We start from the raw sequence: 130251 nt of genomic DNA on the forward strand, positions 1-130251 counted from the left end.
AAAATAAATAAATTTTTTTAAAAAAAAAGCATAGACAAATGCTTCCTAAATGAATCAATGATGAATGAACGAATAACTGTTTCCATTCTCATTTCAACTTTGTGACCCACAGAGCCAGGCCAATCCTAAAGTCTGTTATTCTGAAGACACAGCTCTGAACTTTGTTCCCTGGTCTAAGATAGAAGCAAGTAAGAGGGGTGTATAATGCCACATCTGCCCAGCATCCCAACATCAGAAATTAATTGTGAAAGGGTCCAATTCATCAAATGGCATTCAAGAGCTTCTGACAATTATCCGATTACTACCTTTTCCAAAATATATTTCACATCACATTTCAAGACATTATTTTGGTTGTATCCTAAAATTATGGCTTAAACTATATTGAAATAAAGCTATAACATGCCCATTTATCATATTTTTTGTTGCTCACCCAATAACAAATACAGTTACCTGCCTGGTTTTTTTGTTTGTTTGTTGGGTTTTTTACATCTTTATTGGAATATAATTGCTTTACAATGGTGTGTTAGTTTCTGCTTTATAACAAAGTGAATCCGATATACGTATACACATATCCCCATATCCCCTCCCTCTTGCGTCTCCCTCCCACCCTCCCTATCCCACCCTTCTAGATGGACACAAAGCACCGAGCTGATCTCCCTGTGCTATGCAGCTGCTTCCCACTAGCTATCTATTTTACATTTGGTAGTGTATATATGTCCATGCCACTCTCTCACTTCGTCCCAGCTTACCCTTCCCCCTCCCCGTATCCTTAAGTCCATTCTCTACGTCTGCGTCTTTATTCCTGTCCTGACCCTAAGTTCTTCAGAACCTTTTTTTTTTTTAGATTCCATATATATGTGTTAGCATATGGTATTTGTTTTTCTCTTTCTGACTTACTTCACTCTGTATGACAGACTCTAGGTGCATCCACCTCACTACGAATAACTCAATTTCGTTTCTTTTTATGGCTGAGTAATATTCCATTGTATATATGTGCCACATCTTCTTTATGCATTCATCTGTTGATGGACACTTAGGTTGCTTCCATGTCCTGGCTATTGTAAATAGTGCTGCAATGAACATTTTGGTACATGACTCTTTTTGAATTATGGTTTTCTCAGGGTACATGCCCAATAGTGGGATTTCTGAGTCATATGGTAGTTCTATTTTTAGTTTTTTAAGGAACCTCCATACTGTTTTCCATAGTGGCTGTATCCATTTACATTCCCACCAACAGTGCAAGAGGGTTCCCTTTTCTCCAGTCCTCTCCAGCATTTATTGTTTGTAGATTTTTTTGATGATGGCCATTCTGACTGGTGTGAGGTGATATCTAATTGTAGTTTTGATTTTCATTTCTCTAATGATTAGTGATGTTGAGCATCCTTCCATGTGTTTGTTGGCTGCCTGGTTTTGATACACTAATTGCCAGTAATACTATGGAAAGTATGATGTTCATGCTGGCACCCAGGGGGCAATTTTTATTTTTTATTTTTTTATTTTTTTGCGGTACGCAGGCCTCTCACTGTTGTGGCCTCTCCCGTTGCGGAGCACAGGCACCGGACGCGCAGGCTCAGTGGCCATGGCTCACGGGCCCAGCCGCTCCGCGGCATGTGGGATCTTCCCGGACCGGGGCACGAACCCTTGTCCGCTGCATCGGCAGGCGAACTCTCAACCACCGCGCCACCAGGGAAGCCCATGGGGGTCAATTTTTTAAGCGTGAAATTATCGCATCACACTGCATTTGAAAGAAAATTAGTTCCTGCTTCATTTTTGATGCCCCTATTCACTCAATGTATTAAGGCCAACAGCCTTCACCGTTTTGGTATTTAAATGGCATATGCGGAATGTCACTTACCCGTATGGTTCCTGGGCTCACATTTCAATGACCTAATGCAGTTTGGAATGCTAGCTTCTTAAAATCTCCATAACACATTACCCTTAACTATAGGTATGATATTATTCAAAGCCATACTACTAAGAAGTCTTCCATTCAACCCAAACTTTATAGAACACTATTGGCAGCAATCTGCCTTGTGAAGGATTTGCAGGTGCCTAAAAGTGAATTATAATGCTCTGCAACTTGCCATTTCTTAGGAATATGGCAGGTGGAGGACACACTGCGGTAATTGGAAGTATTAGCTGGATCTCTGGGCCCCTCCCCCCACACTCATTTTATGGTTGATGATGATCTTAGGATTATAGTTTCAGTAGATACTTGTAAAAAGACTGAGTAATTCACCTGTGGATGACATAACTGAGTTACATTCTTTTGTGGAGTTCACCATATTTCTCCCATTGTCTTGCATAACTTTCTTATATATAGGTATTTGCCCCCCAAATGAATTCTTCAATTGATATGTGGCACTCTCTCTTTTAAATTTGCTCTACTGGCTGTATTTTTTTTTTCTTTCTTCCATCATATATGCTCTCTACGACAGGAAAAACACAAAGGAATGCAACTGGACATGACATTAAGCTCCAGGAGAGCCCGAACCGTGTCCATCACTACATCCCTAGCAGTACATACTGTATCTAGCACACGGGAGGTGCTCAATGAACTTGTGAATGTATGAATGAATGAAGGAACGAACAAACCAATAAACAAACGAACTGATGCTATAGGCCATGGAGGAACAAAAGAAAACAGGAGAGAATGTTATTCTGAAATAAAAAGGCTTGGAAGAAGACCACATGGTGTATTGGAGGAACAGGTTCCTAACCTATTTTACACTGAAGACAACCTGGATTTCTCGTGGGGAGAAACTGAAATAATGTACATAAAAACAGTATAGAACTCCTCAGAGAGTGTCTTGACTATGAAGACAATGAATTGTGAATAAAATAACCTGAAGCTGATGATTAAGCTGCAGCACGGAATCACAGCATCATGGAGTCAACCCCAGAGCAGAGGCACCATTGATATTTATTGAGGGAATTTGTGGCCCTGGTTCAGACCTCAGAAAATGGAGATGGGTGAAGGGAGTCTGCAAGGAAAGCAGTTCATTGCAAAGAACCTACAAGTACAGAAGCACTTTTTTTCTTAATTTCATGATTAGATGTTAAACTGATAATACAAAAACGAACATGTATCCAGGTTACAAAGAAAGAGTTTATCACTTGTCAAAGCCACCAAGGTTAAGGTGCACACCCTGATGAAATGAGTAGAGGTCAGCCTCCCTTGGTTTTGTGGATCCTTTCCAAGAATTAGTCTAGACTAACTGCCATGGCCTGTGCAATTACGGATCAAATCAGAGACTTGAGAAATGGCAAGTGGCCAGACAGGGTACAAAGCAAATAAACGGAGTACATGTGACCTTTTTCCCAATCAGATGCATTCCCATATTTCACTCCTAAAAAATTCTGATATGTAGGCATTCTCATTATTTAGTGAGATTTTAGAAAAGACCTTTTAACATATAACACATTCTATGGTTTTAATATACACCAGCTTCTCCAGGAATGCATTTACTATGTAAATTAAGGCACAGCTGTAAGTTTTTGTTCAAAACTTTACCAAGAGTTTTTCACCATTTCAGAAAACCCATGACATTAGTGTTTATGATATTGCCAGTACAACGCACATTGATCTGCACTTGTAGCTAGTAATTCTACATAAAGGCGTAAGCGTCTGATGACTTTATCTTCCGGGATAGTCATACCCAAGCATTTTTGTTGAAATACGTTCTATTTTATTAAAAACTGCTTTCCTTTTTTCCGATTTATATTACAGTTCAAGTACTATATTCATTGTTTAAAAGTATATATGCCTATAAATCATATTAACTTTGAACATCATTTCAGAATAGCCAAAATAAAATATTTGTTATGAAAGAGGGCGTGAGTCCGGGAGGGTTGAGAGAACCACTGATCCCATCCACCCTCGCTATGCAGTGAAACTGAGGCTCAGAGAGACGCAGTAACTTGCTTAAGGCCACCAAGCCAGCTGATGACCAAGTCAGAACTGGAGTTACCTGGGCACTGGGTTCTCCTTCCAGCACGCGGCCCTGCCTCAAAGTGATGATTACATAAACGCAGAGGGAGAACAATTAAGTTCACGCTTCAGAATGCATTGGTGACCATTAGACCCAAAGGGTGGAGACTGGGGAGGTCTCTCCCCGTCCCTGTGTCCCAGCACAAGAGGCAAGATGCTTTAGAGAAGATTTTTTTTGTTTTTTTGTGGGGTTTTTGGTTTGTTTGTTTTCACCTAAAAAGCCCCAGGTGCTGGTCCTGGTGCTGAGATTACACAAACTGAGTTGTGACCAGTTCAGCGCTTCTCTCTAAAAGGCACACAGCAAAAGCTGTCATTTGCAAAGCTTGTGTTTAAAACCAGCATTAAAGTGAAAAGAATTTAAAAAAAAAACAAAAACAGAAAGAACAGTATTCATCTTGAGAAAGCAACATTCCATTATAATCTTGAATGTGAACTTTTTCAACAGTACTTCACAGTGAAGAAATCAAGGGGTAGACATTCAATTTAAAATCCATAAATGGTACCCTTAGCTTTTAGCCTTGAGTTTAAGTGTTTTTAGTCAGATGGAGTTCTTACGCGGTCTGAGTTTGTAAACAACCAGATGGAATAGGTAAAGGGTGTGTCCCAGGAAGCTTTTATATTTCACACGTACATTAAAACTGCCCGGGGCTTCCCTGGTGGCGCAGTGGTTGAGAGTCCGCCTGCCGATGCAGGGGACACGGGTTCGTGCCCCGGTCCGGGAAGATCCCACATGCCGCGGAGCGGCTGGGCCCGTGAGCCATGGCCGCTGGGCCTGCGCGTCCGAAGCCTGTGCTCCGCAGCGGGAGAGGCCACAACAGTGAGAGGCCCGCGTACCGCAAAAAAAAAAAAAAAAAAAAAAAAAAACTGCCCGAAATATTCCCGGGAGAGAAACACAAGGTAATTAACATTTATCTCCAAACTGGCTTCTATCCAAATCACAGCTCAGCATTTATGAAGCAAGAGAATTCTCTCAAGTAAGTAGCTTCAACAAACAGTGCTCAACTCAGCCACACTGGGCACTTCACAGTAAGAAAAGAGAAGCAGGCCAATGAACTATATTCTCCTAAATCATCATCACCTACCTTTAGCCTGAAGTCACTGCTATGCTATAAGTTCCCCAACCTGAGACTAGGGCTGTCTTCCAAACCCCCAAAGAAAATTAAAACACCCCAGATTGTTTTCCAGTTAAAGCTAAAACCAGCAATTATAATATTTATGATCAGTTTATAAACTGAAATGACTCCTCTTGTCTTTTGGACTCAGCACGGTAAAGATTTTCCACTTTAGTTCTTGTAGTTGCTATAAAAGAGCCTCGTATTTCAGGATGAGAATCCTGAACCTGTGTAATGGACTTTGCTTCAAATGAATATGATCCTAAATACCTAGGCAATTGTGTTTTTTTGTTGTTTTTTTGTTTTTTGCTGTACGTGGGCCTTTCACTGTTGTGGCCTCTCCCATTGCGGAGCACAGGCTCCGGACGCATAGGCCCAGCGGCCATGGTTCACGGGCCCAGCCGCTCCGCGGCATGTGGGATCCTCCCGGACCGGGGCACAAACCCGTGTCCCCCGCATCAGCAGGAGGACTCTCAACCACTGTGCCACCAGGGAAGCCCTAGGCAATTGTTTTTTATCAAATTAATGGAATCTGTATCTATAAAATAAAATAAAATGCTATATATCTGTACAAATGCGCTAAGCCAAAACATTTAACTCTCTGTGTGAAGTGATACACAGAATTGCCTTTTCACATTATTTTAGTGAGGTCTGAGGCAGACAGCAGGCAGGTGGAGGCACTGGGTAAGTTGGCCGTTGCAGACGTCCTGGGCAGAGGAACATGGCTGGTGGTTTTAAAACCCTAGGGAGAAAAGTAAACGGTTCATTATTATGGTCCATTTCTTAGACTTTCTTTTGGGAAGACCTAAAAGAAAGGTGGATGGTTAATCTAAGTTTACATCAATCAAATCTCTCCATGAGAGCCTCTTCCGGTGTCACCCACAGCACCTGCTGTGGTACCATCCGCAAGAAGGCCCAGAAATAAAAGGTGTGAAGTGGAGGTGAGAAATGTTCTCCAAGGAGCAAAATATTCACTTTGCTGCACGATGCTGAGCTCTAAAAGCAACAATAAAAAGCAGAAACTTTGTTCCATCTAGACCATCCGACTTACTTGGCAATCCACACCTTACTGGAGAAGGACTCCGGCTTCGAGATATCTGGAAAATATAAAAATGTAGTGCGAATGACACAGTAGATGGAGCTCAAAGAAAGAATCCTTTTGATGTTTTTTTCCTAAGACCACCTAAGAGTTTATCTGAAGCAGTTTAGAACTATGATGGTTTCCCCCTAAGGTTGAGCGCTGTGATTCCTTTTATACTTCCTGAAGTAAATGGACACTCAACTGAGCTTAAATTATATTATTAACTAAAAGCTGAGCTCCGTGGCCTAGTTGTTTATTGGTTTTTGTTGCTGTGGTTGTTTTTAGTGGTTGCTAAACACTTTGAGACTGGATGCTCACTGGCCATACTGAAGTCTATGCTTTCCAGAAAATACTTATTATTATTATTAATGAAAGCTAAAATGATCCAATACTCTCTGGCACATCCTTTATATGAATTATGTCATGTGTCCAAAATGCTGTCCTATTAAGGAGGGTCACTGGGAAGCCAGAAAACAGCCATTTTTCAAACCTCACCTTTGCTTTCACTGAGGAAAACCTACCCCCATACCTACAAGCCTGCGATGGCTCGGAAATAACTGACCACAATTATCATTCTTGCTGTGAGCTTTCAAGCACTTTAGATAAATAGACATTAACAAAGATGGAAGCTGTTCTGGATATGAGGTCTCAAACAAGTCAACCAGATTAACCAAAAATGTTTGTACCGGGGGCTTCCCTGGTGGCGCAGTGGTTGAGAGTCCGCCTGCCGATGCAGGGGACACGGGTTCGTGCCCCGGTCCGGGAGGATCCCGCGTGCCGTGGAGCGGCTGGGACCATGAGCCATGGCCGCTGAGCCTGCGCGTCCGGAGCCTGTGCTCCGCAACGGGAGAGGCCACAACAGTGAGAGGCCCGTGTACCGAAAAAAAAAAAAAAATGTTTGTACCAGGCTCGTCGTAAAGAGATGATGCTGGAAAGGGACAGGATTTGGGCAGCAGTTTCACCTTTGAGCACCTACTTTAGTCTATCAAAAGCTTAAGTTTGCTCTCCCTGGGCACAAAGTAGGAAAAAGAGAGGATGGGTTCAAACATATACAGGTACTTATTCCAGAGGGACATTGCCCATTGCTAAGCTTTCCAGTGATGGTCCAGAGTTAAAACTTGCCAGGGCTGTGAGTGCCACAGGTGTCTAATATGGCTCTTTCTTCTGACAGAACACTTCCTCTTAGAATGAGCATTGTGATTCTTCCAGGATAAAACTCATAATATGTCTTTTTCATTTATCAGCCCATTAAATGCACTCTCCTTTCGCTTTTTCCTACTGTGAATACCTATTTGGCAATAAGGATAATTAAGTTATATTAAAATCAGCAAGAGCTAAAGAACTGTGTCTGACACATGGCTTTCCATTCTCAGGCCATTTCTTTCATGGGGATAGTCGTCCCCAGTTTCCCAGTCCACAAAAATTCTGCCAAATCACATAACAACTCCACCGTGAACTAAAGCCAGAGGGAATCTCTACCTCCTCCGACAGCTGTAACATTCAGTTACTTTGTTGAAATCATACTGATCTTCCTATATTGAAACACATTCAGGGAGGAAACCATGTTTTAGTCATTTCTGTATCGCCCACACACACATACACACTAGCATCCATCCGATAACGGAAAAAATGTTTGATAAGAACATTATCAGGGCTTCCCTGGTGGCACAGTGGTTAAGAATCCGCCTGCCAATGCAGGGGACACGGGTTCGAGCCCTGGTCCAGGAAGATCCCACATGCTACAGAGTAACTAAGCCCGTGTGCTACAACTACTGAGCCTGCACTCTAGAGTCCACGAGTCACAACTACTGAGCCCGTGTGCTACAACTACTGAAGCCCGCATGCCTAGAGCCCGTGCTCCACAACAAGGGAAGCCACTGCAATGAGAAGCCTGTGCACTGCAACGAAGAGTAGCCCCTGCTTGTCCCAACTAGAGAAAGCCCGCATGCAGCAACGAAGACACAATGCAGCCAAAAATAAATAAATTTATAAAAAAAAAAAATAGAATGTTATCAAACATAATGTTTTGTTGAGAGGGGTTTAGAAGTCTAGGGCTAGAGTTGCATCGCTAGAGATAATTTCAGAGAAGTTGCCTTCTCTACCACTCTCCCTAAAACAAGTTTGAACAAATATTTAAAGAATTTTTATTTGCAGGAGCAGCAAATTGTTAGCCTATCTGGTATCTTAACATGTCTTGGTCTAGATCTCTATTCAAAAGGCATTGACTAAATATTATGTGTTGAATGAATGAACAGTGGTGAATCATAATAATGTTAGTTTTTAGGGATATTATAACCACAGTTTTTTTTTGTTGTTGTTGTTGTTTTTTTTTTGCGGTACGCGGGCCTCTCACTGTTGTGGCCTCTCCCGTTGTGGAGCACAGGCTCCGGACGCGCAGGCTCAGCGGCCATGGCTCACGGGCCCAGCCGCTCCACGGCATGTGGGATCTTCCCGGACCGGGGCATGAACCCGTGTCCCCTGCATCGGCAGGCGGACTCTCAACCACTGCGCCACCAGGGAAGCCCAACCACAGTTTTCAGAGATGTTTTTGCTGTTATTTTTTTCTTTGATATATGTGTTAGTAATCCTAAGAATGAATACACAGAGACTAATCTTAATTCTTCCTACTTTGAAGTTTGGAGGAAAATTAAGACCTGCAATGCCCTTTATACAGTATTAAAATCCAGACCATTTGAGCAATTTCTCCAAACTCATACAAGAAGTTCTAGAGATACCAGAGACTGATGTGTGCAGAGATCAGTTGACTAAGATGTCCTAGTCTCTGCTCAGGACACTCATAGCCAATAGCCCATTTTCATTTAAAGATAAAAATAAAACATGAAATAACTAAAGTCTATTATTCTTTCAACTAATGGAAAAAAACTACTTCTACTTCCTTCTTTCTAGACTGATAAATTCCTTAGCCAAGGTAGTATAAAAATCCATCTGGGGTGATTGTAGTAGGTTCTCTTTCTACCTACAAACTTATCCTCGCCTCTTTTATAGGTGACTGTGGACAAAAAAACCCATCAACCATAAGATGATTTTGTGTAAAAATGATTAGACAGATACATACCGTGCTTAAACTAACACGGCTACGAGGGCAGATGGGACTTAAACTCCTGCTTCGACATCGACTTAGAGATCGAACTGAATTCCACTAGAAAAAGAGAAAGAGAAAAATAGTCAATAGTTTGTGAAAGCCCAGGTGGCTTAAAACAATGCTCATATCCCATAGAACGAACAAGAGGTTTTCCTGATATGATTACACTTGCCCGTTACTGGTCGCCAGTATAAGTACACTCATTTGCTATAGCTGCCCAATATTTGACAGTAGCTCTAGGGTACTTCTCAAATAAAATCCCATTACAATGAACTTTGGGATATTCAAATTCATGATGCTAGGGGAACTTTGTTTTGATGAGTAAACTGTTAGAAATTACATTCAAGTTTGCAAGTGTTGGAGAACGTAAGCTCCATCTGGTCAGGAATTTGTGTTTGTTTTGTTCGTTGCTGAATCCCCAGCGCCTAAACACAGAGCTTGGGTCATAAATAACTATTGAATAAAATGAATTAATGAATAAGTGAGTGAATGAATCACTACTGTGGCCCACCTACTGTCCAACTAAGTTAATGAACAAAAAGAAAATTTTATTTCCTATAATGAGATTTTACTAGTCAAAGTCTTCTCATCAATTCCCGTCATTCAACCCTTTCCCAGGTTCTTGCTTTTAGGGCATTTTCTTTGTTTTAGGAGTCTAAGCTTGGGTGAATATTGGTGACACACTGGAGGGGAGAGAAGAAGGAAGTTAAAGGCAATTTGCTATTTGATGGAGAACATAAGAATAGTGGCTATTTCCTCTCCCTCCCCTCCAAATTGCACTGCAGACAGTTTACAAGAGTTCCTTAACAGAGGGTAATTGTTGTAAGGGCAAGAAGCACGTTTTATGAGTTCATTCATTGTAGAGCACGTGCGATTGCCAAGTCAACGCAACCCAGTTTCTATGGGCTCAACTCTTACAGCACAGAATATTTTCATTGAGATACTTTATGCTACAGTGGGATGTTTAAGCTTAAGTTCTTTTAAATACACTACTCCGCTTCTCCACTTCATGTGTGAAAAGCTGCCATGAAGCACTTCCCCTATCCTCCAGGTCAAAGAGAACAGGAACTGAGACCACCAAGATGGTGGCTTTGCTCTGGACCTGGGAGCTCCTCTCCTGAATTCACTTAACTTCTAGGAAGGGCAGGGTAAAACTCCATAATGGGAACACAATATAGACTATCCAAGCACCCGTAGCAACCAGTTCCAACATCCTCTCCCCACCTTAACACACACACTTACACACTTGCATACCTAAGACTCCATTCTGAAGGCTGTCCAATTATTTAACATGTTCAAAACATTCTACAGCCAATGTATATAGGAAGCAACCCTCCAAAACTGATTGGCTCTTCTCTCCCCACCTCCTCCGCCCTCTTTTTCTCCATCCCTCCCCTCCCTACACATCGTACCAAGGAGAGAAAAACAGGACACATTCATCATATCCCAAAATACAGAACTATCAGTAAAAATCGGGCCAATTGTTTTCTGATAGTTAATCGATCACTTTTAAATGCTTAGAACTGTAGAGGGCCTCTAAAAGTTGAGCTCAAGGGGCTTTGCCCTTATAATAGCATAATATTTCTAAGACAGAGGAGGCAAATAGGACCAGTTCTATCTTGTAAATAAAGCAATAAACAAAGAAATGACTGCCAGGAAATGATGAAGAAGAATCAAAGAAAAGAATCTGTTCTTTCCCAGCCAGTCCCTTTCCTCTCCTTTGTACGAAATCTTATCAAATAACCCTTTATGAACTTCTTTTATAGAATCTCTGGGTTTATAAATGTTCTCGAACTTGTGAATCAAACACTTGGGCTGAATTGTCATTATGCAAGGGCACCATACAAAAGCCCCTCTCCTGGTGACAGCTTCTCCCTTCATAATGACACAGTCATTCTCCATGAGAGCAGGCCACACATGATAGAAGACCAAGGGAGCCGTGAAATCGGAGTCATAGCTTCGACGGTACCTATTTTAAACACGCAAAAGAACAAGAAAGAGAAGATAAGCAGTTATGTAACCTAACTGGGAGGGAAGCGGACATCAGTGTAAATTCTTATCTTTTATTCTGCTCACACTTAGATAAATATGGATCCTGATTCTATTATTAAAGAGATAGTTGTGGGCTCCTAGAATAGGAACCACTGATAACAAGGACCCGACATGGGCTCACTAAAAACAAGTCATGTCATAGAGAACAGACTGGGTGGTTGCCGTGGGGGAAGGGTTGTGGGAGGGATGGACTGGAAGGTTGGGGTTAGCGGATGCAAACTAGTATATTTATTTATTTTTTATTTTATTTTATTTATTTATTTATTTTTTTGGCGGTACGCGGGCCTCTCACTGTTGCGGCCTCTCCCGTTGCAGAGCACAGGCTCCAGACACGCAGGCTCAGTGGCCATGGCTCACAGGCCCAGCCGCTCCACGGCATGTGGGATCCTCCCGGACCGGGGCACGAACCCGTGTCCCCTGCATCGGCAGGCGGACTCTCAACCACTGTGCCACCAGGGAAGCCCCAAACTAGTATATTTAGATGGATAAACAACAAGGTCCCACTGTAGAGCACAGAGAACTATACACAATATCCTATGATAAACCATAATGAAAAAGAATATTTTAAAAAGAATGTATATAGAGATATGCATATGTGTAACTGAATCACGTTGCTGTAGAGCAGAAATTAACACAGCATTGTAGAAGTGCAATGTGCTATCACTGCACAATGGAGCCACCCCAACACAATACTGTAAATCAATTATACTTCAATTTTTTTAAACTGACAAAAAAAAAAAGTCATGTCAGACTAGTCTTGTTCCTTCTCAGGATTACAAGAATTGTAATTCAGGGAAATGCTAGAGACAGAGACCATCTAAGTCCCAAAGGCAACCTATAGATTTCTCATGCTGGGGACTTCCCTGATGGCACAGTGGTTAAGAATCCGCCTGCCAGTGCAGGGAACACGGGTTCGAGCCCTGGTCCGGGAAGATCCCACATGCCGCGGAGCAACTAAGCCCGTGCGCCACAACTGCTGAGCCTGCGCTCTAGAGTCCGTGAGCCACAATTACTAAGCCCGCGAGCCACAGCTACTGAGCCCGCGTGCCGCAACTACTGAAGCCCGCGTGCCTAGAGCCCATGCTCTGCAACAAGAGAAGCCACCGTAATGAGAAGCCCGTGCACCGCAACGAACATTAGCCCCCGCTCACTGCAACTAGAGAAAGCCCGCCCGCACGCAGCAGCAAAGACCCAAAGCAGCCAAAAATAAATAAATAAATAGATTTATTTTAAAAAGCAATTAAAAACAGAATTACCATATGATCCAGCAGTTCCACTTCTAGGTATTTATCCAAAGAAAACTAAACACTAATTTGAAAAGATATATACACCCCCATGTTCATTGCGGCTTTATTTACAATAGCCAAGATGGACATCTAAGTGTTCATTGATGGATTAATGGTTTAAAAAGTTGTGGTTTCTATACAATGGGATACTATTTTGCTATTTAAAGAAAAGAGAATGAAATCTTGTCAAGTGAGACAACGTGGATGGACCTCGAGGGCATTATGAAATAAGTCAGACAGAGAAAGACAAATGCCATACAATCTCACTTATATGTGGACTCCAAAGCAAACAAACAAACAAAAACCAAGCTCACAGATACAGAAAACAGATTAGTGATTGCTGGACATGGGGGCAAAACGGGTTAGGGAAGTCAAAAGGTACAAACTTCCGGTTACAAAAGAAATGTTATGCAGACGTATAAGTGTTAACAATATAGTTAATAATACTGTATTGCAAATTTGAAAGTTGCTTAGAGAATAGATCTTAAAAGTTCTCATTGGAAGAAAAAAAAGTTTTGTAACTATATATGGTGACTGATGGTGATAATCATTTCACAATATATACAAATGTAGAATCATTATTGTTGTAGACATGAAACTAATACAATCTTATATGTCAGTTTTACCTCAATAAAAAAAATTTTAAACCATAAAAAGCAATATATGTCTGTATTTCTATAGCACTTTTTTTTAACATCTTTGTTGGAGTACAACTGCTTTATAATGGTGTGTTAGTTTCTGCTTTATAACAAAGTGAATCAGCTATACATATATCCCCATACCTCCTCCCTAGCACTTTTATTTTAAAGAGTTCCAAACAGACTCCAGGTACTCATTAGTTCTCCCCAGGACCAATATGTTCAATGGAAATCATAACATCACCTCTGAAGCACATTTGATGTAGAAGGAAAATGACCCCAGAAGAGGGCCCTGCCCTGTAGTACAGAGAAGTATATGGCTGGGCCTGAAAATCAGGTAATGTCTGTTGATTTCCCCACCCAGAGCTCTTTTCCCTAAATTGTTCCCAGAGAATACAGACAAGATAATTTATTTATAAAGAATCCCTTAGCTTCTGCTCCTATGTCTCTTACTTGCAATCATTAAAAACTTCTCCATCGGCCCCAACTGCAATGTCGAGGGGTGGGTCTAAAGTCTGCATTGCAAACGCAATGCAACATATCTCCTGGATGAAGTTACTGAGGAGGCGAAAATCAACTTCAGGAGGGAATGAAATCTTGGGATTGACATTCATGGCTCGGATCACATCCTGAAAAACAAAAAGATGGCATCACCTTGTTACCAACCTGTGAAATACACACTGAAAATCCTAAGGACGTTATGACTGCTGGGAGGGGGAAAGAGCATGTGAGTGAAAACAAGGTAAACTAGAAGAGAAGTGCATGTGCTGAAACAGAGAAGGAGGAAAGATGACAGAGAACAAATGACATACTAAAGGCCAAGAAAGTCTCCATAAACAAAAAACTAAAGCAAAAACCCTTAGTAGCTTTTATTTATTATTTCCTTATTTTTCTATTCTGAGCAAGTTATATAATCGCCAACACAGGACTCTGACTTGTTCATAAACTATAATAATAATTATAATAGCTTGCTTTTATTGAGAGTTTACTCTGTGCCAACTCTTGTGCTAAGCAAATTACCTGCTTCCTTTCATTTAATCCTCTCAAAAACTCTATGGGGTCATGACCATTGTTGCTCCCATTTTAAGATTAGAAAACTAAAGCACAGAGAGGTTAAATAAATGTGCAAGGTCACACAGCTAGTAAGTGGCAGAACCAGGATGCAAATCCATAGCTATCTTTCCCAAAATCATTGCTCCTAAGCACTATGGTATTCTATCTTCCAATCTTAAGAGCCTGTCTGAAGAATAAAACTAGAAAGCTCAAAATATTTTCCCCATAATATGTCTAAGAAAGAAAGAGCCAATAATGACTGGTTCTACAAAATATATTGGATACTCATTCCCGCTCTTCCATTACATAGATGCGACACTAAGCTGGATGGATTTCTGAGTTATTAGTATTCATTATAAACAGCAGCAGCAGCAAACCAGTCCCAATAAAAGACCCAACACTTACATTAACACTGCTTTGCGAATCATATAGATCAAGATGACAAACGATATAATCCAAGACATCATCCTCAAAGTCGTTTGACCCTGCATAAGACGATGTCAGCGATTTCCTCACACGGATCTTAAAGTGTCTGAATGCCGTTTTAGCTACATGGAACGCCTCCTGCACATAAAAGTACAGCAAATTTATCTGGTGGGAGGAGGGAGGTAAAGAGGTCCAAAGCAAGGAATGAAGAAAGAATGCCCAACAAAAATTCAACATCATATTGGACTTCTGGTAACTAAATCCAGCGGTCAAAACTACTTTTAATCTGGGAGAAAATACATATCTAAATCTTGGAAAGTACATAAATACATATAAGACTACCCATATTCACTAATTTCAAGACAGTTGACCACTGTTCTGGTAATCCTGATTGCAAGGAGCAGGACGATGCAGGCACTCAAGGAAATAAAATCACCTGTGGTTACATAAATACTTGAAATATGCTAGTCGATGCTTTGATCCCACAGCAATATCATACTACTGGTCAAGAAATAAGAGAAAATTATCAATCTAGTGGTCACGTCATACATAGACACATATCAAGCGTCTGACATGTTTCCTGGCATATATTAATTCAACAAATATTTATTAAATGCTTGTAATATAGCAGGCACGGGGAAACCTCAGTTATGCATGAAAGATATAGCCTCTACAATTACAGAACTTTAACCAACTCAGTACATGATTCTTATATAAATTATATATAAATTAAATAATTCTTAATGATATAAATTCTTTTTTCTGTAAAAAGCCAGATAGTAAATATTTTAGGCTTTGCCGGTCACATAATTGTCTCTGTCATTTTTTTTTTTCACAACGCTTTAAAATGTAAAACCATTCGTATATGTTAGCTCTTGGGTGGTATTTCTCTTAGAATTACAGATCAGGGCCAGATATGGCCCAGGGGTCACAGTTTGCTGACTCCCGATATAAATGAATAAATATAGGATAAAGTCCAGTAGATTCTGATAATTCCGCTCTCACACCAATATTTTGTTTTGTTTGTTAATATTTAGCTGTTCTCATTACAGACTCTTAGTATCTCCGTATGGTACCCACAGAATAAATGCATTTGCTTTGGATTTTGAGATTATATATGAGCACTTTTTAATCTTGCCATACTCAAGTAGTTAGCAGTTCTAGTGACTACTCTTAGTTAAATAAACAGAAGAGTGAACACAATCACAGCCTTTTGATTTTTCTAAGAAGAGAAGGTAACCAATCAAATGATAGCCCTTAGCAATAATATATCCATTGTGCGTACATATACCCATATTACAATAGAAGATCCAGCGCGAATCAACTTCGTATATACCCATCTGAGATAGTCCTACATTTATGGATGCTTCAACAAATGTCTGGTCAAAATAGATATTAACATATATGAATAGTTATTGAGTGTGAAAAATAATTCATCGCAAATATCTGTAATGGAAGGCAGGCAGGGAGGGAGGGAGGAAGGGAGGAGACAGATGGAAACCCACCCTCCTTCAGTGACCTCAGGCCCTACCAAGTCTTTTTTAAGCCGTCTTGTTCAGTTTACCCAAGCACTGCCTGGCCGCAGCGCCCTTGGACCGCGGAAGTGCAGCGGCGCGCGCGCGAGGCTCACGTACCACTGCCGCGATGTAGATGATCCGCTGCACCGTCTCGGCGTTGTGGATGCAGCGCCGCAGCAGGCACTGCGCATCCAGGCGGGTCTGGGAATAGACGTCGCTGAACCGGGACAGCAGGGCGGCCTTGCGCGCCACGCTGGACAGTTTGGCGCGACTCGGAGACGGGCTCCTGACCTTCGCGACCGCGGTGGAGGGGCTGGTGGACCGTCTGCGGCTGCGGCTGTGACTGCGGCTGCGGCTGTGACTGCGGCTGCGGCCGCGGCTGCGAGGGTTAGGGCTCGGAGACCGGATTCTGGCGGACCTGTTGGTGAACAGGAATCAGGCAGGGAAGCGCTCTGATTCCCTTCACTCTCTTGTTCCTAGACTCGGCTGCTTCTCTCCCCATAAACCAGAAGCCATGGGAACAGGGAGAGCAGCTCCCTGTGAGAGGCACTGTGTCACCATAAGGCCTCAAATAGGACCACAAACAAAAAACAATACTCTATATTTGCCTGGTGCATTAGAATTTATAACACACGTTCACTCACTCAGCACATCAATTTATCCTTCAAGCAGCCAGGTAAGGTTAGCATTGATTGTTGGCCCTTTTACAGATGAAGAAGTTGAGGCTCAGAAATGCTAAGAAGGCTATCCTAGAGTAACACAGCTAGCAAGAGCGAGAGTTAAATAAAAAGTCAGATTTTCAGTATTTCTTACCCCAACCTTGGGCCACTAACACATCACTGAGCTTTCTGGTATAAAATGAGATGAACACTGATTGAACAATGAGAAAGAAATTCTGTGTTCCCCTTCCATAGCAATGGAACCATTTGCAGTCATTTTCTCCTCCGCAGGTCCTCCATTTTCACCTACATAATTTGTGCCCTATTTCGGGATGGTAGGGAGGTTATCAAGTGAGCTAATACATGTGGAAGTACTTGGTGAATCGAAAAGCATTCCGTCAGTGAAACGTATATTGCTACCAAGTACAAAGTAAATGATCAGACTAGCTAGTCCAAAGGGAATGGGCCACCAAAAAGAGAAGTTTTGTAGAAGGAACTGTGGGGCAAAAGGCAGTACAAAGCAGACTCTCCGAAGGTGGAAAGGGAAAAAAAGCCCTCATTTATAGTGTTCGCCAGTTTCCATGATGCAACAAATACTCTCACCATAGCCAATTTCAAACTATCAATGTGCCGTCGCTGAAACCAGAGTTAGGTAGAAATGCACAGAATCAGTTCCCAGAGCCAGTACAAGCTGGCACTCGCACAGCACTGATGGAGTGACTCCCCAAAATGAAAGCCCAAGGTGACATTTAGGGGAATGGAGAACAGGGTTAGGGGTGGCTTTGATATCCTGAATCTGGGCACACTGTGGGGCTGGGGGTGGGGGGAAGAGGGGAAGTGTTAGAAAGAACGAGGAAAATGCAGAAACTCCAAAGAGAGAAACAATCTACTTTGTCCTCACTTAACACTGTCTGAATGACCTGTCTTAACGTTCTCTCCATCAGTAGAAGGGAATTTCACATTCCCTTACCTACTCATTCCATCAAACAAAGTGAGATGTAAAAAAGGCAATACCCTGTGAAATGACAGTTGGTCATCCTGGCGAGAGAACTCCTAGAACTCAGAGAACAGGACCCTCCCCCTATCATGGAACAGTCTTTCAACATGGGTACCGCCTTTTGCATTATAGGCGCTCAAATCTGGTAACAAGACAAAGAACCTTCCTTTGGCACGTCTTAGTTTCATTCCTTAAGCTTCAATGTCAGTCCGAAATTAATTAGTGCCCAAGTATTGTCAATCCACGAGGTATTTTCTCTATGGAAGGGTGAAGTTAGAGAAAACAATCCCTCTACGGTTCAAAGTTTTCCATATTATTGGGGTTCGCGCTCAGGATATCATTTTATTTTTCTTTTTTCTTTTTCTTTTTTCCTTTTCCAAGCCAGGCTTTTATCACTAACTCAACAAAAGGAGCTTAAATGAAAAGATCTGTGAGAATTTGTCAGACCTTCCTTGGAGTACAGATTTTTCAGCAGACAGAACAGCTATCTCGTCCTTCAGCGTTCGGAGCTGTTTCTCATCATCGCATATCTCTTCTGCCTTCCGCTGGTCTACGCTCCACCTGTCCGCGCCCATCTGCTCCGAGCCCTGGGGCTCCGAGCCCCGCAGCTCCTCTCTCCTACGCTCGGAGCCCCGCTTCTCTGAGCTCCTATGTTCTGAGTGTCTGTGGCGAGATTCCTCCTGGGCTTGAAGAGATGTAAGCCTGAACAGAAAAAAAGGTTTGAAAGAAAAGAGAGAAAGGGAGGGATGGAGGAAAGGTAATAAACGGCAATTGGCCTACTTAAGGAGGCTGCTTTATTTAGTGTGCAGTTATTGCCCTGGGAAACTCGGATGGAAATACATAGGATCAAACACAAATGAACAAAGAGCAGAATTGCCAGGGTCAGGGTGCCACTTCATGCCTGTAGCTTGCATGGAAAAAGGCTCCTGAAGAAAAGATAGGCATGCAAATCCTCTAGCCAAAGCAGAGTGGGCAGAGTCATGAAGTCTTTGCAGAGGCAAAGCAGAGACATACTATTCTACGTTGGACGGCTTCACTGCATAAAACTCTGGAAGCCTGTGATCTCCAAAACCTAGTCCAGAAGCTGGTCAAAGAGATAATCTATTCTCACTAGCTCTTCTATTCTCTGAACAGATGGAACGTGGGGGGAAACTGCAGTGGAAATTGAGTAACATCCACAACACTAAGCAGAAGTGTGGACCTATGAAAATAATGTACTACTATGGAAAGGAGTAAAGCTTTAGAAATAAAACTGGCATCCTCATTAATAAAAAGAAGTATGGCCATGATACAAGGGAGCAAAAGCCATAAGAAGAGAACATGCTGTGATGAAAATAACAATGGTGTAAGAAGAAAAGGGAAGGTGTAAGATTAAGAAGGATGTAGAAAAGCTAAAAATGCAATAGCAGAATTCAAAGCTGCCCTAGAAACAGTAAAGAACAGAACTGGTGCGATAGGGAATTGCTGAGTAATATGATCAAAGAATTTGAGAAGCTATATCAACTAGGAGATGAGATAGTGTTCCAAGCTAAAATTCATGGATGTTCCTGAAGAAATCAGAACAATTGGAACATGTATGAAGGCAATAGAAAGGTATGTATGTTCGTATGTGTATATATATATATATATATATATATATATATATATATTTTTTTTACTGCAACTCCCATTTGCTCTTTTTTGGGGAAAGAAAAATCAAAGTTAAGATTGAAAAAAGTATACCCTTAAAGGATCAGTGTTTATTTTCCCCTTCTAGAAATTTATCTTCAGAGGATAATCTGAAATTTAAACTAAGATTGGCCACAAAAAAATTATTTCCAATGTTGAAAATTGGCATCAAAGTAAATATTCCATGTTAGGGAAATACCCAAATGAGGAAATATGATGTACCTATTTAAGACTAAGCTCTGCTTTATTTTTTCTTAGTAATAGAAAAAAATAATGTTAAATGAAAAAATGGGGTCCACAATTGTATACTTACATTTTGTTGTCTTAACTTTATTTTTAATGTACTAATTGACAGAAATAGAAAATGGTGACAGTAACTGGCTCTGGAATTATGAGGGCTAAGGTTCCTTTCTACCATGTTGTACTTTGAAGATTTTCTATAGTGGATAAGTACTGTTTTGTAGTAAGAAAAATATATAAAACATTAATAAAAACATTGCTGCCTTTCCTCTTTATGGACAGATTCTTTCGTATTGTAATGGAGCACCAAAAAAGCTAAATTCAAAGGTTAATCAGCAGCCTGCAATAATCCTGTCATTTTTTTTTTTTCTTACTGCTTTCTTAGCTGATTTATTTCCCCCTCTGCAGTCAGAAGGGATATGGCCGATCTGTTCTTGGTTTCTTTAAGAGTCTTTTCAGTTTCAGCCATACTGTAAGAGAAATCAGTAACTAAAGACAGATTTTCCAAAATTGGCAGACTTTCTAAATCAAGGCATAGGTTCTCTTGGGAACTTTTGCCGTATGATATAAATTCAATATAAACAACATCGAATTATAAGACATCTGCATTCAATTAGATGATATTACAAATATCATGGCACACTAGTATGCAAAAACATGCTAGCATCTTTCCTCGATGTCAAACACAAAGAAATTACAGAGCTACTACCTCTAAAAGGCTAGGTAATAATTACTGTTATTAGAATGTAAAAGACAAACTTGTTCAGTTTCTCCTTCTCACCCTCCTAATTCATCTGCTCTAATTACACCGAATCCCCAGGTTGCCTCTCTATAAAATCTCCATTTTTCTGTAATATACTAATACCTATTCTTATTACTTTGCACTGTAGAGTTGCATTTGACTTAATTTTCCAAGATTTGCTAAATATAGAAAAATTATTTGCCCGCCTATAAAAAAGTCCTCCACAATTACACTCGACTACCAAGTACTTCGTGTCTTCCTGCCTCTGACTTCCACCACTAATTGAGCACAGTTTTCCTGAGTTTTCAACTAGCTTAGTCCTTGTTAGTTTCAAGGACTCTCCTCGTTGTAGACAAATCATAATAAATCGTACTATTTCTTTAGGAAATGAGAATGTGATGGATGCCACTGGATGAAGACCAATGGTTCTCAATGAGGTTGTCCTAGTACAGTGAGAGATTGCGGATTGGCAAAGGTTTTGGGACTTCTCTGACCTTGCATCCCTGGAGCACCAAGTATCTTTCATCACAGTAGTTCTGTAGCTAAGAGATTGCAACTGTTATCCAAACTCACACCGGTCTTCCTCCCTACACTTGGATGGAAGCATGGAAGGTCAAACACTGGCCTCCCCTATACAGTGAAGCAGACTGAGAAATAATGGGACAGCAGGATCCCTATCAATTCCGCACAGATCCGATGAGGCAATGCAGGAGGTGGTGTGTGTTTCCCCAAATTCCATCTCATCCCCTTCTCCTCTAACAAACGCCCACTCATCCAATGAGTGCCTCTCCAAAGGCCACACCTGACTCTCAAGAAAAGTTTGTCTTCCCTTCTCCTGAGCTCCTCCAACACTTGTTCACATCTGTGATCTCATTACAAACACACTGTGAACTACTTGAAGGCAAAGATTTCATTTTATTCATCTCTTTATCCCCAGCTCCTAAAACAGTACCTGTCATACAGATTTTTTTAAAAAACGGAAAAACTGAATGAATGCATGCATGAATGAAATGTCTGAAGTCTAAAATAAAACCAGAGGAGCAATAACTTCACGATAGGGATGCTGGCTATTGTAAGGAAATTGCTGTGATTTAATTTCAATGGGAATATGTTATAGATTTTTTAAAGTATATATGGGAAAATGAACATTTTTATCAAGAGAAAACTGTGGAAAATTAAAAGAAGAAAATAGACCAAGAAAGAAACAAGAGTGTGAACAGTAATCAGGTTTTTTTCTCTCGAGACATGGCATACATGCGTGAGCACATATATATACAAGCAAATATATATGCGAACTTGGCCCCCTTGGATGATATACAGAGAGAAGAAAGGAGATACCTTCATGTGACAAGCATTGTTTTAAGCAGGCTAACATATTTATTTTTTGTTATGGATTTATTCATTCATTGAGCAAGTTATAGAGAATTTACGATGCTAGATGCTGGAGATACAAGTGTCAGAATAGCGATACAGGACAGTAACCCTTTGGAGCTTCCAGTCTACTGGATCATAAATATTCACACAAATTTTTCAAAGTTCCAACTTGCAATAAGTGCTATTCTTAGATGATTGTGAAAGAGAATTAGAGGAGAGGGAGAGGAAAGACCATTCAATGTATAGTGGTCGCAGACTCTGAGAAAGTCACATTTAAGCTGAGACCTAAAGGACAAGAAAAAGCCAGCCATGCCAAGAGCCAGCAGACGACTTCCATTTCTCTGAAAAAGCACAGGCAAAGGCCTCGAGGTGAGGAAGTAGACAGAAGACTAGGTGAGGGGAACTTGGCATGAGATGAGGGTGGAGCAAGAGGTAGGGTCAGATCACGCAGGGCTGGGAGAGCCCTGGGAAGGAATTTAGAATTTTTTTCTAAGTACTAAAAGAAGCAACTAACAGCTTTTAAGCCAGGGGCTGACTTGCTACAATAAAAGTATATCTATATTTGCTGTGTGGAAAATGAGTTGTAGTACAGCAAGAATGGACCCAGGGAAGCCAGCTGGAAGGCAACTGACTGAGGCAAAAGGTAACAGCGACTTGAATGAGGGCAGTGGTAGTAGAATAGAAAGGAGCATGTGTGGGAGACGTTTAGGAGGCAGATTCCACTGGATGTTCTAATAGATTGGATATAGGAAATGAGGACAGGTGAGATTTCTAACCAGAGTCCCAACATAAAATCCAGCAGTCTTCCCTTGTCTAGGGCTCGTCAAACCTGAGCAGACCTGTCCCCATTCAGCACTCTATTGGAATTTGCACCTTTGCAACTGAGTCACAGCTAAACTGGTCTCCACGGGGTTAGACATGGGAACCTCCTGGGGTGGGCCCCTCATTCCACATTAGGTAGCACCCTGGATTTAGAGACAGGTAGGCAGAGTAGTGGAGGAGAGAGCTGGCTACCATAGAATGTGGGGAACAGCCTCCATCATTTCTGATGCCTTAAAAAATGGAACATGAACCACACGTGGGTTAAAAAACAAAAAGAGGGAAAAGCAAAAGGGAAAAGCACCTTCCTGTGTGCAACTTTCAAATGGCGGAGGGCAGTGTGTATACAGATAGGGAAAGTATACATACAAATGATAAAGCAGGGACTTCCGTGATGGCGCAGTGGTTAAGAATCCGCCTGCCAGTGCAGGGGAAACAGGTTCGAGCCCTGGTCCGGGAAGATCGTACATGCCGCGGAGCAACTAAGCCTGTGTGCCACAACTACTGAGCCCGTGCGCCACTACTGAAGCCCGCATGCCTAGACCCCGTGCTCCTCAACAAGAGAAGCCACCACAATGGAAAGCACGCACACTGCAACGAAGAGTAGCCCCCGCTTGCTGCAACTAGAGAAAGCCTGCATGCAGCAACGAAGACCCAACACAGCCAAAAATAAATAAATTAATTAATTAATTAAAAAATGATAAAGCAAACAGGACAAGGGGCATGTGAAAGGGTATATGGGTGTTCTTAGTACTATTCTTGCAAATTTTCTGTATTTGAAATTATTTCCAAATAAAAAGCTTTTTTTAAAAAAGCGTGCAGGGCTTCCCTGGTGGCTCAGTGGTTGAGAGTCTGCCTGCCGATGCAGGGGACATGGGTTCGTGCCCCGGTCCGGGAAAATCCCACGTGCTGCGGAGCGGCTGGGCCCGTGAGCCATGGCCACTGAGCCTGTGCGTCCGGAGGCTGTGCTCCACAACGGGAGAGGTCACAACAGTGAGAGGCCCGCGTACCGCAAAAAAAAAAAAAAAAGCGTTTAGTCATCATTTTTGGTCCATGATGCCCCTGATGGGTAACTACACAGCCATAGTGACAAGAGAGGCAGGTAGGAATTCCTGGCTCGTACGGATTCTGACCGAAGACAAGAATCAGCAAAGTCGCGAAGCTTTGCCTCACAACCAGAGGCAAATGGAGGCAGCAGCAGGGGCCAGCGAATGCGTGAGGAAACTTAACCAGATGAGCCACAACTCAGCGCCCATCAGCACAAGACTCCAGTGCCCAGGTAGAACCAAGGCAGCAAGAACCCAGAGGGCAGTACAAGACAAAAAGCCCCTCTCCTCCATCACCAGGAGAGCACGGAAACAGCCCTTCACCCCTAGACGCCTGTCTAAGGAAGGAGGAGGACAATGAGACCCCTTGAAAGGGCAAACACAGCCCCGAACAGAGCTTGGAATTAACTGCATATTTACACAAAACGAACTACGATAAACCAGAAAAGAAGTGGCAGATTTAAGGTTCCTTCTTACCCTTCTCCAAATCAGTTGACGTTAGTTGAAATAAGTCATACGAATTCAGAGGAATTAGGCATCTTGCACAGTTCATTTGTAAATTTTGACTGCTGCAGCTGTAAAACTACACACTGACAGTGGTTCCAGTTGGAAAAATGAATGGGAGTGTGTAGAGGTAACCCTGTTACCGTGTGTGTGTGTGAGAAAGGAAAAATGTCTGGAGTAAAATATGCCAAAATGTTAACAGGCATGAACTAACAGTTGATTTTCATCTTTATACTTTTATTTGTTATATGCATTCTGACAAAGGAAATGTGTATTACTTTTATAATCGGACAAAATTAAATCAATCAATAGAGATGTTTTCCTTAGAAGGAAATCTAATCAGAGAACAAGGCAGAATGCCATACCCTATTCCATCACAAGCCTTAACTAGTGACAAAAGAATCCCTTGCCATCCTCTACATGTCAGCCATGGAGCAATGCTGTGGTAGGAGAAACACCTTACTGATGGATTTTTATTAGATATGTTAAAAGCAGCTGCATCACATCTGTCTATCTCCCTCAAGTACAACCCAAAGTTTGCAATTTTCTTTGCAGTGATTCCTTGAACTTGCTACCCTGGCTTTGCACACAGCATACATCTGAGATCTGTTAGTGCCAGACATTGCTTAACTTTTTAAAAATACATTTTTATATCTAAAAGTTATTCCAAAATCTTGAATGGTTCTCAGCTAGCCGTGTATAACCTCTAACTGACAGATAGATGAAGGCTGCTTCATCTTACTTTTTCTCTCTTTCTCTTAATTTTTCTCTTTACCTGATCTTTCACTCTCTTTAACCCTTCCTCTTCTGCCTCTTTTCTTATTTTCCTCCCCAAAGTTAGATTTTCATGCAACAATCTTTCTCTTTCATACATATGGACTGATAGTGGGCCTATGGAAAAGGAGGAGCCCCAGGAATGAAGCCAAGGGGACCAGGGTCTTAGGGATCATAATGTAATATAGGAATCCTGTCCCCAAATTCAAAGACACTGCCTCCCAACTCATACACACACACACACACACACACACACACACATATACACACATCATATGACTTATTTGCAAATGTCTACATTTTACATGAGCCAATATTCTCCTTTCAAACTTAAAAATTAAGAACAGGCAATTCTTTTTGGAAGAAAATAACTTGCATTCCTCTTACTCGTCTTGAACCTGGTTGAGTTGATTACGAGTTGCATTCAAATCAGCATCTAATTGTTGTATGTCCCGATCCCGAGCGCCAAACTCTTTACGTCCGTCCTTATCAAACGTGTCCTGGAATGGTACACAAATCAAAACAGAGTCTGGATACATGAAACCGCATGGGCAGATTGCAAAAACACTACGCTGGAAAAAAGAAGTCAAGTACAAAAGGGCACGTAACGTATAGTTCCATCTTCATGAATTTCCCATGCAGGCAAAATTAATGGAGAGTGATAAAAATCAGAAGAGTGGTTGCCCTGAGGGTGGAAGGAGGGGACTGGGAAGTGGCATAAGGGAATGCTCTGAAGTGATGGAAATGTTCTCTATCTCGATAGTGGTGTGACTTACAAGAATATATCCATTTGTCAAAATTCACCAACCTATGGTTTTCACTACCGGTAAATGATACCTCAGATTTTTAAAAAAGACAGTGAAATATCATCCTACACCTTTATACCCAAAATAACATCCACAGGGGGTAAAAATCTAAGAGGCATATGAAAATCCCCACATAAAAATTTGTTTAATAACAGCTGATGTCTCCAGAGCCCTTACTACATGGAAGTTGTTTCGCAGGTTTATCACGTTTAACTCTCACAGTGACCCTGTTAGGTCAGCAAAAGCATTGTTTCCATATAACAGATGAGGAAACTGAGACCTAACAGGTTGGACAACCTACACAGGACCATAGAAGATAGACTAGGATTCTGTCCAGTGATCTCTAAGCAGGAGTGCTTTGGCCACTACCTCATAAGGCCCTCTTGCTTAGAACGGCCTGCTCTAAATGGTTCAGTTTTTGAAAGGATTTTATGTAAATCCATATAAACATTTAAAATCAAGGTTACAAATGTTTTGCCTATCCAGACATAGTGATACCAGCGCCTTCAGCAAAGTATGCGTTGTCTTTCCAGTCTGGTCCTCAACTGTTTAAACACTGCCACTGTCGCATGGAAACCACCAATATCAACCACGAATGATGACACTCATGATCGATCTACCAGAATTGAGTTTTCTTCTTATCTTGGAAGTTTCCAAGTAGTTTTGTTTTACTCTTTCAGAATACTGAGCTTTCCCCCATCTAATGATCTCTTTCTCTTCTGACTCCGCCCGGTGGTACCCTGTCTGGGTGGCTAACTTGTTGTTTAAAAGTTACTATTTAGTGCCTAATGTGGGCCCAGCAATGTCCCAGATGCAGACCATCACCAGGACCTTTTCACAGCTGAGGAAGCAGGGGCTTATTGAGTTGCCTGAAGCCATACCACCAGTAAGTAGGCAAGGCTGAGATTTTAATGCCGATCTGTCTTAGGAGAAAGCTTAATCCATTATGCCACGTATTACTGTGTATAGAAACTCACCTTTTCAACCCATGTCTCAATTCACTAACTAGAGTTGAGCCCCTCACTAGGTAAAAACCATGTCTTACATATGTTTGAGTCCCCAGAGCCTGATCAGGTGCTGAACACCTAGGAGGATCCTTTAGCATCCCTACCTGTAGAGAGGGGACCTTGCTGTCGACAGGTTTTCCTAGGGAAGCGGCAGTAAAGGAGGCCTCCAGCCAAGGCAAAAGGCGCGATTTGATTGTTTCCACACCATCATAACGTCCTCCTAGAAGAATCCACAAATCAGGTCAGCGAGAGAAATCCAACCACAGCAACCCAGTCAGAGAGCACAGAGAAGGGACAAAGAAAAGAAAGCAAAGACGGGGATGCATGGGCCATTCTCACCTTCTTGGGCTGCTGTAGCGAAGATCCCAAAGAGTTGTCCCTGCACTTTGGCGACTTGTTCAATGAGTTCGAGGCAATGATTTAGATTTTGATCACATGAGTTCTTCTGCAAAGCCAGAACAGTAGACATCAGTGCAATTTCCTTATTCTGGGACCCACTGCAGGTGATCAAGCACTTCACTTTACACAGGGCCAGCTGGCTCTGGTGTGCTCCCAGGGCAGAGACTGCTGTGTGCTCACAAAACACACTTCCCTCTCCTCCTGGGCACCCACTAGACTGCTTTCCCCAGCTTCCCTAGCGGTCGGTGCAGCTGTGTAAACCAGTCCCTGTTAGGGATGGGAAGTCATGTGATTGTCCTCAATGATTGTCTTCTTCCTCTCTCCCCACGTCTACTAGCCAAATGCAGAGGACCCCAAGGGCATAAGGGATGGTGGACCACAGGATTTAGAAGGTTGCTAACTGAACACTTGAATTGAACTGTCACATCACTGAGAAAGTTTTTTGGTGGGCAATAAGCCACTGAAACTTGGGGGTTGTTTCTATAGCAATAACCCTGACTCCCTACTCAATGGAACCCTGAAAAAACTTCTTTTAAAAGTAAATAGTCCTTTTGTAACACAATTTAAATCACTGCCTCCTAATTTACCCACTTTACTGGTTCTTATCCTCTACCTAAGTTCAATACGTGCATAAAGGGCACTACTTGCTAACAATAAGAAGGTATTGCTGGTTTGAGGATACAATGGAGAATAAGACCAAAAAGATGGCCCAGGCCATACGGTGAGCCAGACAAGTGGGAGAGAGAGCAGAGTAGACAAGTTACCCTGCAGTGGAATGAAGTCTTACTATAGGGATGAGCACAAGGTCTATTCAAGAGCCCATTGTCTTAGAAAGTCAGGGAAGGCTTCCAAGACAAAGTGAAATCTAGGTGAGAAGAAATTAGGCAGACTTGGGGAAAGTCTGTCCCCAGAAAGAAGAAGCTAAGAGGTAGACCTCTCAGCTCTTTTTCTGCTTTTCTCATCTCCTTGGTGACCTTTCACCAATTCCTCGTTAGCCAAACCTCTAACTGATTCTAACTCCAAAGGAATGAATGCAACTACAAGCAACAAATTGTGTGGGTATAAAAATGCATAGATTTATGTGTGACCTCAAGCCATAATAAGGCGCTAGCAGGGGGTACCTTCTGGGTACTACGAATCCCGAGGCAGGAAGTGGGAACTAGAAACTGGAATGAAGGGGAAAGGTTCAGATGACCTCTAGGTAAAAGTTTACAAGTAAAATGCAGATCTGTGTCAACAAGGGAAATGGTGCAGACAGGCAGTAAGCTCTTGTGGACAGAGGATATGCCTGGCCTGTCCACTGTTGCATTCCCAGCCCTGCATTCTATTGTCTGTCTGTATTCAAACTCAATATGTATTGGGTTGAGGAATGAAAATGAGGCGATTCACTCACTGTGTCTTTATTACATCCCCCCCTAAATGCCAGGCACTGTTACTGCTTTACATACGTAAACTCAATTAACCCCACTGTAGTACTCTAGGAGATTTGGAGGGCCTTTGTCATCATCCCCATTTTCAGATGAGAAAACTGAGACCCAGAGAGGTTAAATAACATGGCCAAGGTTACTTTAGTAAAATGCCGGAACTGAGACAGGGTTTCAGAGCCCATGCTCTTAACTACTAAACTATAGTGACTTTTGGATCATGATTCGTGCCGGGAGGAAGAGGAGAAGGACTGGGTGATGTGACAAAGTGTGAATGAGGAGGGCGCTCAGGGAGGCCTCTCTGAGGACGAGACACTGGAGCTAAGTTCCGGATGCAGAACACCAGGGAAAGAGCAGGCCGGGCTGTGGGAACAGCAAGGGCAAAGGCCCAACGGCAGGAAGGAGCCTGGCAAACTTGAACCAGAAGTAGGTACACGTGGCAGAGGACAGGTGGTCAGAGAGGTTGGCAGGACAGATCCTGGAGGGCCCAGGAGGCCTGGTAAGCAGTCCAGGTGGAATGGACTCGTTGTAACTGAGAGGAAGCTGCTGGTTTACCTTCCATGCCTGGTTAACGGTACCTGGGGACTAGCTCTGTTGTAGCATTGATTTCTGTTGTAGCCATTTCTTCTTCTGTCTCATCCTTCTATCCCCTTTTCCTTACAAGACTAAGTATTTTTGTTTGGGTTTGGTTTGGGTTGGGGTTCTTTTGTTTGTTTATTGTTTGGCCTCACTGCACAGTCTGGGGGATCTTAGTTCCCCGACCAGGGATCGAACCTGGGCCCCCTGTAGTGGAAGTGTGCTGGACTGCCAGGGAATTCCCTGGTTTGGTTTTGACTGAGTTTTTTTTAAAGACTTTGTCTTTCTCATGTTTGTATCAATCATCACTAGTATCCATAGCAAATCGAAGGGCTCAAAATATTAGATGAATGAGTGAGCAAGTGAGTGACTTAGCATAATATTGACATGATCAGAACATATGGAATCCACAGTCTGAACAGCTCTCTCCATTCCTTCCTCATTGAACCAGCAGCTCCTTGCCCTTGCTGTTTTATCCCTGCACTTACCACAGTGAACTTCAATTCCCCACTTACAGCCATTTGCCCTCTGGCTAGATCATGCCATGTGCTAAGTGGACAGAGAAGGGGCTTGGGAGTCAAGCAGACCTGAGTACCTCAGCTCTGCTACCTGCCACAGTCCTGTGTGATCCTGCACAGGTTATTTAACCTCTCTGATCCCATTTCCTATCCAGGAAAATGGGATAAAGCCTTGCGGAGTGTTAAGAGAATTAAATAAAAAAAAATGCACGTTCCGCACCTTAAAGGCAAAAGTTGTTCAACAGTTGGTACCTGCGAGTCACTACACAGAACTGAGTGGAGCAATGAACTGAGTAATAGGGCAGACCATGGTTCAGATCTAGTTCTCCACTTATTAGCTTTTTCTCCTAGAAAGGACCTTTTAAATATGAACTTCCATTTACTCGTATTTAGAAGGTGGTTGATCTCACCAGCTTACTTAGGTGCAGAGTAGAGGAGGTATGTAATAGTTAGCATTATGGTAGTATTATTACTATATGTTCCTGTGCTATGCCCAATGCCTGATACAAAGCAGGGGTTCAGTGTTTGTCAAATGAGTTTGTACACACGACTTAAATAACAGAAGAGAATATACCACGTCAGACAGTTCCTGATCCCAAGACATGTTACAACATGCTGCTGTTTCTAACACAAAGCATTGCACAAGACACTCAACCTGCAATAGAGTCACAGTATTCTACCAAACAATTACTCCCACAAGATAAATAGAGCAAGGATATGAACTAATTATATTGTCTCCTAATTCCAAAGCTCATTCATTCATAAATCACTGAGTTCCTTTCATTTGTAAGCTTTGGGCTGGCAGCTCAGGAAACAAAACTACATTAAAAAATAAAAAGTTGCCTGCTTTCAATGAGCTCACCAGCTGGTGAAGCCAGGATGGAGAATGGGAAACACACAGAAGATAAATAATTCCCTTAGGGCTTCCCTGGTGGCGCAGTGGTTGAGAGTCCGCCTGCCGATGCAGGGGACGCGGGTTCGTGCCCCGGTCTGGGAGAATCCCACGTGCCGCGGAGTGACTGGGCCCGTGGGCCATGGCCGCTGAGCCTGCGTGTCTGGAGCCTGTGCTCCGCAACGGGAGAGGCCACAGCAGTGAGAGGCCCGCGTACCGCAAAAAAAAATAATAATAATTCCCTCAGTGTTTATTAAATGCTCTAGGAAGACAATGAGCTGTAGAGGGAGCAAGATACACTCTGGTGAGGGGTGAGGGTAAGAGGTTAGGACACTTCAAAACGAAAAACAACAGGTACCAAGGCAAGAAACAGTAAGGCATACTATACAGGAGAAGGGAATGCAGGGTCCAGCGACCAGGTAATGAAGGACTTTATTTGCCACATGAAGGGCTTTGGGCTTTATCCCATCACTGAAAAGTTTAATGGAGCAAGTGGAAGATTTGCTCTGATTTTACAAGAATTACTCTGGCAGGAACAGACCAGATAATTTGGATTAGAGAGCGAGTCCTGTGAGACGGTAGTAGCTGTCTGGCTGAGAGATGCTGAGAGCTGTGGCAATGACAAGGGTCCCCTAAGAGTCCTTCCCAGCCCCCAAATTACATCTGTATCAGGCAAGGTCCCACTGATTCTAGCATTACCTGAGGAGGAAGTCAGGATGTTTGGAAACAGGTAAGAGGTATGTGAGGGAAGATACTGTTTTCAGACAGTTTAAAGGGTTTGAAGGAGCTCCAGATAGAGAAGTCCAGTGAGAGTATGTAACCATTACTGAGCACCTACCCTTTGCCAGCCAGGCACTGTGCTAAGAGCTTTAAATACATGTTTAAACGTTTCATTTAATCCTCAAAGCAACCCTACAAATTGGACACCGTCCATCATCTCGAATTCACTAATGAGGAAGACAAAGCTCTTAAGTAATTTGGAAGACATGGTGGTTCAGCTGGAACCTAAACCCATCCTTGCAGCTTCTGGAACTGGAGCCGAGCTCTCTAACACGAAGCTTTACCAGAAGCCGTTGGAAAGTCATCTGGATCTCAGAAAAGAGGTGACGGTTAGAGGTGCGGCTCTGGAAGCCTCCAGCAGAGGAAGAATGGAAGCCACGTGCACAGAGGAGGCCCATCGAGAGGGGAGAGTGGGGAGGGGGCTGAGGGCGGGGCAGAGGGCAATTTGACTGTTTCAGAAGTGGGCTGAGGAAGAGGGGCCAGTGAATGAAAAACAAAGCAAGAGCAGTAAGAAATAAGAGGACACCCAGAAAGAAGGATGAAGAACGAGGAAGCCAAAGAAGATGGTTTACTCTCTGCTTCACTCATGCATTTACGTTCTCAACAAATCTTTATGGAGGAGGCTACGGTGTGCTGGGTGCTAGGGACCCAAGACAGTCTCGTGCCCCCAAGGAACTTATAGTCTCAGATAAACATGTAAACGAATGCAAAATCGAGTACTGCCTGCTATAATAAAGGTAGGTCCAGAATTCAGAGGTGAGGCTCAAAGGAGGAAGTGGTAAGAAGCCAGGAAGATTCAGGAAAGCCTTCACCCGAGGAGCCTTGTGGGCTCCCACTCTTAAAAATTCTAACTGCTCTAGTGTGGGATCTGGGCATTAGAAAGCTTAAAAAGCTTTCTAGATGATTTGTAGGTGTAACCAAGACCACAACGTTAATGGGAAGTGATATTGATTTAGTGAGTCTTGTTCAGCTCTCCCTAAAAAAATTAATGAAAAAGAAAACAGAGTATATCACAATTACTAAAGAGAAGAACTATTTATGAACCTCTACTTCAGTTATATAAGGGTGTATGTGTGCTATGTCGTGATGTAAAATGCATTCATCTCTATGGGTAAGTTTTAAAAACACTGTCCCAGGGCATAGGGCTTTGCCTGCGTTGAGAACCACTGGTATGGGGAATGAGGAGCCCCCGCAAAACGATCCCCTGTACAGCTGTATAAAAATTGGACTGGAGGGCTTCCCTGGTGGCGCAGTGGTTGAGAGTCCGCCTGCTGATGCGGGGCACATGGGTTCGTGTCCCGGTCTGGGAAGATCCCACATGCCGCAGAGCGGCTGGGCCTGTGAGCCATGGCCGCTGAGCCTGCGCGTCCAGAGCGTGTGCTCCGCAATGGGAGAGGCCACAACAGTGAGAGGCCCGCGTACCGCAAAAAAAAAAAAAAAAAATTCAGTTCCTCAGTTTGCACTTGCCAGAGTTCAAGTGCCCAATGACCACCATATTGGACAGTGCAGGTATAGGTATAGATATAGATATAGATATAGATACAGAACACGTCTGTCATCATAGAAAGTTCTGTTGGACAGCTTTGCTCTAAGACTGCCAGTATTGCTGGAGTGGTTGAGCAAGGGAGAGGGTAAGAGATGACATCACAGAATTTAAAGGACCACAGTTGTATAGGAGCTTGATGGCCATTGTAGGAACTCTTTTTCTGAGACAGGAAGTTTGGAGAGTTTTGCCAGAGGAGTAACCTGATCTGACTTGACATTTAGAAGAATCACTTTGGGTTATTTTTTTAATGATCCAAATAAAAGATGACCAAAGGTGGACAAGGGTGGCAGAAGCAGGGGTGGTGGAAAGTGATCAGGTTCTGCACGAATTTACAACTGGTACCCACAGATTCTGCTGGTGAGAAGAAAGTGGAGTATGTCATGATAAAGACTATTAAGTTAGGAAAGAAGTTGGTGTTTGGGGCATGGGAGAGGCTAGGGTCAGTCTCAGGCTGATTTGACTTTGAGATGACAATAGCACAACTGAAAATGTCCAATGTACAGTTGGAGAAGAGAGAGCTCAGATGAGAATAGGACCTGAATATAGATATGAGAGGATCAGCATAGGAGTAAGAGATGAAGCAGGAATGGAGGTAGAAGAGAAGATTTCTAAAGTCTGGCCCTTGAAGAACAGTTACAAGGGGGGAGTGGGTGAGGCAAGGAGACAAATTATTAGAGCCTTAGAAGAATAGGGGTGTCGAGAGTCAAATGTGACAGAGACGCCAAAGAGTTGAGAAGAAATGATGTTGCCCAGGGAATGACCACAAAATTTGGAAAGCCATTTATCTCTTAGAGTGCAGTCTCTACTATTCATGTGTGTGTGTGTGTGTGTATGTGTGTGTGTGTGTGTGTGTGTGTGTTTTAGGGGGCGGGGTGGGACAGGTGAAGAATCTAGATTAAAATGGTCTCAGTGAGAACAGAGGAATGGGATGCACCAGTGTCAGTGAGAAGGGAAAGTGCAATAAACTTTGGCATTTCTCAGTACTTACAGGTATTTTCAAAGCAATCATTTAATTTGGTCCAGCCACTACTAGTATCATTTGTGTTAAATATTGTCTAGTGACAAACTGAATACACTTTTTAATATTCAGAGTTAATTTAGACCACAAGCAAGAAAAACATTTTTTCTTGTAAGAGGGAGTTTTAAGAAGGGTGAATACATGTATAGGACTTGTTATTCTCAACCTTCTGAGACTAGGTAACAAGTAGCCACTTTTAAAGGTAGGTGCTAAGGGGAATCCAAGGCTTTGTGCTAGAGGTGAATTTTAGTTTTCCTGCAATCTCGGTGGAGAAGGAATAATCAGTGCTCGTTCTTTAAATGTGCGCGAAGGGGGTAAACCCTAGGAAGGAAGGCTAAGAAGAAAGCTGTAGCTATGCTTTGAGCTCCCCTCCTCCCAGGAGCCCTGGTTAGAGGGTGGATAGGAAAGCCCAGGGACTCATGACAGCAACCAGTTGCATTTTTCCTGGTAGAATTTCAGAAACAAGCTGATCTAGACTCAAAAATTTGAGATCTAAAAAGGAACTTTACCTATCATCTAATTCCATCCAGTCTCCCATTTAGCAGGGGAGGTACTGAGACCCAGAGGTTAAATAAGTTGATTCAGCTAGTTCTATGCAGAGCCAGACCTAGAAGCTAGGGGGACTGATTCCGTGTCCCCAGCTCTCTCTGCCTCCCTGTTCTACTTACTGTGTGAAAATAGGACTCCCCTTTTTAAGACAGACCAACCGAAGCAAAATTCAGCGCTGGAGTTCTACTCTCTGGGTGGTGGAGATTAACTGGAACTGGAGTGGGAGTGGGGATTAAGGAGATTTGAAGAACCCTTCTGGGTTTGATGAGAGAATATGGGCTTACACATGCCTTGGCAACAGGCCTTCTGAAATCTGCCCTGGTGTTGAAACTGTGCCTTACTTGCCATGCTGACCAGAACACAAGTGAAACCCGCAACAGTAACAACTGCCCGTTTCACTGATTTCTGGGTACTAACTCCTGGGTGTATTTTTATAAAAATCCATCCTGATACAACCACAAGTTATCCCCAGAGTGGGAGACTTGAGGAAAGGCAAGAGGAGGGATGTAGTAAAAATAATAATAATAATTCGAGTCGGGGGTATGAGGGTAGACTGCTGGCGGAGGGGATAGGTGGGAGAGTGGCAGTCTTGACCACACCCCGGCGGCTTGCAGGGCTTTCGCGTTGCTAGGGCCGCCAGCGTCCTTGGCTACTGCTGGGTAAAATGCGTGCTCTCTTCCCAGACTCCGAGTCCCGCGCTCCGCACGGAGAAAGGGGAACCCGCACTTTCCTTCCTTCCCGGCGATGCGGGTCCGATGCTGGGCCCTAGTTAGGCATCACAACCGCGGGACTTGGCAAAGCGGCCACCCGGAGACCAGTGCTAAGAAGTCCCCGCCGAGGGTCGTGCGAGGAACTAGAGGGAGGGGCGAGCCCCGGGGGTCTCCCACCCTGACTCACGTTGTACTGCCTCAGCCAGGACTCTAGCTGGTTCTGCATCGATCTTAAAGATTCGTTGGAGACCAGTTTCCTCAGGTTATCCGCCATTGCTCGTTTTTCCGCTCGGCCCCGCTCTGGGAGATGGACTCGTGGACCGCGAGCCGATGTGGCGGGAAAAGTGTTATCTTCTGGAGGGGCTCAGAGCGCGGCTGGTGTTTCCATCCTCCCTCTCCGGTCGGACGGGGCAGGGTTCGGGAAGCCGGAGGGAGGTGCCCTGGGCCACAGCCGCCGCAGCTCATACGCCGCCCCGCGCGGTCTCCAGGCTCCCCTGCGGCTGCCCGGAGCCCCAGCCGGAACACCCGGGTGATTGTGAAACAAACCTTGACGTGAGCGCGCGGCTGTTAGGTACGCGCGCCGCCCAGCCCCAGCCGCGCCCTCCGCCCGCCTGCAGCCCAGGCGCCCTCCCTCCGACCCCGGGGGTCCCGGGCACCCCGCGCGATGCCGCCGTTCCTCCCGATGCTGGTGGTGCTGCTGGTGGTCGAAAGCGAGGGTGCCCAAAGCCAGTGAGACTCCGGGTTGGGCCGGGGGCTGGAAGACGCTAAGACTACGGACGGCGGCTGCCCTACCCGCTGATGGGCTGAGACGCGCCCGCAGTGTAAGATGGGGGTCAGCTGGAGGCCTCTTGTCTAGAAAAGCAAAGGTCGTTTCCCCCTAGACGTCTTTGGTTAGGCTCTGAAGAAAGCACCTGTTTGGGTCCTTTCTTTATTCTTTCATTTCTCAAGGCTTTAATTCTTCATTTGTTAACACCTAGGGTTTTGTGGGTGCCCAGGTAAATAGATGTTAGCTCCAGGATGTTCACAAATTAATCAGGTTTAAACAAGATTTGGTCTATTTTTAGAATCACTAACACTCTAAAGCTTCATTTAATTATGAATTCTCTAATTGAGACTTTGTTCAAGTTCAGGGCCGGTTTGGCGCTATTTCAAAAGGGTGTATTAAGCCACAGTGACAGTTTGAACTACTTAAGAAATGAAACCATTTCAACCATCATTAAGCATTTTAGAACCCTTATTTTCTATGCCATCAAATGATGTGCAGATTGCAAATCATCCTTATCTATTCATTAAAACAGTGTGGGTGGAGCAGGGCCTCAACTAGCTAGTTTAATTCAGTTCCTTTTCTTCAGGTATATGAGAATATATGAACATTGCACATGTCCACCTACCGTAAAATTCAGAATTTTTGCCCCCCCTTTTTTCCTCTTAATTACAATGGTTTTAATGTCCTCTAATAAAAATGAAAGGCTCATTTCTGGAGCCTATGTTCTTACTATCTTCTATAGACCACAAAATAAGAACTATAAAAGTTCTCATCACAAGAAAAAAAAAAACCAAACTTGTAACTATGTGTGGTGATGGATGTTAATTAGATTTATTGTGGTGATCGTTTCACAGAATATACAAATATTGAATCATACATAATGTATTCTTTTGATTATATCTCTACAAAAAGAAAAACTAAGGAATATAAAAAGAACACACATTATTTTATCATGGTGCAATAACAATTACTAAACTAAAAAAACCACTATTCATTAGAGACTTTCTTCCTTTAAAAAATTATAAAGAAGGAGGAAGGGAATGGAGAAGAATCTCATAGATTTCTTAATTTAGGGCCAGTAACTGCACATTTTAATAGGCAATTGGAATCTTTGAACAGTCGGATTTACTTATTAATAAAAACCAAGTTGGAATATTTGCTTATATCAGATTGTGTTAAATCCTCTTCCTTGCTATGGACACTTTAATTAACTGCTAATCCTTGTTTATATCATCTTACAATAGTTCTTACTTCACAGGAATATTACAGACTAAATAAGATCATTCATGTGAAGTATACTTAGCACAGTGCTTGGCATATATTATAGCAAGTGCTTCCTAAATGCTATGATCACTATTACGACGAATGTAGATCACAGTATTATATTAAACAGAGAAAACTAGGTTGGAAACAATGTAAATCAATGATAGGGTAATGACTGAGCAAACCATTCAATGAAATTTTCACACTAGAAATCTTGTTATTGAGGAATATCTAGTATCTAGGAATTCTTACTACATAATGTTAAGTGGAAAAAGCCAGACACTAAATTATATATATTGTGTTACATTATACAACGTGAAACCAAGGCATGACTATGCATGATTTTAATTTGCTCCTTTATACTTCTCTGATTTTCCAAATTTCTACCATGAACACAAACTGCTTTTATGAAAACTTACTCAGAAACAAAGTTACCCAAAAACTTTACCACCTTCAGAAAAATGTTAGTCAAAATATCAATATTTAAGCCAACTCAAAACAGAATATGCTTTGACCAAATAGACCAAATAAGTCTATTAAATTAGACTTTGACCAAGTCTAATTTAATAGACTTATAGAGTCTTAGGATAAAATGGGTCTTTGAAATCACTTTACAATATGCTACCTGATGTTATTTATCTCTACAGTACTGGAGCCCCACAGCTAGATTCAAGACCCTTCAGGCCTCCAGTCATTTCATACACTTCTTGGTTTCTGTAGAATTCTGGAGCATGGCTGCCCATAGCAGGAACTTGATGCTCACTAACAACAAGCATAGTTCTTAAGGACTCAAAACAAAGGAAATGCATACTTATTCATTATTTATCCCCCCAAAACTTCCAAAAGAGGATCTGAGATGGCTTACAGTAAAAGGCTTGTGGAAAATATCATTGTTAGATTTAGAAATCTGTGTGTGTGTGTGTGGTACGCAGGCCTCTCACTGTTGTGGCCTCTCCCGTTGCGGAGCACAGGCTCCGGACGCGCAGGCTCAGTGGCCATGGCTCACGGGCCCAGCCGCTCCAAAGCATGTGGGATCTTCCCGGACCGGGACACGAACCTGTGTCCCCTGCATAGGCAGGCGGACTCTCAACCACTGCACCACCAGGGAAGCCCCCTAGAAATTTTTTTAATGGAAAAAATATGCCCCCAATTTAAGCTTATGTACTAAGATTGAGCCTTATTTTACATTTATTTCTGGGCTTTGTAGTAGTCAAGGCAAAAAGGAAAATGGGCGGTATGATTAGTACTATTTGATTTTAAAAGTATACATACTAATTTTTTGAATGAAAACACATTTTTCTGGTACCAGTTCTAAAATATGTTTATTCTTTTCCAAAGAGTATAGAACAACATAGATGAAGCTGTCCTTAATAACCCCCCTTTTTTTTTAGAAAATATAGAAACAATCTTAATTTGATTGTTTCTTGCAGTCACCTTTGATCAATGCTAAGGGGGTAAAACTAGAACACATGCCATCAAAGAGAGAGCCAAGCAATTGACACCCCATTTCTTAGCTCTCTGGTGATGTTACTTGATACAAGCTTAGAATTTCCATACATGTAGGAATAAGTGGATATCCTCATAAGTGCCCTTAATGATGATCTCCTCCTCAGAGCTTTTTATGGGTGTAGGATGGTAATCAATTTAAGAGAGAGCTAGAGTCTGGAATGCAAACAGTCGATTTTGCTGATTAAAGAGGAATCCATATGCTTCAAACTACAAGTATGCACTCAACAAGTTTGAGATTCTGCTTTAAAAGTCTATTTTAGGGCTTCCCTGGTGGCGCAGTGGTTGAGAGTCCACCTGCCGGTGCAGGGGACACGGGTTCGTGCCCCGGTCCGGGAAGATCCCACGTGCCGCGCAGCGGCTGGGCCCGTGAGCCATGGCCGCTGAGCGTGCACGTCCGGAGCCTGTGCTCCGCAACGGGAGAGGCCACAACAGTGAGAGGCCCGCGTACCGCAAAAAAATTTAAAAAAAATAAATAAAAGTCTATTTTATGTGTATATATGAAAGAAAATATCAGTTAAGTAAAGGTACTATTCGGAGAATCTTTTGATGCTCTAAATTTTGTTCCAATTTGATTATTTTAGGATATTATCAAGTAGGCAATTATTTGGGAAGAAAAGATAAAAATCAAATCTTTCTTTTTGGTACACTATCAGGTAACATGGAGAAGTTGAAAGAACAATGAACGTGGAACATGGATACTCTTGCTTTATCTCACACTCTGCCAGTTAGTGGCTTCTCACGACTTTACATAAGTCTTTAATCATTCTGAACCTCATGTTTTTTCCATCCTATATAATGAAAAACATGGACTAGATGAGCTCTAAGATCTCTTACAGTTCTCACATTCTTTAATGCTATTTTTCCTTTTTTTTCCTTTTAACATATTGGTTATGGTTCGGATTGAGCAAATCTTGCCCTTTGTTTCAGTTTTTGGTTCACAGTTCAGTTGAGGTCAAGCCTTGATTCTGAGAGCATTAGCCAATAAGCAAAAGTTGAGCCTCTTTCTTGCATACAACTTAATCTGCAGACTTTCTGGAATAACTAATATACCTAACCTCCAGGAAATAAACAAGTGGGTTCACTAGAGTTGCACTTTTTGTGTGTGTGTGTGTGTGTGTGTGGTACGCGGGCCTCTCACTGTTGTGGCCTCTCCCATTGCAGAGCACAGGCTACGGACGCGCAGGCTCAGCGGCCATGGCTCACGGGCCCAGCTGCTCCGCGGCATGTGGGCTCTTCCTGGACCGGGGCACAAACCCGTGTCCCCTGCATCGGCAGGCGGACTCTCAACCACCGCGCCACCAGGGAAGCCCTAGTTGCACTTTTAATTAATTTAAATCCAGCTCAAACTGACAAAATCTTCCTAACTCCTCCAACCCCACAAAGCTCATTACTCTCTTCTTTATACTTTCTCTCTCTAACTTTAGACATGTTGATACTTTTAAAGTTATCATACTATATTAAACTTATTTGTCTGCATCCTATATAAACTTGTGAGCTTCTTAAAGAAAAGGGCAAAGGTTTATTTAGCTTAATTTCCTCAGCACAGCAAGTGACACTTTCTAAGCCCTCTATAAATGTTCGATAAACTGAATTGTTAACAAAAAGATACAGAAGTAAAAGAAAGAAAAGAGGAAAGAAGGTAGGAAGGAGATGATTGGCTGCTTCATATCTGATGTCATAATCCCATTGAGGTAGAAGAAAAGCAAATGTAATAGCCAGTTGGTTGTTCTTAGAGCATCATAATTCTACCATCCAGCCAGGAGCCATTTGATCTAGAGAAGTGTAAGAGTCAAACATCTGGGTGGAATAGGCTTTCTGAAAGTCCTTAATTGTGTCTGGTTCATATTTTACCTACATCAGTTAGCTGGAGATATTTTGAATTTGGGATTTTAAGAAGCCAACAAAAGACTGACAGAACCCACTCTCAGTATAGTGAGAGCTGTGTGTGTTTTTCACGCTTGTGTGTAAGAAACCTGTATGCAAGAAGCTACAAGGATATACAGTGGGATCTTCATCATAATTTCCAGTGTTCCCTCACTAGGGACAGTTGCAAACCCTTAGCCAGTGTGGCTAAAGGCATAATCTGTTCTGCTCTGGCCAGGATTCTTTTTCAGGCACCCCAGTCCTCTTCTGTGTGTGCCATGCTATTCTTATCCTATGGCTGTCCGTGTCAGAATCTCAGTCCTTTGGGTCAGGGCCTATATTACCATTTGAAGAAAATCTTTTAACCTTTGCTGACCCGATTGCATGAAGTGTCCTTTAAATTCAATTTGTATTGGTAGTATTGCCAAAGCACTTTGTCTCTACTCGTAGGTAGAAAACACTAATTTGTCCATTCACTCAGCATTCTGTAACCTGAATGCTCTGTGTTCTCATACTATCAACTTCATTTGGATCTTTTTGTTCTCTGCCACACTGGAAAGAAGCTTCCCCCCGCTGGACAGAAGCAGGGATGCTGTTTTCTGTATAATACCAACAAGCATTCCCTACTCAGTGCAACAGTTCAGAATTTTTCTGTAGAATTATTTCATGCCCACTATTGATTAAACTACAAAAATGAGGAAAATTTTAATATATCACAACTGTATCACCTTAGCATGTAAATAAACTATTGATACTATAGGACATTTGTAGCAAATACAGATTAGAAGAGGGGGGAAGGTAGATGTGGTGTGATTTTTGAGGGTTACAAGATACCCCTCCTATCTCAACCCAGGATTCCATCATTTTAGTTAGTTCAGAAAAGAAGGCATCCTTGCCCTCAAGCTTTTCAGCTTTGCTCGCTAGACTCTTGGCAAATACTTGGCTCTGAGAAAATGGTCATTGAAGGTATGAGCTTAGGACACATTAAGCTGATGCAAAGGTGCAGTGGGTATAATCTACATTATAAGATACCCTTAAACACCTGAGGAGAGGGACGTGGGACAGCATGAGAACAGTCTCTAGGATGAAGGATGTTGAAATAGATCTTTTCGACACATTTGATAAACATTTACTGAATTTCTAGTGTGACAGAAACAACTGCCTTAATCCTAAGGCAAAATTAGACTCAGTCCCTTCTCCCTAGCATCTCACAATCTATTCAGGAGAGAGAGACACAACCATAGTTCATTGTGACAAGTTACAATAGGGTAAATATAAAATTGTATGGAAACACTGACCTTCCTCTACTTCCTCCTCCATCCCCCTGAAGAAAGGAAATTGTAATGCATGTGCACATATCAGCAACACTTAGGTGCCAGTAATATTTTTTACCCAATAGAAAAAAATTAATCCAATAGTCACCCATCAAAGTTACTAAGTACATATGATGTACTTGGTTCCTAATATGTCCAGGATTTGGGGCAACACAGAAGTAGTAACACATTATCCCTATATTTTAATGAGCTTACAGTCTACCCAGGAGCACAATCTATGTGCATGAAAAGTAAAATAACACAAGATAATGTGTTACTAAGTATCAAATGGGTGTCATAGCAAATTGGTGCAATACAGTTAAAAATAGAGAGTAAGGGATACCCCTCGTGGCACAGTGGTTAAGAATCTGCCTGCCAATGCATGGGACACGGGTTCGAGCCCTGGTCTGGGAAGATCCCAGATGCCACAGAGAAGCTAAGCCCGTGCGTCACAACTACTGAGCCCACGTGCTGCAACTACTGAAGCCTGCACGCCTACAGCCTGTGCTCCGCAGCAAGAGAAGCCACCGCAATGAGAAGCCCGCGCACCGCAACGAAGAGTAGCCCCGCTCGCCGCTACTAAAGAAAGCCAGCGCGCAGCAACGAACACCCAACGCAGCCAAAAATTAATCAATTAATTATTTTTTAAAAAGAGCATAATAATGATTGGCTGTAATTGTCAGGCAGAGGTGGAACTGAGGTTGGTGCCTAAAGATGACTGGAATTTGGGGAGGTATGAATTCATGGACCAGAAAGATGGCCAAATAAATAAATTTCAGCTTAGTGGAAGAAATGTGACAATAAAGGCACGCTTGAGGATCACAGGCAGGGGCACGGAAATCAGCAGTTCATGATGGGGAGGAAGATTAAAGAAGCCTTCCCAGGGCTACCCTGGTGGCGCAGTGGTTGAGAGTCCGCCTGCCAATGCAGGGGACGCGGGTTCGTGCCCCGGTCCGGGAAGATCCCACATGCCGCGGAGCGTGTGGGCCCGTGAGCCATGGCCGCTGAGCCTGCGCGTCCGGAGCCTGTGCCCCGCAACGGGAGAGGCCACAGCAGTGAGAGGCCCGCGTACCGCAAAAAAAAAAAAAAAAAAAAAGAAGTCTTCCCAAAAGAAATAACCCTTGAGCTGCGTTTTAGTGGACAAGCTGAAGAATATCTAGATAAAAAAGAGAAATATCCACATATGCAAAGGCACAGAGACATGAAGAACTTGATATGTTCAGACAAATACTTGGGAGCTGCAGATACTGCACACGGCAGGAGTGAAGGATGAGTTTGTGGAAGGGGCAGGAAAGGAGGCTAAAAAGAGGTAGACAGGAACCAAAAAGTAAAGGACTATATATATATACATATATATATATATATATGTATATATATTACCATAAAGAGTTTGATTTTTATCATGCAAGGTATTGGAGGGTTTTAAGCACCAGGGTGAGGAGAGACATGATCAGGTTTGTACTGTAGAAGGATCACACTAGAAATAGTATAAAATGACTTTTGAGGTTTTTGACAGGATGGTGGTGTCATTCACTAAGAGAACACAGGAAAAGTAGATTGGGGGGAAGTTTTTGAGTTTAATTTTTGGATGGTTTCCTAAGGGCTGCCATAACAAATGATCACAAACTTGGTGGCTTCAAACAACAGAAACTGATTCTCTCACAGTTCTGAAAGTTAGAAGTTAGCAGGGTTGGTTCCTTCTGGAGCCTCTAAGGGAGAATCTGTCTCAGGCTGCTCTCCTAGTTTTTGGTGACAAGTCTTGGCATCCCTTGCCTTGTAGACACATGGCTCCAATCTCTGCCTCTGTCTTCACATCATCTTCTCCCATGTGTGTGTCTCTGTCCTCACCTCTTCTTATAAGGACATCAGGCATTACATTTACAGCCTACTCTAAATCCAGAGTGATCACATCTTGAGATCCTTAACTTTATTACATCTGCAAAGACCCTATTCCCAAAAAATGTCACATTCGCAGGTACTGGAAATTAGGACTTGGATATATCTTTTGCGGGGGGAACACTATTTAACCCACTGTAATGTGAATGAATGGATAATGGTCTCTATGTTCTGACTAGTACTCTAGCCTTGCGGAGCTCTGCTTTGCACTTCTAAATGCTAATAATATGTAACAGGCAAAAGGAAGCGCAGACTTAAAGGTTATGTGATATGGTAGAAAAAGCAAACACTTTAGTCAAGTGGACTTAGGTTCAATCCTGTCTCTTTAGTAGTTGAAAGCTTGGTTAGGTGTTTAACCTCTATGAGCCTTGATTTCTTCATTTGTAAAATGGGGATAACATGACCTATCTCGTAAGAGTGCTGGGAGAATTGGACTTACAATATTATTTCAGGAAAAAAAAGCTTGAAGATAATGCATTTGGGACTGACCTACATCAAAGCTGTGGTCTTATGAGTGAATTTAAAGACTATACAGGAATTGGCATCAAGGAGGTGTCCTTTCACAGAGCTGGAGATCAGCAAGGAGGAATCCAAGAGAAGGTACTTTTTTTTTTCAGATAGCCTAAGGGGAATTTGGCATTAGGAAAATCAGGTATCTCACCACCTAAGTGCGAGAGAGGTTGGCAAAATCAAGGCAGGGCTGCTGGTCTTAGAAACTGGGGTATCAGGTATATTTCTAAGACATTTATTAAGTTTCCTTACTGTGTTAGGCATTGGAGATAAAAGAGTGAGTGAGATACGGGCGTTCCAGATAGAGCTCCCTGTTTTTTAGATGAAATTAGACAGGTTAACAAAATAGAATACAATGCAATCTAAAGTCCGTGTAGAAGACCAGGAGCAGAGTTAAGGGACGGACCAGCTAAAACTGCACATACGCCTGGGAAGGCTTTAAAGAGAATGCAACATTTGAATGGATTTTTGGAGGACATATAAGAGTGTGCTTGGGCTTCCCTGGTGGCGCAGTGGTTGAGAGTCCGCCTGCCGATGCAGGGGACACGGGTTTGTGCCCCGGTCCAGGAAGATCCCACATGCTGCAGAGCGGCTAGGCCCGTGAGCCATGGCCGCTGAGCCTGCGCGTCCGGAGCCTGTGCTCCTCAACGGGAGAGGCCACAGCAGTGAGAGGCCCGCGTACCGCAAAAAAAAAAAAAAAAAAAAAGTGTGCTTGCCAGAAAAAAAGAGAAGGATTTTCCAAGCAGAGGGGAAAAAGGCAAAGCATAGGAAGTAAGGACTACAGGACCAGAATTGGAGACAGGAAATAAGGATCAGTCAAAAGCCCTGTTATCTGAATGGATAATTGGGACCACAGTCAAGACTATTCAAAGAGACTTACTGCTGACTCCCAAAGCACTGGGCTATAACTTATAGTCTTCCTGCCTAAGATGAGGTTTGCCCTAGAGATCCAGGCAGGAGTGAGCCTAGAGATGCAAATCAATTGGTTCCAGCATTTCGGAAAGGATAGGCAGAGACTGATGACCAGGTAGGTACTGACATTAGCCAAAACCAGAGGAGAGAAAGGAAAAGATTATGAGGGACTTACCACGTGAGAGAGTGTCTAACTTAAACTTCACGGCAATCCTCCGAAGTAGGCAGAGAGCGAAACAACGGCTCCAGTCTTCGAAAAGCAAAACTGACCTAGTTCCCAGAGAAAGGAAAACTTGACCAGTACGTAGGTCTCTTTGGTGCTTCCTGCTGAGTTAGGCAGGCCTAGGGCCCAAAGGTGCTTAGAACTGGTTTCGGCTACCTGAGGAACAGTTCTTGGAACGGTTCTTGCACCTTGAATGCCACTGCCCTCTTTTTTTTTTTTTTAAATACGAGGATTATTGGATTATATTGACTCGACTGGGAACAAGGAATGTCTACTCGAGTTACCTGTGTATCTGAGTGGCTTCCTGGTGTGCAGTAAATAGCTGTTAAATCGGGTTCCCCAGGAGGTACATTGACACTATCTCCAACCCACGTCCAATACTACAGAAAAAAGCATCAGACTTCACAGGCCCTCCAGAGCTAAGAAGCATCCCTGAAGTGATTGTATGTCCTCTTAAGGGGTCTCGGTTTTCAAGATTTTCGCTACCTAATCGGCAACTTGTTAACTTTTGCCACATTATCACCACCTCCTTCCTCGTCCACGCGTACTCTCCTCTCTCCAGGGAGATCTCGGCCCGTTCAGCAAGGAGGACTCGGGATGGCACCAGCCCCTCGTGATGGGGAAGGGAGGGCAAAGGGAGAGGCGTCTTCCGTATTTTGAGGGCGCCCTTTCGGAGGAATCCAGAGGCAGCCCGACGTCGCGAGCAATCCCGGCGCGTGGGAAAATGCGCCCGGAGGCCACCGCCTGGGCGCCGGGCCCCCGCGGCAGCCGCGGGCTCGGAACCTCCCTGCCGGGGCGGGGCGAGGTTGGAGGTGGGGAGGGGCGGTGAGGGGCTGGGCCCCCCTCCCGCCCCTCCAGGGCGCAGGCGCAGGCGCGCGGGGTGCGGCCGCGGCGGGGAGAGCGGTGGCAGCGGCGGCGGCGGTGGCCAGCGCTGGAAGATGGCGGCATCGGCGGCGGCGGCGGCAGCGGCGGCGGCTGCTGCGGCGGTGGCGGCAGCCGAGCAGGTCTGTGAGCCCCGCCGCGGCCGGGCGCTGGAGGGCCAGCGGAGGCCGGGGTGCTGCCGGCGGGGCCCGCCTAGGGCCGGCGGGGATGACTCCGCGGGGTGGGGCGGGGCGGGAGGAGCTGTCCGCAGTCCGAGATGCTGGCAAAGGCCGGGCGGGACCCCAGGCAGGGGCCCCGGGGCGGAGAAGGGGGAGCCGGCCCCGGCCCTCGGCCTGGCCTGGCTGTCCGTCGGCGAGGTGAGGAGAGGTCGCTGTCCTGAGGGCCCGGGAGGCGGCCGTGGCAGCCGGGAGCCTGGGCCAGGTCGTGCCGGGGACATGCCCTGCTCGGTGGCCAGCGAAGATGCAGGCAAAAATAACCCCAGCCAGCGATCCAAGAGCCTCCCCTGACACCAGCCAAGAAACACTCAGCTGTTGCCTGGGTGTCAGCTTGCAGCCCCTTCGTGTGTGCCATCCCCATATGCTGACATCCACGTTTCTCCTCCCGCTTTGGTGTTTGGAGACAGTCACCAATATAAAACTGTCTCCTATCCAGTTGGTTTAAAATCATTTTTTAAAATGCTTTATCAAGTATTTCCTGATCTGCATTGTAAACGGGTAACTTAGAATAATAGTTTAAAAGGCTATTTTCTTACAAAAAGCAAGCTATACATAGGCACACATGCACACACACATATATACATACCTGTAGTTACTAGGGTGATTTGTTATAATAAATATAATTTTGATAGCCACTTTTTCCCCTTAACTGTTATTTCCTTTTAAAAAGAAACTGTGGTATGATAGTTTCTTTGGGAAAGTCTCATTCTTCAACACTGCTGAAAAAATACACAAGTCAAGTAGCCAACATTCTGTTTCCAGAACTGGAAAGATTTTCTTAGGCAATTAACAGCTTTTAGAGACTTAGTAGATAGATATCACTGGAACAGTCATTCTGAGGGACATAAAAAATAAAAGACATGACATCTGCCTTCAAAGCTTAAAGTCAAACTGACAGATAAATGCAGAAAAATCAGCTAAAAATGGTAGGCAAGCTACAGGTCCTAACAATAAAATAAAATCTAAAGGAATGAGTGAAATTGAAAGGAGACAAAGCTTCTTGAAGTTGTTGAGATTAAAATTGTCCCTTGGCTTTCCTCCTGATTTATCAGTGCCCATTTTAGATGGTTCTTTTTTCATCTGCATCACCTGTTAATGCGCTTGAAGTTCCACTGAACTTCTTTTCTTGCTTTACACCTGCACTGGGCAATCTGATCCATTCCTCAATCTCTACTTCAGGGTTAGGCGTTTATGTCTCCAGCCTGAACTGAACTGAATTTTCCACAGGCACCCCAAACTCAAAAATGTTGGATTGGATCATATGCACCATTAAAAGGGTTACAGCCATCCATTCAACTTGGTTCACCTCGCCACAAATTTGGGAGCAGGGCGGGCTCAAGGGAACTCAGAAGGGACCCACATTTGGTTTAATGCTCTGCTGTCCCAAGCTTGATATTTGAGCAAAGGGCCTCACATTTTCTTTTTGCTCTGGACCCCACAAATTATGTAGCGGGTCCTACTTGGGAGTCATCTTAGATGCCTCTAAGTCACACTCACACCCAGTCAATCATCAGGTCCTTTCGGTTCTACCTCTTAAGGCTTCTCCCCAATATTCTCTTCATCTGCAGCGCCAAAGCTCAGTCAAGCCTTCATTTGGACTGTTAGAGAAACCTGTTGTTGAAATCTCCATCTCGAAACTCTTCTATTCCAGTTCATCTCTTTTTGGTTTGGTTTTGCTATAATGCAGATCTGATTATATCACTGACCCATTTGAAATCTTCAGTAGTTCCCCATTGCCTTCAGGATAAAATTCATCATTCTAGATGTGATACTTACGTCCACTCATTTTGTAGCCCCTAACCACATCTCACCTCAAGTTTTGTCCCATTCCTATACTCATCCTCTTCACCGTCCTCATAAAGCTACCAAAATTAGTTTGCAGAGATGACTTATACTCCAGTTCCCATGCTGTTCCCTCCGCCTGGAATGCCTTTCTCTGTACTTTGCTTGGCTAACTCCTGTTTGTCCTTCAAGATTGAACTGAAGCCCCAACTTTTCTTAAAAAGCTTCAACTGATGCCCCTGCTCGCTAAGTCGAGTGGCATTCCTCTTACGCACTCTTTCAGTATTGTGTGCATTGCTGTACGACAGCACTTGCCGTGTTGAACTGCAGTTGCTAGTGACCCTGTCCATCTACTCTGCTGGCCTATAGGTAAGTTTGTGGAGGGTAGCCGCTCTACCTTGCTCATCTTGGTAGTCCGGAGCCTCTGACATATAGTAACTCCAATAAATGGTAAGTGCGTCAAATGAACAGGAATTGGCAGAGAAAATTAAAGAGTGCATCTCAGGAGGGTAAGTTTTGCCCTGGCTCTCTGTTATGTAGACCTATGTTCAAACTCTGGCTAAGATTTTTAAATTGCCCACCTGTCAGCACTGTCATAAACCCATACTGTGTCTGTGAACATGAGAAGCAAGCACGCTTCCCCTAAGATATTTTACTGCTTTCGGCTGTCAAAATGCATGTTCAACTCTAAAATGTTTGAGTGTCAATGCACCCTCGTAGCTGTTGTACCCCATGCAGATATACAACCTACACAACTGTATTCGGCAACTTGTTTTGTGTTAAATCTGTTGAGTAGATTGAATTATCTTCTACAGAGCCTTTCTTACCGCTTTGTAGAATTTTAAAATTTTTGTCTGCCGCATTACTCACAATGATTATTCCTGTCTTTTTCCATTTTCCATAAGCCCTCAACCAGCCTGCTACCCGTGCCACCACAATAAGATTCCAGCTGCCCTCTCCACTCTTTCTCGGCAGATGACCTTGCCTATTACATCCCCAGGGAAAAGAAGAATTTTGGTTTTTTTTCTCTTCTTGGTGTGAACCATTTCAATGAGGTGGGAACGCATCCTTTAAGACTGGTTTCTCCTGTGCTATCACTTTTCTTTCCTATCTCCTGAAAGATCTTATTTCCCTCATTATTCTGCCCTACTCTGAGGTCTTTGACCTTTGCCCTTCTTGGCATCTTTCCCTCTGCCATCAAACATACAAGTCTTCCTGCAAAATGTTGTGAGGAGAGGATGAAGAGATACTAACAACAACAAGAACAAGCACAATTTTCCTCCAACAGTACATAATTCTTTAGTCTTCTGTGTTAACACTTCTGTCTTTCTGGACTCGAAAATAAATGCATACATGCTGGCATCCTTTCAGGACTATCCCTACTTACCAATTTGCTGCTCAGAGTTCGTATTTGAAAGTCACAGAGGCACTTCTTGACAAGTTCAGCAACACTGCACATCGTAGTTTTCTTGTATGTCTCATTTTCCACTGTTCCTGCACGTTTAAAGTTTTCCACGGGTACATCCTTGGCTTTTTATTCTCTTCCTCTATAGTGTTTTTTACAGCAAACTGATGTGGTCTCATAGATTTAATTTACCTTGAAGGTGAAGACTCTCAAATCTGTATTTCTAGTCCTGACCGACCTAATACCCCATCCCATCCTTCCCATTGCCTTTAAGGCAGGTGGTTATTTCTCAATCAGTTCAAATACAACATGTGTAAAATCGTCTCCCTGCTTCATTCCCCATATTTAAATAGTCACCATTCACTAAACATGAGGGGCTTTTTTTTTAACCTGCTACAAATTCACTTAACTCTTCTCTTGAAGTATATTTTAAATCTATCCTTTTTCATTCCACCTTAGTTTAGGCCCTCAATACTTCAGGCCTCCATTACCACAGCATCCCAACAGCCTACTTGCTCGTTTTCCTCTTTCCCGTGTCTCCTACAAATGCCCACACATTGAGCATCCTGAAACGTATGTCATTCATCTTCAGAGATTTCCAGTGACTCCCAAATCAGCAGACATAAAGACTAGAGTTTGTACCCAGATGTCCAAAAACTCACAACCTATTCTCCATTTCCAACTTGATTCTGCCTTCGTTGCCAAATTTGACCCACCTACTCCTCCTGGTTTCCCTGACAACTCCAAGCCCTCCTGTCTCTTCTCCCATGAACTCCACAGGATGTATCGTCTCAACTATTGATTTTGGCATCCGAACATACAGAGCATTTTATTGCATTGCTAACTGTTTTGTGTACCCAAATCACATTTGTAGTATCTGGAGGATAAGGATCTTGTCCTATATTTCTTTTGTATTCCTATTTATAGTATTAGTGTTTAAGCATAAAGTGCTTAATAAATGCCTATTCAATAAATTAATTTTCTCAGAGCTCTGAAAAATATGAAAATTGGGCAGTATTCCATTCTACTCCTTCCTTTTGTGTTCATGATGTACCAGATTATCACCCAAAATGTCTTTCAACCATAGTCGAAAGTCAGAGGTTCTCAAACTCTTTGGTCTCAGGTTCTCTTTATACTCTTTTTTTTTTTAAGTTTTTTTTTTTTTTTTTTAAGATGTGGACCATTTTTAAAGTCTTTATTGAATTTGTTACAATATTGCTTCTGTTTTGGTTTTTTGGCGTGAGGCATGTGGGATCTTAGCTTCCCGAACAGGGATCAAATCTGTACCCCCTGCATTGGAAGGCAAAGTCCTGACCACTGGACTGTCAGAGAAGTTCCCATCTTGATACTCTTAAAAATGACTGAGGGGGCTTCCCTGGTGGCGCAGTGGTTGAGAGTCCGCCTGCCGATGCAGGGGATGCGGGTTCATGCCCCGGTCTGGGAAGATCCCCCATGCCGCGGCGCGGCTGGGCCCGTGAGCCATGGCCGCTGAGCCTGCGCGTCCAGAGCCTGTGCTCCGCAACCGGAGAGGCCACAGCAGTGAGAGGCCCGCGTACCGCAAAAAAAAAAATGACTGAGAATCCCAAAGAGCTTTTGTTTATGTGGGTTATATCTGTTTATATTTACCATATTAGAAATTTAAATTGGGAAATTTTATAAACACAGGAGTATACAAACACACATTCCATTAGCTGTTAGAGCAATGGTGTCATCACATATGGTCATGTAGCCTCTGGAAGCTTCACTGTACAGTTGACCCTGGAATGACGCAGGGGTTAGAGGCGCTGATCCCCACACAGTCAAAAGTTCACGTATAACTTTTGACTCCCCCAAAACCTAAACTAATAGAATGCTGTTGACCAGAAGCCTTACTGGTTACCTAAACAGTCAATGAACATGTATTTTGTATGTTATATTTGTTATATACTGTATTCTTACAATAAAGTAAGCTAGAGGAAAGAAAATGTTATTAAGAAAATCATAAGGAAGGAGAAAATACATTTACAGTACTGTACTGTCTTTATCGATACCATAAATTTATGTCGTCTGTTTACAAGATGAATCATCTGTCAGCACCTACATCAATATTGTCTTATATGGTACAAAACACTGTAGATGTTATACATATTACTAACACTGGACATCAAAAATGAAAAGATAATGTGGAAAAGAAATTCATATTTATTTACGTGCATAAGGTTTCATGCATTGATAACGAAGAAGCAGCAGTATGGTTGCTTTACAGTAGCCTCGTGTAATCAGTACAATTCCTTCACAGTAGCCTAACCTATACACTAATGAAAGCATCGTAATAAGATTTTTTATGGCATAGAGTATCACAGTCATATTCATAATATCTTTTTTAAAAAACCAGTTACATGGGATGATAGGCTGATACACAATTTCTCCAGTTATGAGAGAGAGAGACTGTACAGTAATGTAATTCTTTGAAAGCAAAGTTATAAAACAGTAAGAAAACTAGCATTATTAATTTTATACTAAATATCACTAAACTTACGTATCTACATATATTTTGTGCATTCATGACGCACCTTTTTCTTAATTTTTTTGATATTTCTAGGCTACACAGTTTATCTGAAAGTTTTTTCAAATTGTTGCAAATCTCCAAATTTTTTTCCAGTATATTTACTGAAAAAAATCCACGTATAGGGCTTCCCTGGTGGCGCAGTGGTTGAGAGTCCGCCTGCCGATGCAGGGGACACGTGTTCGTGCCCCGGTCCGGGAAGATCCCACATGCCGCGGAGTGGCTAGGCCCGTGAGCCATGGTCGCTGAGCCTGCGCGTCCGGAGCCTGTGCTCCACAACGGGAGAGGCCACAGCGGTGACAGGCCCGCATACCACACACACACAAAAAAAAATCCACGTATAGGTGGACCCATGCAGTTCAAATCCATGTTGTTCAAGTGTCATCTGCATATTCATGGGAGAAGAAGAGTAAAAAAAGAAAATAACATCTTAGTGTTATTTTGAAAATAATTTGCACCCTCCAGACACTTGAAAGAGTTCAGGGGACCCCTCCAGGGCTTCCCAGCCCGTATTTTGAAAACTGCTTGTCTAGGATAATGTTAACTTTAGCCTTTTGGAGTGATGAATAAAGTGTATTAGCCTTTCCAAATTATTTTCATATAAATGAAAAACTATATACAATTAAACAAATCGTTATAAATCATTAATTAAAACAAGATTACCCACTGTAGAATGTGTATGTTAACTCTTCCCCCAAATGAGCTAGCTGTTCAGTTTACTGACAGTAGGACTATTCAAAGCAGACAGTAGAAATATGTTATCAGATGGTCACACTGAAGGTTCTTCTCTATGACCCTTCTCAGCACAGTCATGTCCTTACTTGGAGCCTGCAGCTCAACATGACTTGAGGTTTATTGGTGGAAAATATATCACTATCCAATTCAGCTTCCTTTAGTTATGAATTTGCACCTAACAAATAAATGCATCAAAAAGAGAGGGTATAGCTGCTCCATTGTGTTGTATTTTGTTTTTAGCAAAGTTCCAACGGTCCTGTAAAGAAGTCCATGCGTGAGAAGGCCGTTGAAAGAAGGAATGTCAATAAAGAGCACAACAGTAACTTTAAAGCCGGGTATATTCCAATTGATGAAGATCGCCTGCATAAAACGGGACTGAGAGGGAGAAAGGGCAATTTAGCCATCTGTGTGATTATCCTCCTGTTTATTCTGGCTGTCATCAATTTAATTGTGAGTATTTAGTACAGAATATTCTTAATTACCATGGGGAATTTTTCTTCTGTCTTTTAGTCAAATCATGGACTCTCTTCCTATCATTTTTCTCAGGACCCTCTTTCTGCTTTCTATACAGGCATACCGTGTTTTATCACACTTAGCGTTATTGCACTTTGCAGATACTGCGTTGTTTACAAATTGAAGGTTGTGGCAACCCTGCATCAAGCACATCTGTCGGTGCCATTTTCCCAACTGCATTTGCTCACTTCAGTCTCCATGTCACAGTTTGGTAATTCTCACAATATTTAAAGCTTTTTCAATATTAGTATATTTGTTATGGTGATCTGTGATCCGTGATCTTTAAAGTTACTATTGTAATGTTTTGGGGTTGCCACTAACCACATCCAGGTAAGATGGTGGATTTAATTGATAAATGTTGCGTACGTTCTGACTGCTCCATTGACTGGCCGCTGCCCGTTTCTCTCCCTCTTCTCGGACCTCCCTATTCCCTGAGATAACCCTACAATGGCCTCTAAGTGTTCAAGTGAAAGGAGGAGTTGCAGGTGTCCCTCACTTTAAACAAAAGTTAGAAATGGTTAAGCTTAGTGAGGAAGGCATGTGAAAAGCTGAGATCAGCTGAAAGCTAGGCCTCTTACGCCAAATACTTAGCCAACTTGCGAATGCAAAGGAAAGGTTCTTGAAGGAAATAAAAGTCCTACTCTAGGGAACATATGAATGATAAGAAAGCAAAACAGTCTTATTGCTGATATGGAGAAAGGTTTACTGGTCTGGGTAGAAGATCAAACCAACTACAACATTCCCTTAAGTCAAAGACAAATCCAGAGCAACGCCCTAACTCTCTTCAATTCTGTGAAGGCTGAGAGAGGTGAGGAAGTTGCAGAAGAAAAGTCTGAAGCTAGTAGAGGCTGGTTCATGAGGTTTAAGGTTTCATGCTATGAAGCCGTCTCCATAATATCAAAGTACAAGGCGAAGCAGCAAGTGCTGATGTAGAAGCTGCAGCAGCTTATCCAGAAGATCTTGCTAAGATAAGTAATGAAGGTGGCTACACTAAACAACAAATTTTCCATGCAAACAAAACAGCCTTCTATTAGAAGAAGATGCCATCTTGGACTTCCATAGCTAGAGAGGAGAAGTCAGTGCCTGGCTTCAAAGCTTCAAAGGACAGGGTGACTCTCCGTTAGGGGCTAAGGCAGCCAGTGACTTTAAGTTGAATCCAGTGCTCATTTGCCATTTGGAAAATCCTAGGGCCCATAAGAATTATGCTAAATCTACTTCTGCCTGTGCTCTATAAACGGAACAACGAAATCTGGATAACTGCACACCTGTTTACAACATAGTTTACTGAATATTTTAAGCCCACTTTTAAGATCTACTGCTCAGAAAAAAAAGATTTCTTTCAAAATATTACACCTCATGGACAATGCATTGGTCACCCAAGAGCTCTGATAGAGATGTACAATGAGATTAGTGTTGTTTTCATGCTTACTAACACAACATCCATTCTGCAGCCCACGGATCAAGCAATAATTTTGACTTTCAGGTCTTATTATTTAAGAAATACATTTTTTAAAGCTATAGCTGCCATAGATTATGATTCCTCTGATGGACCTAGGTGAAGTAAGTTGAAAAGCCTCTGGAAAGGATTCATCATTCTAGATGCCATTAAGAACATTAGCAGTTCTTGGGAAGAGGTCAAAATATCAAAGTTAACAGGAGTTTGGAAGAAGTTGATTCCAGCCCTATGGATGACTTTGAGGGGTTTAAGCCTTCAGTGGAGCAAGTAACTGCAGATGTGATAGAAATAGCAAGATAATTAGAATTAGAAGTGGAGCCTGAAGATGTGACTAAATTGCTACAATCTCATGAAAAAACTTTAAAGGATAAGGAGTTGCTTCTTACGGATGAGCAAAGAAAGTGTTTTCTTGAAATGGAATCTACTCCTGGTGGAGATGCTGTGAAGATTATTGAAATGACAATAAAGAATTTAGACTATTACATAAACTTAGTTGATAAGGCAGTGGCAGGGGCTGCCTGAGCTGCTTCCAAGCCTTAAGAATGTTTGCATCTCCGTGAAGCCCTGCTGTACCTAAGTTTACCAGGAGATTTGGGTCAGAGTGGGGTTGACGGGCTTCATCGTTTATAAAGTCAGGAGTGCTGATAAAAGCAGTAAAGCCTTGAAAGCTTCCAGTCCTACGCCTGCTCATGGTCATCATTAACCAGCTTTACTTGGATGGGACATCGGTCTGGCTGTACTGTGGGAATGTGGGACATCATGCACACTTGTAGCAGTGCCGCTGTCCTCGAGCACGAATAGACACACCTGTGAGATACCCCCTACAAAAAGAAAGAGATTAAATAAAGCAGTGGCAGGATTTGAGAGGACTGACTCCAATTTTGAGAGAAGTTCTACTGTGGCTGAAACGCTATCAAACGGCATCACATGCTACAGAGAAACCGTTCGTGGAAGGAAGAGTCAGTGCAGCAGACTTCATTGTGGTCTCACTTTAAGAAATGGCCCCAGCCACCCCAGCCATCAGTGAGCACCACCCTGGTCAGTCAGCAGCCGTCAGCGTCAAGGCAAGACCCTCCACCAGCAAAGAGATTACAACTTGCTAAACGCTCAGGTGATGGTTAGCATTTTTTAGCAAAAAAGTATTTTCTAATTAAGGTATGTACATTGGTTTTTTGGGGTTTTGGTTTTTTGGTTTTTTCAGCCGCATCGCATGGCTTGTACAGGACCTTAGTTCCCGAACCAGGGATTGAACCCCGGGACCCCGGCAGTGAGAGCGCCGAGTCCTAACCACTGGACTGCCAGGGAATTCCCTATACATAGTTTTTTTAGACATAATCCTGTTGCACACATAATAGACTACAGTATAGTGTAGCCATAAGTTTTATATGCACTTGGAAACCAAAACAGTTTGTGTGGACTTGCTTTATTGCAATATTCACGTTATTGTTGTTATCTGGAACCAAACCCACAATTTCTCTGAAGTATGCCTGTATATGTTTTATCTCTTATTGAATTTTAATGAATATTTTCTATATGAAAACTTAGTATGTTAATATTGCCACGCACTAATTTTATTTAGAAAAAAATGTTCATAGACTCTTTCCTTTAAAAGACTTAAATTTTAGGGCTTCCCACAATGCAGGAGACACGGATTCAAGCCCTGGTCCGGGAAGATCCCACATGCCACAGAGCAACTAAGCCCGTGCGCCACAACTACTGAACCTGTGTTCTAGAGCCCGTGCTCCACAACAAGAGAAGCCACTGCAATGAGAAACCCGCACACCGCAACGAAGAGTAGCCCCCGCTCGCCAGCAACAAAGACCCAATGCAACCAAAAATAATTGATTAATTAATTAATTAATTTTAAAAAATAAAATAAAAATAAAAGACAACTTTTTAAAGGTTAGAGTCAACTCAATAGAAGAGACCTTTCCCAAGATGATTTTACTGCCTTCATCTCTCCTAAAAATATACTCCTTCCTGTTTTCATTCAACTTTTCCAAAATTTGCTCTTGCCTCCTCAGCTAGATTTTAAAATTGTAAACCTTGGATGGCAGTAAAGCGTTATATTTTGTAGTCCTAAATCTCTGTTATAAAAGAATGAAAGGATATGAGGTAGACTGGTTTACACTAAGGTGTGAGGAACTGGTGTGTTGCCTTTTCCAAAGATATTTGCTTTCTTAAAGAAAGGGGTTAAATTTGAACCCCTCTGGCATGTGTGTGGATAGATATTTTCAGAGAGTGATTATTGGTATCCCTGAGACCAATCATGAACATGGATGCAGCAGTTCTAACGTAATTTCACTTACTACTGTATTTTTTTACTTCTAATACTCTCAAACCAGTCCATTGTATTTTATGTACATCCAAAACATTTGTGTCTAATTCTTCACTTAAATCAAAAAGAGCTGATACTGTAAATAGCTTTACTAGGAGCACATGTTCTGAATTTATTTTATTTTAGAAATTTATTTTTTTGGAAAGTTATGGTTAAGATGGAAAAAAAAAAAAAAAAAGACATTTTCATCCCCTTCTGCTTTAAAAGCTGATCCTTAGGTGACAATGTCAAGAATCAGAAATACCTTGGAAGAAAGTGGGAGGCAACCGAAATCCTGAACCGTAACATATGAAGACAAAAAGGAGGAGGAGTGGCAAATAACTTACTAGAGAAGAGAAACTGCATGTTGGGGGAGAGGGTTGCAGGGGGCATTGGTGGAAGTGTCTTGCAGAATCCTGAAAAGCCTCAGGAACTGGAAGTACAAGTGCCTTGAAAAGTAGGAGTGAAGGGGGAACTGAAAACAGAGAGCTTGTTTGAAAAGTCCATAGAAGAAGGCATGCAATCCCCAGCCTCCCTCTCCTTCCAGGCAGCAGTTAGGCAGCCAGCCCTCCTAACCCCACACTGAACCAGAGGGGATTCTTTCTGCCTGAGGATATTGCCAAGAGGAGGGTAGGGATGGGTTTCCACACTGAAGGCAGGAAAGTCTGTATCCTGAGCACTGAGGCTCCCGTATCCTCATCCTCCAGCTCCAGCTCCCTGTACCAGCCTTACATCCCGCAGCAAGAGATAAAATAGCCTGCTCTGGAGAAACTGAAGAACATAGAGAAAAAACCTGAAGATACACTTGGCAGGTCCCTGTGAAAAAGCCACCTAATCTCCCTACTGTGAAGCCTGTCAGTCACAAGTGCCACCCCACCCAGAGAACTTTCCCTGAACTTTTTATAACCGCTCTGTTAACTATGAACACAGAGCCACCAGGGATCAGTAGATTTTTATGGAAAGCTCCCAGAATTGAGAAATGATTGAGACCAAAAGCACCCAAACCATGGGGAAAGTGGGCATTCAGGGAAATGGGGAAAGTGCAACAAATGACAGGAAACTTAAAAGAATTAAAGCACACAATCAATAGCTTCAGAGAAGTCAGAGGATATTGCATCCATTAAACAAGGATACTGTGCCATTAAAAAGAAGCAGTTAAAGAATATGGAAGAACTCATAGAAATACACATACATGGATGGATGGATGGATAGATAGATAGACATTGGAAGATAAAAGAAAATCTTCCACAAAGTTCAACTAAATCAAAGAATGAATCCAGGAACATTCTGTTAATTGGAGTTTTAGAAAGAGAGAAGAAAAAACACAATGGGAAGAAAGTTATCAAATAAATAAACCAAGAAAGATTCCTATGACAGGTTGAAAACTACCATTCTGGATCCAGCATCTGTATAAAAAAAAAAGACTCACACCAAGGCTATTACTGTGAAATTTAAGAAGACCAGGAATAAAGAGATGATCCTAAACTCTTCCAGAGAATTAAAAAAACGGGTTTTGTATAAAGAACACAAAATCAGAGTGGCATCGGACCCTGTCAAAAGCAGTGCTGGAAACTAGGAGGCAAGAAAGCAAGGACCTTCAAGATTCAGAGAGAAAATAATTTCAAATCTAGAAATGCATACCAAGCTAAACTCTCAGTCAAACGTGAGGAATTACAGAGACATTGTTTTAGCCACGCACACTCTCAAAAAATATTTCACATACATTCTTTTTAAAGAAGCCCCGGGACAATGTGCTCTACCAAAAGAAGGTACTAAACCGAGAATGTTCAAGACAAGGATACCGGAAACTGGGTATCCTGCATGGGAGAAAGACGAAAGGAAGTTCCAGCAGGAAAGTGAATGGAAAGCTCGTGGTTATAGCCGTGCGACAGACCCAGAGGGCAGGAGCTCAGACTGGAGCAAGAAGATGAGGGTTCGTTCCGGAAAGATTTCCTGGGAGAGGCAAATAGAGCTAATACATTTTCTGGGAGGTTTGGACTTTTAGAACATTTTATTGAGAGACATTTTACAGAAATGTTGGAGAGTTTTAAAAAACTTAGTCTGATTTTCAAAGAAACTAAGCAAATGAAAGAAGGACAAATATTAAACTCTGAAAGACACAAAGTACAAGAAGGGAGCTGCCATCATAGTGCAGTATTTGGCTTAGCAGTGAACAATATCTACATTGTTGTAATACTGAAAATACTGAACATGGATTTAACCAAAACTTGAGATTGGAGTTGGAGGAGAAGAAATATAAATGAGCTAAGATTCTCATCTGCTAAAATAGGAAATTGATAGATACAACCTAAAATTGATCAGTGAAGAAATAACATATACTTATTATTTAGAAATATGGAGATAAATTCTAGACGAAATGGCTAAGATTGTTGAAAGTGGTTGTTCTGGGACGAGGTATAGGGGAGGTAGAAGAAATAAACTAATTTTTTTTTTTTAATTATAGAACCTTTAGCACTTTTTTTTTTTTTTTTTTGGCGGTACGCGGGCCTCTCACTGTTGTGGCCTCTCGCGTTGCAGAGCACAGGCCCCAGATGCACAGGCTCAGTGGCCATGGCTCATGGGCCTAGCCGCTCTGCGGCATGTGGGATCTTCCTGGACCGGGGCACGAACCCGTGTCCCCTGCAACGGCTGGCAGACTCTTAACCACTGCGCCACCAGGGAAGCCCACCTTTAGCACTTTTTGACTTTTAGTTATTGGTATGTAATACCTTGATAAAAATAAAATTGGTTTTGTTTGTAAGTGGAAAGCCAATTGATGTGTTCATCTCATTGATGAAACATTTTAGGAAGTTTAATCCTTTAGCAACTACCTTTCCTATTTGTTTACTGATTATGTTAAATGTATGCTACCTATTAACAGTGGGCTTGATTTCTTTTTTAGGTAACACTTGTTATCTGGGCTGTGATTCGCATTGGACCAAATGGCTGTGACAGCATGGAGTTTCATGAAAGTGGTCTGCTTCGATTTAAGCAAGTGTCTGACATGGGAGTTATACACCCTCTTTATAAGAGCACAGTAGGAGGAAGGCGAAATGAAAATTTAGTCATCACTGGCAACAACCAACCTGTAAGTAACCACATTAATTGAGGAACATTAGAGCAAAATTCTTCGTAAAAACCTAGAGTTGATTACTGGAAATGGATGTTTTCCTTTAAAGAAAATTCATAATATATTTAATAATATTGTTGGTCTTCTCATCCATCTATTAATGTTAGATACTTTCTTAATATTCTAGATTTTGTCCCATGGTAGCATTTTCTGGGATAGATATAATTACTGTAAGAATACATAGTTTACTCTTTTCTCCTCCATATGAGGAAACCATTTAAAAAAGCACCTTCCCAGGTTAGAATACCCTCTACTCTCTGGGAGTCTGGAAGAGAATATGCCAGTCTAGTCAGTGGCAACCCCTGTCAAGTGGCTACTATAACGTAGGTTTTCAACTGACCAGAACCTCAAGGAGGCATCCTTACTGCCCCTGCCCGTCTTAGCTCTGGGTCCCTGTGCTCTGCGACCATCTGTGTCTGCCAAGCATTACAGCAAATAAGCATGTTAAGCCCTCGTTTTAAAGGACTCTTCTCCCAAGTGGGTGGAGGGAGTCAGAGAGAGGCAGTTAAAATCATTAGGCGTTAAGCCTGCTATTGTAGAGTTTTTTTAGAATGTTCTTGATGAATTTTGGATGCAGTCTTGTTCGAAAACATATTCATGATAAAGTGTTTTTCTGAAGATTGTTTTTCAGCAAGGGACGACAAAGCTCAGTGTAGAAAAGAACAAAACTTCTATCATAAGTGACATTGGTGTGCAGTTTTTCGACCCAAGGACTCAAAATATCTTATTCAGCACAGACTATGAAACTCATGAGTTTCATTTGCCAAGTGGAGTGAAAAGTTTGAATGTTCAAAAAGCATCTACTGAAAGGGTATGATTTATTTTCCTTGCTTTTATTAATGGAAGAGAATTATTATCTAAAGTTACAAAGTGTGTGAGGTGGGGGGCAGGGGCAGCTTTACTGATAAAATGCTATGAATGAAGTGACCAGAACAGCAGAAAGGATTAGTTCTAGATTTGTCATCAACTAGTTTATGTGACCATTATCAAATCATCTCTCTTTATCTCTACATGTGTGAAATGTGAATTAAAACACTTGCTTTCATATTTTGTCATTGAAACGCCTCCTCCCCTATCTCTAATACTAATCCACACTTTAATTTAGAAACTCTTCATCACTACTTTTTTTTTTAATCTTCAGATTACCAGCAATGCTACTAGTGATTTAAATATAAAAGTTGATGGGCGTGCTATTGTGCGTGGAAATGAAGGAGTATTCATTATGGGCAAAACCATTGAATTTCGCATGGGTGGTAATATGGAGTTAAAGGCTGTGAGTATTTTTTGATTTTAAGAGAATTTTTAGATCCTTGGGTACATAAGTCCTTATGTAGAAAAAGAGTTATGAAAAATGATAATGTAGTTGTATTTTTCGGACATGAAAAGATGTTCAAAATGGATTATGAAGTGAAAGAAAGTTATAGAACAATCTGTGAAATATCTCATCTTTATTTTTCAGATTATGTGTATGTTTATAGAAACCTAGAAGGGTATGCCAAAATGTCAACAATGGTTAGTTATGGGTAGCAGGGTAACAGATGATTTTCATTTTATTTCTGTTTGCCTGTTATTTTCTAAATTTTTTTTTTTGCATAATGATACCTGTGTTATTTTAAAAGGCAAACAAACAAACAAGCAAAAAGCTTCCAAAAGAGAATTCTCAGTATGCATGCCCTGAAGTTGATAGGGTTTTTTTCAGTTAAAGATTTTTCACATCTCTTCGTGGGTTTTGTGTCTAGTGATGTGAAAATCAATTAGCAAATATATTAAATGTATTTTTAATTATACATCTATTATTAATTGTAAAGAAAAAGATTTTGCCTTTATTATACCTGTTGAAAAGTAAACTTTTCTTTGTGCCTCACAGATTATATCTGAACTTTAATAAGTAACATATTTCATTTAAGGGGGCCATAAGTTCGAAAACATTTTACCTGCTCACAATTCTGGTCAAAGTATATTTATTCAAAATGTCTTTGGGCATCTGCTCTATGCTACCTAATTAAAGCTAATTAAATTTGTGCTACTAAGCATTAAATGACAAAAGTTAAACCTAAGGACTTATAAAATAGTTCTTTCCTTTTAAAAAATTTAATCATAGTTCTTGAAGGAAAAAACTTTAAAAAATTAAGTTCTTTCACTTTCATAAATATATTTTCCCCCTGAAGAATATGTTCCAATCTCTAAATAGTAAACATGAACATAAAATGTGATTCTTGCCAGAAACTCAATAGTAGTGCTGAGTATTGTTTGCCTACATTGTAGAAAGAAGCCATTCCTCTGAGAGAATAATAGTGTTGAAGAATGGTCACAGTGGGGCTGTTGTTCTCTGCATCAGAAACTCAAAGCAGCAAGAGATGTGATTGATTGTTTATAACCATTAGCAAGTCACCTAAATCTTTTAAGTTTTTCCACCTGAAAATTCTACCTGTTGTTAATATGACATACTTTGAAATACATAAACACACATATCAGTTTCTCCACAGTTAAAAAAAAATAAACCAGTATTGGAAAGATAATTAGCTTTATAATTCAGCTAATATCAGAGGTTAGTTTTTAAGTGTATGGCTAGTCATTAGAAAGAATTTTATCAATCAAACTCCTTTTTTAAAAAAACTGCTAAGACAAATATTATATCACTTATATGTGGACTCTAAGAAACAGTACAAATGAATCTATATACAAAATAGAAACAGACTCACAGACATTAAAAACAAATTTATGGTTACCAAAGGGGAAAGGAAGGCAGGGAGGGATAAATTAGGAGAATGGGATTAACAGATACAAACTACTATATATAAAACAGATAAGCAACAAGAATTTAATAACCTATAATGGAAAATAACCTGAAAAAAAATATATATGACTGAATCACCTTGATGTACACCTGAAACGGATACAATATTGTAAATTAACTATACTTCAATTTAAAAAAAAAAAACACCTACTTTAGCAGTTTAAAGAAAGTAAAATTACATAACCACAAGATGGCAGCGTTAGAACAAAATTTGAAAATTCCATATACTATCACTACATAGTCAGTTAGCCGTTTCCATTACTTCATCATCAACTTTCGTTGCTTTAAATACCCTCTATAAGCTGATGACTCTCAACTTTGGAACTCCTTCTTTCTCCTCTGAACTAAGTAAGATTCACATATCCAGCTGCCTTCTTACCTGTCCACTTCAATATCTAATAGGCATCTCAAACTCAACAAGTCTAAAGTCTTCATATCCTCCTTCCCTCCCCAAACATGCATTTCTTTCAGTGTTCCCATCTTGTACCCATTATTTCGTCAGCAAAGCCTCTGGGCTCTACCTTCAGAAGATGTACAGAGTCTGGCTGATTCTCACCACCACCACCACACCATGGTGTAAACCAGCATCGTTTCCTGCCTGCACTGCTAGAATAGCCTCCAAAGTGGTCTCCCTGCTTCGTCTTTCACCCCTGTATTCAGTTCTCTGTACAGCAGCCAGAGCGATCCTTTTTAAAAGATCGTCACTTCTCTGTTCAGAACCTTCCAAATGGCTTCCCGTCTGATTCAGAATAAAAGCCAAAGTCCATACCCTGGCCTTATATGTCTGGCCCCTAGTTATTTCTTTGACTCATCTCCTACCTACCAGTCGACTCCCTCTCTCTGTCCTTGAACCACTCTGGCCTCCTCTCTGTTCCTAGAACACAAGGCACATCCTCACCTTGGGGCCTTTGCGTATGTGCTTTCCTCTGCCCAGTTACCCACATGCCCTAGTCCCTCATGTCATCCAGTTTCCATCAGACTGTGACCTTACCAGAGAGGCCTTCCCTGACCATCCTCTGGTCGCTCTCTCTCCACTCACCCTGACTTGCTTTTCTCAGATGATGTCCTGTTTGTTATACCTCTTCAGGTGTTTGTTGTCTGCCCCTCCCCAGTAAATGGGGATTTGGACTTTGCCTGTCTGTTGACTACTGCATCCCCAGCGCCTAGAATAGTATCTGACACATAGGAGACCTTTAATAATTATTTGTTGAATGAATGAAAAGAAGAAAAGGGAAGAAGGGAGAGAGAGGGTTAGGAGTTCCAAAAAAGAGAGGGTCTGCAATACAAGAATGTTCCTGGGATAGTGGGCTTGAAGAAGAGAACTTCCAGGCAGTTTTCTTTGAGTGCCTGGGCTTCAAAATTGTATGGTTTGAATCTTCATTTATGGTGTCACACAAAAACATTGGAAATTCAAATTACTTTTCTCTAGGAGAAAAACAGTCTTTTTCTTCTTAGCGTCTGAAATGTATTAATCAGCAACTTGGTCAAAACTCTCTTAGGAAATAATAAATGAAAATGATCTGAGACTTCATCAGTATTCGTCTTATTGTGCACTTAGGAATTTTGATATAATTTTTAACTAATTGAGAAATAAATTGTGTTAACAAGTGTACTGATATACATTGTGAACAGTTACTAAGAGGTCACTAGGTGAATTTTGATTGGTTTAGGGTTTTCGTTGTTGTTGTTTCGGTCATGACTTTTTCTTGCTGCCTTCTATTCTTGCTAATATTTCAGTGAGTGTTGTTCATTAATCTTGTTCTCGCCCTACTTGTGGATGCAAACAGGCCATATATGAGTTTTCTCCTGATAGGAAAACAGCATCATCCTGAATGGAACTGTGGTGGTCAGCACAACTCGCCTCCCTAGTTCCTCCAGCGGAGACCAGTTTGGTGGTGGTGACTGGGTGCGCTACAAGCTCTGTATGTGCGCTGACGGAACCCTCTTCAAAGTACAGGTGACGGGCCAGAACATGGGCTGCCAGACCTCAGACAACCCCTGTGGAGACACTCACTAGAAGAACCCGAGAGGGCGTCAGTAGGTTCAGATCGTGACTTGACTTTTTTTTTTTCAGAGTAGGCATGCAAATCATGTTTTTACAGAGTTTGTGATAACTCGTAATTATTTTATCTGCAGAGCACTGCTGTATCTATTATATAGTCTCCATGTTTAAAATAGTCTCAGAGAGCCTAAATTCTAATACATTTCATTAAGTTGCACTGATCTTCAATTTACAGTTCTCTAAAACAATTAAGAGAAGTGAATACAATCAATATTAATCTTTAAAGAAGTGTTTTTAAAATGCCACTTTTCCTTGTCTAAAGGCTAAAGGTCTGAAGCAACTGTTTAGACTCACTGTAAGTAAGCTTTTGGTAACTAATGGGGATAGACCCACTTAAGACGTTTAAAGGTACACCATCAGTAAATGTTACATGCTCTGTCTTTTGGCTTCTAAGAGGAAAGACAGATTGTTTTTTTTTTTTCTTTGCGGTACGCGGGCCTCTCACCGATGCGGCCTCTCCCGCTGCGGAGCACAGGCTCTGGACGCGCAGACTCAGCGGCCATGGCTGACGGGCCCAGCCGCTCCGCGGCACGTGGGATCCTTCCGGACCGGGCAGGAACCCACATCCCCTGCATCAGCAGGCGGACTCTCAACCACTGCGCCACCAGGGAAGCCCGGAAAGACAGATTTTTAGTGCATTGACTTTCAGCCGTATTCTCACATGCAAGTGAGGTCGTTAAAGAACTTCGCATATGGGAGTTAGTAAGAAACTATGGTTCCTTAGTTTTGCACTAGGAAGAAAATACTCTAATAGAATGTATACTCATTAAATATTGGTAAATATTGTGCTCGCAATGTGGTAGAAATTAAAGCACCATCTCAGCTTTAACTGTTAAATGATGATAGCTGTCATGTATTGAGCATCTTACAGTGCTAGGCATTGTCCTAGGCATTGCACATGGAATGTCTCTAATTCACACCACAACTCTATAAGCAGGTGTTGTTATCCCAGTTTACCCATTAGGAAACTGAGGTTCAGAGAAGTTAAGAAACTTGCCTAATGTTACAGAGGAAATAGCAGAGTTGGGGTTGGAATTCAGGTGTGACTCAAACCTAGATGAACCTGTTTCTAAATACCGCATTCTTTTCACTATCTGCGCTGGAGTTTTAATTATTTAAAACTCTGCAAAGATGAACAAAGACTAATTCAGACTTACCTAGGCAGATAAGAAACAAAAAAACAGGTATGCTTACTCTAATTAAAAGGAAATAAATCAATCTCAGTCAAAAAACTGACCAATCACTGTCAGATTTTAAATTTTCTTAAGCCAATTCTAAAATATATTATAGAGAGATCAAATTGGCCTGGTTGTGGGTTACCCCCGTTTCCCAACTGGGGTACCTGAATGGGTAAAAGGGTTGCCAAGATATGTATACCCTCAGCCCTCGGGGCAGCACAGTGGGACATGGGGAGGCCATGCCCCAGACGAGTCCTGCTGGCCCAGAATGGCTGGTGGATTTACCCCAGCAAGCCAGACAAATATTACCCTTTTTAATATGTGCCGTACCTTGAAAAAAGTCAGGAAGCACTGGACTAAAGGGTACTAATGCAGGAGATAATATAAGTAATTTTCACGGAAGTATGAGATTGACCTCTGCTCCTAACATCACCACCCGTTATAATGTTTTACAACCCTCAAGCCAGTTGATTTTTAAGGTGTTTTATATTTGACCTGAAAGGAACTCGCTGGTATTATTAAGATACACACGACATCAGGAAGAGAGACCTCAAAGTAGTGTGCTGTAAAATAGGCAGAAGAGATAACCCCATTCTGCATTCAAGTATAATATTCTGTCCTTGCCAGTTTGAACGATACAGATAGGAAAATCGATACAAAAAAAAAATTTGCATTCAATATTGTCAAAGTTCTGTCTGATAGAAAAACCAAATACTTTAGAGATTATGAGTAGTCATTAAAGTATACTAAAGTGGAGATTGACTTACTACCTGCTACTGAGTGAAGTTATTTTTTAAGTGAAGAAAAAAAGAGAGTGAAATTTATGACCTCTGGGTGTTATTTGTTGTAGTGATATTCAGAGCCCATATGAATGTATTCAGTATCATTTAATATCTGAATAATGTTCAGAAAAAATCCATTGGAATATTCGTTCAGATGCTCAGTGTATTTGTAAATTTTACATTCATTACTTGTCTGCTCTATTTAGATTTGTTTTGAAAGTTTGTTTAGATAAATATTTTTTACAAAAACCACAGAACACTATGTTACAAAGTATTATTTATTGAATGTAATTCATGAAATAATCTATTTTTACTCCTCTTTGAGAAATACTTGTTTTTGATACATCTCCATTAAGTGCTTTGGACATGAGAGAATATTTTGATGTTTTTACAGAACTGATTGTTAAGGTAACAGGTATAGTAATTTAGGACACTTCACAGGTAGCTTTTGCTTTTTCATTGAAATGTAGACCTGGGAAATTCCCTGGGAAGCAGAACAAGAACAAACTGTCCATTTTACCTGTGACCTGTTTAGCATAACAGTAAAGCCTCAGCTACTCATTCTCACCATCAGATGCTATTTTTCTATAAACTGAATTGTTAACTTTGCCTCTTCTGCTGTCATTCCTCCCCTCCATCAAGCGCTGATATGACAAGCAACAGACTTGGGGGAGGTAGAGGACAAAGACAGGATCCCCGGAGATGGGGCAGACACATGCTTGTTTAAATAACTACAGTCCTTCAGAGGTGGATGATAATGACATGGGGGACAAATGAAATGAAAGCAAGGTATCTTAGGGGCTCTCTAATGGGCAGGTAGGAAGAATGCAAAAACTATACACAGTAGGGACTGTATGTGTGCTCTGTAATATTTAAAAATATACTTATTTGTATTCTTTTTGCATTGAAAAAACAAATTGTGTCTGATAGTTTTGAATGAAAAGTGGAAGTTCTACGTGATAGTTTTGAATGAAAAGTGGAAGTTCTACCTAGTTTTTGAGTGAGTTTTTTTAAAGATCATGAGAATGTTACGGTGCTAAACTTGACAAAAAAAAAAAAAGAGAACATTGAAATGCTGATAATTTTAGTAATCTTTTTTAAAGCACTGAGGGGGCAAAGATTACAAATTATGCCATAGAAAAATAAACCTATAAATGTGTCGAGTTACCAATTTGACTTTCAGTTGATTCAGTTTGTAATAACTATTAATGACCTCTGTTTACAATAAAGATTCTGTAAAATTGTTTGCTGTTAATTTTTTAATTGTTAAAATAGTAGCAGGTTTCTACTTACTCATATAAACGTGCTGAATGTAAATACAGCTTGAGAATTGGACGCTGCCAGTATTTATGTAATCTCTCTGGAATCCTTGAGCTCAAAGTTAGAAGTTGTACAGACCCAGTCTGGAAACTCCTACCCTCTGCATTGCAGAAGGCCTCTCTCTGTTGGCTTTTCCCCCAGTATCCCAGGGGAATGTGCACTGTTGTCTGTTGCTGTCACCTCTGCAAGAGGCCAGAGCTTGGAGATGAAAGGGTTGAAGGTTTGCCACAGGGCAGGCTCCAGGGCAGATGGGTGGAGCCTCAAAGGCTCAAGTCTAAAATCCCCACCTGGCTTGATTCAGAGAGAGAGCCATCTGAAAAATCCCTAAGGACCAAAGGTATGCCTTAGAAACAGTGTTACTGTTGTGTTCTTTCTACATCTTAGCAAAACTAGCCTCTCCTGCTTTTTTTCTTCTAACTATTGTAACTTCTCTTTCTTTTATATAGGAATGAACTCTTCATTTCCTTTCTACTTTGTTTTTTCTACTGCCTTCTCCCTGTCTCACTGTCTGACACACCCAGTATTTCTGCTTCCTCATACTTCAGCTTGAATATGTCCATTTAAAGATTTACATTCCACGTAATTGTCTCCAATATCCTCAGAAAATTTTTCTAGAGTTCTCAGGTGTTCCTTACCTAATACATATAACTTTGTTTTGTATATATATAATATTTTTTAAAATTTACAAACGAATACCTTTCACTTTATGCCATGAGATTATCCTTATCTAGCTGTTTTGAACTCAAAACTGTTAGTTATAGATAAATCTCTTCAACTTAGAAAGAATCAGGTCAGTGAAGGTCTTACTTAAGTCCCCTTAAGAAGTTTTTTCCAACCACATGTTTCTCTTCAGTATTGTAGTGTGCCTATGAATGATGAATCTTTTTTTTGTTGCTGACGTTGTTACATTAGCTTGCTATATAATTACATATGTAATGATTGCAGCTTTGAATATGGTAACAAATATCTTTCTGACTCTACAAATTAATTGAATTTCTGGTATTGCATAAGAGGCACACTTTAAAAATAAATCTTTCCTCCATGCTGTAGGGCACCTTTGCAGTTCATAGCCACGTGTACGGGAACTTAGATGCCTTTCAAAATATGGCAGATTTGACCTTGTATGAAACCAAAGTTTAAAAAGTTACATGGTAAATTTCATCCATTGCATGCATTCATTTATCCAAGCAGAGCATAATCCTATGACAGACTGCAGACTATTAAAAATATAAAACATGGGGGAAAATATACATAGATGAGATAAATAGATGATACGTAGATAATACAGATATAGCCCTATATATAGATATATAGATAGCATAGTCCTATGACAGACTAAAGACTATTAAAAATATAAAACATGGGGGGAAGTTATATATATATGTATGTATGTATGAAAACATGGCCCTTACCATCTGGGAGCTTATAGTCTTTTGGGCTGTTTAAAACAGACACAATGCAAAGCGATAGCCATATAGGACAGTACTGATATTCTGTCAAACTGAATGTTACTAGCATGCATTCATTCATTCAATAAATATTTACTGAAAGATTTCTGAACAAAATAGAGGCCAAAGCAGGAAGAAGGGTCTTCAGGTCATAGGGTTTGTGATGCATCTGGAAGGACATATGTAGGATTTGGACTGAGGAGAGGAAAAGGCATTGGGCTTGGAATTGGAGTGAAGTAAAAGCTAATTTTTGCATGAGATCTACATATATACCGAGGTGCACAAGCCCCATCTTGTAGTTGCTCCACATGTACTTTTAAAACTAGTTCATGAACTCAGGTAAATAATACAAAGCCTGGGATGCCAACCTGAGGGATTTGGACTGTAGGCACTGCAGAGCCCTTTAAGGCTTCTGAATGAGGATATGATATGGGAAAACAGTACTATGGGGAAGTAACCCTTTGGAATTTCATTGGATGAAGCAAGAAGGAAAATTGAAAGGCAGTGACAGGAAAACCAGTTAAGCCCATGCTAGTATTGCAGATTAGTGATGAGAACTAGAATGGTGCCATTTGCCATTGGAACAGAATGGAAGGGACAATTTGCTGTAAACCTACGTGCCGAGTAATGTGGTTATTTGTACACACACTGAGTTTTTAATGGAATTTAGTAATTAAATCATTAAATTTAGTAATTAATTTAGTAATTAAATCACAAAAAAGTTATTCATCTACTCTTCTGTTGTTTTTTATTGGAGTATAATTGCTTTACAGTGGTGTGTTAGTTTCTGCTTTATAACAAAGTGAATCAGTTATACATATACATATGTTCCCACATCTCTTCCCTCTTGCGTCTCCCTCCCTCCCACCCTCCCTATCCCACCCCTCCTCATCTACTCTTAAAATTGTTTTTTGTGCATACATTCAGGCATTGTGATTTGTAGATACTTGTTTTAAAGCTTTCAATTGCTTCTCAAGAATCTTTGGTGAGAAAGATACTTGAGTTTCTGTATCTAATTATATCTTCATGGGTCCTAGGGAGAGCATCCTTTTTATAACCGATTTTTTTTTAACGTAGGTATCTAAATGGTTTCAAGTGGATTTGAAAAGCTACAAAAGCCGCAGAGACAAAGCTTGTAGTTCTTCTAGTCATTAAAAAAAATCGAGTCTCTTTCATGAGTTGAACTTTCCACCGATACAGTTCCACGGTTTGGTGTAACGATATGGCTTGTCACTCATGTGATAAAGCACATGGCTGATTACCGTGCTGTAAAATAAGGATAATAGACTTTGCTCAGTACTGAAGACCAGGAAGGAAGCAGAGAAGTTTTTCATCTTGGTAGGTTTCCCTCATTCCAAAGCAGACTGCAGGGTGAGTAATCCTGGAAAAGCAGACACAGGTGAGGTCCAAGTGAGTACACATTTTCTGACAAATCAGGAGGGGTTCTTTCTTTAAAACTGTGGCATAAATGTAATTTTACACTATAGCTGTTTACCATTTTGGTAGCTACATTTTGCCCCACTGTCTAAGAAATCAAACATCCGTGTAAATTGACAATCAAGGCAAGATAACTTTCCTGAATCTTAAATTGAAAATTAAAATTTCTGCTTATTTGCTATTAGTTTTTACATAAGTTATTTTGAATAAGTCAATTTTTCTTTCTCCAGGCATTATGAAAAACCTACGTCTCAGAGTCGTTACCATGGTTATAGGTCTTTATTTTACTGACACAATGACAAACCCATCAAGAAAAAGTATTTTATTCAATTCCGAGTGCCAATGGAACGGATATCTTCTGACAAATTGTTCTTTTGCTGGAAAGCATGAAATACCTGTGGACATATCACAGATGGCAGCCATAGTGGATGTAAGTTCCAGTTTCTTTAGGGTTCTCTTACAAACTCACATGAAAAAAGAAGAATGGAATATAAGACACCTGGACCTCAGTAACAATCTCATATCGAAAATAACCTTAAGCTCTCTTGCACATTTTCGTGCTTTGGAAATATTAAACCTCAGCAACAACGCTATTCGCTCCGTGTCATTGGATCTACTCAGTTTCAAGTCCTTGTGGGTGAAACGCCAGAGAGGCAGCTTGAGAAATGGGCTTCCATTTCTAAAGTTGCTCATTCTTCAAAGAAATAAACTCAGTGACATTCCCAAGGGTAAGTACAATTTTAAAAGATGGACTAGACCAAGAAACAATGAGTATGTGGAGAGCTAATGTTTTATGTCAATAAGAATTCCAGGTTTGTTTTCAGTTTCAAGGAAAGAGCTGAAAGTAAAGCAGTTGGATCAGAGCAAATATAATAAAAGGAGTTTCTTAGTGGAATTTTAAGTTATAATATGTGGAATTTAAAGTCAATGTAATTTAATCTCCCATTGCTATAACTTACATTAATCTTATATGGATTTGTCAAGAGATACTAGGAAGTATTTAAGTACTAAATAATAATGTGTGATTTTAAATTACCTACTTTGATTTATGTATTTTTTTTTACTAATTACAGAAAAGCACTGAGAAATAAGTAGTTCAGATACTTTTAATATGTAACAATGCAAATTAAGTGTTGCCATATTTATAATTTTTATTTTTACAGAATACATTTTACACCTTCTTATCTGGTTTTCCTCCAAATGTAGACTACATATATGCTAATATTATATATAAACTTCCTTATTATCAAATCAAAGTAGGACTCCTTATCAGAACTCCACATACCCTCCTATAAATATAAATTCTCATCCATTCCAGCACTCAATAATCTACATTTTGGAGTTCCTTAACTAATCCACCAATGTTTTATTTAGAAAATGTATCAGATTCATAAGCCAGAGCTTCCTTTTTATATTCAGGAGTGCTAGACAGTTTCCTTTCCCTGTCTATTTTCAGTCTTGGTCACTCTTTGCTAAGTACTTACTTTATATAAGATCTTATGCTAAAAAAAGAAAGTGTAAGGATTTTCTCATTTTTCTCCATCTCAAATTATGCATATTTAGTTTTTCTCATTTTCAGTTCTTTCATTTCATGCTTTTATTTTTTTGTTTTTTCATTTATTTTTTGCTCTTTCTCCAGTATCTTGTTTTAAGCATAATTTTGACTATAATAGCCTGGCAGGTGAAGGGACTACTATTTCAGTCACCACAGCAGCAGAATTGTGTGAGAAGGCCAGGAGTCTTCTCTCCCTGAACTTTCCCATAAAAGCAGTGTATAGTATTTTCAGTGCAAAGTGTAAACTAATTGCGTTTTATTTTATGATTTTTATCATATTGTTCTTATTACAAAAGGATGCCTGTTTTTTGTAAAATATTAGGAATTAAAGAAAAATTTAAAGGGAAACATTAAAGTCCCTCATGTAATATGTATTCTTCAAGTTTATTCTTTATGCCTACATATATATTTTTCTTTCAAAATTGGATTTACTGTCCATAATATTTCATAACATAATTTTATATCACAGAATATTTTGAACATCTTTACATAATTAAGCAATCTCATAAATAATATTTTAAATAGTTGAATAATTTTAATATATTATAATCTGTTCAATCAAACAACATTTAGATTATTTCCATTTTGTTTGCTATAACTCTGACGAACATCATTAAAGCTACACATATCCACATGATATAACTGTGTTTTCTAACGAGTATGGTAGATGTGAATCTCAACCCACAAATTCAAGCGTACTAGAGATATAACCTTCTACTGTTTATAACTCAGCACAGTTTCTGATTCGGAGCCCCCATTTTGCTAGCGTCAGTTGTGGTGGGATGTATGGGTACTTACACTTAACATCAGTTTTTCATGGGCTTTCCTTTATCTTTTCCTAGATTTATACCGCAGCTCTAGAATCTTATACCCTGACAAGGCATCAAAGTGTGTGTGTGTGTGTGTGTGTGTGTGTGTGTGTGTGTGGTGTGTGTCCCTTACCCCCTCTAGCCAGAGAATGTTTCTTTTCAGTCTTTCAGTTTGTAGAAAATTCTTACGTGCTTTTGTTTCTTCAAAACTCTCTATCTAGATCTAGAAATTCCTTTCCTCTAAAGACTCAGGCCTTTGGAAAACAAAAGCCAAAAAGACTTGTAGTCGCCTCTGCTCGCCTCTGCTTTCTGCCTTGCCATGTGCCTCCCCTGGAACAATTAACACAGAGCTTTTACTTACTGCTTGAACAGAGAGAAAGGACACAAGGAAAAGAGAGACAGGTAAAAGCTTAATATGTCAAGATATTATCCCACCATAACAGTAGATAGAGAAACGCTGACTATATCTCCTTAAGGCAGATGAATTCTCCAGAGCTAACTGGAGGTTAGGATGAATACATTTCATGTAAGGACCAGATATCCCTATAAAATGCAGATGCAGTCCCATCCTCCTTTCCCAAGTTAAACTTCTACCTCCCAGAATATCAGGAAATATGTTAAGCTTGCAAAGGAGGGGATAAAAAGATGTGAAATGAGTAAATCCTTTATCTGAAATTCTAATGGAATTCTAGCAAATGGAGAGATGAATGAAACAGATTGATGATGGAGGTCCACTGTAAGCCCTGAATCTAATTGGATGTAATTCAGAGTTCTTTTCTCCATAGCATTTTGGGGTTTGTTTCCCTGTAATCATCATACACTTTCAGTTCTTATTAGGGACTAGAGTCCCCTCTGGCGTCCTGTCCCCATTTTATGATTCTGTGACTATGGCTGGGTAACTCTGACGTTGAAATCCCATTTTCGAGGGAAAAAGCTGGTAAGAGAGGTGCTCCCTGAAATGCCATCCTATTCCTGACCTTTGTTCTTTTTTGATCCCTTTATCCTACGCCTTTTTAAAGGAAATGTCTAGATAATGTAATATTTACTCAGAAGTGTGAGGATTAAAGGAAAGACGTATCTTAAGAACCTAACTTAACACAGTATTTGACATCATAAACAGTAGCTATTAAAATGTGAAAAGTACTTCATAAACTTCTAAAGTACTTTGCAAATATTAGTTCTTATTACTCTTGGCACAAATTGAGAATAACAGTCTTTTAGAAACAAATGATAAATTTGTTTTTGTCCGAATCTCAAGTTATCTTTTAAAATGTTAAATAATTATTGCAGTAGATGTGACTCCTAGCCCACTATAATTCATAAGCAGAGAATCATTTGTATCTATTTACATAGGTGTTTGCACTCATCTAAAGATAATGATTAATTAGAGATTTCTCAGAAAGCAGCAGTCAAGCAATTGGCCTATAGCACCTTTATAAATCATGTTTCACATATCTTAACATGGTGACAGTTTATAGAGCCAGTGAAAAGTTGCTTTGACTGTGGAAAGCCCATTTTTGTAAGGGTGAAAGATCACATTGACTAACCAGTTCAGTGTCAGCTGATTTCCTTTCTTGATGCTGATCAGCTGTGATGTTACCAATAAGCTTCATGTTGGGAAAACACCCAGAGGAGGTACTGGCCAATGCAATTCACAAAACAGAAGCCAGCCATGAATTTAACCTTCATGACCACATTCCTCCCATATTCTTGGAGTACAGCATTAATAATGGAAAAATCAGTTTAAAAAAATTGAGAACAAGGGGATTGGTCTCCAGTTAAACGATCCCACTTTCATCAAACAGTATTTCTGGAGTGCCCACAAAGTGCCTGAAAATGTATCAGCACCAACATCTTACTGAGTTTCCAGTTAGGTTGAAAGACCAGATGTGACAGCCTCACATTAACATACTAAATTCCAGAATCCAAGAGATAAATATGTTGTCAATGAGATGAAATAATACCTGATTTTTGAAACTGGTGGAGGAGAAAAAAACATAACCAGCGTATTGTTGAAAAAAAAGTATATTGTACTCTTCATTTGTAGGGAATTAAACCTTTCATCCTGATTACTGTTTGGATTATGGAAATACCAATAACCAATGTTCTCAAAACCAATTCAGGTTCTAAAGTAACAAAATGAATGTATATCATTAAGCTAAGAGGTCAAGGTCTTTGGCTCACCTATATAAATTTGACCACATGAAGGGGCTGATTTTATGACTCAAATATCTTATCCAGGATCATTCCAGACTCCATTCCAATTCCTAATACTCTTTGAACTTGAAGCCATAACCCTTGAATATCATCATTTTATGTTATCAGATTATCACATTTGGGAGACCACTTAAGAAATTCAGCGTCCAAAGGAATGTTTCTAAGATGGTGTAATGTCTGGGCATGCCCTCTGTGGCCTTTTTTTCTCATAGACACTGAGATAATTTCTTGGAAATAATGAAACTGCCTCTGGCGTTCTAAATGCAAAGGCTTATCAAATCCCTGCCTATGTGATCATCAGAAAGCAGTTCAATAAATAATCCCATCTCCACAAAAGCGCCTCCATATGCCTCTCCCAACATTGGACTCTCTCAAAACATAAAATGTACTCTCTGATGTCCAAGCCCCAGCTCTTAATGCACCTCGCAACCTCTTTCACTCACCTGAATACTCCTCAACATTGATTCGCCATGCAAAATATGTAAAAGAACATATTCTCTTATTGAGAACCACAGCCAAGTGTCATAGAAGAGTTTACCCAAATTTTCCAACTCCATCTTGAGAGACCGCCAAACAAAAAGGTCATTTGCAGGACTCCACTAGTTCTCTTAATAACATTGCACCTTAATTCTCTAAAATTGGAAGTAAAAGGAAAATCTTCACATGGAAGGAGTAACTGAACTTCACAGTCTTAATTCCCTTGTGCAGAAGTTTCCCTTCTTCTTGGGGATCTTAGCTTGATATTAACAAGGGAATCAAATAAGAGGATATTCTTATAACTCTCCATGTTCAAAATCCCCCCCATGCTTGGGCATGTTCTGGTCCCACTCTTCCTAGTTACTCTTTTACTTTATCTTTTATACGCCTTGTATTACTCTATTTGCTTGTGTATTGACCTTAAGCAAGTCACTTAACCTATAAAAGCTTCCTGGTCCTTATCTTTAACTGGAGATAGTGATATATACAGGGTTGATGTGAGGGTTAGAGATAGCATTTGTAAAAACTATAACACACAGAGTGATGACATATATAAAACATCTCTCATTGTACCTCGTACATAACAGGTGCTCAAAAAGTGTTAGTTCTCCTTTAGGGCCATTTGATCAGCCTGAGTATCTAATTCTGTTTCCCATCCTAGTCTTTGCTATAATAGTCATCACCTCCTTGATTTCTGGTACAATGAGTAACCGAAGGTGATTTTCATTCTCTTTCTACAACTGTTCAGAGTTTGTATAAAGTTCAGAGTGCTCACCAACAATCTTGCACTACAGTTCATACTTCTGTAGGCCTGTATAATGTTGGAGACCCCTGATTCTCCATGTTCTGGGTGCTCTGGTCTGTCCTCTGGCTCTCTGAACCACACTGACTTGTGAGACCATCACCACTATCAAGATAACTGTCCATCACCCCCCAGAATTCCCTCATGCCTCTCTGCAGTCGATCTTTCCCACCCATCATCTCTCCCCTGCCCAAGTAGCCACTGATCTTCTTTCTGTCACTATCGATTCATTTGCATTTTCTATAATTTTATATAAATGCAATCGTTCAACACATTCTTTTATTTTTGATGTATCTTCTTTCATTCAGTATAATTATTTTGAGATTCATCCATGTCGTTGTATGTATTAAAAGTGCATTCCTTGTTATTTCTGAGTAGAATTTCATTGTGTGGATACTCTCATTTACCTGTCAGCAGACACTTGGGCTGTCTTTTTTGGTATTACAAATAAAACTGCTAGCTAAAGGGATGGAGAAAGATTCGCCATTAGAGAAACACAAATCTAAGGAAAGGTGGAGTAGCCATATTAATTTCAGACACAGGAGACTTCAGGGATAAAGAAAGCACTACTTAATGATAAAGGGATCAGTTCTTGAAGGGGATATAATAATTCTAATGTGAATACACCTAACAATAGATTGTCAAAATATGTGAGGAAAAACCTGACAGAACTGTACAGAGAAGTGAGCAGATCTGTTACCAAACCTAACTTGTGTCTGCTGGCCCGATGTGCAACAAAGCCCATCTACTGACACCGGGTTGTGGTGAAGGAAAGCACAGACAGCATTTACCTCAGGGTGCCGAGGAAGGAGAACAGGCAACTCATGCTCACATGGCCTGAACTCCTCGATGGTTTTCAGAGAAGAGTTTTTAAAGACAGGGTGAGGGAGAGGGTCACAGGGTGTGTGATCTGCTCATGCGTAATTCTCTGATTGGTTGATGGCAAAGAAACAGGGTGATGTTTCAGGAATCATCAGCCTTCTGGTTCCAACCATGGGGTCTATGTGCTCATGGGGTCAGCCTGCAGTTAACTTCCTCCACCTGGTGGGGTCTTAGTATCTGCAAAACAGCTCAAGACTATGACTCAGGATATTATCTATACCCTTGAGGAGGAACTAAAGGTCTTTTTGACTTTTTTTTATAGCTAAACTATTATTTTTCTCAATTGAAGTATAGTCGATTCACAATGTTGTTCCAATCTCTGCTGTACAGCAAAGGGACTCAGTTATACACTTATATACATTCTTTTCTTATATTCTTTTCCATTATGGTTTATCACAGGATACTGAATATAGTTCCCTGTGCGATACTGTAGGACCTTGTTGTTTATCCATTCTAAAGGTAATAGCTTGCATCTACCAACCCAAAACTCCCCCAGTCTGTCCCTCTCCCTCCCCCACTCTCCCTTGGCAACCACAAGTCTGTTTCTGTTTTGTAGATAGGTTCATTTGTGCCATATTTTAGATTCCACATATAAGTGATATCACGTATTTGTCTTTCTCTTTCTGACTTACTTCACTTAGTATGATAATCTCTAGTTGCATCATGTTGCTGCAAATGGCATTATTTCGTTCTTTTTTATGGCTGAGTAGTATTCCATTGTATATATGTACCACATCTTCTTTATCCATTCCTCTGTCAATGGACATTTAGGTTGCTTCCATGTTTTGGCTGTTGTGAACAGTGCTGCTATGAACACAGGGGGGCATGTATCTTTTTGAATTATAGTTTTGTCCACGTATATTCTCAGGAGTTGGATTGCTGGACCATATGGTCATTCTATTTTTATAAACTATTATTATTTTGTCTTGCTTGACTGTTTTCCTTTGTTTCTACATTTTGTCACTTCTGTGATTGAATTTGCTCTTTGGAACTTGGGGAAGCCCTAGGAGGCTAAAGCTTTTCTACAAATGAGAGGCCAGGGACACAGGGGACTGTCCCTGAGAAGGTCCTGCAAGGTCCAGCTCCATGTCGAATCCACTGTTACAGTTGGAGATTTCAACACCCCCCTGTCCATTGATAGAGACCAAACTAGACATGGTCTCCCTCTCCACTGAACTCCCGGGGTACTTATTCAATTCAATTAAGTACTAGATATGATAGGGACCATGAGCTCACATCCCTGTACAGGTCAGGCAATTATCATGAAAATGTTGAGAAACTTCTTTCATATCAGCTTCTGTGTTGCATTTTTTTCTCAAGACCCATACATTTGCGTATTAAAACACGTAGGAATATTCTTCAGTCCAGAAAGAAATGTATTTTCTCCAGAGCTTATATTCAAAATATTTAACAAGAGGCCTTTAGCCTGGGTTCCCAAGTTGGATGCCTTCTGGCTGTAATGATGAAGCAGAATCGTGCTGGGGGTTGGAGGGGGAAGGGAGAATAGACTAAAGTGCCTAGCGCGGCGGGGCAACACACAGTGGCTCAGCAGCAGCTATTTATGAACCAATATGGAAGTATTTCTCACCAGCATATGCCGGCTGAATCTCAGCCTTGGCTCTCTCTTTTTTTTTTTTTTTTTTTTTTGCGGTACGTGGGCCTCTCGCTATTGTGGCCTCTCCCGTTGCAGAGCACAGGCTCCGGACGCGCAGGCTCAGTGGCCATGGCTCACGGGCCCAGCCGCTCCGCGGCATGTGGGATCTTCCCGGACCAGGGCACGAACCCGCGTTCCCTGCATCGGCAGGCGGACTCTCAACCACTGCGCCACCAGGGAAGCCCTCTCTCATTTTTTTAAACATGCAGGCTTCTTGGCCTATCCTTTGTCTTCCTATTTTTGATAGAGACATCATATTCTTCTATAAGTGCATGCCCCATCCGTAGCAGGCAGCCCTCATTCAGCTCCAGCCAAATATCTTGTGCCGGTTGAGACTTATTTTTCAAGAAAAGCTAGAAATGTACATGTTCGTACTGAATCTTTGATGTTGGCTCAACAACTTTTAAATCTCTGTGCAGGTCAAACACCGTGACTTCTAGCCTATTGAATGTATATTATATATTGGGCATTACAAGTGTTCACAAAGGTGTGAATTCTGCCCTGAAAGGACTAATCATCGGATGGAGAGGCTGACGAACAACAATTATTTTACAGTCAATAGTGGGGGTAAAACTGCTTTATATAACTAACAACTTTTTCTTGTGTGTGTGTCTTATCACGCAACCAGACGCAAAGTTTGTCCGCTGTCTTTGTCCTCAGCACTAAGTACCATGCTCATAATATTTCAACTGAGTTGTCGTCCTTGTGGTCTCTTGCTTAGTCTGCACAGCTGAAATGAGCAAATGAGAACATAGATGTGCAACCATTTCATTTAGGTCATCATGTCTCTGCATAATTAGTCTTACAGTAAGTACTGATCGTTTGCAGATAGTAGACAAGGAATAAACCCTTCTGGAATTGAACCAACCTGATCTGCTATGTAGTCGTTTGTTAAAGACGCAGACTATGTGTTGAGAACAGAGCAGAAGGAAATGTAAAAATGTAGGGCTTCCATGTGAGACTCATGTGGGAACTCAGATTTGGAAGACTGCTACGGCTGGTACATCATTCTCAACCTTTACCTTCAGTGCCAAATGGGCCTCATGGTTACTTCTGGAATCAAGTGAAATACAAAGGCAGAGACCAAAACTCAATTGTATTATTTTGCCGGAAACTAAAACCTCTAGCTCTAACATATTACCTTTGTTATAAAAAAATATTTAAAAAATATTATATTTTTCTTGAGAAAAATAATGCAACACAGAAGCTGATATGAAAGAAGTTTCTTAACATTTTCATGATAATTGCCTGACCTGTACAGGGATGTGAGCTCATGGTCCCTCATGGTCCCTATTTTATATTTAAAAAATATAAAAAAAATAGTTATAATATCAACGATAAGTAGTTAAAGGATACAGCTACAAAATAGAAGGAGGACATCTTAAAAGGGGAAGAATTCATCCATGTAAATAAAGTATCAAAACAACTTTTTTCCTCTATAACCATAACAAGATCATCCAGTTTTACCCATAGTTCAATCAAATAAGCAAGTATCATATTTACCGTTTCATTCAATCAAGGTTAGATTTTTGATTGATGCTTTTATTATAAAATTAGTACATGTTCATTCAAAGGAAGAATTCAAAAGTGTATAAAATCGAAGCATAGTTTCACCTCCCTCCGCCATCCTACTTCTAAGTGTAGCTACCACTGGTAGCTTAGTTCATCTCCTTCCAGGCCTTCTTCTCTGCTCGCTTGAAACATGTGTGTATGTTTGCATGTGGCCTTTTTTTCCCGAGAACATTGGAATTATACTCTACTTTCCTGCAACTTAACTTTTCCTTCCTGTTCAGTTATTTCAGGTTGATCTATCCCATTCTCTTTTAAGACTACACAGTATTTTGTAGTATTGATATAGCCATCCTTTGCCCATTTCTCTGTCGTGAACCATTTAAGTTGTGTCCAGTTTTCCACCATTACAGACAATGCTGCAGTAAGTACCACCAATTTATATTTCAAGTTGCTTTTTAATTTTAACAGGGCTGTGGAAACTGAAGTCATTACAGAGTTTGGATCTGTCATTCAATGGGATAACGCAAATTGGTTTGTCTGATTTTCATAACTGCCTGCAACTAGAAAGCCTCCATTTAAAGAGCAACAAGATATTCAGAATTCATCCAGAAGCCTTCAAGGACCTAAAAAAATTACAGGTTAGAAAATAGTGTTTATAATATTTCTAATATGCAGAACTATAGGCAATTCTATTAGAAGAATACTTCCATTGAAGAGTTTCTTCATGCCCAGTAGTACTGGCTACCAATCAAAAAATATAAGTCTATTTTAAGATGCCCCTAAAAGAGCTGAAGTCTCTCTCTTGCCTCAAAAATCCAAGGCCTCAGTAGTGGACATGAATGTGGACATTTTATTTGAACATGTAGGCTCAGCAGCAAGGATTGGTTCATTATTTTTCCTAAATCTAATTAAACCCAACTCCAAGCTTCCAATTACCAGTTGGCAAGAAATTAAATCTCAGTTATTAGCAAGGCTCCCTCCCTGAACTACAAGGTCAGTCAAAGGTCCCTCGGGTTTTATGCAATTTGGGACTATATGGGCCTAAATGGGCTCTACACCCCATAGAGCCCAGGACCACATGGGCCTCTGAAGGCCAAGTGACCCTGATGCTTCCACACCAAAATTGGGCACAGAATGGTACAAATCATAATGATACCAACTCATCTTTGCCTCCCACTTACCACGTGCCACACGCAGTTCTAAACATCAGAGCCAGGTTGGGGGGATCGACGTCACATTTTGGAGGCATGGTGCCTGTCTCTTGGGCACCCTGCAGTGAATCTCACCGAGGTCCTGACAGCTGGGAGTGTGAGTAACCCCTAGAGCCCTGCTCCAGCTTTGCCAGCTTCAGCCCCGTCTCCTCCTAGCCCCTTCCTCCTCTCTCCTCCTCTATGGGGAGATATTGTAGAATCTCCCCTCAGTGCTCCTTTAGAAACACCAGGACCTAGAGATGGCTTAGGCGAAGCTTGAAGCCCCTGTCCCCATAACCTGCACCACACACCCCCATTCTTTATATAGGCCAGTATCATCCAATAAAGCATAACGTGGGCCACATATGTAACTTTAGATGTTCTCGGTAACTAGATTTAAGAAGTAAAAATAAGCAGGTGAATTTAATTTTACTAATATATTTTGTAACCCAATATATCCAGATATTATCTTTTACACATGTAGTCAATGTAAAAATTATTAATGAGATATTTTCCATTCTCTTTTTTCATACTAAGTCTTCAAAGCCCTGTGTGTATAGCTGATGCTTGGTATCCAAGGGGATTGGTTCCAGGACCCCCATGGGTACCAAAATCTGTGGATCCTCAAGTCCCTTATGTAAAATGGCATAGTACTTGCGTATAACCTAAACACATCCTCCCATATACTTTAAATCATCTCTAGATTACTTATAATAATACAATGTAAATGCTATGTAAATACAATGTAAGTGCTATGTAAATAGTTGCCTGTGCAGGACAAATTCAAGTTTTGCTTTTTGGAACAGTCAGCATTTTTTTTTTTTTAAACTATTTTCTGTCCATGGTTGGTTGAATCTGAGAATGCAGAAACCACAGATATGGAGGGCAGACTGTATCTTACCCTTACGGCACATCCCAGTTTGGACTAGCCATAGCATAGCTGCAAGACAAATGCCCAACCTCGCCCCTGCCCCTTTCAACCGGAATGGCCCTCCAAGCCCGTCCTCTCTCGGAGACTAGTGACGCAGCGGTGAGGGAGGTCGACTCTGCAGCCAGCTGCCTGAGTTTAAACCTAGGCTCTGCCCCTCACCAGCCACACGATCTTGGGTAAGTTACCGAATCACTCTGTGCCTCAGTTTTCTCATCCGTAAAAGGGAGGTAAGTTGTTTCCTTCTTCATAGAGTTTTGTGAGAATTAAATGTTTTAATCTATAGACTGTGCTTTGAACAGTAGTTGGAATACAGTAAGCCCTTTATAAATGTAGACTACGTATAGAAATTCTAAAGTGGTTGCGACGCCCTACTCTTTTTTTTTTTTTTTTTTTTTTTGCGGTACGCGGGCCTCTCACTGCTGTGGCCTCTCCCGTTGCGGAGCACAGGCTCAGGACGCGCAGGCTCAGCGGTCATGGCTCACGGGCCCAGCCGCTCCGCAGCATGTGGGGTCCTCCCAGACCGGGGCACGAACCCGTGTCCCCTGCATCCGCAGGTGGACTCTCAACCACTGCGCCACCAGGGAAGCCCAGCTCTACTATTTTAACATACAAATCTGATTGTAAGCTTTCACGACAAGGGCCTGGCCCCTGCTTGCCCCCCCAGCCTCATTTCAAGCCACCCTCCCCTTGCTGACTGCATTCCTGCCTAGTTTTCACCCCAAGCCCTCCCCTATTGCTGATCCTTTTGCCTGGAAGAGCTAACTCTTACTACTCCTCAAGGAAGCCTTCCCTGGGTCTCCAGATTGAATTAGTTTCCCTTTATACACAGGTATAGTAGACTATGCTTTTTCCATATTGCGCGTATGGAAACTGAAATTATTTCATTCTAGGTATGGCTTAGCCATTAATGCCTATATCCCCATAACCCTTCTACCAGACGGTGAGCTCTTTGAGGACATACATCATGTCTATTTTGTTTTCTAATGCTTAACATATGTCCAGTACATACCATGTATTTACAAACACTTGTTGAATAAACAAAGGAACGAACGGCTAGATAATGATCATGGATAGGTGTATTAGTTATCTATTGCTGAGGTCAGCAATCCAGGCAAGGCTTGCCTGGGGCCTCTGCTGAAGGTGTCTCAAGAGGCTGCAGGCAAACCATGGAGGGCAGGTGGGCGACGAGCAGGCCCAGGGGCCGGGAGGCTGCGGGCAGTGGCGCTGTGCCCGACGCAGCCAGAGAGGCCCCGAGACGCCGAGCAAGAGGAGGTACAACGTGTGGCTCCCACCGGCCCGGATCAAGAAGATCGTGTAGACGGATGAAGAGATTGGGAAGGTGGCGGCGGCTGTGCCTGTCATCCTCTGTCGGACGCTCGAGCTTTTCCTGGAGTCACCGTGGAAGAAAGCCTGCCGGTGACCCAGTCCTGAAACGCCAAGACCGTGACCACATCCCACCGGAAGCAGTGCACTGAGCTGGAGCCGCAGTTTGACTTCTTGAAGGATCTGGTGGCATCCGTGCCTAACATGTAGGGGGATGGGGAAGACAACCACATGGGTGGGAACAAGGGTCCCCGCAGGGGCCGGAAGCCAGGAGGCAGCAGCCGGAAGAATGGTGGGATGCGAAGCAGAGGCAAAGACAAGAAGCTGTCAGGGACAGGCTCACAGCAGGAGGATGTCTGAGGATACAGATACTGACGGGGAAGAAGAGACACCACTGCCCCCATCCCAGGCCAGCCACCTCCCTGCCCACTTCCAGAGCCCCCCTGACACCCTTCATGCCCTTCACCTCGACTCTGCCTCTGCCCCCAGCACCCCACCCCCTGGGCCCCTCAGCACCTGAGGCAGAGGATGAAGAGGATTACGACTCCTAGTGCCCTCTGCCCCCCAGGCCACACCCGCTTTTAGCTGGGTTTAGTTGCTTTGGGGGAGAGAGAGAAGTTAGAGCTGTTCTTAAGTTTATTATCGGATGAATGGATAAAGAAGATGTGGCACATATATACAATGGAATATTACGCCGCCATAAAAAGAAACGAAATTGAGCTATTTGTAGTGAGGTGGATAGACCTAGAGTCTGTCATACAGAGTGAAGTAAGTCAGAAAGAGAAAGATAAATACCGTATGCTAACACATATATATGGAATTTAAGGGAAAAAAATGTCGTGAAGAACGTAGGGGTAAGACGGGAATAAAGACACAGACCTACTAGAGAATGGACTTGAGGATATGGGGAGGGGGAAGGGTAAGCTGTGACAAAGTGAGAGAGTGGCATGGACATATATACACTACAAACGTAAGGTAGATAGCTAGTGGGAAGCAGCCGCATAGCACAGGGAGATCAGCTCAGTGCTTTGTGACCACCAAGAGGGGTGGGATAGGGAGGGTGGGAGGGAGACGCAAGAGGGAGGAGATATGGGGATATATGTATATGTATAGCTGATTCACTTTGTTATAAAGCAGAAACTAACACACCATTGTAAAGCAGTGATACTCCAATAAAGATGTAAAAAAATAAAAATTTTTAAAAAGTTTATTAATAAAATAATAATAAAAGGGGGGAAAGAAGGCTGCAATCAAGGTGTTGGCCAGGGCTGGAGTCTCACCTGAAGGCCCAGCTGAAGAAGGATCCACTTCCAAGCTCATGTGGTTGTTGGCAGGATTCAGTTCCACGTGGGCTACTGGGCTTCGGGCGCCATTCCTTACTGGCTATCAGCCTAAGCCTGCCCTCAGTTCTGTGCCATGTGGACCTCCCCACAGGGCAGTTCACAGCATGGCAGCTCGCTTCAGAGCCCGAAGGAGAGAGTCTGCTAGCAAGAACATCACAGTCTTATGGAATGTAATCGTGGAAGGGACATCCATTGCTTTTGCCATGGTCTGTCGGTTAGAAGAGAGGCACAGGTCTTGCCTGTACTCAAGGGGAGGAGATGACCCAGATGGTGTGAATATGGGGGCAGGTTATTGGGGACCTGTCTGCCGTCGTAGTTATCAGAGCAGACGAGAAAGTCCACTTAACTTGGCAGTGCTCTCGGTTCACCACAAACAGGCCGTCAGATTGCCTGGGAACCTCATTTAGCATATTGTATACTGATTATATTTGTATGTGCAATTTCCCTATGCCTGTTTTATTTCCTGTGCATTTTCATTGTGCTTTATAAGTCTTCTGCAGCTCACAGGTCATAGATGCTACAGGCAAACTAAAAAACAAGCCCAAGAATGTTCTGAATCATCTGTAATCCTAAATTACCTGAGCCGCCCAGAATCATACAATTTCTCCTTCTCTATTAACCCTTCTGCCTGTTCAGCAATAACTCTAAAAACTTCTTTGGGAACATGATGAGCATATTTGGTACCAGAAAGTCGAATATTAACATGGATGTAGTTGGGTTTTTTTCCAGGAGACGTATTTAATACTTGCATTTTATATTACATGTCTTTCCACGTGGAAATCTTTTCAGAAACCAGATAGATTTCTCAAAGCATAAATTCATCATCATGTGGAGGTAGAATGAAATGTTTCACTGGCATTTCAAATAAGCATTCCTTCTCCTCTGCCATTCTTCTTAGAGCAGTGATCGTTAGCAACATTATATGCTTCTCCCAATCTTTCTATAACGTACACTCCTTTCAAATGACAGTGGATGGCCACTTCTTTAGCCAAATTGGACTATTCTGTTTTAATCTTTTCTCAGAAATGATTCCTCCTGCATCATTTGATTAGCTTTCTGTCCTCTCTTCTGTGTTGCTTTTAGTTTCGTGATTTATAATATAACAGCTGCTAGGATGGGGAAAAAAATGCAGACATGCACTAAGAAGAAAATACCCTAAAAAACATTAGAATATTTCACCCTTTTGTTGAGGCGGGGGTACATAGAAAACTATTGATCCTAGTCAAGGCCAGGCCAAAGCAAAGTTTTGTGGGGGTTTCTTTTTCCTTCCTGGTCCCAGTCTCCTACTTCCTATTTTTGACAGCCTTCCCTTGGGAGTCAAGAGTGCTTGGTTACTCAACAGTGCAAAGGTCCCCCTCACTACTGAGTCTTGGTTATGGTGCTGTTTGAGTGTTTGTCTGAGTAAAAGCTCTTTTCAGGAATTTATATAACCCAAGATTCCAGTGCTGCTTTTTCTCTGATGTTTATTAAACAATTGACCTGAATCACATTCAGCCTCCATGGTTTTCATCCATGGCCCTCTTTGTTACTTTTCAGCAAGGTTTGCGTTTATGATTTTCTCCCAAACCCCATGACCCCACTCTGGTGGCTCACGCTCCGGGCCTCCTCTGTGCATCCCTTCACTCCAGTGCAGTGGGAGCTCAGGCTCCGAGAGGCTGTGTTCTGGAGTGGAAGGCACACAGCTACGGAGCCAGATCAGATCTCAGCTCTGCCATTCACTCATTCATTCATTCATTCGTTCGTTCCTCCATTATTTTCTGCGCACCTGGTACCAAGCCTCAGGAGTAGGGATTATATGGGATATACTGTGACCTAGCCCAGTTTCCTCCTCTGTAAAAAGGGGGAAATGACAAAGTTGTTGGGAGGAATAGACATAATGCATGTAAAGCACCCAGGAGGATGCCTGGTACACAGCAACGCTCTGCAAATGGTAGCTAGAGCTACACCTAACTATGCTGTCCTGGCCACATCACACCACCGCCATATCCAGCTTCACAGATCCTACTCTGTGTTTTTAGAGTCACTGAGTCCTTTTTGTTCCCCAGTTTCCCCTTCATTTCTGATGAGACTAGGAAAATTAGTCATTTTGCTTATACTGAATAGCCATGGATGCAGGGAAATGTACTATTACCTTTAAGATAATACTTGATGCAAAAGAGCTCTCTTTGCCACTTTTAGTCAACCACAGTTCTTCTGGGCTCTCTGTCCTCATCATCCAGTATCTCCTGCCACGTTCAAGATCACAGTGCTTCTAGACATTCGAGACCTGATCTCTAATTCCAGACCTTGACAACAACGGGGAGTCTAGGTTATATTGAACAGTACAAATCACAGTTCATAGGAAAGAAGGAAGGGAAAGTGATGGGGCATCTAATACAGGCACCATACTTAAAGTTTTCACATACATTTAATCCTCAGAACAACCCTGGGAGGTAGGCTCCTTGAGAGTCAACAATTTGCCAAGTCTCACAGAGTCCTTAGGGGCAGAGCAGAGAATTAAACCCAGTATTCTGACTCTGAAATCAGTGCTAAATTCGTATGGCTTCCATAGAGATATAGACAGTATCTGTAACTAGTTTATTTTGTCTCCACATGTCTTTATTCACAGACTGTCCTCAATTTGTTTCTTCTCAAGCAGGTTGTAGACCTCAGCAACAATGCTCTGACCGCCATTCTGCCGATGATGATCGTGGCTCTGGAACTTCCCCACCTGGAGGCTGACTTGGCTGTTAACCAGTGGCAGTGTGACTATAGCGTGGAAGTCTTCCAAAATGTTATTTCTGAATCCTGGAGAAAAAAGTGGAATGCAATTTGCAACAAGTCTGTTGGTAAGTCAGTAGTGCCTCTTCTCTCAGAAATGGTTCCATTTAAACAGAAAAGAGACATGAAAAATTTAGTCTCATTTGAAACAATGACAGTCCCCCCAGAAGCAAGAGTGCTGATCTATGGCATTAATCATCCTTGGGCTGTATCACAGAAAAATCATTGGTACCTAACTGTTCTCCTCAGTTCATGAACGAGTTTCTTCACGTGGTCAGAGAAACCTAGTTCAGCTAGCTCAGAAATCACTGGCTTTGGTCAAAACCAGAAATTTCACAAAGAGAGAATTTTTCCCTAAAGCCCCCAAATGTCATATTTTTTATCCCAAATATTAATAAAATAACTGATCAAAGAAAGGACTTCTAAAACTTGAAACATAATTATTTAAAATGCTGGCTAACCCTCTGAAAGTATAATCCTACAATACACAAAACACACATATTTCAAAAGTATATTTTTCTTTGATTTGTTCCCTGCCACTCTCCCAAACTGCTAGAATATGTTACTGCAACTGAATATTTTGGAAAGCTTCCCCCCCACACGCACACTATTAACTATCTTGGCTAATTCTCAAACTCTTAACTGGGGGGGGGGGGGGAAAGAGTCATTTTTTAAAAAGTGAGTCCTGGCCTCTGTTCTATTCAGGACTGCTATTCAGTAGAGACATGGCCACGCTTACCAGGTTTAGGAGAAATCCATGAAGATTAGAGAGAAGTCTTAATGGTGTCAGCCACACTTGGTTCATCGCCCTGTGAGAGCCACACGGGCATTCCGAGTGTGGAGGGCAGAATGTCAGGAGCCAGCAGAGAAACCCGAATATTTTTGCCGTTTGCCAGCACCGAGGAATGGTGAGGAAGTGATATAGCAAACACAGGTGTGGCCAAGGCCGATTTTTGCAGAGGGTTGATGGAATGTTCTCGTAAATGTGTGTAAGGGAAGGCTGTGGAGAAAGGAGGAGCAATGTGGCTGTCCCTACAGACTGGCTTCCTTTCTCCTGTGGGCAGCAGTCAGTCAGGAAGCCTAAGAAACACAGTCTCCCGGGCCTGGGAGCAGCAGACCCGAGCCTGAGAGCCTCACGTAAGCGTGCACAGAGCCTGCCACATGCTGTTGGCATCGACAACCGATCAAGCAATCAGTCAGTAAAGCTGCTAATCGTGTAATACCCACTTTAAATCTAGCTAGACGAGGACTGAGGACTCACAGATTATTTTTATTTATTTATTTATTTATTTATTTATTTTTTATTTATGCTTTTTTTTTGCGGTACGCGGGCCTCTCACTTTTGTGGCCTCTCCCGTTGCGGAGCACAGGCTCCGGACGCGCAGGCTCAGCGGCCATGGCTCACGGGCCCAGCCGCTCCGCGGCATGTGGGATCTTCCCGGACCGGGGCACGAACCCTTGTCCCCTGCATCGGCAGGCGGACTCTCAACCACTGTGCCACCAGGGAAGCCCACAGATGCTTTTTAAACCACTGGAATCTCATTCCCGTGTCGACTCAGCGTGTGCTTTTACCCCCACTCTCAGGGAAGGAGGAGGCATACTGGTGGACGCCCACAAGGCGCGTGTCCAGAGAGACCCACCTTCCTCGCACTAATCTGAATCATACGAGAAGCCTCGCGACGAGCACAGCTGAGAGGCCCTGGGAAGTGCGCTTTTCCACTCTGCGCAAGAAGGACCCTGCGGGCTCTGACACCAGTGACAGGGAGAGGCGGCTGCCAGGAAGGGTTAGGAGCACCGGGGATGTGCAAGCTGCTGGCAGAAGGGAGGACGCTTCCCAGGACCTGGTCCTGGCCGTCTGTCTGTCAGTGTCCATCACGTTCTTCGTGGCTTTCTGCCTGGGGGCTTTTGCGAGGCCTTATGTGGACAGACTGTGGCAACAGAGATGCCGGAAAAAAAGTCCAGGTTCAGGGAACGTGTATTCAAACCAGGGCTTCTACGATGAGATCAAAGCTGTAGGGAACATGGAGCGGCCAAGGATGGATCTGCGCCAAACTTTCCACGATCCAAACCTCTGTGAGAACCAAGCCCCACCCGCGGCTGTCACTCCTGCGAGAACGCTGGCGCCGAGCAGAAAGGAGGCTGGCGGCGGGCAGGGCGGAGAACGATGCGGGGACCACACCGGGGCAGGAAGCGGGAAGGATAACGCGCTCCCAAATCACGGTGCAGCCTGGCCCGTTCTCCGCGGATGGCCGAATGCTGATGACACCCAACTAATGCCGGCGGGACAGGACTGCATCTACAGGTATGATATTCCTGGAGAAGTAAATTATGACACTGTGGCCGGGGAAGCTTCCCTCGGTGAGCGATCAGTGGGCATCCCTGCCGTGGCTGCCAGGTTACAGACAAGCCCTGGCTCAATCTGTGAGGATTCCAACGAATTAGGCCCACCCATCCCCAGGGAAATGACCACGCCTCTCTCCCAAATGGTGGCTCGTGCGAAAGCTCTGAGGACTGGAGAGAAGGAGGGGAGAGGGGGCAGTCCACACTGCCCTTCGGAGTTTTCTAAGGAGAATGTGCTAAGCGCACAGCAGCAAAGGCTCGAGGGCGCCAGTGACGAGGAAGAGCCCCTCGCCCACTACGGAGCGGCCACGCTCAGTGACCCGGGAGCCACGGACCCGTCCCCACCCGTCTTCACTCCGGGGTGGGGTCATGACCTGCATGTGACTCCTGCTAGCAAGGAGCTAGCACAAAAGGACACGCCTGACGCTCAGTACGAGCTGGACACCGATTCTGACGAAGGGTCTTTATTTACTCTAAGTTCAACAAGTTCAGAAGACTGGAGAAGTGTGGCTGACGCAGAGGCACATGGTGAGGAGAACTGCAGAGCCAACGAGCCCCTGGGGGATGAGGACTCAGGGGAGAGGAGGGACAATGTCGTGTCATTAGAGAGTCTTGAGGACAGCATCGCCTTCCAGAAGATTCTGGGGCAATGTGAGAATCAGGAACATCATTCTGGAAAAACTCTCATTTCTGATCCAGACTACGGTTTGGACGCGACTCATCCGGAAAGTGGCTCTAACACCAATAGATTTGAGGATCCGTTGACCTTACCCAGGTCACTGGGCAACAGTCCTTGCAGTGATGAGATCCCAGGCGTGTCCATTGACGACTATGTCACAGCTCTTCAATCCAAGGCAGCAGAGTGGCAATGCTCACTCAGAGACTTGGAGTTTTCAAATGTAGATGTTTTACCACAAACGCCAACATGTTCTGCTGAAGTCCCCTCAGATCCTGATGAGAGTGCCTGTGGTGAAGGAGATGCAGGCATTTGTAAATATGAACCTTACGTTCAGGGAGTAGACACAGCTCAAAGCAATATTCCTTCCAAGATCGCTGTGGGGAAAAACTTAAGACCCTCACGACAAGTTTCTGAAGAGGACAACATGAATGGGCACTGATGAGGGGTTCGTGTGTCCTTGTGAGGACAGTGATTCCAGAAAGGTTATAAGCCAAACACAGTTATTACACTCCTCTGGTGACGAACCAGATCTTCAGTGTGAAAGGGGGTGGGGTGGTGGGAGGGGTATTTTGAAGATGGTGTCAAGAGCCAGGTACCACTATGACAGATGCTTCCAAATGAAACCAGTTCACTAAGAACATGGGAGCACTTCAGTGACAGAGACTGGGGTCAACATTCAGAGCCGAATCAGTGAATTTGATCCTCTAAATTCTTCCCTATGTTTAGTTAATTCTAATATAAAACTACCATTCACAAGACATAGATCATTTAGGTAGGAAAGCACTGAGATATTTGAACATCAAAGGTTCCAATTAATAAATTTTACATTAAAACTTAACACTGATGATGTTGCAGTTAGGAAAAGATGATTCTAATTTTTATACTCAAATGCAGACCCAGAGAAACCTGATGGTTGTTGGCCGTCTATAAGCATGTTCAAGTCCCTTCAACATTCACATTGAAGAACGGAAACACCACCCTGCTGCTCCCTCAGAATACCACCTTCTTTTCTCCTTTATAGCTAGGCTTCTCCAAGGAATAGTCAGCAACTGTCTGTTGACACACCAGCACACCGTGGTCAGGTTTCAGCTCACCGTTCCTTTAACCCATGCCAGTAGAGGTCACCAACAACCTCCCATGGGACATGCATGGACTCTTCGGTCTCATCAGGTAAAACCTCTACAGCTTTGGACACTGTCGGCCACTCCCAACTTGACATTCTTTCTCCGTAGTTTTGTGACACAACTCTGTAAAGGTGAAGATCCCAGCAGGACCCAGACGGCAAGAAACAGGGATGACTAGAGAGAGTTTAGTGAAAGAACCATTTGGAAAGAACCGGACAGGATGAAGGGAAATTAGTAAGGGAAGGTGAAGGACCTAAAGGCTAGTAATAAACAGGGGGAAGCCTTTCCCACACTTAGGCCTGAAGAGACAAGGGGAATTGCAGCTACGGGTGCACAGCAGGAGCTGTGGCCTCTGGTAGAGGAACACAGCCACCAGGAATCCATTGTCCAGTAGGAGGAAGCCACGAGAATCACCACCTGAACTCTCTCCTCACCCTCCAGCCTCCCAGGGGCTGACCTCTGCAAGCCAGAGGGCAGTCCACAGCGGTCAGCCTTCCAGGCCACAGAGCAGGACAGAGAGGGGGAGAAAGTCAATTTGGAGAAGAGATTTGGGCAAACAGGGACCATACAGCACGTACTTGCTTTTGATTCTTCTACGATTCTGGTCACTCTCAGGCTCCTTCTACCTCCTCTTTCTGTGTTTGCCTGGTAAATATCTACGTTTCCCAGGGTTTGGTCCTGGACATCCTTGTCTCCTCACTCAATGTCCTTTCCCCATGTGAGGTGTCACTTGTCATGGCTTTTCCACCATCACCTAATTGCTGCTGTTTCCTGCTTCCGTATCTCCGGCTCTGAAATCTTTCTGGAGCTTTACACTCACATCCAGCTCCCTGTTGGATATCCCCGTGGGCACTTTTAACCAAGCAATGCCTATGCCTACAGTGCAACTCAGCAGCAACCCCTAATCCTCTCCATCCACCCAGTCTGATCCCCCGAGTTCCATTTCACTATCTGCTCCATCCAGAAACCCAGGAGTCTTCCTCTCTTCACTGCACTGAGTGCAGCCACTTCTGGCCCCTCAACATCTGTCAAGTCCATTCCATCCTCTTGGTCCACACAGCCCCAGCTTCAGTCTCACCTCGACACTCCCCCCAGATCTGTGACGACAACACACCAACTGGTCTCTTTACCTCCAGTCCTACGTGCCTTTATTATCCCCAAGCTACAGCCAGGGGGGTGGTTCCTAAAACCCAAGTATGATGACGTGGCTCCCCTGAGTAGGGTCTACATGGCTGCAGGCTTTTCTGTTTTTCTAGACACCGCATAACTCCCTGTCTCCAGACCTTTGCCCACTTCACATCTGCCTGAAATGCTCTTAACAACCCCACCCAACAAGCCCACCCAAACAAGCCCCCCTTTAGCTCAGTAGATCCTACCTGGGTCCCAGCCTTAACTGTCACTTCCTCACGGAAACCTTCCCAGACCCCCTAGACTAAGTTAGACTTCCCTGTTGCACACTCTTTCCTTACACAGGCATTGTCCTTCTCAGAGGAGAGCTTATCACAAGCAAGGTTAAATAATTGCTTGTGTGATTATTGATTTAATGTCTGTCTGCCCCTTCTGTACCCCTACTTCTGTGAGAGCGACAACAACAAAAATGTGTCTTGTCTCCTAAAGGCGTGGCATTTATTAGGTTCTCGATAGATGGATTTATTAAATAAATGAATGAAAACAAACTCTTTAGTGTGATACACAAGGATGTCGGTGACCCGGCCCAGCTTTCCATTCAACTTTCCATGTGGCATTTATCTCTCTGTGCCCTACCTCCTTCCTGAAAGCCACAGTTACAGACACACCAGACTATGTCACCCCACCACGCCTTGCCCACCTGCTCCCCACATCTGGGGGCACATCTGGCCTCTCTGCTAAGCCCTGCCCCATCTGCCTGGCAAATATCTCTGCTGTTTTCGAGACACTGTTTAAGGTCACCTCCTCCATGAGCCTTTCTTGGCTTATTCCTCCCAAGTAGAACAGACCACTTCCTTCCTTCCTTCGGCCCCCACTGCACTGCTGTGCATTCTGGAGAAAACAAAGTTTCACGTGGTTTGATTGAGATCTACTAGAGACTCTTCTATGGGCCAACATCCAACTTCTGGGTGAAGTTCAGTGCCCGCATAGAGTCTACGAAGCCGAAATATCATCTCAGAGTTAGCAGTTACTTTATACAGTGAAAAATGACTATTTCAGCAGCACTGAGAAAAAAGTATATACAGTTTTGACTATTTTTGTTTGTTTTTGTTCACACTTCCAAAACAAAAGCTTCTGGTAATGTGGCATCAACATCACAGGCATCGCAGTTTAGTAGCTCTGTGTCTCAGCAAGCACTGGTAAAAACAAAACTTTAAAACCCCTCTCACTACGCCTTGCTGTAGGCTTGGCTAACACGGCTTGATGGGAGTGAGATTTGAGGCCTGCTACTTCCAGATTTCCAAAATGTCTCACCTTTGGGGTCTGCCCCCAAATTGACTCAGACTTTAAACTACCTAAGTTCCATAGATCTCCTTTACCCCAATTTCCCCCTCTGTTGTAGTTTCACTTATTTGGATTATGTCTCTAGTTCTATTTTTACACAAATGACCTTTGAAACATCACACTTTTCATTAAGATAAGTCTTTTTGCATTTCTTTAGCAGAGTAACTCAATTTTTTATCAGCCTAACAATTCCATAATAGCATATTTTCATCTAAGAAACATTCAAAAAATCCCTGGCATAATTTACCTTTACATGTTGCTAAAACTATTAAATACAACTTAGACTAATGGCTGCAAACCCAACGTATGAAACATTAAAATCTTTTCTTTTTTGAAGAGCAACTAGTGCCACATTTAATTGTCTTTTTAATGTTATCTTCTACCCTTCAGGTTCAATAAAGTCAGTTTTGGTTCATGTTGACAAAATTTTCCCCTAACCCTCTAGAATGGTTCAATGTGTAAGGCCTCAGGCCTCTCCCTCACTCCTCAGGAAAGATTCATCCAGTTCTTTTCAGTGGCCATGCAGGGCAAAGGAGAAAATCCAGGGAGTAACAACCAGGAATAACCGCTAGAACCACCAAACGGCAAATAAATGCAAGCTAAGAGATATCGCCATATTTCCAGTCTATTTGAAAGACAAAATCCATTCAACTCAAAGCTACAAGGTTTCTTTGAAGTACCTTCAGACCCAAGGGAGATGCAGGTGAGAGGGGAAGAAGGGGTTCCTATAGCCTGTGAATTTCACTAGTGCTTTATACTAGATTACCATGTCATCAAATAAAGTAAGTGGCAGGCCACAGACTTAACAGCAGGAGGGCTCACGAGCCTATCCACTAATAAGTAAAGGGGAGAGAGTGCCATCTTTCTGTTGCCTGAAAAATCTTATATTCATGAGAACTTGAGGGCAAGAACTGTGGCTATCTGAACATGGTTTCTGCATAAACTTCAGCCAGTTTATATTTTTCAAATGTTCTACTGCTATCTGAAAATTCTAGGTGATGTGGGCAATGAAAGTGTTAATGAGTTTTAAGGCTCTGTGGACTCTATAATTTAACATATAACAAATGTACTTCGGTTGCCAGAATGAACAAGGACATCCCGAACCTGGGCTAGAAATCTTTTCAGTCTTTTGCCGACGAGTATTTCGTCTGCCTTTGTGTGTCTATGTATCTGCAATCCTGAGGCAATTCGTACGCTTAAACATAATAACATCTTTGCTCCTTTGAATAAATATAACACGTTACTTGAAAAGAAAATTCTCATTATTTTTCTTTGAATATCGTTATTGACTCTGGCTTTTCATGACTCAATATGTTGTAATTACCATAATTTTTTTGTTTTATTTTTATTTTTTGATACTCAAATTGTTGCAATTTGGTCAATGCATCCCCCTTTAAGCTGGTTTCTGTGTCCTTCTTCTGAATTTCTAAAGCATCATTACTTTCTGGCTATAAATGTTCCAAGTCAGCCTAGACTATTACCCCAAGAATGAAATTAGCTTCTCTCCAAGGAGACCTGCCTTCATTTAGTGGAGAATAAATAGTTCTGGTTTGTCTGCTATAAGGTGAAATGTGCATTACTGAAAAACCTCACATTCTACAAAATGGCACATTAAAAGTCATGGGGCTTATGGGATAAATAAAGTTGGGGAGGGCTTCCCTGGTGGTGCAGTGGTTAAGAATCCGCCTGCCAATGTAGGGGACACGGGTTTGAGCCCTGGTCCGGGAAGATCCCACATGCCGTGGATCAACTAAGCCCGTGAGCCACAACTACTGAGCCTGCACTCTAGAGCCCACAAGCCACAACTACTGAAGCCCGCGTGCCTAGAGCCCGTGCTCCGCCACAAGAGAAGCCACCGCAATAAGAAGCCTGCGCACTGCAACAGAGTAGCCCCTGTTCATCGCAACTAGAGAAAGCCCGCGCACAGCAATGAAGACCCAACACAGCCAAAATTAAATAAAATAAATAAATTTAAAAATAATAAAGTTGGGGAGACCACTCAAAATAGGCAACCTTGTAACCAAAGCACTAAGAAAAACAATCACTGGTACCTTGGAAATCACCTTGGACCACCCAGGCAGGCAGCTAGACATGCCTAGAGGCTACAACAGTAGACATTAAAAATTCACATAAACATTGAGTGGCAATGCTGGCCACAGTTTAGTTAGAGCAGAGCTTGGGGGTGGGGGTGGGGGTGCTGGGACAATCCAGCCCAAACCATCTCCAAGCCAGGAACTTCCCAGGCACAGGAGCCAAAAGTGGCACAAGGCTGGGGTGCACCTCTCTGGGCCTCCCCAGAGAGCCCGATGCAGGTGCTCATTTTCAATGTTCACAAAACACAGCTAAAGGATTCCTACTCCCAGTACAGCACTGAATTGTGGGATTGTTTTCTTTCCTGCTGAAGGTTCCAATTCTACTCCTCCTCTTCTGGCTCCCCTTGCCTAGAAAAAATCTGATACGATCAAACTTGACTTCTAGGTTAGACTGACATCATTCTTTAATTGCACATGAACTAATTCATATGGTAGAAACATGCTTTGTGAAACCATCCATTTCTTCTCTCTTTGTATATGCAGGGTACATTGAGAGGTGGAGACTATTCTCCCACCTCCTGGAATCTGAGCTGACCTGTGACTGCTTTAACCAATAGAGTACAGCAGAAGCGACACTGTAGGACTTCCAAGATTGTCATAAGAACTTTTGCAGCTTCTGCCTGGGTGCCTTGGAATGCTCGCTCTGGGTGAAGCCAGCTACCACATGAGAAGTTCAGTTACCCTAAGGCCACCATACTGTAAGGAAGCTCAAGCTAGCCGTATGGTGAGAGAGATGCCCAACCAGCTCCCCACTGTTCCAGACTCCCCATCGGATGTCAGATATTTAAAGATGATGACTTCACGGAGTTCCCTGGTGGTCTAGTTGTTAGGACTCAGCGCTTTCACTGCTGTGGCCCGGGTTCAATCCCTGGAGGGGGAACTGAGATCCTGCAAGCCTCGTGGCACAGACAAATTAAAAAAAAAAAAAATATATATATATATATATATATATATATATATATATATATATATATATATAACAAAGATATATATACTTCAGCCACAGGCCACACCTGACTGCATCCTATAAGACCCAAAGTCAGAACAACTCAGCCGAACCTGTCAACCTCCAGAAATGTGAGAGATAATAGTATCAATAGATTGTTGCTTTAAGCCACTAAGTTTTAGGGTGGCCTGTTATGTAGTTGACCAGAACACGAAGGAATATACTATACTAGCATATGAAAATTAGGCATAAGGATGGAGAATAGATTATCTGTGTTGAGTGTAGTATTGGGATAACTGTAGCTGGGCTATTTAAGGGCAGAGTTAGGAAAGGTCTCCTTTGTATACATGAGTTCACATGAACACTTTTAAGGTTTCGTTTTACATTTGCTCTGTGACATACCTGCTAAAACTTTTAGCTTCTCTTCCTAACTTTAATTTTAACTCCTTTTCTTTCACAATTTGCTGTCATAGCTTTATTTATAACTTAAAATCAAATAATATAACTACTTGTTTTATCCTTCCACACAAAATAAGTCTAAAGTAAAAATGTTAATATTAAGACAGATAATAAGGCTACTGGATGACTAATAAGGTTTAACATTGCGGTGTTCGGCAGCTGTGTCTGTACATATCCCATTACTGATTGCTACTCAGATAGCAATCAGTTTGATTTTGATTTATTTTGTTATCTTTGTTTTGATTTATTGGGGTTGAAACATAAACAAAGCTTCCTGTTGTGTTTAGGTTTTGAGATTGTTGAAAGCCTTATCTTTACCATGCTACTGTTTCAAATACCAGAAATTATAATGTACTTCCTAAAGTATTAGTAGAAACAGAAACAGCTTTTAGTAGAGAAAGGAGAAAACATAACTTGTTTTAAGTTTATTTACATTTGCAGTCATTAACAAGTACCATTTTTTTCTATTTACTATCTCTTACCTGTATTTTGTGACTTTTTAAACTTCTCTAAAATCTGTTTCATGATTATTGACATCCAAATGAACAATACAGGTTTACATTTCACGTGGGTCAAAAGAAGCTTTTATCATAAAACAGTCTGATAACAAGAGAGTTCTGATGGCTTTACACTGAATGGCTGGGAAACAGCCAAAAACAATTATCACCAGAGATCGCAGTCTCACTCACCTGAGACTTTGTCTCAACCCTATCATTTAGCAAATATGTACTGGTGGCAACACCTTCTCTTTTCAACAAAGGTATTATTTGCATATGATGCCCAATTAAACAAATGTACATTTAGGTGCAAGAGCATCTGCTCACAGTTCCCTTTTTTTGAGAGAAAAAATTTTAAACACATCTGATAAAGGACTTGTATCAACAATATATAAAAAACTCTTATAACTCAACAATAAAACAACAAACATCCTGATTTAAAAATAGGCAAAAGGGCTTCCCTGTTGGCGCAGTGGTTGAGAGTCCACCTGCCGATGCGGGGGACACGGGTTCGTGCCCCGGTCCGGGAGGGTCCCACGTGCCACGGGGCGGCTGGGCCCGTGAGCTGTGGCCACTGAGCCTGCGCGTCCGGAACCTGTGCTCCGCAATGGGAGAGGCCACAGCAGTGAGAGGCCCGCGTACCGCAAAAAAAAAAAAAAAAAAAAAAAAGTCTTCAGGGACTTTCCTTTCCTCTCAGGACAGGAATTGTCTTTCACAATTCACAAATTGTGAATTGTGAAAAGACAAATTGTCTTTCACAATTCACAAAAATTAAAATATTTTCCTTTCTTAAAGAGACTTAATTTTTTTGTTCCCTATTTCTCTCAAAAAGGGGCTTATATTACTCTGGGGTGTATAACATTCTATTTGTCTTTCTTGCCATGTGACTTCCCCACATGTCTTATGATTTTTGTCTGTGAGCTCTCTTCTATGGAGCCCTTTCCGTGAAGTCCCACGCCATCTGCCCTCCCCTGGGCAGATGGCCTCTGTCCAGGCTCTGTGGGATTTGTTGATTCCAAATCAATTTTCACCTTAGCTTTACAGGTTGTGGAAAAGGTATTGATAGAAGATTGGCGGGAGAGGAACTGAAAGGACCAACTGGAGAGACATCATGAGGGTAGGATCCACAGAGTTGATTGACTAACCCAGTGCCTGTCGCATAGTGAGTGCTGAATGAATATTTGTCAAATACATGAACGAGGGGATGAAGGGAGGAGGGAGGAAGGGGGAGGCAGAAGAAAGAAGGGAAGGCAGAGAATTCTGCTATAATGAGGTGCAGTAGGTCTTTTTAAATCTAGATGAATCCTCACTCCACTACCACCTCTTTCCATACCCTTGACTCGCTGAAGACACAGGGTAAATTTCCTGCAGAGTGACCTACAGTCCGGATTTGGCTAATTGCCTCCTCCTAGTATCATTTTATTCCATCTCTGGCTGTTCCCGAGTGCAAGAATCATGTTTCTCCATTACTTGCCTGTGAATATCCCACCCACCCTTCAGAACCCACCTCAAAAGCTGCTCCCCTCTTTATGAAGCCTCTTCTCATTGTTCCAGAATCAACCTTCCTCGTTTCTCTCTCTGTGTTCCCCAAACGCATACCTTATAATTCTCTTTAGCCTTTACTCCACTCTGCCTTGCACCGCATGGTTTTTCTGACCCGGCTGTGTCTTGGCAGCGGTCCCTGGATTGTCTCCTTCAGGAGCTTCCCTAAAACACCATGTTACAAGACTTCAGATTTGCTTTCTTTAGTCATCAGACTGTTCTCCAAATGTATTGAGACAAAAAGCTGGCTGATGAAACTCGATTGCTAAATAGCAGCTTAAATTTAGGCCCCAATATTATGTTTGAAATGTAAGCGTGGGACTTTCAGCCATGTATTTTTATAGGACTAGTGGGCTATGGTGGCAGCACAGCCCAGGCCCTGAAAGCTGGCCTCTCTTGATACGGTCAGGACTCCATCACTGACTGCAGTAAACAGAGGGCCCTCTGACTTTCTCTGCAGGGTAGCCCAAGGCAATAGGATGTGCCCTGGGTGGTGTACTGGGTACCACCCGGAGACTCCAGGCTGTCAGAACTAGTCCTTCTTCCTTTCCTTTGACAACAAGCTTTGCTCTTCCCAGAAGGGCTGGAGATGGCATTGAAGCTTATTGGTGTTTTACCTGCACCTCGTGGGGCTGCGTAAAGATCCACTCCAATTTAGAGAAAAAAAGACCCTGCTTCCAATTCCATCCCCAGAACTAGAACGTCAGTCCTTATGCAACCCGTGTCCTATATTGTCTGGACTGCAAGCTCACTGAGAGCAAGGGTCATGCTTTATATGTAACTCCCACCCCTATGTTCCAGCATTAAATAGTGAACAGAAATTAAGGAAAAGGCAGATTTCAAATAATCCTTACTTGGTGAATTATTTCATCAAAATAATTAAACACAGAGTTGATGCTTCCGTTGTTTTGTTTTGTTTTGTTTTGTTTTTATTTATATACATCTTTATTGGAGTATAATTGCTTCACAATGCTGTGTTAGTTTCTGCCGTACAACGAAGTGAATGAGCCATATTCATATGTATGTCCCCATATCCCCTCCGTCTTGAGCCTCCCTCCCACCCTCCCTATCCCACCGCTCTAGGTCATCACAAAGCACCGAGCTGATCTCCCTGTGCTATGCGGCTGCTTCCCACTAGCTATCTATTTTACGTTTGGTAGTATATATATGTCGATGCTTCTCTCACTTCGCCCCAGCTTCCCCCTCCCCACCCCATGTCCTCAAGTCCGTTCTCTATGTCTGCATCTTTATTCCTACCCTGCCACTGGGTTCATCAGTACCATTTTTTTTTTTTTAGATTCCATATATACGCGTTAGCATACGGTATTTGTTTTTCTCTTTCTGACTTACTTCCCTCTGTATGACAGACTCTAGGTCCATCCACTTCACTACAGATAACTCAGTTTTGTTTCTCTTTATGGCTGAGTAATATTCCATTGTATGTATGTGCTACATCTTCTTTATCCATTCATCTGTCGATGGACACTTAGGTGATGCTTCAGTTTTAATGAAAAGTAATCTGGTGTAGCTCATAAACAAGGAGAATTAGCAAGGCCTTGACCAATTCTGGGTGGAGGATTGTAACCCATTCATTCAATAGCAGATGTACCTAGAAGGAGTGAACCCGTGGGTTCCTGCAATTTTTGCCTAAGATGTGATATAGAAATTAGCAATGTTTTCAAATCAAATGTAAAGTTACAAAATGAACAAAAATGAAAAATAAGACTAGATATTTCCCATAAATTCTTTTTTTTAATAAATGTATTCATTTATTTTTTATTTATTTATTTTTGGCTGTGTTGGGTCTTTGTTGCTGCGCACAGGCTTTCTCTAGTTGCTGTAAGCAGGGGCTACTCTTCGTTGCCGTGCCCTGGCTTCTCATTGCGGTGGCTTCTCTTTTTGCAGAGCACGGGCTCTAGAGCGCAGGCTCAGTAGTTGTGGTGCACGGGCTTAGTTGCTCCCTGGCATTTGTGATCTTCCTGGACCAGGGCTGGAACCCGTGTCCCTTGCATTGTCAGGAGGATTCTTAACCATTGCACCACCAGGGAAGTCCCTTCCATAAATTCTTTACATTCATGTAAAGTCGTCTTTCTATATACTTAATGCCCTTAATAACTAATGTAAATATTGCAGTCATTTCTTAGATCTCATTGATTTAAAAGCTCGTTTTCCATTCAAAGGCAATGTTTTGACTGGTTAAATAGTAGTTACCTGAATACACCTGTGAAAAACCTAGAGTTACATACACGTTCATTGACTACTTTTAGATTCACTAATTATTAACATTTGCCATATTTGCTTTTTCTCTCACATGCATGCACACGCACACACACACTAAATACATACATACATACATATACATTCCAGAAACATGGGTGAATAATATCACAGATATCTTCAATCTGCCAAATATTTTTAACGTAAAACAGTTTTATCTATGATTCCAGACTCTATGGACATCCTTAGATACCAAAATCACTATAACTATAGTTTTGTTTTGCCTCAGCATTGAATTATTAATGTTGCTCACGTTCAGAATGCCATCCCTCAGCAAGGGGAATAAACTTCTGATGCTGGATGATAAGAAATAATGTTGATAATTATGCAGGAAATAACAAATCCGCTTCCCCTCTTTTTTTTTTCCCCCCAGCTTTGTTATTCTCTCCTTTCTAATAGCTGGCGTAGGTAACTGACTGACCTGACTTTGGGGAAGCACTGTTCCAGTTTGGAGCCGTTTCCCGGTGAATAACGGATCAGAGCAGGCAGAGTCCATCATTGATTCCAACCTTGTGCTGTAGAGGAGAAAACTGAAGCACAGATTCGTAAATTGATGTGCCCAAGGTCACCCAGCTAGTCCTTGTTTCCAACCAGAATTCACTTTGGATGTCCCGCACCTTTGAGGACAATCCTTATCCTTGCCTCTCCCGCTGGCTGGGTTGCTTGACCGGGGGCTCTGCCACCCAGAAGATTTAGAAAACATTCTTTTCAGGATGTCACAACATCTTCCAGACGCTCCTTCCCAAGAAGACCGGCCGCCTGCTGCAGCAGACGCCACGCCTGTTGTCCTCGCTGCTCCGGGCACGGGGACAGGGGGTGGTACCCGGCAGCTGGGTGTAGCCCTGGGCTTTCCACAGTTCCAGCCCCGAACTTCACCTTCCTACGTTCTGCAGATGAGCAGACGAGGGTCAAGGCTTCCTCGTCCCCCCCCCCCCCCCCCCGTTCCATCGCTCCCTCCGGATCCAGGGGAGCCCTGCGGTTCTCCCTCTCTGGATGGTTCTCCCTCCGGATGGATCCCTTCTCGCCCCGCTCCTTCCCTCAGGTGGGCTGGGCGCACTCAGCTTTGGGGCAACCGGGACACTCTACAACCCCAAAAGCGGTAAAATCTAAAACAGCCCTAGGTTGCTAAACCGCTCCCCACCCTCCTTTTTGTTTTTTTTTTTAAACTCAAGCAGTTGAGTGTGTTTGTGTGTTCTGGAGCTATTCCTGCTACAGACAGCCGCGACCCGGCTGGCAGAGGCCTTCTGCTCTGAGAGCAGCCTCCCTGCCTCCTGCCAGCCCCAGGCGCGGCTGCCCACGCGGCCTCGCTCCCGGCACGGAGGGACCCGGTGCCGCAGGACATCTTGACGTGAGATCAACTCACCACTCAGCGCCTCGCTTACAGAGGGAGCACGTCCGCCCGCAGAGCTGGCTGGGACTGTGATTTTTTTTATTCTCCTTTTTAAAATTGAAGTAAAGTTGATTTACAACGTTGTGCTAATTTCTGCTGTACAGAAAAGTGACTCACTTATACACACACATATATATATTCTTTTTCAATATTCTTTTGCATTGTGGTTTATCCCAGGAGATTGGATATAGTTCCTTGGCTCTACAGTAGGACCTTGTGTAAATAGTTTATATCCACTAACCCCAAACTCCCCCAGTCCATCCCTCTCCCTCCCCAATGCCCCTTGGCAATCACAAGTCTGTTCTCTATGTCTGTGAGTCTGTTTCTGCTTTGTAGATAGGTTCATTTGTGCCATATTTTAGATTCCACATATAAGTGATATCATATGATATTTGTCTTTCTCTTTAATTAGGGCTGCCATGTTTAGCAAATAAAAATACAGAACGCCCAGCTGAGTTTGCCTTTCAAGTATACAACAAATACTCTCTTCCTATGTAGGTGTGTCTCATGCAATATTTGGGACTTATTTTACTAAAATATTCTTCTAGCTGAAATTCAGATCCAACTGGGTGACCTGTGTTTTACCTGGCAACCCTAGTTTAACGTTCAAATAAAAAGGAGCTGAAATATCTTCCACACAAGGTCCTGAGAGAGTCTGCAACTCCAGCAAGGGTGTGAGACAGTGAACATTATGTTTGCTGCCTCCAAGGCAGTGATCAGATGTCTGGTATGTCCTGCATGAGGCATTTAAGCACATGCCACGCATGCCAGCAAAAGTGTCTCGTCAAAGCCTAGACAATGATTTACAAGCAGTAAAAATGGAAATTCACTCACACCCAAATCCAGGGAGCAGAAAACCTAGAACAAGTCCTGCCCGCTGTTGCCAAGGCTGGGGGGTGGGGGGAAACCGTGATAAAACCAAATAGATGCAAAAGCATTTCCTTGCACAGAAGCAAAGAGTTCCTTGTAGGGAGAGTGGGTTATGTAAAAGCTTGCAGTTTCCGTAGGAGAAGCTCCTAAGATCCTTCCGTTCGGTAAATCCTACCAACAGCGGTAGGTCACAGCGCGCACGTAACTCCACCAACTCCCCGACCTCATGGCTTCAAAATGTATCACCTTTACTTTGGCTGACTCAGCAGCCTGGGATGAATTACTTTCCGTTAACTCGGTGACACATTTTTAAACCCCTAAGTATTTATGGCAGGCCGACTTTGGCTCGCTAAATTGTACACGAATAGGCACGGAAACGCGCTTGGATTTACCCCTCCATTCAGCGTAAAGCCTCTGGTGTGCAAAATGCAGTGAGGGCCACCGGGTGAGGATGGGGTGCGGCGTATGAGGGAGGATGGGGGCCGGGGCTGGACCCACAGCGACGCCGTCCTGCCCTCAGACCGCTTAGAATTCAGAGGGAAAGACTCAGGAAGACAAGCTTCCTTCACCAGCAGTACAAACGCCTGCCACGAGGGTGGGAGGGTGACGCATGAGGAAGGAGATATGGGGATATATGTATATGTATAGCTGATTCACTTTGTTATAAAGCAGAAACTAACACACCATTGTAAAGCAATTATACTCCAATAAAGACGTTTAAAAAAAAAAAATCCTCCTGCCACTACAGGGGACACAGCTTTGAGCCCTGGTCTGGGAAGATCCCACATGCCGCAGAGCAACTAAGCCCGTGCACCACAACTGCTGAGCCTGCGCTCTAGAGCCCACGAGCCACAACTACTGAAGCCCACGTGCCTGGAGCCCGTGCTGTGCAACAAGAGAAGCCACTGCAATGAGAAGCCCGCGCACTGCAACAAAGAGTAGCCCCTGCTCCCCCGCAACTAGAGAAAGGCCACACAGCAATGAAGACCCAACGCCACCAAAAATAAATAAATAAATTTATAAAAGAAAATAAAAATAAAGTAGCACATCCCACCCAAAGCATTCTTTATCACATTCATACCTCCTAAAATTATCTATAAAATTATTGTTTATTTAAATACTTCCTTGTGTTATTGCCTGTCTTCCCAGTAAGAGTAAAAATTGGATTTGTTTTGGTCTCTAGAACATTCCCTGGGCTGGGGACAGTGCCTGGCACAGAGTAAGTGTTCTACAAACATTTTTTTTTAATTGGGGTATGGTTGTTTTACAGTGTTGTGTTAGTTTCTACTGTACAGCGAAGTGAAGTAGAGTACCTTATGCTATACAGCAGGTTCTCATTAGTTATCTATTTTATACATATTAGTGTATATATCAATCCCAATCTCCCAATTCATCCCACCTCCCCTTTCCCCCCTTGGTGTCTCAATAAATATTTCTGATTGAACAAATACATTTCAACTGAAGCCAGAAAAAGTGATTTTTGACATACTTCTATGAGAAAGGACACACATGTTAGTGATGGGAAGGAGGTCTTAGAATGTTCACTTTGCAGAAATCACTAAAGAAGAATGCAATCTCCTCTAATAATAACTTTTTGTGATCTCTTGGGAAGCATCCTCATGTTCTAAAAATTTTTGTAATTAGATGAACGTTAACTATTCCTGACTTTCAGTCTAACTTTCCCTTTGCTGAAAACGTTTTCATAAAACTTCAATAGGTAGAGTGACCAAGTACTATCTCTCTGACAATTTTCACCATTGGAAGAGGGTTGCTTGGACCCAACTCTTCTATGCTTTGGTAAAGGGAAAGCCACTTGTGAGTGTATTTTAAAAGGGCTTGGTAAAGATTCCTGGGATTTCTAGGTCCCCGGTGGTATCTACCCTCCTCTCTTGAGTCTGACATACCTTCCTCGGCCCCTTTCAGTGCTTTAACCAAAGCCCTGAACTTGCCCTGGCTTCCCACCCATACTGGGCCCCCACCTTGATTTCGACATGACCCATGTGCCTAAATGCAGTCATGCCCCAGTAGGAGCCTTTTATTATAAATCCCCGTCATTCCCATCAGGGAGGATGTGTTGAATTCCTCCTCAAGGGCCAGGAGCAGGTTTCTATAATCCTCCATGGGTCTCAGCACCTCAGTCTACAAACCCGGGACAGTGAGGACAGCCAGCAACCCAGGGCCTCCCTGCATCTAACTGTGAGATTTTTCATCTGTCTTCTCACTTTGAAAAATCTTTTCAAGGAAGTATGTACAACCCTGGCATAAAAAATCATCTTAAAAACTTTAAAAGTAAGGATAGCTAACAATTCAGCCTCCTCCCACTGCTCTGTTGGAGATTTTATGAAATCACAAATCAGATTACCTGTTCAAGTTGCCTAAAATGAGAAAAGAGGTAAATGCTCCAAATCAGTGCCTCCCCCCAAAATCCTTCACTGGAGCTCACCAGGTGCTCACAGAAAGGCTGCGGACAGGACGGTGACGACGCTTTGGGTCAGGGCCGGGAACACTGAGTTTAGGGAGTCACTCCTTCAGAGCAAGCCCGCTCTTTGTCTTCCAGGAGGCGTCGCCTCATTCCTTGAGCTGCTCCCTGCAGACACAACCCTGAGAAGTGCCCTGGGAAGGGGGCTGAGAGCTTGCATTCCTGGTACACGCAGTAGGAACTTGCAGGCACCCACATGGCCGAGCACCTCTCCCGACAAGGTCAAGAACCAGTCTCACAGGACCTGGCCCAGAGAGTTCTTCCGTTGAATAGGGAAGATCGCTTTCCTGCCCACCGGGCCTGGGCCACGGGCTTACTGTTTGAACAGGAGGATGTGAAATAGTGGAAATGAAAGGTCAGAACCTGCCCCTCTGGCCTTGAAGCATTGTAGGAGGGGATAAGAGACTAAGAAGGAGGAGAAAAGAGAGGTGCGGAGGGAGGGACTTGGGTTACACGAGACCAGGGGATGCTGAGGGCATCAGGTAGGATTCTGGGAGGGGGTTGCCTCAGACACTACCCCCTCCCACCAACCTGGGGCCACCAGAGCCAAACTGCCTCAGCCAGGCCAGGAGGAGGGAGCTGGAAGGTAGCTTTCCAGAGCTGCTCTCTGTACCACTGTGCTGGGGCTCAGACCATGCAATCCCACAACGACCCAGAAGGGGGTGCACTGGACCTAACTTACCTGCCTCCCCGGATTGCTTTGGCCACGTGCTCCTGGGCCCAGCCATGGGGCTGCTGCCAGCTGTGCTGAACCCTTTCCACCCTCTGCCAAAAGCTAGCAGCACATCCCCACCTGTATGCCTCAGTGTCTTCATCCATGGAACAGGGATAAGAATAGCACCTACCCCATAGGCTGACATAAGCACTTTGTGCCTTGGTTTCCTCATCTGCAAAATGAAGATAATAATATTACCTATTTCAAATGACCAATGTAAGAATTAAATGATTCAACATTTATAAAGCGTTTCAACCATGTCTGGCACTAATAAGGACCAAGCAAATGTTTATTGTTACTGTTATTCTACTTGCGAGTTAGATTTGCTTCATCAAAGTTTCTGTATGAAACTTAGGAAAGTTTCATTTCACTTAGGAAATGAAAATATTTGTGTCACAGGATCATAGCCTTTTAGAGCTGGAATGAATTTTTTAAAATTAGTCAAGCTCAACACTTTTGTGTTTCAAATGACAAAAGTCAGCTCAGAGTAGCATAGCCAAGGTCAGCCAGCCCTTAACTCAGGGCTGGGACCAGAATGAAGTTCAGAAGTTCAGAGTTCTCTCCCACATGCCATACCGCATCCATGCTTATCAAACAAAGCACCATGTGCCAGTGACCCTGAGCAAGCCAGAGCCTTTATGGCAACAATCAAGCTTGGGTCCAGAAGCAACACAGAAGCAGAGAGGAAGAATTTGGAAATCACCCCCAACACCACCACCATCCCACTGTCTTTGGCTTGAGATACCTCTAGAAACCTGATCGCCTAATCCCAGATCCTCCGGAGCTATTGCTGAGTCCCCCTCTGGGCTGCCCCAACCACCGCAGCTTTCAGTGGAATTCTAGGGATTAAACAGGAAAGTTCTTCCGGTTCTTCCCAAATGCGCTGTGTTTATGCTACCTCTTAATTCTCCCTAAGAAGTCTCTTGCCCTGAGGAGAGTTTATGTAACTTTCTGCTAAGGTCAAAGCACTGTTTTCTTTCAGCAGCTGGATACTAATTGGTCATTGATCTTTGAACTATGCTTTTTCAGACTGCTGGGCTGAGAAAAATGAATAACATTTGTCTTTTGGAGTGCTTTCTGCAAAACTCTCTCTCACCCAATCCTTTCCTCTCCTTTGTCCCAAACCCCCATTCCAGGTGGACACTTTTTACACTCTGGGTGATATATCACAATGTGCTCTGGTGCACTGGTGAGGAGGACAGCTCTGGGGTGAGATCTCGGTTTGAGCCCTGGCTCTGCTGTTAGTGCCCAGGGAAGTGCTTTGGGGGAAGTGGCCTAACTCCTCTAAGCAGACGTGCTAGTGCTGGCTCCAGTGGCGAAGGGGAGCAAATTTTGTGCCTCTCTCCCCAACTGGGGGCTCACCGCCACCCCTAGTGTGGGAGGATTCTCAGGTTTAAACGGTGATGGTCGAGCTTCTCCGATGGAAGGTGCTGCCTGCCACTCAGTCTTCACGGATGCTCTCCAGGCCTTTTGCTGCTATTTCTATCTCCTGTTTGGCTTTCAGCTTTCCTCGTCTGTCAGTATCATCCCCTCCGGATGGAAGAAGAGAAAGCAGGTTACACTGAGATGTGCCCATGAGATGCCAAAGAGCTATTGAGCCTGACTGTGTACGAAAGCTAACTTTTCCCTGAACTAACCAGCCATTTGTCTAGTTTGCTGGCTTCAGAAAATCTGCTTTGTGATTTGCTCTGAGCTCTAGCAGAGTGGTGGAAGGAAGATACACCATTAACTGTCCTTACTTTTATTAGAGTTTGCAAGGTTCATCATGTATGCCAAGGCTCTGCACACTCCCTTGAAAAGAGGGAAGGGAGAGGTGTTTGGCCACTTATTCTTTCCAACTTAACCTTTCTGCCCACATCCTTACCACAGCTTACCTAGCTCTTCCATGATTTTCCAGTTGGCCAGCCGCTCACCATGCCTCCTCCCTGACTCCCCACTAAGCCCATACACCTGATCTAAGCCACTTTGTCTTCCTTAGCTAACTTGTTCCAGATACAAACAAATCTCCCTCCTCAGTTCAGTGCAGCAGAGTTTCGTAATTTTTTGAAAGACCTTTATTAAGAACCTAATGGACAAGCTAGTATTGAACTGGTATTCACCAGTGTGATCCTACTGGTTATAAAGACATTGAAATATTGCAAATGACATGATCTTATATATAGAAATCCCTAAAGACTCCACTAAAAAACTATTAGAAGTGATAAACAAATTCAGTAGAATTGCAGGATTCAAAGTCAACATACAAAAAGCAGTAGCATTTGTATACACTACCAGCAAACTATCTGAGAGATAACCTTTTAAAAAATCCCATTTACAATAGCGTCAAAACCAAAAAATATTCAGAAATAAATTTAACCAAGGAGATGAAATATCTGTATACCGAAAACTATAAAACATTGATGAAAGGAATTGAAGAAGACACAGGTAGGGCTTCCCTGGTGGCGCAGTGGTTGAGAATCCGCCTGCCGATGCAGGGGACCCAGGTTCGTGCCCCGGTCCGGGAAAATCCCACATCCCACATGCCGCGGAGCGGCTGGGCCCGTGAGCCATGGCCGCTGAGCCTGCGCGTCCGGAGCCCGTGCTCCGCAACGGGAGAGGCCACAACAGTGAGAGGCCCGTGTACTGCAAAAAAAAAAAAAAAAAAAAGACACAGGTATAATGGAAATATATCTCATGTTCATGGATTGGAAGAATAAATATTATTTTTATTTTTTTGTGGTATGTGGGTCTCTCACTGTTGTGGCCTCTCCCGTTGCGGGAGTCAGAGAAGAAAAAGAAATAAAAAGAATACAAATTGGAAAAGAAGAAGTAAAACTGTCACTGTTTGCAGATGACATGATACTATACATAGAGATGCCACCAGAAAACTACTAGAGCTAATCAATGAATTTGGTAAAGTTGTAGGATAAAAAATTAATGCACAGAAATCTCTTGCAATCCTATATACTAATGATGAAAAATCTGAAAGAGAAATTAAGGAAACACTCCCATTTACCATTGCAACAAAAAGAATAAAATACCTAGGAATAAACCTACCTAGGGAGACAAAAGACCTGTATGCAGAAAACTATAAGACACTGATGAAAGAAATTAAAGACGATACAAACAGATGGAGAGATATACCATGTTCTTGGACTGGAAGAATCAATATTGTGAAAATGACTATACTACCCAAAGCAATCTACAGATTCAATGCAATCCCTATCAAATTACCAATGGCATTTTTTACAGAACTAGAACAAAAAGTCTTAAAATTTGTATGGAGACACAAAAGACTCTAAATACCCAAAGTGGTCTTGTGGGAACAAAACAGAGCTGGAGGAATCAGACTCCCTGACTTCAGACTATACTACAAACCTCAGTAACCAAGACTATATGGTACCGGCACAAAAACAGAAATACAGATCAATGGAACAGGATAGAAAGCCCAGAGATAAACCCACGCACTTGTGGTCAACTAATCTATGGCAAAGGAGGCAAGGATATACAATGGAGAAAAGACAGTCTCTTCAATAAGTGGTGCTGGGAAAACTGGACAGCTACATGTAAAGGAATGAAATTAGAACACTCCGTAACACCATACACAAAAATAAACTCAAAATGGATTAGAGACCTAAATGTAAGACTGGACACTATAAAACTCTTAGAGGAAAACATAGGAAGACACTCTTTGACATAAATCACAGCAAGATCTTTTTTGATCCACCTCCTAGAGTAGTGGAAATAAACCCAAAAATAAACAAATGGGACCTAATGAAACTTAAAAGCTTTTGCACAGCAAAGGAAACTACAAACAAGACGAAAAGACAACCCTCAGAATGGGAGAAAATATTTGCAAATGAATCAACGGACAAAGGATTAATCTCCAAAATATATAAACAGCTCATGCAGCTCAGTATCGAAAAAACATACAACCCAATCAAAAAATGGGCAGAAGACCTAAGTAGACATTTCTCCAAAGAAGACATACAGATGGCCAAGAAGCACATGAAAAGCTGCTCAACATCACTAATTATTAGAGAAATGCAAATCAAAACTACAATGAGGTATCACCTCACACCAGTTAGAATGGGCATCATCAGAAAATCTACAAACAACAAATGTTGGAGGGGGTGTGGAGAAGAGGGAACCCTCTTGCACTGTTGGTGGGAATGTAAATTGATACAGCCACTGTGGAGAACGGTATGGAGGTTCCTTGAAAAACTAAAAATAGAACTACCATATGACCCAGCAATCCCACTACTGGGCATATACCCCGAGAAAACCATAATTCCAAAAGATACTGCACCCCAGTGTTCATTGCAGCACTATTTACAATAGCCAGGACATGGAAGCCACCTAAATGCCCATCGACAGATGAATGGATAAAGAAGATGTGGTACATATATATAATGGAATTTTACTCGGCCATAAAAAGGAACGAAATTGGGTCATTTGTAGAGACGTGGATGGATCTAGAGACTGTCATACAGAGTGAAGTAAGTCAGGAAGAGAAAAACAAATATTGTATATTAATGCATATATGTGGAACCTAGAACAATGGTACAGATGAACTGGTTTGCAGGGCAGTAATTGAGACACAGATGTAGAGAGCAAACGTATGGACACCAAGGGGGGAAAGTGGCATGGGGTGTGGTGGTGGGATGAATTGGGAGACTGGGGTTGACATGTATACACTAATATGTATAAAATGGATAACTAATAAGAACCTGCTGTATAAAAAAATAAATTAAATTAAATTTAGAAAAAAATTCCAAAGGCATTTTTCACTGAAATAGAAAAGACAATCTTAAAATTTATATGGAACCATGAAAGACCCCAAATAGTCAAATCAATCTTAAACAAAAAGATCAAAACTGGAGGCACCACACTTTCTGATTTCAAAATATTCCACAAAGCTATAGTAATCAAAACAGTATGGTAATGGCATAACAACAGATAAATAGACCAGTGGAACAGAATAGAGACTCTAGAAATAAATCCACGCATTTTCAGGCAATTGATCTTTGGCAAAGGTCCAAGAACACACAATAGGAAAGGAATAATCTCTTCAATACACGGTGTTGAGAAAACTGGGTAGCCACATACAGAAGAATGAAACTAGACCCTTGTCCCATACCATGTAAAAAAATTAACTTAAAATGGATTAAAGACATAAATATAAGACCTGAAACTGTAAAACTATTAGAAGAAAACATAGGGGAGAAGCTTCTTGACCTTGGTCTGGACAATTATTTTTTGGATATGACCCCAAAAATCACAGGCAACAAAAACAAAAATAGACAAATGGGATTGAATCAAGCTAAAAAGCTTTTGCATAGCAAAGAAATCGACAGAGTAAATAGACAATCTATGGAACAGGAAAAAATATTTGCAAACTGTACCTCGGGTAAGGAGCTAATATTCAAAATATACAAGGAATCCAAACAACTCAATAGCAAGAAAACAAATAACTCTATTAAAAAATAGGCAAAGGACCTAAAACGTCATAAAGAAGACATATATGAAAAAATACAACATCACTTATCATTAGAAAAATACAAACCAAAACCACAATAAGGTATCACCTCCATGTGTTAGAATGGCTATTATCCAAAGACAAGTTTTGGGTGTAGAGAAAAGGAACACTCACACACTGTTGATAGGAAAGTAAATTGGTACAGCCATTATGGAAAACAGTATGGAGGTTCCTCAAAAAGTTAAAAATTTAACTATCTGTTGTCGACAGAAAAAAAATGCACAACATGAGAGTTATGAGTTAAGCCTTATTTGGGGCAAAATGAGAACTATAGCCCAGTAGACAGCATTTCAGATAGCTCTGAGAAACTGCTCCAAAGAGGTAGGGGAGAGGTCAGTATTATATACGATTTTAGTGAAGGGGGTTATATGCAATCAGGCACACATGTTGGCAGAGGCTTGCTAGTAGTCACGAGGAGCAGAGGTCACCACTAATGATTTTAGTGCTTTTCCAGATATGAGGAGATGCAAGAGTTGGGCTCATAAAATCATCTCCTGAAAATATCTAACTATCTGAAGGCCTGTTCTGCCAGGTTTTCCCAGAGCAGAGTGCCTCATTCCTGATCTCCACCCTGACCTCCTTTCAGAGTGCATTGAAGGTCAGCTGTACAGCAGTTTGTGACTTAATCCTTGTAGAAGCAGATGCAAATGCCTATTTTTAGTTGGCACTATGATCCAGAAATCCCACTTCTGGGTATATATCCAAAGGAAATGAAATCAGGATCTTGAAGAGATATCTGCATTCCCATGTTCATGGCAGCATTATTCACAATAGCCAAGATATGGCATTAACGAAGTGTCCATGATGGATGAATAAATAAAGCAAATGTAGTGTATATATACAATGGAATATTATTCAGCCTTAAAAAAAAATGAAGGAAATCCTGTCATTTGTGATAACATGGATGAACCTAGAGGACATTATGCTAAGGGAAATACGCAAGGCACAGAAAGACAAATGCTGCATGATCTCACCTATATGTGGAATCTAAAAAAGTCATACTCACTAGCAGAGAGTACTGAGTATGGTAGTTGCCAGGGAGTGGGGTGGGGAAGGAAAAATGAGGTGATGTTGGTAAAATGGTACCAGTTATGCAGGATAAGTAAATTGGGGAGATCTAATGTATAGCATGGTGACTATAGGTAACAATATCATATACTTGAAATTTGGTCAGGCAAAATGTTCTCATCACACACACACACACACACACACACACACACACACACAAATAGTAACTATGTGAAGTGATGGATATGGTGAGTTGATCATGGTTATCATTTCACAATGTATCCATATATCAAAACATCACACTGTATACTGTAAATACTAGTGATTTTTATTTGTCAATTTTACCTTAATGAAGCTGGGAGGGGCGCGTGTAAGATATTGAAACACTGGTATTCATTCAGCAGTTTCCCCAAGCCTCCTGAAACCCTCCAGCAAAGGCAGAGCACCCGGTAAAGCAGCAGGGGGCGCTCCAGATCCCTGCCCCAACACTCAGCCAGCATCCATTCCACTGATGAATGGTTGTCCTTAAAATAGTTGACTGTTACCACATGCTGAGGGAAATAAATAAGATTACACATTCCAGAGTCAGATTCCTCAACTGAAATTGAGTGGCCAGAGACTGGCAGACTTCCACTGCCTGGGGGACATAGCCAGGCTCCTCCCACAGAGCTGCCCTGTCCCAGGTAAACTCCCTTGTTGGTTGAGGCAAGGGACATTTCACTGCTCCTTCTCTGTTTCTAGCATAGAACCTTGGCTCCCTCCTAGAAGCATGAGGCCTCTTGGCCCAATGATTCCCAAACAGCCACTGAAGATCAGTGCCCAGCTGTGATGACGTTTTACCAGCCTGCTGAGATATGAGTGATGCAAGAGATACACTCACATAGGGTGGGTTTTGTTCTGTTTTGAAGAGGAGAATGATGGTTTCATTTATTTCATTTTACTTTTTATTTTTAATTGTGATATAAAACATAAAATTTTCCATCTTAACACTTTTAAGTGTGCAGTTCAGTAGTGTTAAACATATTCACATTATTGTGCAACACATCTCCAGAATTTTTCCTCGTGCAAAACTGAAACTCTGTTCCTGTTAAACAATAACTCCCATATCCTCCTCTCCCCAGCCCCTGGCAACCACCATTCTACTTTCTGTCTCTGAGTTTGACTACTCTAGGTCCCTAATATAAGTGGAATCATATAGTATTTGTCTTTTTGTGATTGGCTTATTTTACTTAGCATAATATTCTCAAGTTTCACTTATGTTGTAGCATGTGTCAGAATTTCATTCTCTTTTAATATATTATCTGGTATCTATATACCACATTTTGTTCATCTGTTTACCTGTCAATGGACAATTTGGTTGCTTCCACCTTTTGGCTATTGTGAATAGTGCTGCTATGAACATGGGTGTACAAATCTCTTCAAGACCTTGCTTTCAATTCTTATGGGTATTTACCCAGAAGTAGAATAGTTGGATCATATGAAAATTTTAATTTTTTGAGGAACCACTGTATTGTTTTCTATAGCAGCGGCATCATTTTACATTGCCACCAACAGGGAACATGGGTTACAATATCTCCACATTCCCACCAACGCGTGTTATTTTCTTTTCAAGAATGGGTGTGATCATGTAGGGTGTGAAGAGATAAATCTCTTTCATCATCCTTTATTTTAGGATTGTGTCTTCTTTTACTTTTTTAAAGGTTAAAATCACCTTTCTTTCATCAAATGGTGGCAATCATAGATGGTACTTTTTTTAATATCCTTACATGGAAAAATTAAAAGTTGACATTGCTATGTCAATCCCTGCCATTAAAAGAAAAATTTCAGGTCATAAAATCCAAGTCTAGAAACTGTTGGGCAGGAAACAGCAATAAATGCACTAATACTTGCTTAGGGTAAGAAGAAGATGGGTTTAAAATACAAAAAGAAAATACATGGATGCTAGCATAGATGCAATAGAGACAGAATAACACCTCCTAGCTGGAAACCAGTCTTACTCACTCTAATCCAGAAGGGGTAGCAGGTCGAATCTGAGTACGCCCTGCCTCCCCTACCCCACTTCCGGGGAGGCTGTGAGTTGAGAATGGATGCAACAGAAACAGGATGATCTGTCCAACCGGCCACTGCTGCTGTTCCTCTTTATTTCATATTCCTCTGTAGTTTTTTTCCCATTTAAATAACTTATGGAAAACTGCACTCTCTATGCGGCTAGTAACTACACTGGAATTTGTTTCAGATCACAAAACTGCACATAACAGGTGCATTTAGAAATGCTGTGCTGCACAGAGCCACCTCGTACATAGCAAAAAGCCTAGAAAAAGTAAACTAATGCACACTGTTCGTCTTTTCAAGATCTCAGATATTATCCTATTGTAGACCTAAACCATTTAAATCTGTACCTTGTCATAATTCTTAGCACCAAAGAGAGAGAGAAAGAGAGATGATTGATTGCGTACGGCAGAATTTACAAGGGATAATATCTTACCATCTCTCCAAATGTCTGACCCAGCTAATATAAATGAGATGAAGCCTGATATTAGTGGCTGGTTTTTTAACCAATAAGAACATGTAGGGATGAATTGGTGTGTCCTTTTAAATGTCGTTATCCTGAAAGCTATAAACTTATTTTAATGATTTTTGAAACACATTCTTCTGAATGATTCCCCTGGCAGTAAGTCACCATGCACTAGGAATGCATGTGATTTCTGGAAATAACTGAAAATGGTTCAGAGCCACATCTGGTGAAGATGATTGGACTCACGCAGGGAAGTGCTAGTTTCATCAAAAAAGGAGATATGGTTACAAAATAACATAGCTGGTTTATAAACCTTTCGGAAGGCAATTCCAAAAGAAGAATTCCGGAAATGTGTTGAGCAATGAAAGCACTGTTGGTAAGAGTGTGTAGGTGCCCAACGTGACTGCTCTGAAGAGAAACACACAAGTTTAAACACTGCTATGAATATCTGAGGGAAAAACCCGAAAACTTTGCTTTCCAAGGATACTGCCTAACTTACACTCATGGAAGGCCAAACACATGCTGGCGACCCACAGGCCATATCTTGGCCCACACTTCGGTCTTCTTTGGCTTGCAGAGTATTTTTCTTTTTAACTCTATTTAAATTGGGAGATTTAAAATGTTTTATTTTTAATTAAAAAATTTTTTTATTTTATATTGGAGTATAGTTGATTTACAACGTTGTGTTAGTTTCAGGTGTACAGCAAAGTGATTCAGTTATACATATACATGTATCTATTCTTTTTCAGATTCTTTTCCCATGTAGGCTTTTACAGAATACTGAGTGGAGTTCCCTGTGCTATATAGTAGGTCCTCGTTGATGATCTATTTTATATATAATAGTGTGTATCTGTTAATCCCAAACTCCTAATTTATCCATCCCCACCTTTCCCCTTTGGTAACTGTAAGTTTGTTTTCTAAGTGTGTGAGTCTGCCTCTATTCTGTAAATAAGTTCATTTTTAAATATCTGTATCATTTGGGGAATTTTTTTAAAATCTCCATTTCCAAATAATCATGCAAAATCAGCAGAATTGTGTTATCATTACCGGGCATGTTCTGGAGCCCAACTTCTCGAGTCTGAAGCCCAGCTCGGCAACTTTTCTACTTGTTTGGCCTTCAGATTACTTCACCTCTCTGTGCCTCAGGACTCAAAGCAACTCAAGTTATCATCCCCATCCGAAAAACAGGGACATAGTGATAGTAGCTCCTGCATAGGGTTATTGTGAGCTTAAAATGAGAATGAGGTGGAAGGACCTAGAGTCTGTCATCCAGAGTGAAGTAAGTCAGAAAGAGAAAAACAAATACCGTATACTAACACCTATATATGGAATTTAAGAAAAAAAAAATGTCATGAAGAACCTAGGGGTAAGACAGAAATAAAGACACAGACCTACTAGAGAATGGACCTGAGGATATGGGGAGGGGGAAGGGTAAGCTGTGACAAAGTGAGAGAGTGGCATGGACATATATACACTACCAAAGGTAAAATAGATAGCTAGTGGGAAGCAGCCGCATAGCACAGGGAGATCAGCTCGGTGCTTTGTGACCACCTAGAGGGGTGGGATAGGGAGGGTGGGAGGGAGGGAGATGCAAGAGGGAGGAGATATGGGGATATATGTATATGTATAACTGATTCACTTTGTTATAAAGCAGAAATTAACACACCATTGTAAAGTAATTATACTCTAATAAAGAAGTAAAAAAAAAAAAAAATGAGATCATCTATTTGCCTCAGTAAATGTAAGCTATTACCTGGGAACACCACACCCTCTTTTCTGTGGGAGTCGAGGAGTGGCTGCCTGTTCATATGGGCCAAACATACTCCAGTTCACACAGTTCCCATCGGGTCCTCTTCACCCATTTCATTACCTGCCTGGCCCCTGTGGGCACCTGCAGTCTGCAACCTCTGTCTTAGAACCACGGATCTGGCCAAACAGCCACATTTCAAGATAAGAAAGAATGACCTTCCAGTCACGAAGTTAGTGAACAGCAGTGCTGGCCAGCTGTCTGCCCATCCAGGGCCACTTCTGATGTTCCTTAGACCTATAATCTTGGCTCTCACCTAGTACTCCCGTGAATTATAGCAGGGCCACAAAATCACTCAAAAGCCACGCAGACTTGGAGAGTAAATGCGCTTTCTTTCTTTCGTCCGTAACTGATACTCTTCTGGGCTAGCAGGAACAACTTAGATTTGCCAATCAAAAAATATTTCTATCTCTTCCAATCTAAATTGTCTTCTTTCTGAATAAAATTTTAGTCTGTTGAAAAGTAACTGAACTCTCTGTCAGGACTGGTTTGAGCAGCCTCGTTAGAATGACTTTCTCTCTCTGATTTTTGTCTCCTCTCTGTTCTCTTCCTCCTGTCAGTGCCTGGGTATATGAGGGACACGCTCTGTCTCTGGGGCTTTTGGGAGAAAGGGTTCTCAAATTGGGCTTTGCAGAAGGTGTCCCTTGACTGCCCAGTGGCCGCACATCTTATTGTCATTCTCTGGCTGTCCCTTCCTTGGCTTTGTCAAGGTCTGTCCCTCACAGGCCGATCCTCACCCAGGCTCTCACAAACACTGAGGTCGGCCTGACTTGCCTGCGCTTCTAGCCCTAAAGCCCTCCACCGAGGGCCACCCAGCCCAACGTCTATGATCTGCTTTGGGGCGAGATCCCCAGGAAAAACCTTAACCAACCTCTACACTTGCTGCCTGAGCCTGGGGTCCCTAAAAAAACGGGTATGCAGGAAAACTTAAAAGCCGGTGTATTATTGGCAGGGAGGGATGGGGCTGGAGAACAATCCGCGGGATGCCAGAGTGAGAGGAAAAGGTCACTGAAGCAAGGGACAGGGAATGTAAATATCAGACAATGCTCACGGAAACACAGCTGGCTGCCCGGGCACACGGACATCTCCAGAGTGGCTGCTTAGATCTTGGAGTCATGAACTAGTCAAGAGGTGGGGTGGGGAGGGGGTGGGTTGAGGGGAAAGGAGGAAAGGCAAGGAATGCATCCGCTGGCTCCTTCCGCTTCCTGCCCCTCCCTGTTCAAACTCTACCTCACAAGCCAAGACTCTCCTGCGCTTCTGCGTTGTGTTCCAGGCCCCTCGGTTCAGCACTCAGGGAAGCCAAATCCCTTGTCAAATCATGCTGCATCTGGACTTGAAAATGGTGGGGCCCTGGCTTCAGCCACAATGGCTCCCATGGGGCCCACATTTCAACAGTTACGGGGTGAGGTCAGTAACAGGTCACTAACAATAACAGGCTTGCTGGAGCTGTGCATTACTGGCGCAGGCTGCCTACCACGAGAAAAGAGCAGCAGAGGGTGGAAAGGGTCCAGCACGGCTGGCAGCAGCCCCATGGCTGGGCCCAGGAGCACGTGGCCAAAGCAATCCGGGGAGGCAGGTAAGTTAGGTCCAGTGCACCCCCTTCTGGGTCGTTGTGGGATTGCATGGTCTGAGCCCCAGCCCCGTGGTACAGAGAGCAGCTCTGGAAAGCTACCTTCCAGCTCCCTCCTCCTGGCCTGGCTGAGGCAGTTTGGCTCTGGTGGCCCCAGGTCGGTGGGAGGGGGTAGTGTCTGAGGCAACCCCCTCCCAGAATCCTACCTGATGCCCTCAGCATCCCCTGGTCTCGTGTAACCCAAGTCCCTCCCTCCACACCTCTCTTTTCTCCTCCTTCTTCGTCTCTTATCCCTTCCTACAATCCTTCAAGGCCAGAGGGGCAGGTTCTGACCTTTCATTTCCGCTATTTCACATCCTCCTGTTCAAACAGTAAGCCCGTGGCCCAGGCCTGGTGGGCAGGAAAGCGATCTTCCCTATTCAACGGAAGAACTCTCTGGGCCGGGTCCTGTGAGACTGGTTCTTGACCTTGTCGGGAGAGGTGCTCGGCCATGTGGGTGCCTGCAAGTTCCTACTGCGTGTACCAGGAATGCAAGCTCTCAGCCCCCTTCCCAGGGCACTTCTCAGGGTTGTGTCTGCTGGGAGCAGCTCAAGGAATGAGGCGACGCCTCCTCGAAGACAAAGAGCAGGCTTGCTCTGAAGGAGGTGACTCCCTAAACTCAGTGTTCCTGGCCGTGACCCAAACCGTCGTCACTGTCCTGTCCCCAGCCTTTCTGTGAGCACCTGGTGGGCTCCAGTGAAGAACCTGCAAATCGGTGCAAATTCTGTAGCTCCAAGGAGTTTCATATTTTTATGCTAGTCGCATTCAGCCCTTAGCAATTCATTAAAAATCTTAGTTGGATTCTTCTTACCAACTTGTACTGTATCTAGAAGCATCTGCCCTGGCCAAGCAAGTGCTCGCAGCCCATTCCTCCTTGGAGGTGCCCGTCTTTCCTTAGATTTCTTTTTTTCTTTTTTGGCCGCACTGCGCAGCTTGCGGGATCTTAGTTCTCCGACCAGGGATTGAACCCAGGCCATGTCAGTGCAAGCACGGAGTCCTAACCACTGGACCACCAGGGAATTCCCTAGATTTCAAGATAGCTGGTTGACCTGCAACCTCAGCTCTCTGATAGGTTCAAGAAAAGGGAATTTGCAGATTTTCTGCCAGGTCATCACGTATTTGATTAAGGCCCAAAACATTAAAGAGAAAGATAGGATAAACCAACTGAATAACATGACTCAGTAGTAAACAGAGAAATTGGAGAACAAACCATCAAACAGCAAGAGAAAACTCTTGCATATTAACTCTTGTATATTAAGCTGTTAAGCACATTCTTGCATTTGCAAAGTTTCACAGTTTGGCTTGAACTGAGCTGGGAATGAATGAGTGATGCAGGTGACTGTTGGTTTTCATTAGGATCCTCTCTGAATTATATAATTCATAACCATGCTCACTTATTATTTTAAAAAAAATTAAATTTAGGTAAGGGACAAGACATTTTATCACTAGGTCATAAGCAAAGCATCCCAGTCGTATGTTCTTTGTTGCTGCTGCAATCTGGGGACGCAACAGGAAAACAACAGAATCCAAATTCTGTTCCACTGAGAACACTGGAATCAGCTCTTCTCCAAGAAACAGAAACTAGAATCCGGGAAGGGCTGGCTCGTAGTAAACTTGTCATTCTATGCCTCTTCTTCTTTTTTTTTTCCAATAAATTTATTTACTTATTTATTTATTTTTGGCTGCATTGGGTCTTCGTTGCTGCACACGGGTTTTCTCTTGTTGCGGCGAGCGGGGGGCTACTCTTAGTTGCGGTGCGCGCGCTTCTCATTGCGGTGGCATCTCTTGCTTGTGGAGCACGGGCTCTAGGCGCACGAGCTTCAGTAGTTGTGGTGCACGGGCTTAGTTGCTCCGCGGCACGTGGGGTCTTTCTGGACCAGGGATCGAACCCGTGCCCCCTGCATTGGCAGGTGGATTCTTAACCACTGTGCCCCCAGGGAAGTCCTCTATGCCTCTTCTTTTTTTTTTTTTTTTTTTATGCCTCTTCTTAACCTATTTGATGACATTTGAGTTGTTTGTGGCACCAAGTAGGCATCTAAGAGAATCCATACAATTAGTATTCATATAATGAAGTTGCATGAAATGAGCCAGACTGGCAGGTCTCACATATTGAGATCGCTGCCCAGACAAGCAGAAACACCGCAGCAGTTACAATTCACATTGGCTTCAGTCAGAATTTATCCCGGCAAACACTTTGCCATCTGCTGACACCCAACAGTTACCTGGGCTGGAATCAGACTTCCCAGACAGCCCGGCACCCCTAAACAATCTGAGCTGTGTCAGGGTTGACTTATCTTCTCTTAAGTCACTTTCTTTAATCAACTATTTCCAGAAACACATTTCCAGAAAGAAATGAGTCATAAGGACATGATGCATAATATTTTAGCTATTAGTGTATCCTTGGACACTTACTTGCTTAGAACTTAATTTGAAGTAACTAGCTTTCAGTTACTATAAGATAAAGTCAGATCAAGCCAAAATGTGAAACTTTAGAAATGCAGAATGTTTTTAACAGCTTAAAGGAGGAGGGAAAGTGTCAAAATCTGGATTTCTGGTCCCTACATTGGCCCAGTTCTCATCAGAGAAACAAAAAACAGATTCACAGAATTTCATGTATCTTCAAATAAAAAGATAAATAAAAACCAAAAAAGCCCAGACCAAAAAACCCAAAAACACTTAAACGGTGTTCCACTGAGGAAAGTCTGATGTTACAAAATGATTCACAGCCTATAATCTCTCTTCTTTCTGAAGAATTAGGGTTTGAACTGGACAGGCGGCTGAGCAGAACAGGGCTTTGTAAAGAGAGGGTTTCTATTGCTTCCAGAAACGGGTAGAGTTACTCACTGTCACAGCCAAGCTCTCCTGAGGTCAGAAGCTTCTAGTGGGTCAGCAGCCTCCCCTAATCGCAAGCCTCCCCCTCGACTAGGCAGGAAGATGAGTTTTCTATTGTAAAGCTTGCTAAAGCAAGGGCTTTCCACGCAGATGAGTTTCTAACCACAGCCAACAGAGGAAAAAATATATAATATTTTCTTTGGGAGGGAAAAACATTCTACCAGTGCACAAAAAAAATTGTATTCCTTCCATCCCATTACTGAGATGTGTGCAAGGGTAGTCTGTAAAGCTGCTAATTAGCCTGGAGCAGCTACGTGGATAGAAGTTAGGCACAGGGACCCTGTGGCCAGATTGGTGGGTTCAAACCTTGTCTCTTCACCCTGTGGGAATAGCTACACCAGTCTGTGCCTCTGATATTCATCCACGTCATGAGAATAATAAGGTTCTAGTGAGGACTAAGAAAGTTATTGCCTGCAAAGTGGGCCTGGACCATAAAAAGAGCTCAGCAGATATTACGTGCCGTAATTTTGGCAGCAAACTTTTCATGCCTCGATTGCTCGTGACCCATGACGACCAGTCAGCAGAGGAGGAGAGTGCCCATAGGATGTTTGTTAACTGAGACTTCTTCGAAGCTCTTGGCCCATAAAGGATTTTCTTAAATCATCTTCTGGTCCTTGAGGTTCCTGGCAGCCCTGTGGCTCTGTTGGGACAGCCTAGGGAATCTATCTGGATGCTTCACATTCCACATACATTGCGCCCACTGCCTTGATTCTTGGGCTATGTTAGGGTTTATATACTCACAGGATGAATTGTTGCTGCCTTTCAGAAAAAGAAGCCAGGATAGGGACTTCCCTGGTGGCGCAGTGGTTAAGAATCCGCCTTCCAATGCAGGGGACACGGTTCAATCCCTGGTCTGGGAAGATACCACATGCTGCGGAGCAACTAAGTCCGTGTGCCACAACTACTGAAGCCCGCGCATCTAGAGCCCGTGCTCTGCAACAAGAAAAGCCACTGCGATGAGAAGCCCGTGCACCGCAACGAAGAGTAGCCCCAGCTCGCCGCAACTAGAGAAAGCCCGCGCGCAGCAACAAAGACCCAACGCAGCCAAAAATAAATAAATTAATTCAAAAAAAAAAAGAAACCAAGATAGTATTTGTATGGCAATGCAAAGATTTTAGAACTTCAGTAAAATGGACAATTTCCTATGCTATTATGTTAATACAAATTATTTTATTGAAGCAGAATATAGATACCTAAAAAGGGCACAAATATTGTGTACATCTCCACGAGTTACTCCAAGTGAAAAAAGACAATCATCCTAAGACAAACAAGTCACTACCAGAACCTTAGAACTTCATCCCCACCCACCACCTATTCTCTCTCCAAATGACGAGTCCTTCCCTCTTCCTCAGAGGTGACGACTGTCCTGACTTCTAACACTACAAATTAGTTTTTCTGGTTTTGAAGGGAATTACAGAGAGTGAGGTGCATCTTGTTTCTTTCACTTGGTAGTAGAATTGTAATAATCACCAATGCTGTTGCACGTAGGGGTGGTTTGCTCTGAACTTGCATTTCAGTATCATTTGGCACAGGTGCGTGAGCATGTCTGGTGAGTTATACCTGGGGGGGAAATGATGAATCACAGGGATTGTGATTTCCCATGGCATTTGTACCAAGTTTACTCACACCAGCCATGGATAAGAGTTTCAGTTGTTCCATCTCCTCACTAACCTGGGGATGGTCAGTCATTTTATGTTTCATCGTAGCCACTCCAGGGTTTGAATAAAAGCATCTCACTGGGTTCTAATTTGTATTTCTCAGATGATTAGCTGTATGAATCATCAGATACATAATTAATGAACCTCAGATGCTTGAGTGAAATTTTTTTTAACTCTTGAGATTATTATATGATTTTCCCCTTCATGTTGTAAATATAGTAGATTGCATTGATTGATTTTCAAAAGTAACTTCTCACTCTTGGAATAAACCCAACTTTATACTCTTTATCAAATTTGATTTAATATTTTAAGATTTTGCACATATGCCACAAAAGAAGTTGACCTATAGTATTCTTTCTTGTAAAGTTCTTAGATTACACTGATTGTAAAACAAGATTCAAAATGTTAGTGTAATCTCTTCCTCAAATGTTGGGAAGAATTCATTGGTGGGGTTATCCAAGCTTGAAGGTTTGCTTCATTTTTTTTCGTAGGAAGGTTTTTCTGTTGTTGACTTCTTATTAAGAAGAACATACAGGAAAGTGCACAAAAGGATACAGTATATTTTTTTTTTTTGCGGTATGCGGGCCTTTCACTGTTGTGGCCTCTCCCGCTGTGGAGCACAGGCTCCGGACGCGCAGGCTCAGCGGCCATGGCCCACGGGCCCAGCCGCTCCGCGGCATGTGGGATCTTCCTGGACCCCGGGGCACGAACCCGTGTCCCCTGCATCGGCAGGTGGACCCTCAATCACTGCGCCACCAGGGAAGCCCTCAGTTTTGAATTTTTTTAATCCTAGAATTCTCATTTTGTTGTATTTACAAGATATTCTAATTTCTCTGTTGCGATTTCCTATCCTTTCCCTTATTATGACCACATTTTCTTCTATGTTGAGCTAGTTATAATATCCACTTTAAAATTCTTGTCTACTAATTCTAATATCTGGATCATCTCAGGACCAGTCTCTGCTGATAGTCATCTTTTGAGATTCCGTTATATTTTCTGGGTTCTTCATAAGTAATTTTAGACTGTATCCTGGATATTGTGACTGTTTTGTTGTGGAAACTCTGGGTTCTGTTAAGTTCCTCCATAGAGTGTTAACTTGCTTCCATTCAAATGGCAAACTCTATTGTGTGGCAACTCAAAATTCATTTCAGCAGTTTTATCTTGAGCTGGGCTCCTTGCCAACTGCACTGCACATGCATGGTTCAGGGATTAGGTGAAGATTTGGGCCGAGTTTATACTCAGAATTTGGGCTTTCTCCTTTTGGCTCTGTTTCTGGGATTCCCCTCTTACTTTCTAGGGGCTATGGTTGCCCTGAAATCTTTCCTCTGGTTATTTGAAAGATTGCAGGATTTCTAACAAAGTTTTACTCATCCCACGTGGTACAGACTTTGGCATGCCCTAGACTAAACGCTATAAAAAATGGCATCAACTTCCCTTCAGACTCTGCTTTTGCTTACTCTCCAGTGCCTCTGGTTGTTGTTTGTTTTTAATTTGTCTATAATATTTTACAGTTGCTACCTACAGGTGTGGCTACTTTTTAAGATTTTCTTTGTTTTTTCAGAAGTTTTCCTTGTATGTACTTAAGTCTGGTTCCTTCATATTTGTCCTGCTTGGGTGTTTGTAGGACTCTTTAATTGGGGCTTGTCATCTTTCATTAGTTTTGGGAAATTATTGAACATTATTTCTTTAAATATTGCTTCTGCTTTCTCTCTCCTCTTTTTCTAGGACTCAAATTATGTGTATTTTAGAGCTTTTCACTGTGCCATAAATCTCTTGACTTGTCTCTATATTTTCTACATTTTTTTAAGTTTCTCTGTGCTTTCATCTAGATTTTTTCTGACATCATCTTCTAGTCACTAATTCTGTCTACGTCATGTTTAATCTTCTGTTAAATCCGATCCACTGAGTTGTTAGTTTCATCGAATTAAGTTTTCCAGTTTTAGAATTTCCATTTGATTCTTTTTTAGAGTTTCCGGTTCTCTGCTGAAATTGTCTTATAAATATTCATTTACAGTTATTTAAATTCCATGTCAGATAACCCTAATATCTGAATCTCTGATGGATCTTTTTTCTATGGATTTTTCCCCCTTAAAAAAATCCTTGTCCTTTTTGTAGGCCTGGTTATTTTTTACTGATTGCTAACATTGTGTACAAGAAATTGTAGACATAGCGTGAGGTTCTGTATGATATTTTTTTAACTAATAAAAGACAGTTTATTTCAAGTCTTCAGTAGTCTTATGGATATTAAAAAGACATTGAAAAGCAGAACAAAGAGCTGGGGAAATGGGTTATGGACCTGGAACTGTGGGCACAAAGCTGCCCCATCCGTCTCTCAGGCAACTGTACATCCCATACCTGCTTCTTACTGTTGCTCTTTGCTAAACGGCTTTTACTTCTGACTTATTGACATGTAAACAGTGTAAAATGTCAAGCTACCCCAAATTTTCATGATATTATAGATCTCATACTCACCTATTTCCTCCTGACTGATTCAGTAGATCTTAGTTCAAATTCCTGAGGAAAAGAATAGGAAAGACTCAGCCAAGGTGGTGGACTGGTACCTGTCGGGACAGGTTTGTACCCGAGGTCCAGTCACCGTAGCTGGAGAGGTGTGAACTCACATGTTCCAAAAAGGCAGCAAGATCAAGCTTAGAAGTAAGTCTCAGCAGAAACCAAAGATACTCACATCTAGTATGAAAACACCAATGTCAGCATCACTAGATTTTGTGTTATTTTCTTCGTCTGTTAGCGTTCCTGAAGATAAATTACATCTCTTTGCTTTCCGTTTTAATTCTCTTTTCATGAGTGAATAGAATTTTACTTCATTTATGTATCACTGTGGATGACGTATTTTTTCCAGAGAAAATTTACTTCTGGTTCTGTCAGGCAGTTAGACTGAGGCAATTAACCTAATCCCATGAGGGACTGAATTGATTTGGAACTGAGCTCTAGTCCTGTGAGTACTGGTCTATTTCTAGCTCATCCTTACTCGTAGACCTCACCATGCCCCCAGCTTCTCAGGGTCCTAACCATAAGTCTGGTTACCAGAGCCCATCCTCCCTGGGACACTCCGAACTCTAGTTTTGTCCCCCTTGTCCCTGTGAAACCCCAAAAAGGTCTTCTGAGCCCCTCAGCCTCTGCTTTCGCTTTCAGAATTGACAACTGTCTGAAAGGAAAAAGATGAGCCTCGGATACTAGGCTCATTTCTCTTGGCTTCTTTCTTCCTCTAGATCTTACCTAACAAATGTTCACTTCCTTAGTAGCTTTTCAATCCCTTCAAACAGATTTTTATTATTTTGCCTAACTTTTCTAGTTATTCTTAGCAGGAGGTTGTCCAAAACAACTTAGCCACCGCAGGAAGCCAAACTTCATATGATATCCACATACTTCCCAAGAGTGTTATGATTTTAGAATAAGAATTGGTCTTATTTCCCAGGGTCTTTGGTCCCTCCGTATTAGGAAAGGTCTTAGAGCTAACTTTTACATTAATTGTTGCACCTGATGGTTTTTCTCAAGAGCCTTCTGAAAACATAGGCCAATACGGTACATTCTCTGCTCTTTTCCCATTGTCTCAAAGAGAGACCCCAAGTGCAGGCAGTGTTATCTAGTGTGAACACTTGAATGAATGTGAAATATGGAATATGAATAAGAATGAAGGAATATGGAAGTGTTATCTAGTGTGATATATACGTCCTCCTCTACACAACCACCACTTTTGTTTTTGATGAGGGCTGTGATTTCCTCCACTCTGCCTGCTGTATAGGTAATGACAAAGTGTTAAACTGATGGGACAGTTGAGGTAAGGTGAGAAGTTTTGAGTGGACCTGACCCACCATTATGACATGGATTTTCATGTAAGAGAAGAAACTGTCACTCCCCCACTTGTTCCCTAATAGGGTCCACAATGCATGCTGGCTGGTCTCCCACAATCACAACCACCAGATAATGGGTTCTAGACAATCTGGCTCTTATGCAATGTGTCCTTCCAGCTTCTCATCAAATAGGAGACACATTTTGAAAATGACAGGGGTTATTCAGTTATCATTTGACTTCTCGTATTGAAAAAAACCCCAGAATATGTTTTCCAACCCCTCCACTTTACCAACACCTTGAAAGAGGTACAGTCTCCTGTCTTCTGATGGGCCTGATATTAGGACCACCTGGGTCCATGGAGCTCATCCAGCTAGTCTCATCCAGCTTGGATTTGGGGAGTACAGGATGGGATAATGATGGAGAAGGTCAAGCTTTGCTTCTTCTTTCTATATTTCTTAAATGTGTTGTCATGCTTATGACGATGTCATAGTCCTGGGGTCAGGCCACCAGACTCATTCTTCCGTTTC

The 130251-nt window shown here is 42.3% G+C and overlaps 3 protein-coding genes and 1 pseudogene across 3 annotated transcripts; 3 read left to right on the forward strand and 1 right to left on the reverse strand.

The window, feature by feature from the left end:
• Positions 1 to 6074: 6074 nt before the first annotated feature.
• Positions 6075 to 35581, reverse strand: SPATA18 (spermatogenesis associated 18). Its single transcript, XM_060013176.1, has 12 exons — positions 35495 to 35581; positions 27235 to 27340; positions 27000 to 27115; positions 25470 to 25582; positions 20198 to 20293; positions 18363 to 18617; positions 16377 to 16677; positions 14722 to 14880; positions 13717 to 13892; positions 11133 to 11256; positions 9261 to 9344; positions 6075 to 6200 (listed from the first exon to the last, which is right to left on the reverse strand). Exons 1-12 carry the CDS (start codon positions 35579 to 35581, stop codon positions 6075 to 6077), a joined length of 1743 nt encoding a protein of 580 aa, XP_059869159.1.
• Positions 35582 to 46458: 10877 nt separating this feature from the next.
• SGCB (sarcoglycan beta) lies at positions 46459 to 68604 on the forward strand. Its single transcript, XM_060012562.1, has 6 exons — positions 46459 to 46566; positions 53367 to 53576; positions 60315 to 60500; positions 61162 to 61353; positions 61684 to 61815; positions 65153 to 68604. Exons 1-6 carry the CDS (start codon positions 46501 to 46503, stop codon positions 65354 to 65356), a joined length of 990 nt encoding a protein of 329 aa, XP_059868545.1. The 5' UTR covers positions 46459 to 46500; the 3' UTR covers positions 65357 to 68604.
• A 3169-nt stretch (positions 68605 to 71773) lies between these two features.
• LRRC66 (leucine rich repeat containing 66) lies at positions 71774 to 92479 on the forward strand. The gene is made up of 4 exons (XM_060011747.1): positions 71774 to 72294; positions 81943 to 82112; positions 88900 to 89089; positions 90606 to 92479. The coding sequence occupies exons 1-4, from the start codon at positions 71802 to 71804 to the stop codon at positions 92477 to 92479; spliced, it is 2727 nt and encodes a 908-aa protein (XP_059867730.1). The 5' UTR covers positions 71774 to 71801.
• Positions 83650 to 85469, forward strand: LOC132425650 (dr1-associated corepressor-like; annotated as a pseudogene).
• Positions 92480 to 130251: the final 37772 nt, after the last annotated feature.

The sequence above is a fragment of the Delphinus delphis genome, chromosome 5, assembly GCF_949987515.2.
Source record: "Delphinus delphis chromosome 5, mDelDel1.2, whole genome shotgun sequence".
Taxonomy (NCBI): domain Eukaryota; kingdom Metazoa; phylum Chordata; class Mammalia; order Artiodactyla; family Delphinidae; genus Delphinus; species Delphinus delphis.

Excerpts from the sequence above, each read along its gene's own strand:
- SPATA18 (XM_060013176.1), bottom strand. The coding sequence starts at position 35,581 with ATGGCGGATAACCTGAGGAAACTGGTCTCCAACGAATCTTTAAGATCG. Across the intron at positions 16,678-18,362 it reads AAATCTGTACTCCAAGGAAG|GTCCGCCAGAATCCGGTCTC; the intron begins GTCTGACAAATT and ends GTTCACCAACAG. Across the intron at positions 14,881-16,376 it reads TCATCTACATCGCGGCAGTG|GAGGCGTTCCATGTAGCTAA; the intron begins GTACGTGAGCCT and ends TTTTATGTGCAG.
- SGCB (XM_060012562.1), top strand. The coding sequence starts at position 46,501 with ATGGCGGCATCGGCGGCGGCGGCGGCAGCGGCGGCGGCTGCTGCGGCG. Across the intron at positions 60,501-61,161 it reads TCACTGGCAACAACCAACCT|ATTGTTTTTCAGCAAGGGAC; the intron begins GTAAGTAACCAC and ends GTTTTTCTGAAG. Across the intron at positions 61,816-65,152 it reads GTAATATGGAGTTAAAGGCT|GAAAACAGCATCATCCTGAA; the intron begins GTGAGTATTTTT and ends TTCTCCTGATAG.
- LRRC66 (XM_060011747.1), top strand. The coding sequence starts at position 71,802 with ATGAAAAACCTACGTCTCAGAGTCGTTACCATGGTTATAGGTCTTTAT. Across the intron at positions 72,295-81,942 it reads ACTCAGTGACATTCCCAAGG|GGCTGTGGAAACTGAAGTCA; the intron begins GTAAGTACAATT and ends TAATTTTAACAG. Across the intron at positions 82,113-88,899 it reads AGGACCTAAAAAAATTACAG|GTTGTAGACCTCAGCAACAA; the intron begins GTTAGAAAATAG and ends CTTCTCAAGCAG.